This window comes from Dromiciops gliroides, chromosome 2, assembly GCF_019393635.1.
Source record: "Dromiciops gliroides isolate mDroGli1 chromosome 2, mDroGli1.pri, whole genome shotgun sequence".
NCBI classification, from domain to species: Eukaryota; Metazoa; Chordata; class Mammalia; order Microbiotheria; family Microbiotheriidae; genus Dromiciops; species Dromiciops gliroides.
Window position 1 is genome coordinate 649,998,433 of NC_057862.1, and position 144,179 is coordinate 650,142,611.

A 144,179-nucleotide genomic window follows, 5' to 3' on the forward strand; every position below is an offset into this window, starting at 1 on the left:
TATTTCCCTCCCTTTGCCCACTTTTTTCTCTTTAAGAAGCTGTACATTGTCAGAAATAGAAGGGGCCTTAGACGTTATCTTTCCTAACTCACTTCTTTCACAGAAACTCAGGCTCAGAGAAGGGATGGGACTTGTCTCAAAGTCACCCAGCTAGTTAGTTGGGAGCAGAGCTAGGATTAGAAGCTAGCTCTCTGAAGTCCTACTGTTTCCCTCCCCGCTTAAGTACGTTACTTTTAGGTTAGATTCTTTGGGAGCCCTACTTTTAAAGTCTGGAGGATAGTAGACTCAGGTTTGGTTAGTCCAGGAAAGGGACTACGCCAATAAGTGGAAGGATTTGGGAGGCTGTAGGGAAGTTGAAAAGAAAAGAAACCGGGGAGAAAGTTCCACGGTTGAATTTGAATGAATTAAAAATGTCAATTTCTGCTTAGGCTTCAGAATCGTAATACTCTGGGCAATTAAGGCAAAGATGAGAAACAGATGAAATCCCACACTGTGAAAATCAAATAAATTAACATAGGTGAGGCACTTTTTAAACCTTAAAGCACTTTATAAATGCTAGCTGTTATTATTGTAGTTAATTTTAATTAAGCCTTGTCTTTAATCTTCAGCACCTTGGTCAGTTCAAATAACCCTGAGGAAGTCTGAAGTCCAGGGTATAAATTCTAGCTCTGCTAATTTTGTGACCTTGGGCAAGTCTCTCTGTGCTTCAATTTCCTCTTTTATAGGACAGCTACCCTGATTGCTCTCAAGGATTGTCGTGTGGATCTTCTGAGATAAGGTATGCAGAGTATTCTGTAAACCACTAAGTGCTAAGAAGAGAGGATACTGGGGTAAGGGATAGAAGATAATAAGTCTTGGAGTCGGGAAAACCTAGATTCTCTCACACTTGTGACCATGGGCAAATCCCTTAACCTCTTAGTGCCTCATGAAACTGTATGACTACAAGATACACACAACTGCTGATCTGCGTTGGTGTTGGTGGAGGACAACCCCACACCAGGAGTTCTTCATGCTTTTGAAATCAGCGGTCTGGACCCCTCAAAAAGCATTCTTTAAATGTGAGTCGCTATTATCGAAATACAAAAGGTATTCATGAAATAACTACTGTGTGTACAATACTGTGTCAGGTTTTGGGGTGATATAAATTTGAGGCAAGAAACAAGTCTCTGCCTTTAAAGAAATCACAGCTTAGAAGGGAGATGAGATACTGGTACAAAAGGGATTATATGTCACGGTAGAGAAGAAGAAAACAAAGTGAAGATCTTTATAAAGTAAGAAGGGAGGTTTCAAGAAGATTTGTAGGAATGTGGTAGATTGAGCCTCTGCGTTAAGGCAGGGAGGCCAGAAGGTGTGCTTCCTGTAAGGGAAGAAAGCTCCCACACTTGGCTGGGTGGGGTCGTAGATTGCATAGAGGAGATTAATAAAAGAGGTTGGCAAAAATTGGGTCGGGGATGTGCAGGAGCTAGCTCTGGGCAGATTTTCGGTGTGAATGTTTACACTTCAGAAATGGGCAGATGCTACAAGTCAGAGTTTGATTTTGTTGATTGTCTAGATTTATGGGATGCAGATAAAACATACAAGTGTGTCTTATACTCATCTTGGGGGAAGGGGAGAGCTGGTTATTAAACATTTACCAGTACACCCCTGGTCGGGGCCCTCTTGGGAAGGGTTTCGAATTCCAGGTAGAGGAGCTTAGAACCGACCTCCCCCTCGCAGCTGCTTTCCGGGGGGCAGCGGCTCTTTCTAGGCTAGTGTTCGTGCCCCTCGGGTTTAAGAAGCGATGCCCGCCGGCCAGACCCCGCGCAGCCCCCGGAGGCCCAGCGGAGACAGCTCCGGGCGGCAGAGTCGAGGCTCCGCTCGCTTTGGCACTCGCCGGTGACCTCGGGACGGCCGGAGCTGCGCCGTGGCCAGGCCGTGGCCGTGGCCGTAGCCGTGACCGTGGCCGGGCCCGCGTCCGCGCCGCTTTGGGCCGGCGGGCCCCCCGGGCCGGCAGAGAGCGCTGCCGCCGCCGCCTTCGCCGCCGCCGGGGCCCCTCGTGCCTCCTTTCCGGCCGCATCGCTCGCCCGCCGGCCCGGCCTGGCTCCTCCCCCGGCCCGGGAGAGGGGCGCGGCGGCGGCGGCGGCGGCGGGGGCGGCGGCGGGCCATGAGCACGGCCGGCCTCTAGCCGCAGCCGCAGCGGCCGCCATGAAGCGGGACCGCCTGGGCCGCTTCCTGTCCCCGGGGGCGGCCGGGAAGCGCGGGCTCGCGGCCGGCGCCACGAGCGGCCCCGGCCGGGGCCGGGCCCCGCGGGCGGGCGGAGGCAGCTCCGGGGCGGAAGAGGACGGCGAAGGGGCGGCCGAGGCCCCGCCGCGGCCCGGGGGCAGCTGGGGCGCAGGGCCGCCCCGCGCCTGCGGGGACGACGAGGACGAAGACGAGGCTGTGACCGTGACCGTGACCGCGGCCGAGGACGGCCCGGAGGAGGCAGGTGGGTGCCGGCCCGAGGCCCGCGTGCAGTGGTCCCGAGCTGTGGGTTCGAATCTCTGCTACATCCTCTCGGTACCTCGGTCCACTTATCCTGTCTCTGGCTCTCTGTGCTGGGGTCTTATCCCCTTTTCAGCTCCTAGAGGCCAGGAACCTGCCATCTCAATTTCGGGGTTCTCCCGGACTCCCAGAGCCTGTTTCCTCGTCTGTGAAATGGGGACACCTCCCAGCGTTGTTACTGGGAGGGCGATTTGTGAGCCTTATACCGACCCCCCCACACCCACTTCCCCACCCAGTACTTTATCATCACCACCGCCATCAAGTCCAACTCCCTCAATTGACAGAAGAGCAAACTGAGGTCCAGAGAGGGAAACGACTTGCCCAAGGTCACCCAGCTGGTCTCCCAGTCTTTTCCTATGAGATTATTGTTCCTCTCGCCACACGTTGTTGGAAGAGACCCCACAGGAATCCCCCCAACTCACAGGGGGTTCTACCCCGCCCCACTCCAAGTCAGCCTCAGCCTCTGCAACTAATAAAGTCCCAGATATCTGAGAGAGTTGCCGGCTTTGTCCTCCCACCACTCAGGAACCCCGGAGAGTTGCCTCCCAACTAGTGGGAATCATGCACTCCAAGGATTTAGAGCTGAGAGGGATCCTAGAGATCATTTAGTCCAATACGGACGCTCACAGAAATTAAGTGACTGCAAGGTCACACGGGGTTTTAGCAGACCCAGCTCAGTTAGGCACCAGTCTGTCCTGTGAACTGTCACACTGGCTCCAATTCTTGAGAGCTCTCAAGCAGTGGTCACTGGTGATGTATATTTGAAATTTCTGTATCCCAAACCTATAAAAGTAGCCTTTGTCCCACCTCTTCCAAACCCACCATTAGCCACCATTATTCCCACACTTCAGTCACTAAAGGAAGTCTACTTCATTAGCATGTGTGGTACCTCTGCTCCCCAAAGTTCTTTCTCCTTGCATGATTCTTTTCACTATAGCTAAGTACAGTTCTCCCTTCTCTAGCTTGGGAGAACTGAACAGTCATCAATTAGACAATTAAACCACCAGTGTACTGGTGCCACAGTGGAGACTGGAACTTCAGACCCATTGATTCAGTGGTCAGGCCCACAGCCAATTATGTAAAAAGCATTCTATTCCACTTGATCAGCTGAAGTCAGCTTGGAAGTAGGAAGACTCCTGTGAGTTCAAATCTAGCTTACTTACCAGCTGTGTCACTTTACCCTCTTTGCCTCAGTTTCCTCATTTGTAAAATGAGCTGGAGAAGGAAATGGCAAACCACTCCAGTATCTTTGCTGAGAAAACCCCCAATCGGGTCAGGAAGGGTTGGACAGAACTGAAAAAATAGCTAAACTGTAACAGTAAGAATCTGACTTCAATGTCCCTGCTTGTTGCCTAAATAAGGAGACCAAGAATCGATTTGTTTTCCCTTTAGGTAATAATTTATAACATTAGAAAACTGGTCATTTAAAATCCCATTGTTAGATAAGCATTCCTTGTATATGTCTTTCCTGTATCTGGCTACAATGTAACTAGAGAGGCTGGTGTGAAAACTACCAGTTTGGTAACAGATTGGTTTGTTTCACAAGTGCTGAAAGACACAGCTGCCTAGTCAGGACTGGGACAGCGTGTAGATTTCATCATAGTTGAACATGATACACTGTCCACTTCCTGCTGTCTTTCTCTTCCTTTTTTTGGGGTGGGCTGGGGAGGGGGATGCTGTCAGTCTCTGTGACAGCCTCAGGATTTTCCTTTTCTAGCCCTGTTCCCATCCTTTGGCCAACTAAAGGGTCACCCAATCGTCTTGACTTTTCTGGTTACCAACATGCCTTTTAGTTTATGTGGTATTTGCTCAGTTTGTTTCTTTTCCCACCAGTGACAGTTTGATTGGAGGCCCTGGACTGGCCTACATCTATATTGATTATGTTGAGAGTTAAAAGTAAAAATCACTGGGACTTACCTAGTGGAGGAATGGGCACTACAATCCCTAGATGAGCTGGTCAGAACCCATCCCCTGAAGCTGAGTAGATGGTCTTTGTCAGGAGTCCTGGGGGAAGGGTTCTGGAGGAGCTGCCACAACAGTTGCTTGGAAGATTCTGTTCTTTGGTTTCCTTAGGATCACTTTCTCCAACAGCCAACCACTCAGAAAGCTGGGAAGCCTCATTCTATCCTTGTAGCCTTCCTAAGCCTCAAATACTTGGCTACGCTAGCCTGAACAGAACTTTGATTGAGCTGATCAGGGGACTAAAGTCTAAGATCCTGGAAGTAAGCCCTGTGTGGTGCTGTACCCTGAATCAGATTGGTGACTGGGCCCCAAGTCTGCAGGGGAAAGATTCGTTGTGTCTGTTTAGGGGAGGCACACAGAGCTATAGGTAGCTGGGGTAAGACCATGCAGAAAAGAGGAAGTATGGTTTAACTGGGAGGAAGGGGTGTTGAAGGGGAGGAAGATGGCTAGATATTAATACTCTGCCTTTGCCAACTTGATCTGAGATGAGATGTCTGTCCATAATTGTAGAACACCCCACTCAGGGCGGGCCAGGCGTGGTCTCAATTTAATCAACCTTAAGTAGGTTCTCAATCAGTTTCTCAGTTTCACCCAATTCAATCAATTCCAAATTCTTCTGGTGGGGCCCCTGGGTATCTGCCAAATTCCATTATTTTCTCACACCATTAAACGCCCCAGAGTATGTATCACTTAAGCTGCCTCTACTAGTAGTGGGGGGAAGGGGAACAATATTTGAAATTTTTGAGAATTTTTTCCTAAGTGCCTTTTTAGGTCATGTCTATAGGCTATAGTCTTGTCTCTGAGTATGAATAGTAGGAGACAGATTCTATTCCTCTTCCTGTCCTCCTCTTATTCCCCCAGATAGTCTTTTTCTTCCTCCTCTACTTGTGGCTGGCTAGCAGAAGTGGCAGGAGGAATCACTGGCTGGGAATGGAATTCAGGGAAGGAGGGCATCTGCAGAATGGGTGTGAAATACCCTCTAATTCTGTGGAAGATGCTCCAGAAATACCTGTTCTATGCTGAAGAGCACAGTCCTAGGAGTTAGAAGCACCGTCCCAGGGTTCTGTTCCCGGCTCTCCTGCTCACGGGTACTGACAATAGCCTCATTTCCCTCCTTTATCAAGTGAGGGACCTCTAGTGATGCTGAAAACATTGTCCTGTGGAGTAAGTTGGTGCCATGTTCTAAGGGCCGTATATTCTTTTCTGTGCACTGACTTAGATATTTTTCTGAGCAGGGTTGAAAACCACAGTGGCACAGGCCAGGCTCTCTTATGAAACAGAGAACTCTTTTAGGTTCCAAGAGCACATGTGGTGCTATTGGTGAACAGACGGCATGTAGTAAGAGCTTAATAAATGCTGATCAATTGAACAATGTCACTGGCCATTCAGTAACCCCTAAATGGACATTTTTTTTTCCTTCTAAATGCCTTACTTACTGTTGTCTGTGGATACAGATATGAGAAGGTTTAACGTTAGGTGTGAGGTCTGATCGTTTCCTTCCTTATGACAGAATCATAGTAGGACTTCTGACTATTTATCTGACTGCTCTGCCTCAATTTCCCCATTTGTAAAAAAGAAGGAATAATGATAATAGACCTCATATTTGACTTTTTTTTTTTTGTAGGGCAATGAGGGTTAAGTGACTTGCCCAGGGTCACGGTCACACAGCTAGTGTCAAGTGTCTGAGGCCGGATTTGAACTCAGGTCCTCCCTCCTGAATCCAGGGCGGGTGCTTTATCCACTGCTCCACCTAGCTGCCCCCAACATTTTTTTTTTTTAGTGAGGCAATTGGGGTTAATTGACTTGCCCAGGGTCACACAGCTAGTAAGTGTTAAGTGTCTGAGGCCGGATTTGAACTCAGGTCCTCCCTCCTGACTCCAGGGCTGGTGCTCTATCCACCCAACATCCTTTTTTTTTTTTTTTAATTTTTAGTGAGGCAATTGGGGTTAAATGACTTGCCTAGGGTCACACAGCTAGTAAGTGTTAAATGTCTGAGGCCGGATTTCAACTCAGGTACTCCTGACTCCAGGGCTGGTGCTCTATCCACTGGGCCATCTAGCTGCCCCCCAACATTTATTTTTAAAAGAGCTTTTATGTTCATCTTCTCATTTAAACCTCATAAGAGCCCTGTGAGATACCACCTATCTTACCCCACCTATTTGATAGATGATAGCCTTAGGCTATCCAGCTAGGGAGTGGCAGAGCTCAGACACTGGTCTGGGCCATTATCCTCTATTTTCATAGGGAAGCTCTGAGGATAAGTGAAATTATTGTTGGGAGAATACCCAGAATTCTTTAAAAGGTGCTCCAGAAATGCAGTTAAGTAAAACCACTGCTTATGAAATGACGGCATTTGGTGTCATTAGCCTGGTTTGAATCCCAGGTCTGCTGACTGGTCCCTGTGGGTATCTGGACAAGTCACTTCTGTCTGGGCCTCAGTTTCCTCATTGATAAAATGATCATGTTGGGTGAATTCATCTCTAAGGTCCCTTTCCGCTCTAATATTTCATGTACCATAAAGTATAGGTATCATCATCCGTCACTAGAGGTCTCCATTCCAAGTCTGGAAATAAGGGCTCAGAGCCAAATTACAGGGCTTTGACTTGCCCAGACACATTAGTCAGTGTTTAAAGTTTGTTTTGATGTGGAGATGCCAGGGAGTGTCTCCATGCTTGGCAAGAAGGCTTTGAGTCTGATGGAGTTGTGTGTATAAATATTGCAATTTTTCTCCCTTCCAGCATGGGGAACCTTTGGATTCAGCAGCGTCTGGGATGTAGGGGTATCGAGAATCTCTTTTCTTCCAAAGCACGTACAAAGTCTCAGCCTCGCCAGTGTCACATCCACCTCCTCTTGTCACTTTTCACAGGCACAGGCCGTCCTCTTAGCATGGGCTATTGTCGCCTCTGTCACGGGAAGTTCTCCTCCAGGAGTCTCCGCCACATCTTTGGTCAGGTGCCAGGCGAGAGCTGCGAGAAGCCTCGCCGCATGGAGCAGGTCTTCTTCACAGACTTCAAGCGCCTGCTGGGGGTGCCCATTCACCAGGACCCGACCCTTCCCCAGTTTGTCTGTAAGAACTGCCATGCCCAGTTCTACAAGTGCCACAGCATCCTCAAGTCCTTCCTGCAGAGGGTCAATACGTCTCCCACAGGCCATCGGAAGCCCCGAGGAAAGTAGGTTGTTTTTGTATCCAGATGTTAAGTCGGGCTGAATGGCGATGTTTGGAGGTTGCCCTAAGTCCCACAGCCAGTTGCTGATGGCAGCAGGAGCAGAGCTCACAGCTCCCAAGTCAGCAGTGACAGTCACTGAACCACATCTCGTATTGGGTTCCTGGGCTCTGCCCAGCTCAGGAGGTGACAAGGCTGTTTAGTTTCAGCTTCCATTGCAGATAGGGCATGGTCTCTGTCGTATATAGGCAAGAGGCCTGGGCTCATGGGCTTATGCCATCTTTTCTCCTTTGCCCTCTATGTGATATCCAACTGGTGCTGCTTCCATTTGCAGGGGCAGCACTGATGATCGGTCACAGGCCGAGACAGAGGAGGGAGCCTGTCTGGGTGAGTATGCCACCTGGGTTCTTGGGATCTTTGGTTTCCTATGATAGAGATGTTTGGTCTGGTGCCTGCTCTTGAATGCTAATCACTTCTGGGGGCTCTTCTGTCTTTGTTGACATTGCATAGTGGACCTGATCACCTCCAGCCCCCAGTGCCTGCACCGATTGGTGGGGTGGGCCCATGGGCATGCCGTGAGCTGCGGAGCAGTGCCAAGCCTCCAGAACATGCTCTCTTCTGAGTACTGTGGCATCATCCAGGCTGTGTGGGGCTGTGACCAGGGCCATGACTACATCATGGACACAGACTCAAACTGCAGCGCCCTCCTGCTTGATAGCACACTGGCCGTCAAATGGGAATGGGACAGAGAGACAGCCCATCGGCTCTCCATCAGCAGTGGAACCAACCCTCCTGCAGCTGTTCTGCAGAGTCCTCGGAGCAAAGGGACCATGGTGCCAGCTGGCACGGAGAGCCAGTCGCTGCCCAACACAAATGAAGTTCAGCCCCCTTTGGACGACAACCCTGTGGGGCCTGAGCCCAATTCACCACCAGAGCCTAGTCAGCCCCCAAGTGGGGTGCAAGGTAAGGAGTTTCATGCCCAGTGTGCCCTTTCAGGCAGGTCACTCTGGACTGCCTAGGACAGTTGCTGGTTAATTGTTGCTCCATCATTTCCGGTCATTCCCATAGGCCTGTATTTATGTCCTCTCTGTGCCACTGGCCACCCTCAATTTCTGGCAATGTTCTTGAGCTCTTTGTGCCCACAGTAGTCAACTCCTTAGGTAGCCAGGCTAAAACGCTGAGTGAAGCAGTCTGTAGATCTCTCCCTCCTCCACAAGGGAGCTGGGGAATGGCTATTGGGCACCTTTATCTTGCCCAGTCTCTTTCTCTTTGTCACTTGATTTACAGGACCTTGTTTAGGCAGGTTTCCCTTTAAGATTCACTTCTTTTCTACCCAGCCTTCCCTTCATCCTATGCTTCAGATAGAAAGCACAGACCTGTTTTTGTAGAACAAGTTGATTGTGGGGAAAGAGAAGAATTAGTTACTTGTCCATGGCATGTGGGGAGAGAATGCAGTAGTGTCGAGTGGGTTGTCATGACTAGGGCTGGGGTGTTGGCTTCTGCTGCAGCACTGCCTGGTCCTCCTCCAGCATGCCCTGGTGATGCTCCATTGGGATGGATCATATGTGGTTTTTCCCTTTTCACTGACCAGCAGAAATGAAAACATAGACCAGTTGTTTAGGGGGCTGGATCCAATAGTCTGTTTGGGCTATCTTTAATGATGAAGCTTGGACCTATGTGATATGTGGGGATACTGTCCTTAGTGCTCAAAGAGGCCATGTATAAAGGAGAAGCTGTCTGTTTAGCAGAAGGGTCTTGGGGAGGAGAATAGAGAACAGGCTTGGAGTTATAGAAAAATGCAGGCCTTGTGGGAACTGGTTCTTAAAGTCCTTAACTCTGCCTGAAATAGCTACTATATTCAAGTAATTCTTTTTCCTAGGCACATAGTAGTGACTGGTGATTTCATACACTGTCCTCCCTCTTGAGTGGCAATTTTTTTTTTTTTTTTTTTTTTTAGTGAGGCAATTGGGGTTAAGTGACTTGCCTAGGGTCACACAGCTAGTAAGTGTTAAGTGTCTGAGGCCGGATTTGAACTCAGGTACTCCTGACTCCAGGGCCGGTGCTCTATCCACTGTGCCATCTAGCTGCCCCGTTGAGTGGCAATTTAAAAAAACTTATTGACCAATTCATGTTGCAGACTACTCCAGAGCCACGGTCTTATAGTCCCACTTTATGTTGGTAACACAAGCCTTTTTCTTTATTTCTCAGGGCAATTGAGTGTGAAGCAGGTTCCATCTTCAGCCTTGGATGATCGGGTAAAAGACGAGTTCAGTGACCTTTCTGAGGGGTGAGAGAAGAGTGGGTTTAAATAGCTTAAAATTTCTTCTTCACAAACCAAGCTTGATCATCGTACTTTTAATGCTCAGAGTCATGCTCAGGAGAACCCCTGCCTTCCAGGATTTAGATCTGGAAATAAAGACTGGTAGACTTTATTGGGTCCCACTCTTTACCCGTGACTTATTCCATGTCATAAAGGAAACAGAAATAGGACTCAAACTCAAGTCCAGATCTAGCCCTCTTTCTAATACGCCATATTTTTTTATGGTGACTTATTATGGGCTAGAGTTGTAGCCCAGATTGAACTTCTACCTTCCCAGTTTAGGATCCCCTGCAGATGGGTCAGTGTACTAAGTTCCAGTGGTATTGAAAAAAAAAATCCCTTTCCAATTGAATAATTTTTTTAGCTTGGGCAGTGTTGAAGAGTTCTTAAAACAGCTCTGTCTTCTGGTATTTGTTTTCCATTGGTTATCATCGCTCAGGTACTCCCTTCCAGATACCAATTTTGTCTAACTCCCAAATGTTATTGTAACATATGAACTAGAAAGAAGCTTTGGGTAGGGGGGAGGGTGTCTTATTTTGACCTATTGAGTGGATTTAATGCATAACTGGTAGAAGGGAACAGAAATAGGAATTCCTTTAGGGTCTTAGTATTGTGATCAGGAGCTGATTTGAGGGTCTTTTGAGTTGAGTATGACTCAAGGGCAGTGGGGGAGATGCTGTGAGATGCAATTCCTTTATGCTGTCCTCTAGCGAGCCTTCCCTCATCAAGAAACTAATATGGACACAATTGGCTAGTTGAATAGACTTATTAGCATGAAGATCCGAGGTCTAGTTTCACTTTGTGAAGAGTTTCCCTATTTCTTTAAGGTGTCAGAATAACAAAGCCTCACAGAGATGGGACACTGGCTATCTAACGGCCCATGAAAAAGAGAAAAAGGCCAGCTACTAACCCACTGGCCCTAAAGAGTCTTGTTATCCTTAAAAGTCCTGTTACATAAAATCGTCTTTAGCTTAGTGGCCGTCTGTTCACTTACTTTGATAGGGAATGTATTTGGAGATCTTGGTGTTCTTAACTTTTAGGATATTTCAGCCTACCAAAGATAGGGTGAGGACCAGGGCCTACAGATAAGACCTCTTAATATTGCTGAAGCCTTATGTAGCCAGTGCTTTGTTAAAAGGTCTTTCTTCTTTTTCAGAGACTTTTTGAGTGATGATGAAAACGACAAGAGAAGAAATACTCAGTCATCTGATGAATCCTTTGAGCCTTATCCAGAAAAGAAGTAAGGACCTTATATTGTCTCCAAGTAAAGTTTTGGGTAGTAAATGGTATTAAGTGGATAATTCTAAGGACTGCTATTCTGGCTTGAGTATTGTGACAGAAAAATATTTTTACATGTGTGTCTGCTTTCCCCAGAAATTGCTTGGGCTCTTTGCCTGGTATGATCCCTTATAACCTCTTCAAATTGGATTTCCTGAGAATAAGTTCAAGGTTTATTTGGGTAGCATGGGTCTGTGAAGAAAGCCTTACAGTTTTTCATATACCACAGATGATTAAATGAAAGAAAAAGCATTTGTTATGTGTTTAGTGTGTGCCAGATGCTAGGGATACAAATATAAAAACACAGTCCCTGCCCCCAAGGAGCTTATATTCTAGTAAGGGGAGACAACAAATCAAAAAATAGTGTTATGGGGCAGCTAGGTGGCGCAGTGGAAAGAGCACTGGCCCTGGATTTGGGAGGACCTGAGTTCAAATCTGGCCTTAGACACTTTACACACTTACTAGCTGTGTGACCCTGGGCAAGTCACTTAACCCCAATTGCCTCACTTAAAAAAAAAAAAAGTAGTGTTATGACTGGGAAAGAGCATTTTGGACTAGGAAGATGAAGAGTCAGAAGACAATTAATTGACCTGATCTTTCCAGGAATTTGATTTGATCACTCTTCCCAAAGCTAGAGGTGGAAGGGGTAGAGAAATGGTGCACAGGTAGCAGCATGGCATCCAGATGAACAAAGAGTAGCCATGTAGTAAGTCTGTGATGGGGCAGTTAAGAACTCTCACAAGGAATGAGTCAATTAATGCCCCCACTGTATCTAAATTATGGAGACTGAGGTTAATTTATCTTAGATTATATGCCAGTGACGTTTGCTCATGGGTGCTGTCTATCAAGGCTACCAGCCAGTCAACTTGAGAAGCCTCCTATGGTCTGGGAGGAGACAGGAAGGAGGAAAGGGAGCCTGCGCAGAGAGCGCTGGCCTTTTTGGGCTTCCTGACTTGATGGTGGTGGCGGCAGAGGACTTCACAGGAAATTTGAGGAAAGATAGGAATGCCAGGCTGTTAGAATTCTGTTCTCAATCGTTTTCTTTCTATTTTCCAATAAACCCTTAAAAACCTAAACTCGTTTTATCAGTGATTTTTAGTCAGTTTCCCCCAAACTGGGGGAACAGATTAGAATCCACATTTAGAATCTTAAATTACACATCAGGAATGATGGCTACATCCATGGCTGTTATTTCTTAATAATAACTGGTATAGGGGCAGCTAGGTGGTGCAGTGGATAGAGTACCGGCCCTGGATTCGGGAGGACCTGAGTTCAAATCTGGCCTCAGGCACTTTACACACTTACTAGCTCTGTGACCCTGGGCAAGTCACTTAACCCCAATTGCCTCACCCCCCCCAAAAATAATAATAATAACTGGTATATAATCTAAGGTAGGTATTTAAAGGGTAGAGCCCCATTCACCAAGAACTGCTTCAATGATCTTTTTATATTCCACTAAAGCTTCATTGAATCTAGGCAGTGTATAACCCAAAGACTACTTATGGGCACTTAATATTTGATTGACATGTCCCTATTCTCTAGTTGCTCACAGGCATTCTCACAGAGATGCATTGGAAATTATACAATAGGCTAAGAAATTCCTCAAATGATAGGTATTGGGAGTAATTTGCAAGTTTTAAAAATATCTTTTGGCTAGGGTGGACCATAGTTCTAGATATGTTATAATGTTGTTTTCCTCACATCTTTGTGAAATTAGACCTTTGGGAATTTCCCTGCCTTTATAAAGCAATACTTCACTTATATGGCAGTCACTGTTATACAGAATCTATATTCTCATCTATATGAGAACTAGAAAGCAAGCCAAAAAAAAAAAAAAGGAAAAAAGGTCTCCTGAACAAAGCAGATAGTTTAGAATTTATTTTTTTAGGTTTTTTTTTTTTGTTGGGGGGGCATTGAGGATCAAGTGACTTGCCCAGGGTCATACAGCTGGTTAGTGTCAAGTGTCTGAGGCCAGATTTCAACTCAGGTCCTCCTGAATCTAGGGCTGGTGCTTTATCCACTTCACCACCAGAGTTTATTTTTAAAAGTTATGCACTTTACTCCAAAGGAGAAGCCCGTCAGAGTCTCCTTCATTGCCTACTTATGCTCCCAGTCTAACCACAATTCTGACACATTTGATTAACTGCTTTCCCAGTTTATAGCAGATTTGTAACAGAAAACATAAAATGGTACTGCCGCAGGTAGGCCAATGGACAGCAGCAAAGAGGAATAGCTGATGGTAAGAAAAGATAATCATCAAAAAATAAATACAAGAACTCCCAAAGCATAACAGTTTGGGGATGGGGGTGTATTGTGGACATTTTTGGTCCCATATAGTTAAACATTATAGTAACTGCCTTTTATAATAATACAGTCATTAAGCAACAGTTAATTTACGTTCAGTATTCTATTTTAAAAAGCAGAGAAGTATATCATACATTTTAGAAATATTTCCATCAAAAATTCCTAAAGAAAGTGTCTTGGAACTTAAATGTCCAAATTTTAGTTAGCTAGAAAAAAAGAGAATGTTTTACTAGATGACTCTTCCCTCTTTTACTCCTTCCTCCTCATATAAGGTGGATTGAGGGAGGGGGGTATAATATATATTTACCTATGTAGAGAGAACCAGACTATTCTTCTGGTGAATGAAGAATACTAGGGTCTGCAAAATGAGCTTTGGAGAGCCTGAGAGACTATGAAGATTGGGAGTTGTGTGCTCATGATACAGATTTTAACTGTGATTGCTCAAGAAAGAAAAAATTGCAATGTCTTCTACATGAATATGTATAGTAAGAACATAGCATGCCATATGTGTAAAATATTGGTCACAGAAATCAGAAATAGCACATTAAACTTGACCCTTAGTGAAAAAAATCAGTGTCTTTTCATTTTAATTCAGGGTCTCTGGCAAGATGAGCGACAGCAAAGAAGCCAAGAAATCAGATGAACCCAAAATTAGAAAGAAACCAGGACCCAAACCTGGTTGGAAAAAGAAGATAAAATGTGAAAGGTCAGTAGGGAGAGGGAACGTTGATGAGTTGTTACCAATTTCAGGGAGGAGTTCTGACTCATATGGTACTTTAAATTACAGGGAAGAGCTGCCTACCATTTATAAGTGTCCTTACCAGGGCTGCACAGCTGTGTACAGAGGGGCAGATGGGATGAAGGTAAGGCAAGAATTAGCTTTTTGGGTTTACACTGGTGTTTGAGCCTAAGCAGTTTCACAGATGGGATAGGCAAGGCTGGTAGTGTCTGTACTCACAATGAAAGCAGCATTAATGGGAAGGGTTGAGGGGTATGTTGTATTATCTCTCAGTATCAGTATTATACTTAGATCTGTATGAACAGAGGTGATGAACAAATTTCTATTAAAGCCAAAGGAACAACAAAACAGATGGGAAGAGAAACCTCAATGTGACAAGGCACAGTCCTGAATTCCTCATATTTGTTATCTGCTATTGTACACTAGTATTTTATTACATTCCTAACTTGTCATTTCCAAATTAATGAGCACCTGCTTGTTTCCAGTTATTTGCTATCATTAAAAAGTTGCAAATCCGTATATATGAGGGCTTTTCTATCTCTCTTCCTTAGGGTATTTAGGGTCACTCGGTCAAATAATGACTGAAAAAGCATTTTAAGCACTTCTTCTGTGTAAAGCTAAGTGCTGGGTAAGTCCTTGCTCTCAAGAAGCTCCCATTTCTAATGGAGGGAGACGCCTCCACAGGTGCTTTCAGGTGCAGGTCCCATAGCAGGAGGTAATAATGCCAGAATCCCATCATTTTCTCTTCTTTTCTTTCTTTCTTTTTTTTGGGGGTGAGGCAATTGGGGTTAAGTGTCTTGCCGAGGGTCACACAGCTAGTAAGTGTTAAGTGTCTGAGGCTGGATTTGAACTCAGGTCCTCCTGCCCATTCTAATGCTGAGCCCAGTGACAGGGTCGGAGGCTCTGGGGAGAATTGTCTGTTCCAGGTCTTCAGGTAGCTGTGTCATACTGTACCTCCCCCGGAGCTGCTTTTGGAGAGAATCACTGTGAGAGTCAGACCAGAAGTAGCACCCATGGCTGAAGGGAGGTGCTGCCACACTTGAGGCTTTTAGGCTGTGTGACTCCCAAGCCGCAGTTGGTGTGCTGATGGGAGTTGAAAATGGGCCTGGGCTAGAAACACAGCTATTCCCAAGGTTCTTGGGTTTAGGGGCCCGAGTTTGAAGGGAGGTGGTGGGGTAACATTGTGCCGTTGTGTACTGGATAGAGGGCCAGCCCTGGTGTCAGGAAAATCTGGGCTCCATCTTCTTTCTTTTTTTTTTTTTTGGGGGGGGGGGGTGAGGCAATTGGGGTTAAGTGACTTGCCCAGGGTCACAGAGCTAGTAAGTGTTAAGTGTCTGAGGTCGAATTCGAACTCAGGTACTCCTAAATCCAGGGCCAGTGCTTTATCCACTGCACCATCCAGCTGCCCCTTCCATCTTATTTCTGATATACCGTGGCGATGTGGCAAGTCACTTACCTTTTTAGTGCTTCTATTTCTATTAGTTACATTGGTAGGAATTTTTTCACCAATGAAATCAGGTTAGGACCAAGGGAAAAAAAAAAAACTATAGCAAGTTTACAATGCATTATTAAATGCCTACCATGTACACAGAGTATAAGAACAAAATGGTAGGGGAGCTTTTTATTTTCTTTAACAAAGATGCCCAAAAGCCGAGTGGCAGTCAATTGTGCTCTTCGTACATTTTATCTTGGGAGATAAGACCAGAATAAAATGTTCCCTGCCTTGAAAGAGCCTCTCTTCTTCTGGCCACACAAGGAGGGGAGGGAGGGGAGGAAGGAAGGGGGAGAGGAAAGAGAAACTAATAACTAGCAAGGCTTTGTAAATAAAGGGATTAGCACCTCCTTTGAAGGAATTTAGAGATTCTGAGAAGGTAAATAGGGATGTGCATTCTAGGTATGGGGACCATTTGCAGGACAATGGAAGATGAAATGTTACTTATAGAGAAGAGCCAGCAGGTTAGACTGGGATGGAGAGATGTGAGGGAGAGTAGTAGGAAACCAGCCTGGAAAGGTAGGTTTGAGGGAGCCATGTTGTGGAGAACTTTCACTAGCTGGGTAAGCATTTTTAAATTTGACAGTAGTTGTATTAGGAAGCCCTTATAGGATTGGAGAAGGGAAAGAGAAGCAGTTATTGATCAAGAGGCTTTTGCAATTGTCCATAGGTTTGTCTCGAGTGATAAATGAGTGGAGCACAGACTGATGTGCGACATTGAAGTCTACTATCTCCACAGAGAAAAATGTGTCTTCTATGGGAGTACAGACTCAGAGAATGGTCCCTGTCAGAGCTCACAAATATCCAAATTCAGCATTTTGGCTTAAATTTTGTACTTTATCATACAACTAAAATAAAAGTTGTGCTTCCTCAGGGGAAAGGTTTCCTCTTCATCAAATAAAGACTTTTTCAGGCTTTAAAGACACTTATCAAGGACACCCACAAAACTGGGCTTTTCCAGGGTTCTAGATAGGGCTGGAAAAGCAGTCACTTCCCTTGTTTTGAGCTTTGTGTCAGAAATGATAGGATGCACACAACCAACAACTTCGTGGTTGGTTTGGTCAGAAATTCATCTATGAGACATCAAGTTTCTTGGTCGATTGTGTGATCATCTGAGATATGTCTCTCTTTTAACTCGATTCTTCCATAATCCTATACCCATGTTGGGGGTCATTAAAGAGATGAATGTTATCCTTTTTTCATTCCATTAAGACTTTTTTGAAATGTTACAGATTACTCTAGGGGCATGTTTTAATTCTGGGCTTCCAAGTCAAAATTTCAGAAAAGACTTCTTTAACTGCCAAATGAGCAGGGGTGCGTGGCACATACACTCGTTTGTTCCTCACACATCTGTCAAAGACATACTGTTACCTCTATTTTATGGGTGAAGAAACAGAAGCAGAGGACAGGTGACTTGCCCATGGTCACACAGCCAGTTAAGTGGGAAAGCCAAAATTGGAATCCATGTTCTGATTCTATGTCCAACCCTGCCTTCTCTCAAAGGGTATGTACAGTTTGGTGACTTTCAGAGAAAGGCTCTGTCATATCATCTTTCCAAGAAGAGAATCATAAAACTGGGGTCCAAGCACATGGCCCAGAATCTGTTCAACACGACCTTGCTCTCATACTGTCTGGAATGATATCGTGAACTTTGTCTCTTCTATTCACTAATCTCTTTTGAGGACCAGAGCAAAGCTTATTGGGATGGCCTAGGAGCCCCTTATTCTTATGGACCAAAAGCGTCCTCAGGTTCTTTTGTGGAACTTAAGCTGGCTGAAGCCCCTGTTAGGAGAGAAGGCCACTTCAAGGATATTCCTCTATCTCTTTTTCTTACCTGCAGAAACATATAAAGGAGCATCATGAGGAAGTACGAGAGAGGCCTTGTCCCCACCCTGGCTGCAACAAGGTGTTCATGATCGACCGCTATCTGCAGCGCCACGTCAAGCTCATTCACACAGGTAGGCTGGCCTCTGCTCTGTGTCCTCATGCCCTCCTGCTTTGTCTCTTGGTACATTTGGGGCTCAGGGCACTGGCAGGTCAGGCCTCCTGACCAGAATCTGGATTGTGTTTATGCACTTGCCAGGCTGGTCCATGAGGCTACTTTACTTCCTTAATCAGATTTTTTTCTGGCACAGTCCTGGTATTTTGTGAATCAAAATGTTAAGGCTCATGATTAAGATGAGCACTACACCTACACTTAGTCTTGCTAGAGAAAAGGTTTTCCTTTGTCCACTTGTATATACTACTGTGTGTGTGTTCCCCAAGCTAACAGAAACAGTCTCTGAGTTGGAGAGGAACTCCAAGGCTGTTTAAACAATTTAACCCATGCATGACTAAGAATACCCTTGATCCCAATGATTATGAGACACAAACGGAAACATTTTTGGAGTGTGTATCGGGTGGGGGGAGGATTCATCACTTCAGAAAATAGCAATTGTTACCGTAATATTAAAAAAAATGGTCCCCGCTAATTTGGGCTTAGCCAAAGTTTAACTTTCCTTTAATATTCAAGAATATACAGTATTGTAAATGTGGATACTTCCTCCACTTAGGCAAAGCATAAACTCTGCATGACCTAGTAGTAACTGCCTGACTCAGTTTCCTCATCTATAAAATGGGGACAACAATAGCGCCTCCCTCCCAGTCTGGTGTTATGAGACACCCTTGAAGCTGGATATGAATGTCATCTTGGAGAGCTGCTCTACCACCCCACTGATGAGCCAAGAAGGCTCTCAGGTGCCTGCCACAGATGTCAAAGACCAGGGTTCTTATCAAAAACAGGCTAACCAAGTAAACAGGATAAACATGATTGGAGAAGGAGGGAGTGTTACCCAAAGAGAAATCATTTTTAAACATCTCTTCAAACAAGCATGATTAGCAGATAATTTTATTCACACACCCCCAGCCCCTGAAAAGAAGTTGGTGACCTTTATTCGGCAACCCTTCCATAACTTAGCTTGATTTTAAAAAAAATGTTCGCTTCCATGATATAAAGTTCGTAATTCTAGCTATATCCCTCCCTTTCCACCCAAATATTCAAGTTTTTATTTACCCTGGAAAAGCCCTAAGCATAAACACTCTCTAACGCTGTGGCTATCTGCCTGGTACTTTTAAAAACTAGACATTAATATTTCTTTTTCCTCTTCTCCTGGCCATCTTCCTTGGAAGCTGAGATGAGGGTAAAAACATACAATCTGGATAAGTTTGCTTTCCCTCCTTGGTTGTATTTATAAACTGTGAAGGGATAACTGAATTTGAGTCTCACTTTTTGGGGGGCATTGCAGAGGTACGGAATTATATCTGTGATGAATGTGGACAGACGTTCAAACAGCGGAAGCACCTCTCAGTTCACCAGATGCGTCACTCAGGAGCGAAGCCCCTCCAGTAAGTGTGGGTTGGGCAGTCCTAAGGAAAGACTTGGTTTTAGGATGTTGTTTTTAGTTAAGGAGAAAAGGGGATGGGTCTCATCTTTTATTTCTTCTTCCTGCAGTGAGGCCACGGGGTAAATGTGTGATGATTCAGAGATGCTTTTTTCCCCTCGTGCATTTACTTCCATGGCGTCTTCAAACATGTAGCTGCTAAATTAGTGGTAGTTTGGGTTTTTAAGAGAAGTTCCCAGCTAAGTTAAGTCTGTGCTCGTGTTCCTTGAGGGCTGGTGAGTCTGAGTAGTTAGTCAATGGCAGTTCAGGTCCCATATCGGGTGTGTCTTTCACTCTCTCTCTGTCTCTCAGATGTGAAATCTGTGGGTTCCAGTGCAGGCAGCGAGCATCTCTGAAGTACCACATGACCAAACACAAAGCCGAGACGGAGCTGGAATTCGCCTGTGACCAGTGTGGTCGGCGGTTTGAGAAGGCTCACAACCTGAACGTCCACATGTCTATGGTGCATCCACTGACCCAGAACCAGGACAAAGCCAAACCACTGCAGAGTGAGCAGCCAGCTGGTCTAATGAACCCCTCAGGGATGATGGAAAGTCAGGCTGTCAAACCTGAACTGGTTGCACAACAGGAACCCACCTGAAAGTCTGGAAAGGTTCAGTGTGGATAGTCCTTCATCCTTGTACAAATCAAATGATCAAATAGTTTTTAACAACAATTTTAATAGTTTCTCCAACTCAACTGGACTCGATGGCAATAGTTTCAGCTTGCTCCAACACAAAGATAACCATGCTTTAATTTTTTTGCCTGTGCATATGTCCAATGCGGCAGCGTTTAAATGGAATGGAATCACTCTAAGGGGAGGGGCAGATGTAGACACATCTGCTCTCCCCAGTGGATGAGTAGAAGTAGGGTGTCCTCACATTCTCGGTCATGGAACAGCACCTCAGGTCTGTGCTGTAACTCTCCTTCTGCAGGGCAAGAGGTTGATTTACCCTGGGAATGTGAGGGACTTGGAACCAGGCTCAGATTTTAAAGAATTGATTACCCCTGCCTCAAAGCAATTGAAGGTATTTGTAATCCACTTTTTAGTGTAACAAGAGCTCCGTGGTTATGCTTGTAATAAATTATTTACAAAGTAGCCTGGGCTGATGAACAGTGCTATTCTGCTGTCCAGTAAAAAAGTGGTCTTTCCATTCCTCAGTTTAAAACTCCTGGGGAACTAGAGCCAAATTGTTGTACCAACAAAAGTCATTCTTGGGACAAGGCACTCACAGCACAGACATCATTCAGAAGAGAAGAGGTTCACTGTATAAGTCAGCATCTTCAGGGGACTGCTGGCTCCCCAGGAGAGCAGCTTTCAGCTCTGGGTCAAACTCTTCACAGGTGGCCAATAGCTGTGAGAAAACACACACACACACACACACACACTTCCTTGGCTGCAGTTGTTGCTAGCCCATCCTACACCACTTTTCCACCTAAACCCAAGGGCATGGGCTTCCTGATGAGAGTAGACTTTAAACACTTGTCTTACCTATCAAAGCCAAATGACAGAACTCAAGCCTGCCAACAGCTTGGTCTGACGGCACTTACAGGTTACTGCAGACCCTGAATAATGATCAATTGATAAACACGGTGCTGTTGGGGGCAGAGATGCCCATGGCACTTTACTCTTCCTGCTTGGTAACCCCCCCCCCCCCCCATCAAGTTCAACAGAGAATGCTGACTGCTTCAGCTAATAATCTACTGGAGGGATAGAGCATGAGAATGGGGCTAATTCCTAGGGCTTGAACCTCAACAGCTTTATGTTTAAATAACAACCACAAGTGAAAATCTTGACATTACCTCCATTACACACGAAAAGCTTCTCTTTGGACACTGTGGTATTGATCGGAGCAGAAACAGACGGGCTTTTGTTATCAGTCCTAAAGGATCCACCTAGAGGTGTGTCAGACAGAAGTGAAGGGTATGGACTTGCTTTAGGCTTTATTTTAGAAACTGAGTGAAACATGGAAGTTATACCTAGCTTCATTTTGTGTGTACATGTTAATTTGTAATCTCAGGTCCTTTATTTAAAAACTAGCTGAGAGTCCACCTTCCTTTCAGCTAATCTGCCACTGCTAAATAACACTCCTTAGACAAGTTCTCACAAACCAATTTTAGACTATTGTACATCTGATCTAGGAGTAGATGTTCTGAGAAGTGTCCTGGATGGACACAGGCGAGGCACAACTGGTGATGGGCAGCCATCACTTACCTGTTTGCTGTGCTCTTGGCTGAAGTAAGCTTTGGCTGAAATCTTACTGGTCTCTCCTGCTACAAAAAGCTGGACTAACTTGAGGTACATGTCAACAGCAACATACAGAAAGGCTTGCTCTCTATTAAAGAGATCTTCATCAAAGTAGGCAACAAGGCTAATGGGGAGAAGACACAAGGTGGGGTGGGAGATAAGACAGATTAGGTGATGTGCCACAGCAGTAGAAGGGAAAGGGCAGGGATGACGTCATTTACCTATAAAGAACAAAGCTAGAGCTAAGGGCTTTTCTAGAACTTGCATACAGTTCTTTACTTAAATCAAAATGTGTGGTCACATCATAATTGATATAGCATCACGGAGGTGCTGGTAGGTTACTTTTCCTCACAAGCAAGAGCTAGTCTGAATTTCGTTTTTCTCTCTCCATAGAACATAGGAAAACTATCGTTCCAAACTTTAAGGGTGAAGAGGCCCTCAGCACCTAAACCCTCCCCATTCCAGGCTCCATTCTGAATTGTTACCTGTAGAAGGCAAAAGGCAACAGCCTGATGTGCTGGTCTGAGGCCAAATGCAGAAGAATCTGATACCTTCCATTTGATGCATTTTCTGTAATGCCAAGAGAGAAAAGGCTAAGCTTATGCCCAGCAGCTAAAGTATTCTTGCTAACATAGCGTAATAATGGCAAATATAGTATTTCCCTTGAGGATGGGTTACTTTTGGGGAGTTTGTTTTCTGTTAATCTAGCAACTTTGTCAAGCCTTAGGAGGTAAAGACTGTTAAGCAGAACAGAACCATTTGATAATTAATTTTAAAAGATCATGGGCAGTGGATAGAGCATTGGCCCTGAAGTCAGGAGGACCTGAGTTCAAATCCGGCCCCAGACACTTGACACTTACCAGCTGTGTGACCCTGGGCTCGTCATAACCCCAATTGCTTCACACACAAAGACATACACATAATCATGGGCAAGTTAATGCAGGATGGGAAATGGTGACTTTTAGAATGAATATTATTCCAGGTGATATCGCAAAAGCCATTAGGACAAATTTATAGGCCAGTGTGATTTGAAGGGCCAAGATCCTATTACTAGTTGAGTCTTAAGTGTTGTCACATATATTTTCTCTTCTTTACTCACCTTTCTTTGTCAGCTGAAAGAGAACCAACCAAGATATTTTTCTTTTCTCCAAACATCCAAGGACCTCTGCACAGACATCTAAAAATTTCAGGGAATTCATTCCATCCTGTTTTGGTTTTTGACAAAAAAATAAACTGTAAACTTAACCCAAGAATGGGTAGGTTGTAGTCTGGGAATTTTTTCTCCCTGTTCTATCACTGCTTCTCTCTGACCTTAGCAGTCACTTGCTTTAGTTTCCTTATTTGCAAAATAAGATGAAATGTAGGTGTCATGAAATGCTGCCTTCTGTGGATATTGGAGAGTTTAATAAGTTATCACAGATTTAAAGTGGAAAGGGCCCTTTAGAGGCCATTCAACCACCTCATATGACAGAAGACCAGAGATGCAGGGTGACTTGCCCCAAGTCACACTGTTGGGCTCTGGATATAGGTTCTCTGACTCCAAATTCTGTGAGTGTCATTTCCTTATCATGCTGCCTCACTTAGGAGTATGTAAAGGATTAGCTGTGCTAGGCCATTGTAAAACATTAATGGTGTTCTCCACTTAACGTTGAGATTTCTCACTTGGAGTTGCCATGGCATGCAGGGCAAAGGCAACTGAAAGAACCAAATGGAGAAGTATTCTGCACTTTTTTTTTTCTTTTTCTGCATGACTCCTAAGGCTGGTATCCTATACGGGATTCATGTGCACATCTAGACACCTTTTGGGTGAGGGAAGAGGCAAGGCCCTAGATAATACACCCTGGCATAATGGGGCAAAGAATGGAAGGTGCTGTCTTTTTCCCTGCTGTTACCTCAAAGAATAAAGCCTAAGCCACCTTTCCAGACTATCCCTGAGAGGTTACTCAAGTGAAATCAAAGGTTGTAGTCTTCCCATCTCTTGAAGATGGTTGCCCTTGGCCCTCTACAGAGGAGCAAAACTAGGCTGACTCACAGTGGAAGGCTGCCCACTGGAGCTCTCCTCACATACTCACATCCCACCTTTTCAGAACAAGTTCAGACTGAGAAGAGTTAACTTACATTTGGTGCCAAATACGATGAGAGAAGGCCCAGGAGGGAGAAGAAGAAGAGAGACACCAACAGCTGTAAATCAAAACATTTACAGAGGTCACATGAAAGTTCACATGTCACTGCCCAAGATGAAGTCTTCTTACACAAGCACTATGTCCCAGGGGGAAACTGCACACTGAGCCTACTTTCAATCAAAGACAATGACGATTCTCCATTGGGGTAAATTTCCCACAGGTTAGGTCTTGTCATTTGCCCTCTGCTTCTGAAAAGTACTGCTTAATTTCTAGGCAGAAATGCTCAGATGTTCTTTGAACCAAACTTCACCTGACTCTCAGATCCCAATGCTGCACAGGAGGTTTCTAGATGGAAAGCTGTGTACACTTGTCCTCTATGGACTATATGGAAGGGAACGGGAAGTAGTTATGTAGGAAAATCATTTGGGGTGCCTATGGAAGCAAAGGTTTAGGGGATGGGAGACTTGGTAGAAGGAGGGCAGGAGTCCTACGGGCATTTGCGTAGCCATGGCCTATCTTCTCCCCACTTCCAGCAGCAGCAGAGGGATGAAGGAGATGGGCAGCATTGCCTCTGTGAAGTAGGGAGCTTCAGCAGTAACGGCACAGCAGGCCTCAAGGCCTGACAACTGCCTGCCAGGATGACTTAAGTTCCTCAGGTATGGGGATATTGTCAGAGGCTTCCTAAAATTCTTGGCCATCCCCTCTTCTCTTCTTTTTTGTGATCTATTGTGATCTACTATTCAGCTAAGCAGAACTGAGAGTTGTTCTTATAAACTTTGGTCTTTCTTTCTCCTGAGCTCTTCACTTTATTTCATGCTGCTGCAGGTTTTCAATTTGCTTTTCTTTCTCTCTCTCTCTCTCTCTTTTTTTGCCAGACAATGAGGGTTAATTGACTTGTCCAGCGTCACACAGCTAGTAAGTGTCAAGTGTCTGAGGCCAGACTTGAACTCAGGTCTTCCAGGGCCAGTGCTCTATCCACTACACCACCTAGCTGCCCCCAAAGCATTATTATTTTTTTCAAAGCATTATTAAAAACCATCAGCCATCAGTAAGTTTATAGTGACCCATGTGATTCACAAGGAAAATGATGTGAGACCTGGAGACTCCTTGAATAACATAGAATGAGGCATTCATTAGGAGCTGGGGCTGTTGAAGGCATTCTGTTTACAAGTGGAGAGCTAAAGGGAAAGAAAGCAGCTCTAAAAAGAACTTCCTTTCTCACCTCCTCTCCTTCACATCCCAACTTCTTCAGGGCTTTTTTGGTGATGTCCTGGTCAGCCTGTTGATGAACTGCGAAATGCAGAGAAGCAGCAGAAATCCAGGTAATGCAGGGGCTGGAAGAAAGCGCTGCCTCGGGAGACAGGAAGCTGGGAAAGATTCCAGAGAAACTTCTTATGGAAGCCTGGAGGACCATGAGCCCCACAAGCCTCCTGCCCACCAAGTTTTAAATTGGCAGCACAGCCTTACATTCTTAGTCCAAGTAAAGAAAGGCTCTCATGAACCTTTGTGAGTTGTGACACAGCCCTCTTCTCATTCCCTAAGAATGAAAGTTTCTCTTCTCAAGAACTAATACCGACTATTCCTTTGAGGCTGTGTGGTCCCTTTTAACAAGTCATAAGAGATCATGGAATTTAGGAATTATCCAGCCAGTCCTCTCATTATACAGGGGAGGAAACTGAGGCCCAGAGACGTCCAGTGACTTATCACAAGGCTGCCTCTCTGACTTGACACCTCCCCCCCCCCCAGCCACATGCCTGTGCTCTAGGACAAACAGGGAGAATATTCTCTGTGGGGCTTCAGAGACCCCACAGAGATGGTAATCCTTACACCTACTGTTATGAAGCATCTGAGAAAAGAAGGGGTGGCCCAAGGGCATGATGAACCTGGGGAGAAAAGGGGCGACAGCACAGGAGCCACCCTACCCGCTGACCAACCAGAGAGCTGTTGCTCTAAGGAGAAGACCTGCTCTGCCACCAAACTCCGGGACTTGGGGACACATAGTCTTCTGACAAGGGGTTCAGAGACCTAGACCAAGGCCTCCATGAGGCCTCTTTAACCTCCTAGCTCTCCAGCCTTGCTGAGGTTGCTAATACTACTTATCCTCTGGAGCTGACTTGGCTCACCTAAGGTGCCACCTACTGCCAATGGTGGTCATCTCTGTCAACAGCTGTGATTTAAAAGGTGATCCTGTGGGCTTAGATATGTGAAAGTACCTTGAGTTTTTTCCTGCTCTAAAAATCGGGGTATCAGCAAGTGAACCTAATTGGGCCTACCAATCCAAAAGGAGTTGGGTAGATAAGAAAAAGAGCAAGATTTGGGGGAAGCACAAGCCCAGCACTTTGCAGGAGGACCTCACAAAAGCCCATGAATTACAAAGCCAGCATTAATCTATTTCCCTTCTGCTACTTTGCTGCAACACTTGTTTTTTCTCCCCTTTGAGTGCATGTGACAGTCATCCAGACCATGTACCTTAACAAGGGACCTTCCCTTCCACCCTTCTTTTATTCCACCTGTTCCTACTTACGTCGTGGCAAACTTCCGGCATGTGGCAATGTGTGCTAATTCCTGGGGCAACGCAGTCTTGAAGTGTCTCTTCCACTGACACTGAAGCACTGGCTCCAGTCTTGGCCACCATAACTAGAAGGACAAAAGGTACCATCACAGTGAGCTGGAATAGGAAGCATCCAAATGGCCTGGGCCAGTCTGCATCAGGGCAAAAAGCCAGAGAAGCCATTAAGCAGGAAGGCGCTAGCCCTTCAGTCCTCCTCCAACTCACAGCCTGCAAGTGTGACCATCTTATCATTTACTGAAAACCTACAATGGTCAAAGTGCTCAATTCTGGAAGGAGAAGACGCGGTCTTCACAGCACAAAAATACAATAAATGCCAAATGCATGATGTCAGCTAGTGCTCCAGGAGTTCAGAGGAGGGAATGACTCCTAAAACAGGATTCCCTGAAGGGAGGACTTAAGCTGGGCCTTGAAAAAAGGGTAGGAGGTAGATGAGCAGAGAAGCAGGGGAGGTTACTGCTCAGTAAAGGAACTGAGCAAAGGTTTCCCAATGGCATGCTGGGAGGGAAGGGGCAGAGACCGTTTAGACCCATTTGTCTGGGGCAGTCTGCTTAGAGAAAAGGTGGGGGGGAAAGTTACAGAAGGTAGACAGGAGGCAGAGGGTGGAGAGCCTTGAATGTCAAGCCAAGGCGTCTGTACTTTTCTGAAGGCAACAAGAAACCAAACCAAGTTTCTGAGAAGGTGTCACATATGAAATGTGAAGGTGGCTTGCAGGGCGAGGAGGCCTGAGGAGGGAGAACTGCCTTCCAAGTCAATCTCTTGGAACTTTTCCATGACCATCTCTAGGCTTTCCTGGGCTACCTGTTTTACAGTTATATGCGCAGTTGTCTCACTCAAGATACGACCTATTTACACCTTAGGAGAAAAAGGAACAGCAAGGAGGTACCAGAGTGCACAGAGCATGATGCCTGGAGGGAGTCCTGAGTTCAAGTCTGACCTCAAACACTAGCTATGAGATCCTGGCCAAATCACTCTGTCTGCTTCAGGTTCCTCATCTTTAAAATGGGTAAAAATAGCATCTACCTCACAGGGATAGTGTGAGGATCAACTCAATAATAACTGTAAAGTGCTTAGCACAATGCCTGGTACACAAAAAAAGCCATATAAATGGAAGCTACCACCACCATCATCATCACCACCACCTTCACCACCATCACCACCATCACTGAGTGATGGCTATGAAAATGAAAAAATATATTTGAAACTCAATGTTTTTTGGGGGGGAGGGGCAGGGCAGTGAGGGAAAGGTATAATGGGTACATAATGATGTAGAAGAACAATCTGGAGCCAGAAGATCTGGGTTTCAATCCTGGTTCTGCTACTTACTGATCTGTGTAACCATGAGCAAGTCACCTCATCTAAATAATTTCTAAGGCTCCTCCCAGCCCTACAGTCTACTGTCCTTGAAGAACTGATAAGACTGGAGTGAGACAAGGGGAAGAAGAAAGAAAGGATAAAAAAGTAGACTCTGATATTCTTTCTGACACTGTTAACAGATTTGAGTGAGAATGTGGCTTTTGTTGCTGGTTTGGGGTGGGTGGGTCCACATTTGGGGAGGCAGCTGGATGCTAGGTATATCTACCTGTGGTGCTCTCTTTACTAAGCGACAGTGAAAATAAAAAGGGAGGGAGGGGCTTAGCCTTGACATGCCTTTTTTTTGGGGGGGGGGCAGGGCAATGAGGGTTAAATGACTTGCTCAGGGTCACACAGCTAGTAAGTGTCAAGTGTTTGAGGCCAAATTTGAACTCAGGTCCTCCTGAATCCAGGGCCGGTGCTTTATCCACTGTGCCACCAAGCTGCCCCCTTTGACATGCTTTTGAAAGCTGGGTAGAGACCTTCAGAAGTTTCCTTAATTATGTGGTGGTTGTTCAGTTGTTTTAGTCATGTCCAACTCTTCTTGACCCTATTTAGGGTTTTCTTTCCAGCAAAGATACAGGAGTGGTCTGCCATTTCCTTCTCCAAGTCATTTTACAGATGAGGAAACTGAGGCAAATGGGATTACATGACTTGCCCAGGGGTACAACTATTAAGTGGCTAAGGCCAGATTTGTCCTCAAGTATTCCCGATTCTAGGCTTGATGCTCCATCCACTGTGCCACCCAGCTGCCCTATGGGAGCTGGAGTAAATGACCTAATGTTTCTTGCCAACTTTTGTGCTAGGAGGAAAGGCGCAAAACAGTCCTGGGGAAATGGGACATCCCAATATGGGTGAAGAGGCCCTGCTGATGCAGTAGTCCTTACTCATCCATAAGAACTTCCTGTTCAGGCCTTAAAAGAACAGGAGATATACTTTTGGCTTAGACCCAAGGAAAAAAGCTTCAGATAAATTCAGTTAGGATTTCAGATGTTGTTTTTTTTCTTTTTCTTAAGAGTGTGTGTGTGTGTGTATGTGTATACACATATGTGTAAGGGGGCTAGGAGGGGAGACAGACAAGAAAAGCTTTTCTTCCTTTGCATTAAATTTCCAGGATAGAAAAACTATTCAAAAGTTATTCCCTTACCACGGCAGAGGACAAGATTATTGGACAGTGAGTTTGACAAGCTCTCAGGATCAAGTTGACCTCTTTGGATGGATCCTTGCAATTTAGACAGGCACTCAGGAGACCCTGAAAAGGAAATTATTTTACATCTGGCCGACTGTTCCATGGTTCTCTATTTGCCACCAAGAATAAAGAGCTTGCATTGTTAACTTAAAGGAACACAGCTTCTCTTCTCTAAATCAGAATCCAGTGTCCACTTAAAAAGGCAGCTTCCTTTAGTCCTTTCCATCCTTCCCCCTTTTCATATGCACAAAACAGTAGCTACATCCGGAGAACTGTGCCCCTAATGAGGAAGCTGTGATTCGGGAATCACTGCACATGGCAGACACATGGGTCCAAGGGGGAAAGGGGAGGGCAACTTTACTTCACACTCTTCCCAGCATACTCTGCTCCAATCAAACTGGCCTGGTCACTGTTCCCTGGCTGTGTATCAGCCTACACAAGCCATCTTACAGCCCTGTAAATCTCTTGTGGGCAGGACCTGTGCTTTGGTTTGTACTGGTCTCTACTGTATTTATTCACTGCCGTCCCCCCCCCCCCGCCCCGCCCTGAGTCAGGCATCAGTTCACTCATGAAACCTTTCCTGCACCTCCCACCTAGATGTAATCTCTTCTTGAGTCTCTCATGCCACACTATAATACACTTCAGCATAGTCTAAGTGGGTTGTTATTTGTCTGTACCACCTACTAAAAGGGAAGCTCTTTGAGGGAGAGGCCTGCATTGTTTTCCATCTCTGTCTTCCCACCACCTAGCCCAGTGAGCTGCACAATGTAGGCGCTTTTAATAAAGACTGAGCTGAAAGGGAGCACTTGGGGCAAAGGGAGATTACCCTGAAGAAGTGGATGGTAATGTCATGGGCCAGGGCACACACTCCAGGAGAGATGTTTTTCTGTAACACAATAAAATACCAATTCAATAACAAATAACCAATTCAATAACAAATCACCAGCAAATGAAAGAAGTTGAGAGAGAAACACATGAAGGAGACAGTCATGTAGCATTCTGAATTCTTCTTACATACATGGTACAAGAAGCTGGCAGTCTAAGCACTAATCTGTAAGGCAATTCTGAAAAATAAATGATCATAATTTTCAAGGGATAAGTAGATGCTGGATAATCAGTTGGCCCTCAGACAATTTACTTTGTACATAAATGAGGACAAGTCTTCTCCTTCATGTGCTACTATCTTTATCCCTTTGTTGAAGCAGATGATCTGTCCCATTAACTGCTGTTTAAATCCAGGGAAGTAGCATCCATACAGTGCCATGGGGGCCTAGCAAACTCAATAATCAACACAAAGGTCTGCATCACAAGGAGATTTTTATTTTGCCCCAGCTTTGAGGAAGAACTTTCTCTACAGGCTCCAAATCAAAGATTGAAAAGAGGCTGCTTGGTTATGAACGACCTTCCTCTCTCTCTTCTTCTTCTTATATCATCTCTTCCTCTTAGCAGTCCTCTCTATCTATTTTGGACTCTGAAGTACAGATGATAATAAAAGAAGCCTAACGCTTCATTTAAAAAACATTTGTTTACAATTCTTTGAAAGCTCCAGCTAAACTCAGAAAAATAAGGACAGTTTCTTTATTTCCCTCACTGTTGAGACACCTACTGTCCAAATATAACACCCTATAAGTCACGTTTTTAAAAGCTGGAAATTTAGAACATAAGGAAAAATTCCCTTTATATGATAAAGATGGTTGCTGCATTCTACAGGGTGAAGATAACTGATTCCTGAGCAAGATTGTATCAAGTGCTATAAGAAGGTACTCATATGGATAGAAACAAATCTACTTAACATATGAATTATTACAAATGTTCTCTGTTTTCCAGCATGGTAAGGAAACAGGATATTAGGGTTAACTCACTATAGGGTTTAACTGAATCTTAGTATCTATGGATTTCCAATTCTCCAAAGAATCAAGCTACATTTCGATGTACTTAGCACACTTCACTAAACATGTAAATGAGTTACTCTTTGAAGTGTGAAAAGAAACTAGATCTAGATCTCACAGTCAGTCATCCATATGAACATTGGGTTTTGTGCTGAACAAACACAGAAGGTTAACAAAAGGCACCTGACTATTAGTAAGGTAAGACAGACAGACTCTTTCCTCCTAAATATCTTGGGGCTCCAGCCTCAGTCTAAATCCAGAGGGAGGAAGTGCAAAATAAAGATGGCAACACCTTCGGTGGTCATCCTCTCTGCCACCTGCATGTAGCAGGAAGCTGAGGCAGTAGGTGCCAAACTTTTAGTCTCACCTTTGGCAAGCAAAAGCTAGTAAAATATGAGGCTCTGATCAACCTAGAGGAGCAAACGACAAACAATGTATTTCTTCATAAGCGTACAGAGAAACAATTCAAAGTCAAATAAAACCACGTGGTCAATCATCAGAAATTGGCTGTCCTTGGCCAGTGAGTGAGAACACTCACTGATCATCCTCATGTGCCTATATGGAAATAAAGTATGTAAAACACAACAGCACTGGCTGTGGAGAATGATCAGGGTTCTTTAGAAGCCCAAAGCAGACGAAATGACTCAACTGAGGTTATCTAAACTCATCTGATGATGAACAAAACCAGTTGCCACCAGCTGTTCTACTTGGAGGTTTCACATCAAGTAAAAGTTGTCAGATGCCAAAACAATAAAAAAATTGAATTCTTTGTGCATCTTGGCCACCATTCACTGCCTGCATAAAACTTTCAGAGAAATAAAATTCTATATTCTCAATTTGCTCAATAATGTCATACATACCAATTCGTTATTGACAAAGTGAAAGAAATCTTCACAATGCAAAGACTTCTGCCATCCCGACCCGTGGGTACCAATGAGAACCGAAGGAGGAAGTCCCATGAGAATACTTGAAAGAAATATTTAAAAGGTGATAAATAGTAAAGCTACAAAATAAAAATATTTGTTTTCCCCCCAAAAAAATCCAATACTGAAACAAAGTTTAGTGCTGGGAAGGCTGTAAGGATCATTTACATGATCCTCCCATAACCTGTTGATTAATACAGTGACAAAAAACAATGCATGTGAATTCAGAAGACTTGGGTTCCCATCCTCTCTGACACTTAACACCTGGGTAGTCTTGAACAAGTCACTTAACCTTTAAGGACAGACAACTGAAAATATGCTATCTTATAGGTGAATTCCAAAGTAACTCAGCCAAATTACTTGCAGATCCAAGAGTAAAACTGAAGGCTTTCCACTAAATGGCACGACCCAATTCTTTTCTGTGTCTTCACATTTCTGAAAAGCAGGTACTGATTATCCTGATTTTGAGACATAAATATATTAAGATTCAAACTCAATGTCACATACTAATTTAACTGGAGTAGCCAATTTTTCTCTCTCCTAAGCTGGTATCCTAGACAATAAACTATAGAACTTTCACATGTCTATACCAGAATATGAATTTGGTTTCATTTCTAAGAAAGAGTCAGTTAGATGGCTCAATGGATAGAGCACTGAGTCTGGAGTCAGGAAGACCTAAGTTCAAATCCAGCCTTAGACACTTACTGGCTGTGTGACCTTGGGCAAGTCACTTAACAGTTGTTTGCCTTAATCCACTGAAAAAAGAAATGGCAAACCACTCCGGTATCTTTGCCAAGAAAACCTCTTACGCGGTCATGAAGAGTTGGACACCACTGAACAACAACTAACTAAAAAAGCTAACCTGGACATAGTTTTTTCTTCACTGGCTGATTATGACTTACATATTATAATTCTCAAAATCCCAGTTACGTGCATTCCAGAAACAAGAAGAGATTTGCTAACTCAGCATTCAGAATGCTTTTCAAAACTTTTATACCTGTAAAAATCTTCCAAAGGGCTTAGACCATCAAAGGGTATGGTTCTCAATAAAGGGAGAGGGTAATGAAGAAAAAAGCAACTTAGCAAAATCTAAACTCCAATAAATTATTATTACTTCTCATTCTTGCCTAAATTTTCTTTCAGAAATCAGTTAATGGCTCAGTAAGGAACTCCTCCTTAAATCCGGATTTTACCTCTTGTACACAAGCAGCTCCTGTTGCCTCAAGAGTCTCTCCCCAACTGTTAAACCGTTTCCCATAGCCTGTAACCTTGTTTGAAAAACTCTGAAAATGAAATGTCCACCATCAGCTGATGGGCCAATGCTTGAGCCCCTCCACCTTTCCAGCTCCAGTTCAAGTATCATTTCCTAGAAGAGGGAAAGCAGCACTCTATGAGGTGACCCAACTTACCCTAAATAAATTTGTTTCCAAATCAATCTTTTAAAAGAAATAAATGTTGCCTTCCCTAACCACACTCTGGGATTTGTTAGTAACATCCCAATCTAGGGAATCCTTTGTGGTAGTTGTCTAGTTAAAACATTTAGGATAGGCATGTGGTTTGCTAAGAATTGTATAAAAAATGAATATACAATCATGAGAATGATTTGTGTGTCTCTAGCAAGGTAGCTCTGAAAGCAATTCCCAAAAAGTTCCAAAATTGTTCTGACCAGCATTGTTAGAATATCCATATAGCCTCCTAAGGTTATTATACAGGGTTTTAGTCAATTGCATGTATAAATTCTGATATATTTTCTTTCTTTTAAAAAAAATGACTTTTCCCCCAATTACAAGTAAAAACAATTTTTAACATTCATTCCCGCCCCCCCACCCCCAAGTTTTGAGTTCCAAATTCTATCCTTTCCCTTCCTCTTTCCTGAGAGGATAAGTAATCTAATACAGGTTATACATGTGCAATCTGATTTATTTTCTACAAAAATCTTCTAAAGAAAGACATTAAAATCACACCTCTGTTATACACAATTAAAACCAAGTAGGAGGCAGATCGACAGTGAATTTCTGAGAGCCAATTAAAAATAGGAAAAAAAAATAAATCAATTATAATGTCAGGTTTTAAATCTTTTCCTTTTTTCTTCTTCCCCATTAACTCTTCCTTTAACATTCATGGACAATGAACGAAATGAAGAAATGTGCAACATTTTAAAGGGGTTTTTGGTTTGTTTTTTAAAATGTTTAACACCATGTTTCCATCAGAATGTTCTACATTTTTAGATTCTAAATGTGAGCAGTACAATAGTTCTGCTTTAACTGCCTGATAGTTATAATTTATTCTTTTTAAAAATATAATTTATTCTTAATAACAGCTATAATGAGAGTTGTCTAAGGGATAAGGTGGGCATATTTCTCAGGGGTTTTTTGGTGATATTACTTTATTTTTAAGAGCTTTGCTCAATGTTCAAAAACTTTTCCCTGATCATTACGTTATGCCTTTTTTTTCCACATTTTCAGAATTCCGTAAGAAGCATAAAATGTCAACAGAAATGAAGTAAAAATTCAAATCAAAAACTCATTCTGTGTCTCAATTCAAGAGGGCACATTCATAGAAGCACAGCAGATGTATAAAAAACAATGAACTATAGCTGACTCCCTCTTTAGATAAGAATTTTTCAAAAGCTCTTTAGCAGTAGTATGGATGGAGCTCAGTGTAGAAGGAAGTAGTTCTCAGATTTATGAAAATCACAAGGAAAAGTTCATTTGGTTTTCAAAGTCAGAACAAAATTCTGCCCTTTTCTAAGTACCTCTTGCTTCAATAATCTTAATAGCTATCAGAAGTTCAAATGAACACAATTTAAAAAGAAAACTTGCTGTGGGATTTAAAATCATTAGATGCCCTATACTAAGATAAAAGATTTGCTTCTCATCTTTCTCTCAAGGGAGAGATCCAAATGAAGATAAGAGTTCTAACTTCCCTTTTTATTATTAAAATTCACTGTTCTTTTTATGAGCTGTTATTTTTTCCAGAATTTCTGAGTCTCAAAAGTTTGTTACTAATCATTTCAATGAGTCTATGTCAACTGTACTTTGATAAGCATATACAAAGATATGGACATTTTGGGGCATTTTTAGGGTAAATAAAACTAAGTAATGGACAGCTGATCTCTGGCAATGAAGGCAGGGTAAAAAAAAAGTCATCTTGAAAGTGCTCTTCTGATGTTCTACAGGATTAAATGCACAAATGTTCAAATATACATACATACATACACATATGCATGTGTATATGTGTATATGCATATGTATATGTGTGTGTGTATATATATGTATATATATGTGTATATATATATATATGTGTGTATGTATTGATCTAAACAAACCCACCTGTAATCTGGAGAGAACATCACGACTTACTATATTGCCACAAAAGGACAATTCTGAATTTTCCAAGGGATAACAACTACTGGATCTGAAATGAAAAGATAAAAAACATCTTAATTGTTTAACAACTAAGAAAACTACAACCACTGTATCGGCTCTTGCATCTAAGCACCTGGTACACTGACTACCCGGCGTATATTGTCTATTGAAGCTGGGAAGGTCAGCTTATCCTCCAAAACCATCTTAATTTTGTTCAATACTGGAAGGAGCCTCCATTACAAACTGATACCAAGCACACAGAATTTCCCACATCTTTATATCTGTCTCTATCAGGATGTATTTCTCAGCCCCTGGTCAGACCTTCACATGAGGTTAGGTTCCAATTTATTTGCAAAGAGTTTTAGCCAACCAATGCATATTGTTTATCTATCTATATGATCCTTAAGATGAAATTTTCTTGGAAACAGGCAAGGAAAACAATTAGCAAATGCTATTTTTCTATTGCCTTGTTTGATATATTTCTCACTGAAGACCTATGTGCCCAGTGGAGCCTAAAACCACCCTAAATGCTATTCCAACATTCTAAACCTTAGAGCCACACAATAGCTTTTGTCCTTTTTGATCCTACACATGTAATAAAATTTAGGAGTGTGGGCATAACCCTCTGGTGACCGTGACATGGATGGTAGTCACACCAGCACTTCTCAAGGACTGCTTCTAGCATGATTTTGAATATGATCTCCTGAAGTTCTTTGGTTGTGGTGGGGGGGCTTGAAAAGCTCCTTGCTCCCATTGCCACTTCTGGGGCTCTCTCTCCTACCTACATCACTCAGTAACCTCAACTCCTTTGAGGGTCACTCAATCCATATCTGCCAGCCCTTCAAGATTCTAATGAAATCCAGGACATTCCTTTCCTTCCTTAATGAGTTCAGTGCCTTTTCTCCTCCCTAGCTCTTGCCCTGATACTAGGAGACCAGGATACATACCCATACTCCTTTATACAAACTAACCTCTCGATTCTTTTTTTTAATCATAAAAGTATTTTATTATTTTCCAGTTACATGTAAAGTTAGTTTTCAATATTTGTTTTTATAAGATTTTTAGTTCCAAAATTATCTCCCTCCTTCCCCTGCCCCCTCCCAAAGACAGAAAGCAATCTGATATGTTATATGTTATATATGTACAAATGCTTAAACATATTCCTGCATCAATCATGTTGTGAAAGAAGAATCAGAACACAAAGGGAAAACCTCAAAAAAGAAAAAACAACAATAAAAAAGTAGAAACAGTATGGTTCAATCTGTATTCAGAATCCACAGTTCTTTTTTCTGGACATGAAGAACATTTTCCATCATGAGTTCTTTGGAACTGTCTTGGATCATTGCATTGCTGAGAAGAGCCAAGTCTATCACGGTTGATCACATCATGTTGCTGTTACTGTGTACAATGTTCTCCTGGTTCTGCTCCTCTCAGTCAGCATCAGTTCATGTAAGTCCTTCCAGGTTTCTCTGAAATCTTCCTGGTCATTGTTTGTTTGTTTGTTTCCTTCCTTCCTTCCTTTCTTTTTTTTTGTGAGGCAATTGGGGTTAAGTAACTTGCCCAGGGTCACACAGCTAGTAAGTGTCAAGTGTCTGAGGCCGGATTTGAACTCAGGTCCTCCTGACTCCAGGGCCAGTGCTTTATCCACTGCGCCACCTAGCTGCCCCTCCATTTAGTTTTTAAAGTCTTTCATAACCGGGCCCCTTCTTATATTTCTAGTCTTCTTCACTCCAAATAGTCTGCAGTCCAATGACCCTGGCCTTCTGGCTGTTCCTTGAACAAGACACTCCTCCCACCTGCTGGCTGTGTGTCCTTCATGACTAGAATTCTCCCTTTTGGCGGGGGGAGGGGGCCAAGTGCCTCAGGCTGGATTTGAACTCAGGTCCTCCTGAATCCAGGACCAGTGCTTTATTTACTGAGCCACCTAGCTGCCCTGGAACTCTCCCTTCTTATAACTCTGTCTAATGGTCTCCCTGGCTCAACTAAACTCCCACTTTTACTTTCCCAGTCCTCCTTCATTTTAGTAGCTGGCCTCTGAGATGATCTCTGATTTGTCCTGTATGTATCTCGTTTGTATAGTTTTTTTTTCCCCTTGTTGTCTCTTCCATTAGATTGTGAGAGGAGGGACCATTTTTAGTGTTTCTTTAATCCTTGGTACTTGGTACCATGCCTGGCACATGGTAAGTACTTTAATAAATTCTTGCTGACTTAAAGGCTAATTCTGTATATTGTGAAAATGAACGAGCCAGGACTAGGAATTTACTGAGTCTCATTCACCAGTCTCCCCACCAGGTGGCAAAAGATACCAGCTGCTTCACTTCCTTCTGCTAGAAGCAATGACACTCACCACAAGCACGAAGAGAATAGGGAAGACAGACCATGTAGCAATCATTTGCTATCTTCTTTGCCCCTATCAGCTAAGTGTTGCCTCTATGATTATGATGGGTAGGAAAAAGGTGGAGATGGGGAGTTCTTAAAGGGAATGTTCATGACTGTCTAAGTAACAATAGGGGCAACAATTTAGACAATGCCTTAAAGTTATCAAGTTCCTTATAAGACTTGAAATAGGTAGTACAATTATCATGGAGACAAGGTGGTAGAGTAGAAAAAGAGCAGATCTGGATTCAGAGGAACTAGGTTCAAATCCCCACTCTGCCACTTCCTACCTGTTTGATTTGGGGTCTTAGTTTCACAGGATCACAGAATTTGGAAGCTGAAAGGAACCCAAGGGACCACCTGGTCCAACCCTTCTGTGGACAAGAATGGCCATCCCAGCATATACCATGTGGTCATGTAGTCTCTACTAGAAGATCTCCAAGGCAAGGGAACCCACCATTTCACCTTTGGAGAGAAAGCTTTTCCTGGCATCAAGTCTGAATGAACATCTCTGCAATTTCTACCTACTGTTCCTGGTTCTGCTCTCTGAGGTCAGACATTATAAGCCTAATCCCTGTTCCACAGGACAGTTCTTCAAACACAATCTGGCCCTGAGTCTTCTCTTTTCCAGGTCCACTTCCCTCAATGTCCTTCTTAAACTATGGTTCTCAGAACAACACAAGCTCCAGATGAAGCCTGAAGAGGTAAGAATACTGTGGAATCACCACCTCCCTACTGCTAGAAGTTCTGCCCTCCTTAATGCACTCCTATCAGCTTTTTTGACTGCCACATCTCACTGCTGACTGTGTAAGAAAACTTAAATAAAAGAATAAATAGGCATAGGTAGAGTGAAAACAAAATTATTACTTCTTATAGATGACATCATATTTTAAAGAACTCTAGAAATTAACTGAAACAATAACCAGCAAAGTTGTGGGATACAAAAGAAATCCACAAATATCATTAGTATTTTTGTGTATTACAAACAAAACACAATAAGAAGTGATAGAAAGAGAAATTCCACTTAAAATAAGTGTAGAATATACATAAGTATAAAAGTCTACATAGTGAGTGTATAAGAAACTAAATGAATAAAACTACTGAACACTTTTTCAGACAGAGAAAGACCTAAATAAATTGGAGAAATACTAACTGTTCAAGGGTAGAGTCAAACTAATACAATAAAAATGACAATACTATCTAAATTAATGTACTAAAAGTATTTCTAAGCAGCTCTTTTTGTAGTGGCTAAGAACTAGAAATTAAAGGAATGTCCATTAATTGGGGAATGGCTAAACAAGCTGTGTTATATGACTGTTATGGAATATTATTGTGCTATAAGAAATGACAAGCAGGATGGTCTCAGAAAGGCCTAGAAAGATTTATATGAACTGATGTATAGTGAAGTGAGCAGAACCAGGAAAACATTGTGCAGTGATAGCAATACTGTTCGATGAAGAACTGTGAATGACTTAACCATTCTCAACAACACAATGATCCAAGACAATCCCAAGAAGGAACTGATTTTGATTAAACAGACTGAAGCATGTTATTTTTCACTTTCTTTCATTTTTTTCTTTTATTCAAGTTTTCTTACACAAAATGACTTATATGTTAATGTTTTACATAACTGAACATATATAATCTATATATTATTGCTTACTGCCCCAGGGAGGGGGAAGGGAAGAAGGGATAAAATTTGAAACTCAAAACTTTAAATAAAAATGTTTATTATTTTTTAAAAAAGAAAATGATACCTACTTATAGAGAACACACACAAAAATTAATATACTTGGAGCAGCTAGGTGGCACAGTGGATAGAGCACTGGCCCTGGAATCAGGAGTATCTGAATTCAAATCTGGCCTCAGACACTTAACACTAACTGTGTGACCCTCGGTAAGTCACTTAACCCCAATTGCCTCACTAAAAAAAAATATATATATATTAATGTACTTATTCAGTGCCATGCCCAATCAAATTATCAAAGGATTATTTTAGAGAACTAGAAAAAAGAATAATGAAGTTAATCTGGAAGTAATGGACTTGAACATCTCTTCTCAAGGAACTCACATCCTATTTAGGGGAAACAATACATAAAACAAAATTCAGCTGCAGAGCAAATGGATAATCTTACTGAGGATGGTGTAGTATTATGATCAAATTCCTCAAAAATAATAAGAAATGATAGAGGGGAAAATTGTTTGTAGAAAACTTAGTGAGAGATTCAATTAAGCCCTAAGAATATTTAAGGATGAAACTTAAGTAGAAAAGAAAAACCTAACACTCCTATCAAGATTACTTTAAAACACCTTTTTCTTCATCAATGACAGAAGAGCCACCATATCTGGGCTTTAAAATTATGGGCCCCAATGAGTTCCATGAGAAAAAGAAATGGCACTCAAAAACACTGTGATGGGAAGAGCAGCTAGCCTAGATGAATTATAAATAAAGAAGGTTCATGATGGACGTGATATAATTTCTTCTTCTTTTTTTTTTTTGCATGGCAAAGAGGGTTAAGTGACTTGCCCAGGGTCACACAGCTAGTAAGTGTCAAGTGTCTGAGGCCAGATTTGAACTCAGGTCCTCCTGAATCCAGGACCAGTGCTTTATCCACTGTGCCACCTAGCTGCCCCAAGGAAGTGATATAATTTCAAAAGAAATGAAGCAACTACCAATTTTCAAAAAATTTTAATTAGATATTCACCTAACACCTGTAAAAAATAACTAACCCAAAGAGGCAAAATAGAAAATATCAATAATCCATGTGCTCATTTCTGTCTCTACAAATAATTATGAGAATAACTTACAGGTTAATCAAGATCATTCTCAACAAAGGTATGAAAAGGGAAAAGGTAGATTTTCACATACCATATCCTAAATCAGATCATATCCTTGTCATCATATCACTGAATTAATGGTACAAAGGATACAAGATGCCACTATGCTTATTGGTTTAGCTATTTAAAAAGGATTTGATTTGGTAAACTATTGCTTTAAAAGAGTCTTCACCAATAGGGTATCTACCATGCATGTATTAAAAAAAAAAAGAACAAAGACAACTTTGCTCAACAACTCTCTAATTATAAATATTGAACAGAGACCTACACTTAACAGAGGTGTCTGCCATCATCACAAAGGATGTCTAACACAGAATCCAAGTGGAAGAGGGGTCCCAAATGGATGCTCCAGTTTACAAATGACATTGTATTATTTCACTCAACACTGAAATATCACAAGGCCTCTTAAATGAAGTCTATAATCACTTAAGAATTTTAACTATCCACATAGGAAAAATGAAGTGCATCAAGAATGCCTGTTGTTCATGACATGTCTATAACATGTAATGGGATGGACAATCTATAGGGCTGGTCCATCAGGCTGTATAGCTTGGTATAACAATTTACATAGATAATGAATTGGACCCAAAATTAAATAGAAGACTACACCGGAATGTATTTTGGAAAGTTGGGAAATTGTTTCCCCAAACTCTTCCTTAAAAGAAAAGCCAACCTTTTAAAAACCAGTGTTGTTCTGGTAATGAATGCTATATCATTTCAAAGTATGGACCACCACAGTTTTTGAAAAGTTAAGTTGGAGATGTCACCCAAATGGAATTAGACATGCAAAGGGCTTGTGAAGAAGCTACAGCATACTGCTAATGAAGAAATTGTATAAAAACTATGATTAGAGTGGGCAGCTAGGTGGCGCAGTGGATAAAGCACCAGCCCTGGATTCAGGAGGACCTGAGTTCAAATCCGACCTCAGACACTTGACATTTGCTAGCTGTGTGACCCTGGGCAAGTCACTTAACCCCCCATTGCCCCACCAAAAAACCCCCCAAAAAACAAAAAAACCCAAACTATCATTAGAGAAATGTCCAACTGGAAATGTCCACCCAGGACAGCTAGGTGGGGCAGTGGATAGAGACAAGGGCTTAGAGCGAGAAGACCTGAGTTCAAATCCGGCCCCAGACCCTTAAGAGGTGTGTGACCCTGGGCAAGTCACTTAACTCTCTTTGCTTCAGTTTCTTCATCTATAAAATGAGCTGGAGAAGGAAGTGGCAAACCACCCCAGTGTCCTTGCCAAGAAAATTCCAAATAAGAGTTGGACACAACTGAAAATGATTAAACAACCAACTAGAAAAGGAGGTGGGAGGAGGAAAAACTGATGGCTAGCTTGTGTGGTCTCCTGATAGCTACATCATGTGTAAAAATCTAAAGGAAAGCCTTTAGCATGTTGGTTGGTGTTGTATGGATGATTTATATAAGGCCACAGACAAAAGTCATAGAAAGCAAGATGGCAGGAATGTTATGTGATCTATACTCTCTCCAAAGTGAAGGACAGGGTTAGCCACATCACTGAGATCAAATATCCATCAAAAGATTGAAAAGAAAAGTTATTAATGCCATTAATTTGTCTTTTTTTTTTTTTTGTAGGGCAATGGGGGTTAAGTGACTTGCCCAGGGTCACACAGCTAGTAAGTGTCAAGTGTCTGAGGTTGGATTTGAACTCAGGTACTCCTGAATCCAGGGTCGGGGCTTTATCCACTGTGCCACCTAGCTGCCCCACAATTTAAGTCTTTTCAACAAATATATGACACATTCACATAAGCTAAGTACTACCAAAATGGATTAGATAAAGAAAAAGCCTTTACCTTCAAAAAGAACCTTAAAGAAATTAAAGGGTAAGGTTAGGAGCTAATACTTTATTTTGACTTGAATTAGACTTGGTTTAACCGTGAACCAACATGTGTTTTGTTGAATCTATAAATTTTCTTTGACTAGCAATAATGTAGCTTCAGTTCTAGCACTGTTACAATTAAAAATAAAATAAAAATACTCTTCTAGTATAATGGTTCTTAATCTAGGATCCATGGACCCCTTGGGAAGCCAATGGATAGATTGGGGGGGGGAGGGTTGTAACCTCAGATGGAAAAACAAATTACATCTTTATTTTACGATAACTAATAAATTTATTTTGTAATTCCTATGTATTTTATTTTACAAATTTAAACACATTATTCTGAAAAGATGTTGAAAGGCTTCACCAGACACTCTAAAAGCGTCTGTAACAAGAAAAGATTAAGGGGCAGCTAGGTGGCGCAGTGGATAGAGCACCGGCCCTGGAGTCAGGAGTACCTGAGTTCAAATCAGGCCTCAGACACAACACTTACTAGCTGTGTGACCCTGGGCAAGTCACTTAACCCCAACTGCCTCACTTAAAAAAAAAAAAAGAAAAGAAAAGATTAAGAACCCCTTCTCTGTACAAATGCTTCCTCCCAAATTATTAAAGTACCTCAGGCAGAAATCCACCATTGTCTCAACAAGAATTGTACATGCTTTTTCCAAATCTCCATCACAGCCTCCATCCATAGAAGATTCTGGAAGGTATTGCTGATACAAAGCCCACTGATGAAAATATTGTCTGCAACATCAAAATGCAAAAATTGGTTTTTCATAGCCTAACATCATATACTAGACAATAAGCCTTGATCCTGGCAAGTATGAAAAAGAAAAATATTTCAGTTGGGACCCTGATGAACACAAGAGTTAAATTACTTATGGAGACAATAAGAAAATATTCATTTATCCATAGTTACATTTTGAACCATTTCTATCACTGGCTCTACTAGGAAAAACTGAATATTGAATCATTTTGTACTTTAACTACATTTTTTTTTGGACTACATTTTAAAAAAGTTTCTTGCCTCTGATTTTTTAAAGAAGAATTTCTTTCTAGTACTCAATATTGGACCAAAATGTATTTTGGTGAAAACAAAAGTTAGAATTACAGAATTTAATTAAGGAAATAATCAAAGAATGTGTCACAATTTGGGTATCCAGGAGGAATCCGACCTTACCACAAGTTAGAAACCTGTGAATGAATTTTTATAATGTCACAACCTAGGACCATGATACATTTATTTACCTTTCCGCATCTGAAAGAATATCACTGTCAGGTTTGACTTCCATCTCAAATAGCAGCCAATCTCTATAAGTTAACTGAGAGGAAAAAACCAATAGTTTAAAAAAGGTGACAGCAATGAACAGTGTTGCTAAAAGCAATTTCTCTTCTCTCTCATTTCTACTCCCTCATTAATAATATTCAATCTCTCTCTCCATACTGGTGGCCTCCCTGCTGCCTTACAAACATGCTCCTGTTTCCCCATGCTCAAAAAACCCTCACTTGTTTGATACGTATTGCTGTCATCCTTTATCTCTCCCTCTTTTATGGATAAACTCCTTGAGAAAATACCCCTACTTTTTTCCCTTTCAATCTCTTCTTCAATCTGCTGTCTGGCTTTGCACCCCATCATTCTACTGAAACTGTTCTCTCCAAAGTTCCCAGTGACCTTGTAGTGGTCCAATTTAATGGCCTTTTCTCAACTCTCATCCTCGATCTTTGATGCTGTCAATCACCCACTTCTCTTTGATACTCTCATTACTTTAGTTTTTCATGAGGCTGTTCTCCTCGTTCTCCTCCTACTTGCTTGATTAGTTTTTCCTGAGTCATCTCTGCTGAATCTTTACCCCGGTCATAGCCTTGAGGAACAACTAAGGTGGAATCTCTCAAGGCTATGCCTTACAAAGTTCTATCCCTCGGTACTATTTCTCTGGGTGACCTCATCAGCTCCCACATATTTAATGATCGTCTCTACACAGATGATTCTCAGATTTACTTATCTAACCCTAACCTATCTCCTGACCTCTAGTATCACATTTTCAATGGCCAATTGGCCATTTCAAATTAGATATTCAACAGACATCTCACTGTTGTTGTTTGTCCTTTGTTCTCAAAGAGTACCGTGACATCAGAGTGATGTCATGATTTGCAGTGAATTGGATGTAAGTGAGGCAGGACTGTGCAGGGTCACTAACCTCACTCTCTCCTCCAGTGGCAAGATATATATCAGGATGACTGGAGATGGTTTAGGATGTTTAAAGCAACTGGGGTTAAGTGACTTGCCTAGGGTCACACAGATACTAAGTGTCTAAAGCCTTTTATAACTTGGCCCCTTCTGCTTTTCTTACAGCCTTCTTATACTTCACCCCCTCCATGTACTCCAGGATCCAGTAACACTAGACTGACTTTAGCTGTTCCTCAAATAAAACACTCCATCTCAGGACTTGGTACATTCCCTCCCCTTCCCTCTCTCTTCTTCCTTTGCTCTTTTTCTCCCTCTCCCTTCCCCCACTTCTTTCTCCCCCACTCCCTCTCTTTCTTCTCTCCCTATCACCCTTCCTTTGTCACATTCTCTCTCTCTCTCCACATCCTCTCTTTCTCTGGCTGAAAGCCTAGGCCCAATCCTTATGCTGATGGGCATAGTAGTTTGAACCTGCTCTGTTCTGAATTGGCCAGTTTTTACCTTCTTAGGCCACCTGGTGGGTTCCTTTTCCCATGGGTTTTCCACACTGTTACTGAACTTTCTGTGAACTTACCTGAAATTGTCTCTCCTTCAGAAGTTCTTGGAATTTTCTTTGCTTCCACAAACAGAGGGCAGCTTTCTTCCAATCTACAAAGGGAGAAGACAAGTTCTTCCAAGGGAGATCCACTACATCTTCTTGACAAGTAGTTCCTCGGGCTTCCAAGTACATTCGAAGCACAACAAATTGCACCTGCAATAAATGCAACTTATTTCAATAAATAAATTTTAGAATTCAGAAACTGAATATAAAACAATTTGATGGTCCTATGGTTCCACTCACCATTCCTCTAATTTTCCAGACCAAAACACCTTCCCTGGACACCACTCATTCCCCAAAGTCTCCTCCTATTAAAATGTAAGTTCCTTGAGGGAAAGGTCCTCTCTTCTGTGTTTGTAATTCAGTGCTTAGCAAAGTACCAGCACATAGTAAGCACTTAATAAATGCTTTTTCATTCCTTCATTTGGTTTTTTTTTGTTTTTTGCAGGGCAATGAGGGTTAAGTGACTTGCCCAGGGTCACACAGCTAGTTAAGTGTCAAGTGTCTGAGGCTGGATTTGAACTCAGGTCTCCTGAATCCAAGGCCAGTGCTTTATCCACTGCACCACCTAGCTGCCCCCTCATTTGGTTTTTAAATACCAACTTGGAATGTGACATAAGCACATTCAGAGGCATCAGGTCAGTTCTTTCAAAGGTAGATAAGTGGATTGAACTTGGATTAGAGTGAATCACCCATTCACCAGTGAGTCAATTTGTAGCTCTGAGAAGATTCAATTGAGATAACCCACATTAACCTCACAACTATCAAACAGCTTATTTTTTAAGCTTCCTGAAAAGCAATATAAAATACTCTCAAATGGACAAATTATATTTTTAGTTAAAGAGGAAAATAAGCATCATGTACACAATTGGTCTCTACCAACCAAGAATATATAAAAAGATATCTGTAATAAAGATGTGGAAGTAATCAGGCTTTGTTAAACATGTGATATTTCTTAACAAGTTAATAAAGAACTGTACTGTGCCAAGCAAACACTGAGGGTTACATTTTACAAGGGGCTCACATTCCGAGTCCCTCCTTTCAGTTCCTTTGGTGTCCCAACAAAAGGGAGCACCTGGAACTAAACTGCTGAAACCTAGGGCTATACTATGAAAGGTGGGAAATACAGGAATCAGAAATCTACTGTGAACAATAAAGGAGGACATTTTGTACAATGGATCATTTACTCATTAATTTACGTCATAATTTCAAAGCTGTTTAATTTCTGATTGATTTAAGACTTCCCATAGCTCTAAGTTTATGTGCCCTTTTGTGAAAGAAGTCTCAAATAAACCCTTAAATGCATTAGGAGAACTCCCTATTGAAAGTATCACATAAATATTTATAAACAGTCACTTAATATTTATTTTCCAATAATATTTTATTATTTTAGTCTTTTAAAAAATTTTTTGAGTTCCAAATTCTCTCTACTTTCCATACCCCGCCACATACCGAGAAAGCAAGTAATACGACATCAATTATACATGTGAAATCAAGTAAAACATTTCTATACTAGCTATATTTTTTTCAAAAAGCAAGAAAAATAACAAAAGTGAGAAAATTTTACTTCAGTTTGTATTAGAGTTTATCAGTTTTCTCTCTGGAAGTGGATAGCATTTTTTCATCATGAGTCACAAGTCTTTCATAATTGATCATCAATATAACACTGCTGTTACTGTGCACCATTATCTCCCAGTTCTCACTTTGCATCACTTCATATATTGGTCTTGCCATGTTTTTTTCTGAAACCACCCCCTTCATCATTTCCCACAGCACTAAATAGTACTCTACCGCAATCCCATGGAACAACTTGTTCGGTCTTTTTCCAGTTGTTGAGCATCCTCTCTATTTCTACTTCTTTGCCACCACAAAACACCTGATATAAATATTTTTGTACATAAAGGTCCTTTACCTTTTTTTCAATCTCTTTGGGATACAGAACTCATAGTGAGATTGCTGGATCAAAGGTTATGCATAGTTTTATAGCCCTTAAGGCCTTGTTCCATACTATTCTCCAGAACTTGTGAACTAATTGTGGAGACTAGTTCACTACTCTACCAACAGTTTATTAGTATGTGTATTTTTTCCCTCATCCTCTCTGGAATTTGTCATTTCTGATAGATGTGAGGTAGTTCCTCAAAGTCGTTTTAATTTGCCTTTCTCTAATCCAAAGATTTAGAGTATTTTTTCATATGACTATAGAGAACTTTGATTTATTCTGAAAACTGCCTGTTTATATTCTTTGACCATTTATCAGTTGGGGAATGGCTTATTTTTATAAATTTGACTCAGTTCTATATTCAGTATATGAGAAATGAGGCTTTTATCAGAGGATCTTGTTATAAAATTTTTTGATGTTACTTCGTTGTCTATAGTACCTTTTAGCAAAATATAGTTTACCTGATTATCCCTCTTAATTAGGTCTATTTTTCCTTTATCTGAGATCATAATTGCCACCTGACTTTTTTTTAGTTAAGCTGAAGCATATTAGATTCTGTTCCAGATTTGTATTTTAACTCTTTGCATGTCTTTCTGTCTTAAGTGTGTCTTTTGTAAACAACACACTATTGGATTCTGGTTTCTAATCCATTCTGCAATCTGCTTCCATTTTATGATTGAGTTCATGTCATTCGCATTCACAGTTATGATTACTGTTTTTCCTTCCATCCCACTTTCTTTTGTTTCTTCTTTTTTTATCCTGTCCCTCCTCAAATTTTTTTTGCTTCTAACCACTGCCTCCCTTAATCTGTACTCCCTTTTTATCACTGCCCCCTTTTCTCTTATTCCCTTCCCCTACTATTTCCCTACTAGGTAAGTTACATTTCTACACACAACTGAATGTGTATACATATTCCTCCTTCTTTGAACCAATTCCAAAGAGAGTGAGGTTCAAGCATTGTTTGTCACACCCTCATTTCCCCCTCCACTGTAAAAGCTCTTCCTTGCTTATCCCTTTTATGTGAGAAAATTTTCCACATTCTACCTCTCCCTTCCCTTTTCTTTCAGTACATCCCTTTTTCCACACTTCAGTTTTTTAGGGAGTCATTCTAACATAATAAACTCCCATCCATGCCTTCTGTCTACGTAGACTTCTTCTAAGTGCCTTAATAATGATAAAGTTCTCAGGTGTTATGCATGTATGTACATGTGTATGTGTGTATATATGCACATATATTTATATTCGCATATATCAACAGTTTAACTTTATTGAGACCCTTATGATTACTCCTTCATTTACCTTTTTATGCTTCTCTCAAGGCTTATGTTTGAATGTCAAATTTTCTATTCAGCTCTAGTATTTTTTTGTGTCTCTTTTACCAATCTGTTAATTCTCTTTTTATAATTTTCTTGCATCACTCTCATTTCTTTTCCCAATTTTTCCTCTACCATTCTTATTTCTTTCTTTAACTCTTACAGTTATTTTTGTTGGGCTTGGGTCCAATTAACATTTTTCTTTGAGGCTTTGTTTGTAGCTGTTTCCATATTGTTGTCTTATTCTGAGTTTGTCTTGGTCTTGTCTGCCACCTTCATGGCTTTTTATGGTCAAATTCTTTTTTAATTGTTTGCTCATTTTTCTAGCCTATTTCTTTCTTTCTTTAATAGAAATAATTCTCTGACCAGCCCATTTATTGTCATAATGCCATAAAAGAGTGAAATAACATGGAAAAAGATGCACCACTATTACTGCCCACCAAGCGCAACCAAGAAAAAACACACCCCAAAACATTGATTTCTGCATGTCCTGTCCTAACTGACCAGACTTGTCTCCTTTTAGCATAATCCAACCCAGTTGTTTCCTTGACTTTGATTTAGAGTGACTCTCCTCTGCACCATCCAATACGAGATTCATACACTCCTGAAAACCAATTATGCAGCCCTCTATTTGCATATTTACTTGCTCATATGGCCACACTTGGATTCGGGACCAGTTTTGGAGATACCTGGAGATGAGGCTGATGGGCTGCAGCATGCCATGGCGGGAACATACAATGAGAGCACTGGTCACAGCACACCTCAGGGAAAAACCTCCTAGCCTATTTCTTGACTTTGAACTTTATGTTCAAGTTGGCCTCTGCTCACCCAGAGATGGGAAGGCGCTGTCCCAAGCTTCAGATTTTTTCATGCTGCTATTTTCAGAGCTAGTTCTGGGAATATGCAATTTTTCAGTGCTTCCAAGGTGGTGTGAAACAGGGAGAAGTGTGGTCCATGCTTTACTGGTCTGTGCTCTTTATCCAGAGAGGACCCCTAGTCCCCTGCAGTCACAAGCCCTAATGCTTCTCTTTGCCCTGGAATTGAAACCAGTGCCCCATTTCTTTGGGACCAACCCCAAGTGATCCTCTCCTCCCTGAAACTGTGACCCACAACAATGTATGGGCAATAGAGTTGTCAATCAGTGCCAGTGGTACCTAATGCCAGCAAAGAGTCCCATGTAATCGCTTCCTTTTTTTTTTTTGACTCCCGATTTTATTATTCAATTTCCTTTTTCTGTTTAAAGAAGTCTGCGATGGCCAAGAGCCCTAGCCTCCCAAGGCCAGAGTCAGTCGGAGCTGGTAGTCACTGGAAGGAGGGTTGCTTGTAAGGACTGGGATCAGGGGAGAGGTTCCCCACTCTGCCAGTGGTCCTGGGTGGAAAAGATGAACTGCTCTTTGTGGAGCCTAGGGTGTAGTAGGAGGGGAAATAGGGAGGAGTACTGGGCTAAAGGAGATGGAAACCAGCTCAGTCCCCTGCTTCATTCTCTTCCACTGTTTCCCCAGTGGTGGTGTTCTCTGCAGTCTTGGAGCCCTCCTTTTTTTTTCTTTTCCTGGGTCTTCTGACTGGCTAAACTCTGAAGGAGTGCCTTTAGCTCTGCATCCTGGACCTCTAGCTCAGACTTGTACAGCTCAGGTTCAATGGGACCACTGCTATCCGTATGGGGCCACTGGGCATGAGCAGCACTGTGAATTTGAACTGGGCAACAAAGTCACCTTCCTTCTCATACAGAACATTGAATGGTTGTAGTGGCTCATGTTTAGCATATTCCACCACACCCATCCGGGCTTTCTTTCCATCCTCAAATGCCCTGAGAGTGAATGGTATGGCATCGAATTGCCTCTCCACCTCACTAAAAAAGGCACGGGAAGTTTTCATTTTCAGGCTGTACTGTTTTAAAGGATCTCACTTATAGATGGTAGTTCTCTGTCCTGCATCCTTGGCCTTGCCCTCTCCTGAACTCACAAGAACATCCACGGCATAGACTTCATGGACTTCAAACTCAGATCTTTCATGGTCCTTCTTCTGCTGGTCTGTGGGGTTTTGAATGATGGTTTTTCCTTCATCGACGACATGTTGCTTCAATTGGTGAGACAACATACCTTCTATTGGTGTGCAGTTAAATGAATGGGCAACTTTGTTCCAGTGTGTTCTGGTTTCCAGGCTTGACCAGGCATAAGGCTGCCTCAGCACACAGTTGAGCTGCCTTAATCACATCTGCTTTTCTCCCTGTCACTAGAGTGCCCTTAAATGCATTAACCACAAAACTGTGGGCCACATTTGCAATGAAACCATCCACATGGACTCCTAGGTCAATTTTTACTAAGTCACCTTTCTTGAGGATGTAGTCCTGGTCGTTCTTCAAGGGGGAGAAGTGATGGACACAGTTATTTACCAAGATACTTGTAGGGAAGGCGATACCTTTCTTCATCTCCTTTTCCTTCTTGAAGATCTTTGCTGTCTCTTCCATAATCATGGCATCGCCCTTCTCACACAGACCTAGCACTGATGCACCTGAGGTTGATGCCTCCACCACCACCTCAGGACTCTGTTGGTGATGTCGCCCCCCATCTTGTACTTGGTCACCACCAGGTCCTCGGCGATCATCTGTTCCTGCTCCTCATCTGACATCTTCCTACTGCTGCCACCACCGCCACCGTCACCATCGCAGTCGTCTCCTACTCAGCCCCATGTAATCTCTTCCTGACTAGTTGTCCAACCCTCTTACCCTCTGTGCAGAGAGCTCCTGAAGCTATTGCTACTACTGAAGCCAATGCTACTTCTATGTGTGTAGGCTCTGGACAGGCCTCTACCCCAGTGTCACGAACTTTTCCTACTGACCACATAAGTTTTCTTAGGCTGGAAAAATGTCTCATCCTGATCTCCTGTTGGCGCTACAAATCCAAATTTTGGTTTGAGGTGTTCTTTTAAAATTGTTTGGAGGGTAATGTTGAGGAGTTCAGCTGGGTTGCCTCTAATCCACTACCATGACTCCCATCTCCACTCACTTAATGTTAAGTCTTTTTTGTAAAGGTAAGAATCCTTTTCTAATATGATAATCATTCATTAATTTATCTATTTTGTAAATGTCACTATTTTCCTTAAAGTGAGGAGTGTAACGTCATTAGTCATTTATGTCTAGTTAGAAAAGATGGAAAATACCACACTGAATACCTAACACTGCTTCCTTTGTGTCTGCCTGGGCAGACAGCTGCAACAGCTTTGATGAGAAAACCCTGATAAATAATATAACAGAGTGTCTAAAAAAGAGCTAAAAAAACTAGTCAACAAGAGACCTTTGCCCCCTGGCTGGAAAGACAGATTAGAGTTGAGAAGTTAGAGAACAATGTTAAATAAAATAGGAAGAAAAACATATCTACCTTTTTAATGAGGCCTTCAGGTAAACAGTTATACAAAACATCATGTGAGTGGGAGGAAAATTTGCACAAAGTATAAGAAATTGCTGCAACACAAAACCTGAAATGGAAAAACAGAAAGGATATCACAGAACATTATATAAAAATAAAAGATCTCTTGTAACTGTTGGGCAGGAAAGTACATTCATTTCCTGGATCTCAAAATGGGACAGTTCTATGAAGAAGAAACAAACTGTAAGCTAGATTCTATAAAGAACAAGGCCAAATAATATTGGCAGCCAATCTATCCCGTTTATAGTTTGTCTCTATGTAGCTATTTGCATATTGTCTCCCTTATTAGAATGTTGGGCTTGGGATCAAGAAAAGTTGCATTCAAATCCTGCCTCAGATACTAGCTATATGCCCTGAGCAAGTCAATTAACCTCTATTAGTCTTAGTTTCCTCATCTGCAAAATGGGGATGCTACCAGCGACCTTACAGGACTTTGGTGAGGATCAAATGAAATCTTTGTTTGCAACTTTTAGAGCTCTTTATAAATGCCAGCAATTATTGTTGTTGCTGCTGTTATTGTGATGATGACATTGCCTTTCTTGTTGTGAAGCCTTATTTTGAAGAGCACAATGCAAAGAAAGGAGACTCAGAACACCAAAATCAGGATGCTTTACAGAACTCCCCATCACAGTGATCAGACATAACTGGTAAGTGTCTGAGCTGGGCATCAGTACAATCTGATAACATCCTAAAGACACAAATAAACACAGAAAACATGCTACATATTTGGAAAACATACTTCTAGTGTAAGAATGAGATACATTCTTATGGGCAGTATTTGTGAAAGGGAGTTATATTTACATGGGATTGGAATAGAAAAAGAATTGTTTTCTCTCTTCCAATTAATCATGGAAAAGAAAGAATTATAGAGGTCTTCGGCAGAGGGCAAAGTAGAGAAGGTTTGCAGTCGGAAGTGAAAAGACTGAATAAAGGAAACATTAAGTGAACTCCTTTAGGAAGAAGAGAAAAGAAAGGTAGCTCAAGATAGTAGCTTAAGAATAATCTGCTGGGGGCAGCTAGGTGGCACAGTGGATAGAGCACTGGCCTGGAGTCAGGAGGACCTGAGTTCAAATTCAGCCTCAGACACTTGACACTTACTAGCTCTGTGACCCTAGGCAAGTAACTTAACCCCAACTGCCTCACAAAAAACCCCCCAAAAAACCAAGAACCAAAGGAATAATCTGCTGGGGGGACGGAGCAATGATGGTGGAGAGTTGCCAGCAAATCGCCTGAGCTCTCCTTCTGTTCCCTCAAAAAGAACATTAAATCAAGCCTCTAGACGGATTCTGAAACTACAGAACCTGCAAAGAGACACAGTCTTCCACAACCAGGAATAATTTAGAAAACTTCAGGAAAGGTTGGTCTCACTGGGGCAAAAGGGAGGAGCAGCACACAGTGGCAGCGCAGCACCGAGGGGGTCAGGGCAAGTCAGCAGGAAGCTGTGGGCCACAACTGAGCAACTGAGGCCCCTGGATCCTGGCTCAACAAGCTGGTGGCGCAGCAGGATAGTGGCGAAACACACCTGCACCAGCCAGAAGAGCAAGTAGCCAGCTGGACAGCCACACATAGGACAGGCGCGACCAGGCCTACCAATCCCAGCATGCAGCCAGCAAGCTCAGGGTGGTGAGAAATCCACAAGCCACAGAGGCCTCAGTGTAGAAAGCCAGTGACACAGCCCCTATACCCCAGCACAAGAAGCTTGAAACAGGGACCCTGGTGCCCCCAGAGCAGACCTCAACTTAAAAAAAAAAATAAGCTGCAGTATGAGTAAGAAACAAAAAAGAGCTCTCACCATTGAGAACTTCTGTATCAATAGGGAAGAGGGAAACACAAACTCAGATGAGGACAATACTCCCAAATTGCCTACATGTGAAGCCTCAAGAGGAAAGATGAATTGGTGTCAAGAACAAAAAGCCTTCTTGGAAGAGCTCAAAAAGGATTTAAAAAATCAATTGAGGGGCAGCTAGGTGGCACAGTGGATAGAGCGCCAGCCCTGGAGTCAGAAGTACCTGAGTTCAAATCTGGCCTCAGATACTTAACACTTACTAGCTGTGTGACCCAGGGCAAGTCACGTAACCCCAATTGCCTCACAAAAAATAAAATAAAACAAAATATCAATTGAGAGAAATGGGGAGAGAAATGAAAGCAACACAAGAAAATTATGAAAAAAAGAATAATCTGCTGGGGGCAGCTAGGTGGCGTAGTGGATAAAGCACCAGCCCTGGATTCAGGAGGACCTGAGTTCAAATCCGGCCTCAGACACTTGACACTTACTAGCTGTGTGACCCTGGGCAAGTCACTTAACCCTCATTGCTCTGCCCCACCCCCAAAAAAGAGTAATCTGCTGCCTCATCTCCATGTATATTGGTAACTGGTTATTCATTCTGTTGAATTCCTGGGAAGTTATTACCATAAACCATCTTGAAAAGGTAAGATTTGAGAGATGACAAGTTCAGACATATTTTAATCTAGATTTTTAAAAAGGTATTTAAGGGAAAAAAAAAGGTATTTAAGGAAAAAATACATATTCATTTTCTAGTTTGAGACAGCCAGTGCTTATGCTATATATAGCCACATATATTTATACTCACACACAACCTCTACAATCTATGTGGGGATGAGGGTCAGGATGAAGGGCTTAATCACAGTCCCTGGAACTCCTATGCATCCATGACACAGGCAGACTACTCCTTGTTCCCATTTCCCCCACACCACAAGAAAGAAAGCCTATTTGGACCAATCCCAACCACTAAATTGATGAAATAACAATTTAGAATACTAAGGTCCAAAAGAAAAGAAAATAACAAGGGCTGAAAACAGATTAGAAATACCAGAAGGAAAAGAAGGCTTCCTAAGCAAGAAGATACAGCCATGACAAATGTTATTATTGTCATCTCCTCCCCACATAAAGCTTTCTTATACCATGAAGAATGACACCGAAACTTTTTAGTAATTGATATTGACATCCCACTATTTTAACAAAAATAGACTATAACAATGTAGATTAGTTTGTACCAATGTTCAGAGGATTAATCACTTTCATGAATTAAAATATGCTTCAGGTAGCAGCTAGGTGGCACAGTGGATAGAGCACTGGCCCTGGATTCAGGAGGACCTGAGTTCAAATCCAGCCTCAGACACTTGACACTTACTAGCTGTATGACCCTAGGCAAGTCACTTAACCCTCATTGCCCTGCCCTCTCCCCTCCCCCGCCCCCCCAAAAAAACCATGCTTCAGACATCACAGAAAAATAAAACACAAAAAGACTAGGAAAAAGGTACTTGGGGCAGCTAGGTGGCACAGTGGATCGAGCACTGGCCCTGGAGTCAGGAGTACCTGAGTTCAAATCCGGCCTCAGACACTTAATACTTACTAGCTGTGTGAACTTGGGCAAGTCACTTAACCCCAATTGACTCACTAAAAAAAAAAAAAGGTACTTAAGAAACATTTTTTAGTTGTTATCAGCAAACAGTAATAGACAGTACAGCTCCTTTCTAGAAGTACAATGTAGAATCAGGAAGAAATGATTTGGCTGATATGTGGACAATTTTATATGTGTACAAAGGGACATTAATTTTAAAAAGGAGGCACTGCCTACCAACCAGGAAACGGCTAAACAAATTTTAAAACATGAAAGTGAAGGAATATACTGCAATGTAATAAAAGAATATGAAGAATAATACAGCAAAGCATGGGGAAACATGCACAGATGTAAACTGAAGTGAGTAAAACTAAGAAAATAGTCTATATCACAACACAAATGGAAAGGACAAGAAAATCAAACTTAAATTTGTCTAGTTATAACAATCAAAGTCAGCCATGAAGAAGAGATGAAAAAAACGTATCTCTCTCCCTTCTCTGGAGAGGTGAGTAGAGCAGAATGTCACTTCAGTGATGTGTGGATGAGTCTCCTTTTTCCCCTCCTTTACGCCTGTCTCCTCCTCTTTCTCCTCCTCTACCACTTCTTCACCTCTCAAGATTCCAATGTGAGTCTCCAGAGAAGGCATAGATCAAATGAAGGAGGAGCCTCCCTTGGTTCAGTTTTCTTTTGTGTAGCTCCAATAAAACAAACCTAGGGTCTGGGGTAGGGGGAGGAGGTGAAAGTGCTAGGCTGTGAGGTAAATCTAGAAAAAGGGGTTAGCAAGGCCAGACAATGACTACTGGGGTATGACAGGACCAATATTTGCCCCTGGCCCCAGCCCCAAACAGGCATTAGTTTCCCCTAAAAGGCAACAAAGCTGTCCTAGCACCTGACCAGCCCCTGACCCTGATGCAGCTTCCTTGTCACCTATGGGCACACAAAGTTACATACATATAGAGTTGGGAGACCCTCCAATTCGGTAATTATCAGCAGACCACAGGAGTCGCCAGTCTCTAGAAGCTGAGGGTCACTGTATCCTTGCTGCACATCATTGTGATGTTAGGGTTAACTGTTCAATGACTTATGAGTGCCAAATCAAATCTGAACAAAAAGAGTCCTGGTGTTAGACCTGCCTCTAACATGACATTACCAGTAGGCCAAAGACCTAGGCAAAGAAGGAACAAAAAATGGAGTAGGAGAAGAGGGAAAAGGAAGCAGAGGAAGAAAGTCACATGGAAGAACATGGAATGGACAGAACGTGATCAACAATTGCCTCAGATACCACTTGGTGGCAACAGTGCTATAGGTTTGGGGCATTTTATAAATGTATGGGCAGGTGGCTAATGTCAAGGTTGTATAAACATCTGTCACCTAAAATTTTTAGAAGATTGATTTAAAACCAAGAGCAACAACTATTTTTTGGCTAAATAACAACTTTATGAAATGCAAGAGGGAGATTCATCCTAAGTGCAATAAACGTAACCAATTCTATGAACCAGGCAAGTCGACAAGGTGGCCTGTAGTCAGGAAGGCCAGTTTGCATCCAGCCTCTGCCACCCCCTGGCTTCATGACCTTCACAGCTCTCTGCCTCAGTTTCCTCTTCTGAAAAATGGAGATAAAAGAGCACTTAGCTCACAGGGATGTTGTTGTGAGGATCAAAGGAGATTAGACATGTAAAGACCTTTGAAAACCTTAAAATGCTATATAAATGCTGGCTATTACCTATTATGAAGCAGGAAGAAAGGAAGGCAGTTACCTTATGCAAAGGGAAAAGGATTTCTGTGTTCTACATGCCAGAAGCTTCTCCCAGAATGCTGTGACTAAGCAAGTCTTCTCATGGGCAGAGGTTCCAAGAACCAATTCTGGAACAAAGGACTTTGACTCATTTAAGTGAACTGCCAAGGCAGCTAGGCCTAAAACATGAATGTCAATCAGGCATTCACCCTAAAAACAAAGCAGAAAAATCATAAAAAGGAGAGAAATGTGGCATTTATTCCAAAGCAACCCCACCTGAACTCAGTAAGTAATGAGAGATTGTTCTAGAGGCTGGAAGATAATGACACTTCAAAAGGATTAACAACCAACCTCAAACAGAAGAAATCTGATGCTTTCAATCACTTTCTCCAGATTGGAGAGTCTTTAACGTTCTTCAGTTACTCTCAGGAAGTCTAACATTTTCATCCATTTCCCAATCTACATGAAGCCCCAGAAGCAGGAGCTTTCACAGAACAGCTAGAGGAAAGCCCATGAGCTCTTTCCCTGCTCAATCTGACCTTTTCTGGTCTTTTCTCTGTTCTCATCCCATGTGACCTCTCTGCTGCCTGTGACACTGCTGGCCACCTGCCTGGATTTTCAATCGGCCTGGGGTCTGGTGACACCATTCTCTCCCCTCTCCTTTTATTTTCTTATCCCTCTTTCTTAGTCTCCTTACACCTGATTCATCATCTCTATTAGACTAGCTAATTAAGCTCTCTCCTGGCGCATCTCTCCTTCTCTCAGTGACCTCAGTAGCTACCATGACTCCCAGATCTCTATATATCCAGCCCCAATCTCTCCCCTGAGCTTCACTACTGCATTACTATCTACAAGACTTTTCAAAATGGATGTCTGAGAGACATCACACATTCACAATTCACAGTGTCCAAAGCCAATTTTGTCATCACTCCCCCTAACTCCTTTCCCCTTCTAAACTCTTCTATCTCTGCCAAAGGCACCAACACTCTGAAAGTCTCTCAGGTACATAATTTCATCCACACCCTCCACTCCCCATTCTCTCACCCACCTACCCAATCAGCTGAGAAATCTTGTCATTTCTGCTTCCACAACATCTTTCTCATCTGACTCCTCTCAACTCACAGAACCACCTCCTAACTGAGGTCCCCATCACCTTTTGTCTATGTTTCAACTACTGCAATGGCCTCTGAATTGGTCTCCCTGCATCAAGTCTCTCCCTTATGCCAATCTAACCACTAAACAATTTCCAAACTGGTTTTCTTTAAGTGAACATCTGAACATGTCTTCTCTAATCAATAAATTCCATTGGCTTTCTATTGTCTCTAGGATAAAATAAAAATTCCTCTGTTGAGCTTTGAAAGGCTTAACCTGGCCTGAGCCTGTCTTTTTAGCCTCATCATCAAAAGCTCCTTGAGAATACAATTATGGTGCTTTTCTTTGTATTCCTGGCCTAGCACAGTTCTGGGAACATAGAAGACATTTAATAAGCATTTGCTAATTCACTAAGACACAATCTAAAAGAACCATGAGTGGGAATGGAAGCCTACTCTCTTCCTCCCACCCCCCCTTGGATCTAGCCCAGGGCATTGCACTCAGAGCAGATTTAATCTTCATATTTTATCATTCTTGATACGATGATAAAGACTGAATAGCATGAATTTAGTCAGCTATGAATCAAATCTGTGACGTGGAAAAGAATGGTTTTTCATGAGGGGAACAAAAAGCTGAGACAAAGGAGGGTCTTGGTGACAGTAAAGTACCTACTCTTCATTAGTCATCTTCCATCGCATAAGCACATTCCCTTAGTGGATGACAATTCTCCATTCTCATGGCAAAGAATAACCTGTTGTTCAGTGTGCGACCCCAAGGCATCTGGGGCTCAACAATTACTTTGTAGGAGGTGGGACACTGAGTTATCAAGTCAGGAAACCTAACCTGGTGGTAAATAAGTTGGCAGCACCTGGCAAGCAATGCAGGAAGGAGATTCCTGTGTCCACAGATCATCTTCACAAAGAGTGATGGCCAGGAGCCTTGCCTGCAAAGAGACAAATGTTATAAAAGATCATTTGTATTGATAGCTGTTTGAATTACTTTAACCTCCACTGTAAAAAGGTACTGGTAAGCTATCTAAAGGTGATTTCTTATGAACCTAAGACTCTTGCACTAATATACTTCACTGAAATGGGCCATTTAGCATTCAAGTTCAAGAAATGGTATTGAGAAGATTAGCAGGAAACTCCAGCAGGCTTTTCTTAGAAAAGATGCTCTACAAAAATCTCTGGAAAAAAGAGAAAGGACTGAAAAGATGAACGTGGACAGCATGGGCTTAAGGAAAGAGCAGTTTCAAAATACCCCTCCTCCTCTTGGCCAGAGCTGGGATTTCATCAGGGTCAGGAATTCTAAAGGAGGAAGCACCTATCAATGCAGGACAGTAACTATTATATACCTAAGTCTAACAGAGGGGCCTACTGCAGCAAAAGGTTAAGGGAGGGGGCAGCTAGGTGGCGCAGTGGATAAAGCACTGGCCTTGGATTCAGGAGGACCTGAGTTCAAATCCGACCTCAGACACTTGACACTTACTAGCTGTGTGACCCTGGACAAGTCACTTAATCCCCATAGCCCCGAAAAAAAAAAAAAAGGTTAAGGGATGCATTCGTTCAAGGTTAGGCCACTCTTAGATGTCAGAGCTAGAACTTGAAAATAGGTCTGAATGAGGCTGGCTCTCTAGGTCAGGCTACCTGAGAGCCATGTTACCATGGAGTAATCGACTTCATAATCATTTTTTACATATTTGAATGACACTAAATAACCTACAGTAGAATAAAATTAAACTAGCAACCCAAAGAGAGGGCTATGAGAAAGATCTGTGTCAAAAAGAAAAATCTCAGTCCAGTCCCAAAATGACTCTAGCCACATCTTATGTAGAGGAAGTTCCTCCTTGGCCTCCAATAGTCTAATGAAAGGTCAGACATGCAAGCATGGATTCCTTTAAAGCGCAGATTCATCCACTGACCTTGGAAATAAATCCCTGTTCTTATTACCCTGTAGTTATTACCGACAGAGCCTTACCCACAACTATTCCAACTGCTATTGAGATGCAGACACAGAAAAGGATCACAGTCATTTTTGTAACACAGCAGCCTTTATACCTCTCTGGCTCATTCCAAGCCCACACCACAAACAACCTCTTCCTTGCCTCAGGAGAGGTTTGCAACCTGAATCAAGAATGTTCTTTCAGCAATTAAGAAGCAAAGTAAAGACTGATCTAATTCCTGGAGGACTGGGAGGTTTCACTTAGGATGCCTCACAAACTCTGACACTAATGTTGGGAACCTAAAGAATATTAATAAGCTTGAAGACTTTGTGATTCCTGGCAGCCTCAGCCTAACAGGACACTGAACAGTGAACTATTGAAAATCAGATTGACAGTTTTACTGAAATTTCCCAAGATAGCATCAAACTGCTATTCAGTTATTTGGAAAACATTAATGAGAATTGGAAAACAAAGGCTTATTTCTATTACCTTTTAGAATCAATGGATAGAGTGATGAACTTGGAGTCAGGAAGATCTGGGTTCAAATTCTGCCAAAGACACTAGCTATGTGACCATCACAAGTCACTTAAACTAAGCCTCAGTTTCCTAATTTTTAAAATAGAATGACAACTACCTCAGAGTTGTGTGAATCCAATGAGATAATGTAGATATGATAAGCACTTTCTAAACTATAAAGTATTGTATAAATGTTAGCTATTATTGTAACAAAATAAGTTATCAAATAGTCAGGGTACCCATTAAGTTATTTCAAAACTTAAGAGAAAGCAGCACACTTACTCAGCAGGTGGACTGAATCTAGAAGAAGCCATTAGGTTTTGGCAAAAAGATGTCAGCAAAAGATCAGTGACCTAAGACAAAAAATATATTTACATTCATTTTGGAAATATAGGTTCCATATATCAGGATATTACATCATAGATAATATTATAGTACTTACACAAAATTGAAATGTAACTCTGAATACAAAATGTGCTAGTGGGAGGTACAGAGAAAACTAGTTCCAAGGAAACCTGTTTTCAAATTCCAGGAATACTCTGTGTTCAAGAATGAACAAGACACGTGCTTGTAAATATTAATTGACTGAATTAAATAGTATATACTCTCTGAAAAACAAACCTAATAGATAAATCCTTTGTCCAGCAAAATACAATTTTAAGAGAAGCCCAACACATTTAATACCCTTCATAAGCACAGATCTCCTTATCCCAGAATCTATCCTCTCTACTCTGAGCTAATTCATACTCACTTTCTGTTCCTGTTGCCCAAGTTTTAGAGAATGGAAGTTAATGTGAATCCTTGAGGCATCAATTCCACTGTTATCACTGTCTCCCAGAACAACTTTCAGTTTCTCAGAGATCACTGCAATCTGAGCAGACAAAGCTGCAGGTGGAAAGAACCTCAAAGATAAGAGGAAAGGGAAAAAGAGAAGGGATTGGGATGATGAGTAGAAAGGTTAAGCAAGAGAAAAATAATATACTTATTATTGACATCAATTTACTTTTCTAGTTAACATATAATTTTACTTATCTAGAGGTAAAGGGAACAATGGATCAGCTAAGTATGTCTACAATGTCTAGTTCCAACTGGTCTCAATGTGTTCCCACTTAAATGTAATACGGTGAACACTCCAAGAGTTTATAGCTAGTCTAGAATGTATTGTTTTCCCTCTTCTGATGTATGCCAGAACCAATATCCTTAAACCAGTAAAAGCGGTGAGAGCTTATTTCAAACTGCAAAAAGTAGGTGCAGAGTAACAGAAAGGGCTCTGGATTTGCAAGTAATCAGAAGATTTACAAGACTTTGGCCAAATTACATGCCTCTGAGCCTTAGTTTCCTTATTTGTAAGATGGGGATAATATTTGCAATACCAAGAGTTGTGATGTATTATGTAAAACCTATAAAGCATTAAAAAAAAGTGAGCAATTGTGACCCTAATGATGCAAGCACAAGAGTTATACATATTTAAGCTTGACACTGAGGGGAATAAGGGTAAACCCGAAATAATAACAATAGCATTTGTATAGTTTGCCAAGCACATAGGTGCCATAACATCTCCATTTTACAGAGGAGGAAACTGAAACTGGCCAGGGTCAGATGGTTAGTAAATGTCTAAGGCAGGATTTGAACTTAGGTCTTCCTAACTTTCTTCCCCTCCATCAAGTAGCTGCCCTATTCAAGATAGCCTGAAATAATTTGTTATCTTTTAATGAATGGCCTAACCAGATGAACCTAGCAGATAAACCCTTCCATTTTTTATCTGAAATAGTAAACCAATCATCCATCCCCCTTAAAGATTTTCAACCTCGGCCATTAGCTAAATACGCATCCTGAGCAGAAGACAAATGTCCTATTAATGTGAAATTTTATATACCTTCTTAATAGACAATGCTACTCCTGTAATAGCAAGTTCTAACTCAGGCATTCGTTGCACTACCAAAATGATGAAATGCTTTTTAAACAAAGGGTAGTCTGAATTGTCAACATGTTTTTGGCTTTAACATAGTCTCAGACTTCAATCCTAAAATACAAGGTGTAGTCTTTTTTTTTTTTTTTTTGGTGAGGCAATTGGGGTTAAGTGACTTGCCCAGGGTCACACAGCTAGTAAGTGTTAAGTGTCTGAGGCCAGATTTGAACTCAGGTCCTCCTGACTTCGGGGCCGGTGCTCTATCCACTGCGCCACCTAGCTGCCCCAAGGTGTAGTCTTATACACTTATTTTAAAAATGAATAATTTCCTTTCAAAGGATACTAGGTTGCAATGCAAAGCAATGAATATGAGAAGACCCGCCTATTTAGAGTTATATGATAAATTCTCAAGTCATTAAATTAACTTTCAACTTTATCAAAGCTTCCTCAAAGACTCTTTGAGATCAATTTCATACTAAAAACCTGTTTAATTCTCTCAACAAAAAATCCAGTTTCTTTGTTTTAGAAAGTCAATTGGGGGGGGGGGCGGGGCAATGGGGGTTAAGTGACTTGCCCAGGGTCACACAGCTAGTAAGTGTCAAGTGTCTGAGGCTGGATTTGAACTCAGGTACTCCTGAATCCAGGGCCGGTGCTTTATCCACTGCGCCACCTAGCCGCCCCTTGAAAGTCAATTTCTTAAAAAAAGAAAGTCAATTTCACATTTAGAACAGTTCATAATAAGACTCCCTATGAGATGTATCTAAGAACTCCTGGCTGACTTTGATGGCATGTCTTGCAAATACTGAGTGCTTTACAATTCCAGTGGAATATCTAAGGCCTAGGTTAGTATTTTTATTAAGATTTTATAGAAAGTTGAGCAATATACAGGGAAAAAACAGACTTTACCCTGATTATAACAGTTAGTGGTAGGTGTGGTTGAAACTTCCAGGCAGTGAGGCTCTATTTTTGACATCCCACAACGCTGCTTGGTGCACTTAGGATGGTAAATTATAAGCATCTTATGAAAGTTCCTTGAGTGTCCTCAGCCAATAGAACCTTTTTGACTGGGATGTCATGATTTGTCTAAAAAAAAATCTTCCATCACAGACTTGTGACAGCCTGAACAGAATCCAGCTTTTATCACTTATCTGGAAAACAGTATCACTAACATGTTCTAGTCCCCAAATCAGTTGTTATCCTTAAACCAAGTGAAAAGAGAATTGAATCATAAGTTTTAAAGAAATGGAGAGATAGTATGCTTAAAGGGTAAAAGAAATAGCCCAAAAGTTCTGAGGGCACAATAGAGAATTGAATTACTTCATTCAAAATCATTTTCCCTAGAATATTATATTAAAAAACCCAAGACATAAAATCATCAATTTCCAGTTATAGTTGATATAATCCCTTCAAATACTTTCACATTTAAAGACAGATATTTTAAAGGAATCTAATTACTACCATCTCACCATCATAATTGACAGGGTCGATTATTAAGGTTCTCAGATCTTCTAATTTGCTTTTTAACTGCTCCAGTGGTTCTCCAGCATTACCAGTCTCCATTTTTATTACTTGATCTACATAAAAGGAAATTTGTTATGTATCCTTAATTGCTAATTAATTTAAAACATCCCAAATATCTCTACATCAACAAGGTTCATTTTTTAAAATATGTGAATACAACAACTTTACAAGGACTTAAAATAGAAGTTAACACATAGTTAAAATCCATAGTTAAAATCAAGAACTACTGACTACTCTAACCTAAAATACAAAGAAAAACAGGCAAAAAAATATAAAATGCAGCAACAAAAGACTTTTGGCCAAAAAGAGAGAGTTTTAACAAGAGTTGATAAGAATCTAATGGCTTAGAAGCTTAAAAAGCCGATCAAAAGAGCTGTGAACTGAAAAGAGAAAGGAAGAAACTACTGATACACACCAAGTTTGACACCAGAGAATGACTCCAATGTAGAAAAAATAGAGGTAGTGCAGCCCAAAAGTTCGTAGGAAACTAAAAGAAGAGAGCATCCAGCAAGAGAACTCATGGCCTCAAATGTCTACACACTATGCAAAAAGAATGGATAAAATGCACATCATATGAGAAATCCTAAACTAAGGAGGTAATTTTGACTCATGGCTCTGGAAAATTATTATACCTTATTCAAAATAAACAGGATGGAGAAAGACAGGGTGAGGGTAGAGTAGCATTGTCTATTAAGTAGGTATACTCATGTCAAGAAATCCTGTAGGGGGCAGCTAGGTGGCGCAGTAGATAAAGCACCGGCCCTGAATTCAGGAGTACCTGAGTTCAAATCCGGCCTCAGACACTTGACACTTAACTAGCTGTGTGATCCTGGGCAAGTCACTTAACCCCCATTGCCCCGCAAAAAAAAAAAAAAAAGAAATCCTGTAAAGAAGGATGGGAGGGCTACATTTTGGTGAAGATCAACAGAGGTAGAAACAGAAGTGATATTATCATCAGCATATATGAAAGATCAACTCAAGACAAAGAGATGAGTAATTTGGGAAATAGATCCAGGAGATTTCAATTATCAAGATATCTGTGTGGCAAGATAAACTTATTGCTAATAGTGCTATAGCTCAGAAGGAACTGAGGTTAGCAAGAAGAGCAAAAGACAGCAAAAATTTGTTTAAAACCATATGGAGTCATAAGAAAGGGAAAAGGACCCACATGTACAAAAATATTTATAGCTGCTCTTTTTGTGATGGAATAGGAAATTGAGGGGCTGCCCATCAATTGGGGAATGGCTGAACAAGTTGTGGTATATGAATATAATGGAATACTATTGTGCTGTAACAAACGATGAGCAGGCAGATTTCAGAGAAATCTGGAAGGACTTGCATGAACTGATGATGAGTGAGATGAACAGAACCAGGAGAACTTTATACACAGTATCATCAACATTATGTGTTGACCAACTGTGATAGACTTGATTCTTCTTAGCAATACAATGGTCCAAGATAGTTCCAAAGGACTCATGATGGAAAACGCTCTCCAAATCCAGAAATAAAAAAAAGAACTGTGGAATATGGATGGAGATTGAACCATACTATTTCTTTTGTTTTGGGTGCTGCTGTTTTTCTTTTTTGAGGTTTTTCCTTTTTGCTCTGATTCTTCTAACATGACTATTGCAGAAATATGTTTAATGTGATTGTAAATATATAACCTATATCAGATTACTTGCTGTCTTGGGGAGGGGGGGAGAGAGGGAGAAAAATTAGAAACTAGAAATCTTATGAAAAAAAATGTTGAAAACTATCTCTACATGTAACTGGAAAATAAAAAAATACTTTTACAATTAAAAAAAAAATACGGAGGGGGCAGCTAGGTGGTACAGTGGATAGAGCACCAGACCTGGACTCAGAAGGACCTGAGTTCAAACCTGGCCTCAGACACTTGACACTTACTAGCCGTGTGACCCTGGGCAAGTCACTTAACTCTCATTGCCCCGTCCCCAAAAAAAACAAACACAAAAAAACCCCTGCATATGGGGGAAAGGGGTGGCAGGATTAATGAAAACAGATGCAGAGACAGCAGAACCTGTTCTATTGAGTAATCCAGCTTTTATTTTGCTTCTTTATTCTGCAAAGGAACATGATCTTCCAACTGGAAAGGAAAAAACACAAATAGCCAATAGGGAGCTAAGACTGAAGATGATAAGCGAGGTCCAAGCTGCCTTTGATGTTTTTATGTCTCCAGCCTCTATGATGTCCATCCCAGGTTCTCGAAGACTGAGTGGTGTGATTCCTTAGCCACTGTCAATGATCTTTCAAAGGAGATGGACCTCTCTGTGCCTCAGTCCTTATCCGTAAAATGGGGATAATGATAGCACCTACCTCAGAAAGTTGTGAGGATCCAATGAGATAATATTCATAAAGTGCTTTGCAAACCTTAAAGTGCTATGTAAACGCAATTATTATTTTTTTTTTAAAAAGGAAAGAATGGAATCTACAAATTCCAGGCTGGTAAGTTTGACTTCCATTCCTAGCAACCTTGTTGATATTTTTAGAAGAACAGTTAGTTAACATCTAGAAGAATAAGCTGCGATGACAAAGGGCCAGCAGGGCTTGCTTCAGTGAGAACAAGCCATATCAGGATAACTTCATTTCTGTTTTGACAGATTACTACATGGACAAATCAAGGGAATGCAGAAGAGTTTGTTTATATTTTAGCAAAGCATTTTATGCAGTCCCTCAGGTTATTCTTGTGGAAAAGATGGAAATAAAAGTTAAATCAATGGTATCGAACTCAAATAGAAATGGGGGCCAATATTCTGTAAATAAACATACCTGCAGGCTTCATATGGACAGTTTTAAAATGTAATATTATCTTTGCTTTATTGTATTTTATTTGTTTTGTTAAATATTTCCCAATCACCTTTTTTTGGGTCATATTTCTGCATTAATCATGTGAAAGAACAATTAGAATAAAAGGGAAAAATCTCCAAAAAGAAAACAACAAAAAATAGAAACGGTATGATTCAATCTCCATCCAGATTCCACAGGTTTTTTTCTGGATGTAGAGAAAATTTCCCATCATGAGTTCTTTGGAATTATCTTGGATCATTGTATTGCTGAGAAGAGTTAAATCTATCACAGTTGATCATCACATGATTTTATTGATACTGTGTACAATGTTCTCCTGGTTCTGCTCTTTTCACTCAGTATCAGTTCATGTAAGTCTTTCCAGGTTTTTCTGAAATCTGCCTGCTTATCATTTCTTATAGTACAGTAGTATTCCATTATACTCATATACCAAAAACTTGTTTAGCCAGTCCCCAATTGGTGGGCTTTCCCTCAATTTCCAATTCTTTGCCACCACAAAAAGAGTATAAATATCTTTGTACATATGGGTCCTTTTCCCTTTTTAATGATCTTTTTGAGATAATAACCTAATAATCACAATTACATTTTCTTTTTTTTCTTTTTTGGTGAGGCAATTGGGGTTAAGTGATTTGCCCAGGGTCACACAGCTAGTAGGTGTTAAGTGTCTGAGGCTGGATTTGAATTCAGGTCCTCCTGACTCCAGGGCCGGTGCTCTATGCACTGTGCCACCTAGCTGCCCCTACATTTTAATCTGATTTTGGCCACAATCAGAAGGGTTGTGGGCCATGTCTTTAACACCACTGGCCTAGATAATAGTACAGATAGGAAGATATGTAACTTTTTGAAAGGCTAGATCCAAAGATGAAGGGTTCAATATCAACCGGAGGGGAGAGCTCTACTAGAGTGCCCCAGGGATCTGTGCTTGGTACTATGAGATTTAACATTTTCTAAGGACTTGCACCAGGTATGGATATACTGCTTATCAAACTGACGGATAACAAAAAACTATTTAACATGTCAAATAGCAGAATCGGTATCAAAAAACGGCATGACAAGCTAGAATGTTGGACCAAAACTAGCAAAATAAAATGTAATATGGATAAATGTAAAAAGGTTTGCACTTGGAGTCAAAAAAGTCAATTTTCTATTTATAAGATGGAGTGGGAACAGCTAGGTGGCGCAGTAGATAAAGCACCAGCCCTGGATTCAGGAGGACTTGAGTTCAAATCCAGCCTTAGACACTTGACACTTAACTAGCTGTGTGACTCTGGGCAATTCACTTAACCTTCACTGCCCCACAAAAAAAAAAAAGAGAGAGAGAGAGAGAGAGAGAGAGAGAGAGAGGGTAGGCAAAGCAGAAATTGACATGGAGGTGTGGAAACTTAACAAGTTACATTCAAAGAAGCTTAAAAGAAAAAAAGAAAGTGTCCAGAACAGGGCAGCTAGGTTGCCCAGTGGTTAGAACACCAAGCCTGAAGTCAGGAAGACGTAAGTTCAAATCTGGCCTCAGACACTTACAAGCTATGTTACCCTGGGCAAGTCACTGAACCCTGTTTGCTTCAGTTTCCTCATCTGTAAAATGAACTGAAGAAGGAAATGGCAAAGCACTCCAGCATCTTTGCCAAGAAAACTCCAACTGGGGTCATGAAAAGTCTGACACAACGGAAACAACTGAACAACAAAACAACGGTGTTCAGAAGAAAGGATGCAATCTTCTGCCCTTGAGATCCAATCTGGAAAAAGCATTCAGTTGTGGAATCAGTATTTTAAGGGACTGATAAGCTGGAGAGTAGCCAGAGGAAGGTGAACAGGATAGCAAAGGCCTTGGGATCATTCCATTTGGAGAATAAGACCTTAGGGAAAAATATGGTTTCTGTGTCCAATTATTGGAAGGGCTCTCACATGGAAGAGGTTCGTTCTGCTTGGTTCTGAAGCACAGAACTAGGAGCAAGTAGTGGAAGCTACAAAGAAATAAGTTCAGAATGGATATAAGGAAAAGCTTCCTATCAATCAGAAGTATCCAAATATGATGCAAGTTACTCCAGGAATGAACATGTTCCCTTCTTGAGTAAAGTCCTAGGTTTACAGATTTAGAACTGCCAGCAACTCGGACATGCTCATTTCCCAGATGAGAAAACTAGGGTGCACAAAATTGAAGGGATTTGTCCTGGATCACAAAACTGGAAAGCACTATAAACAGAATCCAAACCCAAAATGTCCTGACTCCAAGCCCAACACTTTATCCACTACACCAAGCCAACTCTTCAAGCAAAGGCTGAACAACTATTTAAGTAAGCTATAGAGAAAATTCTTGGACTAAAATGAATGCCCTCCAAGAGTCCTTCAAACTTTCAGATTCTGTAAAAATTAGCTAGATAACGTTAACATCCAAAAAAATAATGATCACATGAGCACTTATGGGGTCAAGGATCATTTCTCTTTTATTTATTTATTTATTTATTTAGTTATTTTCCCTGTTACATGTAAAGATAGTTCTCAACTTTTGTTTATACAAGCTTTCCAATTTCAGATTTTTCTCCCTCCCTCCCCTCCCTCCCCCCTCCCCTAGAGAGCAGGTAATCTGATATAGGTTATATATATATATATATGTATATATGTGTATATATATATATATGTATGTATATATATATACACACAATAATAGGTGTTATATATATATATATATACATAATAACATTAATCCTATTTCTGCATTAGTCATGTTATAAGAGAAAAATCAGAGCAATGATGAAAAACCTCAAAATAGAAAAAACACAAGGATCATTTCTAAGAAGATAACTTTTTAAGTGTCTCTCCTGAGCTCTCACCATAAATCACCTACTGCTTATTGGACACTTCCATTCGGATGTCCTCGAAACATCTCAAACTCATTATCTTTTTTCTCCCAAAGTCCACCTCACTTCTCAACTTCCCTATTACTGTTAAGGGCACGACCATCTTGTCCAACACCCAGGACCTATTTGTACAATATTTATAGCAGCTTTTTTTCTGGTGGCAAAGAATTAGAAATTGAGGGGATGCCCATCAACTGGGGAGGAGCTAAGAAGTTAAGGAGTATGATTGTGATGGAATACTACTGTGGTACAAGAAATGATGGGGGGGGTGCAGCTAGGTGGCGCAGTGGATAGAGCACTGGCCCTGGAGTCAGGAGTACCTGAGTTCAAATCTGGCCTCAGACACTTAATACTTACTAGCTGTGTGACCCTGGGCAAGTCACTTAACCCCAATTGCCTCACAAAAAAACAAAACAAAAAAAAAGAAATGTTGAGGGGGAGTAGTTTCAGATAAACCTTCATATAAGGAAAACATATGGATTGGTGCAGAGTGAAGTGAGCAAAACCAGGAGAATATTGTACACAGTAACAACAATACTCTAATGATGATCCACTGTAAAAGACTTAGCTACTCTGATCAATACAATGATCTACAACAATTTCAAAGGCCTCATGATGAAAAATGCTATCCACCTCCAGAGAGAGACCTGATAAACTGTGAATGAAGATTGAAGCATATTTTATTTTTCCTTGCCTTTTTTTCAACATGGCTAAAAATGTTTTGCATAACTTTACATGCACAACGGGTATCATATTTTTGCCTTCTCAATGGGTGGGGAAGGGGCTAGAGGGAATTTGAAACTCAAAATTTTAAATGCATTTCTAAATTTCTATATTATATATATATATATATACATAGATAACATAGATACATATAAATAAAAAGAACACAAATATGAATATATGTGTGTGTGTATCCACACACACACACTTATTAGATATCTGAGATTTTTTTCCTTAGACAACCGCTTAGCAATTGCTTAGATACCAAACCCGTATTAAAGAAATCAGATAGATTTTTTCTTTCCTCAAGCAACTGCTTCCTTTCTTATACTTGACATATTAACTCTTCTGTAAAATCTCTTTAACTTCACGTAATCAAAGCTTGCCTACCTTATCTTTTTTGAGTGTTTCTAGCCCTTGTTTGGTTAAACACTTTTCCTTATCCATAACTATGAAAGGTATATGCTACTCTTGTAATTTTTTAAGTGTAATCTTTAATATTCAGCTCACATCTCCATTTTAAATTGTTGTTTTAAGTCTAATTTCTGCCAGACTGCTTTCCAGTTTTTCCAAAAGTTTACCAAATAGGAAGTTCTTTCCTAGGAAATCTACAATTTGGGTTTTATTAAACAGAGTTAGTGAGTTCAAATATTTCTGGTTTTCTTTTTCTCATCTTTTCCATTGATCTACTTTAAAATTTTTTCAACTAATACCAAATGGTTTTGATGACAGCAGCTTTATAATATAGTTTGAGATCATTGCCTTAACTCCTACTTTTTCATCATTTCCCTTCATATTCTAGATCTTCTGTTCTTCCAAATGAATTATTTTATCTAACTATAAAATATCAATTTCATACTTTAATTTTTGCATGAAAACTATAAATTCACTATGATAGTATTGACATGTTTATTATATTGTTATGGCCTATCCATGAGCATCAAATATTCTTCTAGAATGAAGAGAAGGAAGAATTCAGAAGAAAGCATACATAAGCAAGACAGGAAAACTGTGAAAGTAATATACTGCACATCAAATGTACTTTCTTCTTTCTTTTCCAACAAGGAAATTGCTAATCCCCCTCTTTACTCAATTCTCTTCCAACTTGCATTAAAAAAGAGAAGAAAAAAATACTTGTAACAAATATAATCAGGCAAGACAAATCCACCAACTGGCTATGTCCAAAAATATATGTCTTATTCTGCTCCTCGAGACCATTACCTCTCAGGAGAATTCAGTCCTTTGGGATCATGATTGGTCACTGAACTGATCAAATTTCATGTCTTCCACATTTATTTTTCTTTATAATGTTGCCATTATTGTATAAATAGTTCTTCTGTTTCTACTTATTTCACTCTATCAATTCATACAAGTGTTCCCAAAATTCCCTGAAACTATCTTTTAAATCATTCCTTATTTTGCAAATAATATTCAATTACATTAATCAGTCATAATTTGTTTAGCCATTCCCTGATTGATGAGTACTTCCTTAATTTCCAGTTCTCTGCCAGTTTAAAAAGATCTGCTCTAAATATTTCTGTTCATACAGAATCTTTTTCTCCTTTTCTCTCTTTGGAAGCAGTATCATGGTGTCAAAGGGCAAGTACAGTTTAGTTCCAAATAGTATTCTAGAATGGCTAGAGGTTATCCCAGTTTATACCTTTACTTGGAGTATATCTTGTTATATACTATATATTATTTTTTTGGGGTGAGACAATTGGGGTTAAGTGACTTGCCCAGGGTCGCACAGCTAGTGTCAAGTGTCTGAGACTGGATTTGAACTCAGGTCCTCCTGAATCCAGGGCCGGTGCTCTATCCACTGCGCCACCTAGCTGCCCCATTGTTATATACTATTTAATGTTGGTTTAAACCTAACTTATGTCATTCTTCTTTCCAGTTTTCCAAGAATTTTTTTTTTGGTCAAATAATAAACCCTTGCCTCAGTAGTTGGTGACTATTGGTTTATCAAACACTATGCAACTTTGTTTACTAATTTTTGTATGTTATGCACCCAATCTGTCCCTGATTGGCTTCTCTATTTTTCAACCATTTGCAAATACTGCTATATAATTTGAGATTGGCACTACTGCGAGGCCCTCTTAATTTCCTACTTTTTTTCCATTATCTCCCTTAATATTTCTGACCTTTTGTTTCTTTAGGTGAATTTTGCTATTATTTTTCTAGTTCAATAAAGTAATTCGATAATAATTTGCTCTACTGCAAACGTAAATTAATTTAGATAGCACTGTCATTTTTATTATATTGGCATAGCTTACAAATGACTAATAAATATCTAATTTGTCCTCATTTCTGCAAAATATGTTGTATTTATATTCATTAGGAATGCTTGGAAATTCTCTATTTCATTAATGTCAACTTTTTTCTGTCAGAATATATTTATTTTTGCTGGGTAAGTTATTCTTGTTTATCAACCTTTGTCTTTTACTTCTGTGAATATCATATTCCAAGCTCTCCCACCGTCAGTAGGTAACCGCCAAGTCATGTGTGATCCTGACTGTAGGTCATCAGTACTTGAACTTTTGGGCTCCTCACAATATTTTTCTTAGACTTGGAACCTCTGGATTTTGGCTCTGATGTTCCTGGGAATTTTTGTATTATGGATTTTTCAGGAGGTGACTAATGGATTCTTTCATTTTCCCTTTGCCCTTTGGTTCTCTTTTGGACCAGTTTTTCTATATCAGTTATTTTTAGTAGAGGAGATACCATAAATTTTTTTCTATTTTTTTCAGTCTTGTGGTTTTCTTCCCATACTTTTTGTTGTGTTTTGGAAATTTTTTATTTGTTTGACCCATCCTATATCTATTTTTACTGTTGCATTGTTTGAGATTATGATTACTACAATGTGGGAATTTGTTTCACTTTGACTGCAGAGCTTTTACAAAGGTCTTGTTTTCCTTCTTTCTCATGGAGGGGAGGAAGAAGAGAATAATAGACAGTGTTGCCCCCAAACAGAAAATAAAGGAAAAAGAGGTCATCAAAATATGTTTTTGAAATGCACAGAAAAGAATAAAGGGAAAATAAGAAGGGATCACAAACAAGATGGAATTGAAAGTAACTTTCTAAATTTATTATATTCTTAAAAACGTAAGTTGTAAATAATAGTTTCATGTATAACTGTATATCCTAGTGCTTATTTCAGATGGTATTTATTAAATTCAGAATAAAAAGATTAAAATTAACATTTTTAAATGAAAGTAAGGAACTCACAGTTGCAGAAAAAAAATGTGCACTCATTTGTATCTCTTAGAACTACAAATTTCTGGATAGAGATCTAGCAGTATGCTGCAAATGCCACAAAAATAATCCTGTCCTCTGATTCAGTCATTCAATTCAATCAAAAGGAAATGGTGACTTCAAAAGTTTTCATTTCACATTGTCTGTAACTACAAAAAACTGGGCACTACTTAAATGTACAATAATGGAAAATTGGTCAAATAAATTGCGGTCCACTAATGTAATGAAATACTATTAATAACTGTTAATATTTTTATGATAAAAACTATTTAATGTGACCTTTTAAGATCTATAAAGCACTTTACACAGTCATCAGGTTAGAATAGGAAGAGACACTAGAGATCACTAAGTTCAAGCATTTTTTTTTGGCAGGGCAATGGGGGTTAAGTAACTTGCCCAGGGTCACACAGCTAGTGTCAAGTGTCTGAGGCTGGATTTGAATTCAAGTACATCTGAATCCAGGGCCAGCGCTTTAACCACTGCGCCATCTAGCTGCCCCCTAATGATAATTGTAACTTTTTTGTGTGTGTGTGGGGAAATGGGGTTAAGTGACTTGCACAGGGTCACACAGTTAGTAAGTGCCAAGTGTCTGAGGCCGGATTTGAACTCAGGTCCTCCTGAATCCAGGGCCGGTGCTTTATCCACTGTGCCACCTAGCAGTTCAAGCATTTTTTTAAAATGAGGAATCGAGGTCCAGAGGGGTTAAATTTCTTGCCTAAGGTCACATAAATAATCACTAGCAAAGCCCGAATTTCAACTCACGTCCTCCAAGTGCAAAGCCCTTTCTTCTAAAACATGCTGCCTCCAAGAACAAGGAGCATAAAGCTATTTGGAAAGATTACTAGGACATAATACAAAGTGCAAAAAAGCAGACTAAGAAGAACAGAATACAAGATTAACTGCAACTATTTAAGAGGAAAAGGAAATAAGGATGGGCAAAGGATCCTTATAGACTTAGCAGGAATTTAAAGTTGTGATATTTTATTCATCTGAAATGATTAAAAGTAAATAGTTACAAGGGAAGTTTAATTAGTTGTACTAATATTCAATATTAAGTTTATAAAAGATCATTTAATTTGTAAAAATCAGACCAGCCCACAAAGAGTTTCAACCAAACTGCCTGACCCAGAGATGTTTCTCTTCACATGAAAGCACAGTAATTTAAGGGGATAAGGAGGGAGGGGGGAAAGAAGGAAGGGCAGATTATGGGAGGGGGCAGTCTGAAGCAAATCCCTTTAGAGGAGGGATAGGGTGAAAGAAGATAGATAATAGAGTAAATATCATGGGGAAGGGAACAGGAAGGAGGGAAACAGTTAACAATAGTAACTGAAAAAGAGAAAAGGAAAAAAAAACCCATATTAGTCATATTGCAAAAGAAAATAAATCTCTTAATGTTATATGCTTATTATAATGATTTTAATATTATATGCTTATTATAATAAAAGAAATCAATCTGCAAAAAAAAAGTATAGTCACTTAAAAAGCAAACAAAAACTAAGAAGCTATGCAGACTATGAAGTCTATGGAGCTGACTCCTGGCCCATTGTAAAATGAGATCCTACAAAGTTATGTATGCTTTCCCTATACCCTAGTTTATTCATATCATTCCTCATATGCAGAATTCATAGAATGAGATAAAATAAAGTAGATAAGAATATACATAGATAACTGCATCCAAACCTTTCCATATCCAGGTTAAAGCCACCATAAAAAAACAACAACAAAACACCCAAAAAAAATTTCATCAAGATCTACTTCAACATTTTTTCTAAAAGTAGAAACAGCCATAAAGCAAAATCTAGGGAGCAGCTAGGTGGTGCGGTGGATAAGGCACTGGCCTTGGATTCAGGAGGACATGAGTTCAAATCCAGCCTCAGACACTTGACACTTAACTAGTTGTGTGACCCTGGGCAAGTCACTTAACCCTCATTGCTCTATAAAAACAAAACAAAACAAAAAAGCAAAATCTAAGTAAGCTAAAAAAAAAGAATGATATAAAATGTGGATATGATTAAACATGACAAAAAAGAGAAGCAATCCCTACAATCTTCTTTAGAACCTGGACACTTGTATCACTCAGGCAAACAAAAGGTAATCTGTGTCTAAGAACTGAATGCTGGCAGAAAGGTAGGAATGAAGTTGCAATCTTAGATTTATACAGATAAAATGGTGTTTTTATTTATACATTGTACATATACATTGTATGTAATATACATTGTATATTTTACATTGTATACTTGTTTATACATTGTATATTGCTGATATATTTATACATTATACATTTAAACCAAAAATAGTTTTAGATCTTTGATGAACCATCCACACACTCTCCCCTAACTCTCATCACAAATGTTTTTAACAAGATGGGTAACTAAGAGACACATTATGTATCTAGTTGGTAAACCCACAATGTTGACCTAATCAGTGTCATCTAATCAAATGTTATATGAAAAAAAAAATTACTGCTTAAAGAAATGGATACCATCAAATTCTTTACTAAGCATTAAATTAGTAACTAGTGACCTCACCTTCTAGTTGTTTTTCTTCTGCAGCAGAACAGGCTTGCACATAGTTGGAATACATATTTGGAGGAAGTTTATCAGCTCTGTGTATTAGAGTAAAACAAAAATTAATTGGATTCCTTTAGAACTCAAATTTTTACTGGTAGATTTGTTAGGGTTGTCCATATGTCTTTTTGTATGTGTGTGAAGCAATTGGGGTTAAGTGACTTGCCCAGGGTCACGCAGTAAGTGTCAGGTGTCTGTGGCCAGATTTGAACTCAGGTCCTCCTGAATCCAGGGCCTTAAAATATATAAAGCTGCAGGGGGCAGCTAGGTGGTGCAGTAGATAAAGTACCAGCCCTGGATTCAGGAGGACCTGAGTTCAAATCTGACCTCAGACACTTGACACTTACTAGCTGTGTGACCCTGGGCAAGTCATTTAACCTTCACTGCCCTGGCAAAAACAAAACAAAATATATAAAGCTGCAATGTGAGAAATATACATAACAAGAATGAAGATTGTAAAACCACTTAAAAAGGCACAAACTAACTAATGTTGGTGCTTTCTGGGATAGCAGAGTCACACTTGTAAGCCAACACAGGAAATGGAAAAGTGTGTATGGGCATGCTAACATGAACAACTGTAGCACAAACCATTTGTATGAGATATTACATCCCTAAGCATATGTATCCAAATCTTCTGAAGTGTGGGGAGAAGCTTCTAATACCTGCCAGATGCCATCAAAACAGTGTCTAAAATCTAATTTTTTCAGCATAAGATGCAGAATTGTAAGTGAAGTGTGCATAGAAAAAGCAAAGATGAAGTAGGCCCGTGAGATGGTCTCCAAATATGAAATCATAATAGTGTCACTTTTCTCATCTCAACCTTTTCACATATTCCATTACTTTTGTGAAGCTTTGTATGGAAAACAGACTTTACAATTTCGTATCTCTGCCTGGGAAAATGAGGACTGCTATCAACTACTAAGGATCACAAATAAGGAAGAGGGTGTCCTGTGGTAGTGAGTTATTTCAAATTAAAAACTTTTCTAAATGACAGATTTCCAAATGACAGACTCAGATAGGCTGAATCTAACACAAGTTTTCCTTTTCTTTTTCTTCCCTTGCTTAAATTCTCCTACTATGGTAATTGTGCAACTATAAAAATTTTTAAATTTCCAGATTACTGATCCCAAAGTTTTATCTTAGAATATACTGCTGATTCTAGAAATTAAAGTACAATCTAACTACCAGTTCATGCCATCACTCTGTAAAGAAAATATGCCCTGTGACTTCCAAATCTTCCCTACCAAATTTTACCACAATACTATAGCTTCTTCTTTCAAGATGTATTAGTAAATGGTCTAGGAACATGTCAATCCATCAATCATCCCAACTCACCCCTCCACCCCTTCACCCTACCCCCACGCTAAGCTGATATTCCTACCTTCTGAGAGAATCTATAAAAACCATTCGGGAATCAGGAGATTCAGGAAGCTGCACAATAAAAATACAGGAGTCAGAATGAGAGGCCTAAAGTGACCTGTAACTGTCCTCCTTTAACTTGTAACATATGAAAAAAGAAAAATACTAACCACACGAGGTATGAGCAGAGCTGGGAGAAAACGAGACATGTAATAGGGTTTCCTAAATATACTGGAACATAAAGATGAAAACACAGTGAGGATTCCTCAAAGTAACAGAGGATCAGTTTGAATCATCTTTAGAATATGTTAGGTAATGAGATCATAAACGCAGTATCCATGCATACTTGATCAAGTGGTCCTTCAGCCTTCATGGGCCATTTAGCTCACTACAGTGGCTTCTGGCAGACTGACAATCAAGTCTGAAAATAATAAAGGATCACAGTGCTACAGTGTGCACCTGCCTTTCTGTTCTCTGACTCAACTACTGTACCAAACAACAGTAGTTGTATAAGTTTCCAAATTAATAATAACAAAAAGAAATCACAAGGTACAGATAGAGAGTAATCAATATGGGTGGGAGGACCCATATAGATGAATCAATGATCCATGGTAGTTATAAGTAATAAAAACACCCATATCTACTGAGCATTTTGAGGTTCACAAACTATTTTCTTCACAACCCAGAAGGATACAATGGGCAAATATTCTGACCTCTGTTTTATATTTTATAATCTAACAGAAGCTAGGTGACCTGCTGATGTCTGACTAGCTATTAAGTGTCAGAACCTATGACTCAAATCCAGGGATCTTTCCACAATACCACTGATTAAGTATAGAATTGCTCATAAGCTATGTTGTTAATAGCATTTCCTTAGAAAGTCTAAGTTCTTAACCAGGCTTTATTGCCACTTAACCCTGGGCAAGCCTCTAAACCTTTCTACAATTTAGTTTTCCCATCTATAAAAAAGAGCATATTTGCTTCATGTGACTTTACGATAAATTAATATGCGTGTATATAATAAATAACAATACCAATTTAAATGTATAACTGCTCATATACAGCAGCTTTGGAATAATCCCATTTTTATCAAACATTGGATGGCATCTACTCTGGGTCAAGTATTATGGCTGGGTGCTACACAGGCAATAATAACCTACCTGGCTTCCATTACGGTTACCGGGATCTTCCCTGTCTGTTCAAATACCTGAATGGCCTTTTCGACATCTTGTTGTGCCTGGCAGTGGGGCTGGCTCACAGACATGGAAGGGAAAGTTAGAGTAACAAATTAAACAGTGCTGACCTTGATGACATTCCTCTCCTTAAATATTCAGCAATAATTATCACCTTAGAATAGTTGAATGATATCAGTTAAAGTTGTTGATACACAAAAAATAAACGCCTCCTAGATGGTTCGACTCAATAAAGGACCTGGCTGGGGGTTAGCGATGGGGACATGGTAAGAAGTGACCAATATGGGGAGTTGAAAGAAGCAACTCTTCCAGTTATTCCTGTGAGCCAGACCCACCAACAGGGCAGCGCTCCCAGGGGCTATTGTAGGAAGCTGCCCATAATCTGGGTGGTCATTTAATGAATCATCAAAGTTTTGTTGGGATCATGTTTCCTCCCTAACCCAAGAAAAATGGATCTGAGAGGTTGGAATAATGCCTTAATGTTGACTTGTTGCATCTGCTTTCACAGAACACTCTTCTTCTCCCCCACTTTTTGTTGTTCATTATAATAAAAGATGGATGTGCAATTTTTTTTTTTTTTAGTGAGGCAATTGGGGTTAAGTGACTTGCTGAGGGTCACACAGCTAGTAAGTGTTAAGTGTCTGAGGCCGGATTTGAACTCAGGTACTCCTGACTTCGGGGCCAGTGCTCTATCCACTGTGCCACCTAGCTGCCCCTGATGTGCAATTTTTTAGAAAAGTAGTTGACAAACAAAAAAAAAAAAACTGAGACTAATTTATTCTAGGTTTTAAAAATTTAGCCCTTCCTATGAACTATCCTAAGGGTCAGTGAACTATATGATAACATTTATATTTTTACAGTGTCCTCATATGAGTGCTAAGTACTCAAACAGTTCAACATCATAAAATCCAATCCAATAAATGAATATTCCTAATATAGCTTTATATATGGTTACAACGAAAAAGGATTATCTCACATACTTTTAACATCCAAGCTCAACAATGATCATGCATCACACACCTACTGTTACTTCATATTACATTATTTCCCCAGGTGAGGTTAGACAATTGTACACAATCATATGCATTTATATGCAAATAGAGAAAATGTGACTTTAAAGAAATATTCTCCAGATTTGTGGTGCCCTTCACGTTCCACTTGATTCTAATGGAGTTTTTCTTTTTCTCCTATGCTTTCTTGGAGAAAAAGAGCAATGCAAAATAAGGTGAATTAGTAAAAAGAGTTGATTTTTGAAAATGAAATAGAAACTGTTGTAGTCTGCCCATTTGAACAATAAGGAAAAAATTAATGTGATATATACAGAAAAGCATGGGAAGACTTATAATAACAGCTACAAATTTAAGTAAGCAGAAACAGGAAAACAATATGCAAAACAACTACAACAAAATAAAAGGAAACAAGAAAACTAATGAAACTGAATATTAAGAATTTATAATGACCAGCTTTGGCCCCAAAGAAGAGCTGTAAAAAAAGGTACCTCCCTCTCTTCTTGGCAGAGGTAGAGTATAATGGGTGGGTAACATTGCAAATATTAATGTTTTTCAATGATTTGGATAATTTTGCTGAAATATTTTTTCCCTCTACTATCTGGCCTATTTAGGGGAAAAGATAAATTGAGAAACATAGATGATGTAAAAAATAAAAGATATCAATAATAGAAAAATGTAAAAAATACCAAACAAAACCAAGCTATTTTTAGTGGGGGTGGTCTACTCACATTTCCTTAAGTCCCTCCATTTCTAAATCACTATGAGCCTAGTAAAGTTAAGTTTCATATAAATATGCATCTATTCCCCCTATTTTTGATGGTCCCCCATTAAAATGTTAAGTTCCTTTTTGTTTTAGAGACTATTATTCCATATATTTCTCATGTAAATCTCAGATCCTTAACAAGAAATATATTGTTCCACAGAGGCACATTTTACCAGCTTTTCTTTCTCTACTTTACACTTTTAAATAAATAACAATTTACTTCCTAGGGTTCTGAACACATGTACCCAAAAATGAACATTGAACCAAAAGTCTTTATCACAAGTACATTTTTTTTCTTAAAAAATTATTGGTGGGGGCAGGTAGGTGGTGTAGTGGATAAAGCACCAGCCCTGGATTCAGAAGGACCTGAGCTCAAATCTGGTCTCAGACACTTGACACTTACTAGCTGTGTGACCCTGGGCAAGTCACTTAATCCTCATTGCCCCACCAAAAAAAAATGATTGGTGATGGTGCAGCTAGGCAGCACAGTGGATAGAGAGCAGTAGCCCTGGAGTCGGGAAGACCTGAGTTCAACTGTGACTTTAGACATTTACTAGCGGTGTGACCCTGGGCAAGTCACTTAACCCTGCCTGCCTCAAAAAAAAAAAAAAAAAAAGGAAAAGAAATTATTGGTGTCTTTTGTTTTTATATCACAATCCTTTTTGCATATATTTCCCCTTAACTTCCTGCCTGGGAAATTAACTCTTCAACAAGTAGCATAATTCAAATTGGACATAAACAAAGAGAACCAATATTTCCAGAGCTTAACATTCAGCAGCAGGGGCAGCTAGCTGGCGCAGTGGATAGAGCACCGGCCCCGAAGTCAGGAGTACCTGAGTTCAAATCCGGCCTCAGACACTTAACACTTACTAGCTGTGTGACCCTGGGCAAGCCACTTAACCCCAATTGCCTCACTAAAAAAAACAAAAAACAAAACAAACAAAAAAACCATTCAGCAGCAAAGGCATCTGCTGAATAAAATGACAACATTTCTATAAGTGGTTATAGGGAAGAGATTTTCATAAGTCTGGACCAACACATACTATTAGTGCAATGAAAAAGACTTCTTCTTCAACCAATACATTAGCATCTAAGAGAGACTCTGCCAGGAATACAATATCTATTCCAGTACCTCTATAACTTCTCTTGTTGATGATAGGTCCTCATAAAGTCCCATATCTTCTATAGCAACCTTGAAAAGACAGAAGGGTGAAAAAAATTGAAATTGTCACAAAATACTTCATATTCTAAGATTAAAAGACAATATTTTCAATGTACACTGAAGTATTAAGATCTTGAACTTGCCTTGAGATCAGCCAATCGAGTTTTGGCTAGTGTAATATATTCCATAAGCAAAGACCGATATTTTACTGGTACCAGTGGTGGGTGAAGAATGTGTATCTGAAGGCAAAAGTTCAGAATGGGATTACTTTATCAAGACAGATGTTTTTACAGCTTTTTTTATAGAGGCTTTATAACTTTATCCCAAAAGCTGCTTCTCATGAGAATTCAGCAGAAATGTAACATAATTTATAAAACCCAAATGCAAAAAATGAAAGATATCTTGGCAAAAAAAAAGAAAAGAGGGGCAGCTAGATGGCACAGTGGATAGAGCACTGGCCTTGGAGTCAGGAGTACCTGAGTTCAAATCCGGCCTCAGACACTTAATACTTACTAGCTGTGTGACCTTGGGCAAGTCACTTAACCCCAACTGCCTCACTAAAAAAAAAAAAAAAACTCTGGATCCTTAGTACTCAAGTTATCAAAGCAACTTTTACACTTCCAATTCTCAGTGCATCTCAAGATATTTAAAAAACAATAACAAACACACATCTAGCCCTGGAGATAGTTTGTGCAAGGTTACTAGTATATTTCTACAGGAAAAAGGTGGAAAAAATGAAAACTTGTGGAAAAAAAAGAAAAGAAAATCTGTGAACAGAATTGTACATGTCTTCTCACCTTCAAGTACTGTGGGGATTCAAAGGGTACTAAGTCTGATAAAAACTTGAATAAGAAAACTAAAGCCTTCTTACTGCAGCCATGGTAACCACTAACATTCCCAAAGGAAACCTGAAAAAAAAAGAATAAGTGTAAGGCATCTGAATCTTTTTTTTATTTTTTTTTTTATTTTTATTTTTTAGTGAGGCAATTGGGGTTAAGTGACTTGCCCAGGGTCACACAGCTAGTAAGTGTTAAGTGTCTGAGGCCGGATTTGAACTCAGGTACTCCTGACTCCAGGGCCGGGGCTCTATCCACTACGCCATCTAGCTGCCCCGAGGCATCTGAATCTTAAAGAATCTTGCCAGAATAAAAATCTTACCTAACCCACTTACCTGCTCTCGGTCCTGGCAAAAATTTCAAAAGAAAAGTTTCCACCAATTATAAATAATCTTTCATCTCATACCTAGAAAACTTGCTACTGGAAAATATCAAAATACCCACATACAGGAGCAGCTAGGTGGTGCAGTGGATAGAGCACCGGCCCTGGAGTTAGGAAGACCTGAGTTCAAATCCAGCCTCAGACACTTAACACTTACTAGCTGTGTGACCCTGGGCAAGTCACTTAACCCCAATTGCCTCACCAAAAAATTAAAATTAAAAAAAAAATACCCACATGCATAGTCACATAAGACAAATTCTCATATTAGCCATGTCTAATTCATTCAGCATCTTGAGTATTTTGTTAATTTCTTAATAAATGAATTATGTCAAAGACTTATATAAGGTAGTGTGATTTAGTAGGTAGAATATTGGGTTTGTAGTCAGGCAAATCTAATACTCACTGTGTGACTCAGGGCAAGTCATTTGCCCTTTATGTTTCTTCAAGCAACCCCAGTAGGTTTTATCTACCAATTCATATAAATGGGATGTTATCTACAGTATTGAAGGCTCCACGTGGCCTTCTAAAATTGTAGTAGTAACTTCTATACGTTTTGGACACATGTTTAGTTGAAACTGGAAAAAAACAGGCAGAGCCAGGACTCCAAATCAAACTTACAAATAGTTACTTGCCTAGAACAAACAATAATGTAGAAAGGAAAAATCATCTAGGGAATCTGGGGACTTGAGAGCTTTCCCACTGAAAGTGTTCTTTGTAATCTCTATCCATATTCTCAATTTCACAGAAACCTGTTAGCAAAAAACTCTTAATGGCCACATTTCGTTTTAAAGATGGCAGACTAAAGTGGAGGCTTAATATAAATTTTATGCTATTTCTCATTAGGAACAAATAAAATTTTGTTAAAATCAGTTAATTCAAACTGTGGTATATGATGGTAATGGAATATTATTGTGCTATAAGAAATGACAAGCAGGATGATTTCAGAAAGGCCTGGAAAGACTTATATGAACTGATGTATAGTGAAGTGAGAAGAACCAAGAGAACATTGTGCACAGAGACAGCAATATTGTTTAAAGAAGAACTGTGAATGACTATTCTTAGTAATACAATGATCCAAGACAATCCCAAAGGACTACTGATGAAACATACTATCCACCTCCAAAGAAAGAACTGATATTGATGGAATACAGACTGGAACATACTATTTTTCACTTTCATTTTTTTCTTTTATTCAAGTTTTTTTAATAAAATGACAAATATGGTAATGTTTTACATAATCATACATGTATAAAACATATCTGATTGCTTACTGCCTCAGAGAAGGAGGATGGGGGGAGGGATAGAATTTGGAAATTGGAACTCAAAGCTAAAAATAAAAATGTTTATTACTAAAAAAAAAACTCCTCAGTTAATTCCTTTGAAATTTGTAATAATACACACAAAATGCCAAATACTCAAGTTAAACTAAACCTTATTTTGCTGTTGCTGCATCAAAAAAAAAAAAAAAAAGCCCAACTCATTTAAATGCTTGTGTGGGTGAATGGTTCCTGCTCCAATAGGAACTACAGAACATATGTAAACCTGAGGGAGAAAACCAATTATAAGCATGATCTTTCCTTGGAAATTAAAAGAAACTGCAGAAGGGAAAGCGCTGATGATTACAAATTGAGGATTTGGAACTCTGAGACTAGGGCATTTAGGTTAAAAAAAAAATCACCAAGATAGGGGAGGAATGGCCATATACAGTTCATCTGCATAATGAATCACAGAGCCTTATAGTATCGTGGTGATTAAAAATTGATGAGTGCCCTATCTCTGTCCCAAGTTGTAGGGAACTTGGCTGAGGTTTCTAATATATTGCTACTTAAAAATTAGAGGCTATAACACCAGTTTGGGGCATTAAGCATTTATTAAAGCATATTAAATATTAGTAAAGAGATAGCATATGGTTCAGAAAGGAGCGAGAGCTCAGCATGGCCACCTCCTCTGAGTTCCAGGTAGAAGCAGAGGAGAGAGAGAGTGGAAGCTTCCTGCGGTCCAGAGGGAAGGTGGCCCTTCCATATTACTCAAAGCTAATGAGCTGGCATCATTCAAATCTACTGGTTTGCTGGACTTGAGTGTGGTCCAGAGCGGTACTTGCTGAGGTCCGTGGATGGAGGACAGACCCTCTGAGGGGAAGGCTCTCAGGTAGGTGTGGTTTTAATCTCTAACTGTCTCTATTCACAGCCCAAGGTCCAACTACATTTCCTTTGGAATTGTCCTGTCTCTGGGCTGGCCTTAAGAAAGATCAGGCAAGGCTTTCTGGGTCTCACAGAACCCCATTATTTTCTCACTGTATTCATACTGGGGTCAAAATTTTTAAATGGTTCCACATGCTTTTTTAAATCGTACAAACATCTTCTGTGCTTTTTATACATGTACTTAGTTGAAATTTTAAAAAGCCAGGCACAGCCATGACTCCCAATCAAATTTACAAATAGTTACCTGCTTAGAATGAATAATAACTTAGAGCAGAGAAGTCAGCTACAGAATCTGGGAAAAAATACAATTATTCTTGCCAACCAGATCACACCCCACACCAAGCCAAGTCTAAAGCTGTAGGAGCCTCCTTCACAATAGGTCTGGAGTTTTTAGTGGATAGCAAGTTCAATATAAATCAACAGGGAGACACGGCAGCCAGAAAAGAGATGCCATCTTTCACTGCATTAAGAAGTTAGAGTGAGGCAGCTAGATAGTGCAGTGGATAGAGCACTGGTCCTGGATTCAGGAGGACCTGAGTTCAAATCCAGCCTCAGACACTTGACACTTACTAGCTGTGTGACTCTGGGCAAGTCACTTAACCCCAACTGCCTCACCAAAAAAAAAAAAAGTTCAGAGTGTCAAGAACAAAAAATGTGGTAATCCCTTGCTTCACTCTGTCCTAGTCGGACCACGTCTAGAATATTGCTTTCAGTCCTGAGCAACACATATTAAGGAGAACATTAATAAGCTGAAGACTGAACACAAGAGGGCAAACAGGATACTGAGGAAGCCTAAAGAATACAACATACATGGACCTTATGGAAATGGGAATGTTTGGCCTGGAGAAGAAAAGAGTTAGGAAGAATACAGTATCTGTCCTCAATTACTTGAAGGGCTATGACATGGAAGAGAGATAAGACTTGTGCTGCCCTGTCACCAAGGGTGGAATCAAGAATGAGAGACACTGAATAAAGATATATTTTGATGCAGAGAAAAAATTTCCACTGTCCTTACATGTTACTAGGTAGTGGTGGTAGTACCTCACTAAAGGAATGTAAGTGAAAACTGGATATATAACTATCAGAGAGGGCATTCCTATAAAGGTATGGGTTGAATCAGATGACCTCTCAGGTCCTTTCCCAACATGAGATGTCACAATTTTCTTTATTTAAGAAGCTGCTAAAATAAATTAAATATAACTTTTATCTTGATTTCCCCTTACGAATAAATAAAATCCATCAACAAAGAATGAATCCTGGCAATGTGTCAGATACACTTCAGCTTAAAGACATTTAAATAAATGCTAAATTGATTGAAGGGTCTAGAAACATAATAGGGAGGCTATATAGTAGGGGTGGGGTAGAATACTAGGAATCAAACTATAAAAGAAAACATTCATTATTATCAGTCCCCCAAATCTACACTGAAAGTATTTCTTGTTCTTGGAAAATATTAGTTCAATTAAAAGTGAGGAGGTATTGCAGTGAAAATAGAATCGATCCAAAAAAAGAAATATAATTCTACCAACATTCAGAACTTATTTAGAATTCTGGCTGACATAGATGACCTTTTTATACTTGAGCTGAGCATTTCTAAGCTCTAGGGACACTGCGTTCATATGCTGTTACTCCATTATAACCTGTTCCAGAACAATGGACAGTTCTGTTTCATTATTCAGAAACATTAGGTCCATAACTGCCTTGGATGCTGCTCTAGACACTTGACAAAAAAGAACTCCCTGTCCTCTACGAGTTCCATCGGTTCACATGTCACAGCACCAACATTAGCCATATTATTCTATCTGCATTAATAATACTTAACATGAATTTTAAATGTCCTTGAAATGCCTAACAGGTTGCCAGAAGTGTTCTACTCGTTCTCATTTTTTAGCGCTGAGAATTTTACAAGTAAGAAAACAATAATGTTTCTGATTCAAGACCTAAATTTCTGTAGGGAACTGTAGTATTTTGACAAACTTGCTGAATATATTTTGTGGAACATTTATCACTATCAGTTGGTACTAGGCTGACCAACAATTAGAAAATTTAAGAGAAAAAAAGGCAGCTATCCAGGTTGAGTTCTTACTCAAATCCCTGAGTGCTTAAACCATGAATATCAACAACAACTCTTAGCTATTTTGAGAGGGCACTCCTTGCTCAACAACAGAGATGAGAAATATATAAAGAGAAAATTAAAATGATGCATTTTTAAAATGTAAATATTTTTGCCAACCAGTTCATATCACTCACACACACACACACGCACACACACACACACACACACCCCAAAACAAGCATAAATCATAGAGCTGTGGAAATCTCTCCCATAAATTCCACTGTGAGAACAACTGATTTGCCTAGCAGTTGTGCATAATTGAAGGGATCTAAGTATTTGTGATCAGAATGAGTCCAATGTTATAAGAATTCAGTTAGCTGTGGAAACAGGAGCAAGCTAAAGTTAGGACACATTTTTAAAAGTACAAAGGGGAATTAATCATGCCAAGGTGTTAATGGTAGTACCTATAAATGGCTACAAATTTGTGAATGAAAAAGCCATAAATGATTCACAGGAAAGGCTGACATATACCTACTCTTTTCACTGTGAGAAAGGAAAAGAAACTTTCTTCCAAGACAGAGGGGCATCATATCTTGGCTCAACATAATCTGAACAATCAAAGCTGTCCAAAAACGTATTGGACTTTCTCAGAGAATAGTGAGATCATTATCATTGGAGCTCTTCAAAGAGATTAGATAGGTGACTATCTGCAGAGAAGATTCATGCTTTAAGTTGGACAAGACAGCCTGTAAGGTGTCATGCTAAACAATTCTATAAACATGCAAAATAAAATGACTAAAATGTGTATAACCTTTGACCCAAAGATTTTAGTACTAGGCTTCTATCAAAAGGAAGCCAGTGATAAAAGGCAAGTGCCTAAATAAACCAAAATATTTATAGCAGCATTTTTTTTTGTGATAGCAAAGAACTAGAAACAAACTAGTTATTCATCAAATGGGAAATAGCTCACCAAATTGTGGTTCATTGATGTAATGGATTATTACTGTGCTATAAGAAAGGATGTGTGTGATGGATTCAGAAAGCTTGGTAAGATCTACATGAACTGATGCAGAGTAAAGTCAATAGAGCCAAAAAAACCCCAACTATATATAGTGACTAGATCAAAAGTCAACCTTTCACAATTATAAAGTCTCCTATTTTATTGAATGTTCATCTTTTACCCTGAAAGAGTATGCTCAGTTTTGCTGGGTGGTGGATTCTTGGTTGCAATCCAAGTTCCTCTGCCCCCTAGAATATCATATTTCAAGCCCTCTGATCCTTTAATGGTAAAGCTGCCAAGTCATCTGTAATCCTGATATTTAAATTGACATTAAAATTGTTTCTTTCTGACTGCCTGCAGTATTCTCCTTCACTAATAATTGTGGAATTTGGCTAAAATATTCCTTGGAATTTTCATTTTGGGATCTTTTTCAGGAAGTGATCAGTGGACCTGGTTCTAAGACATTGGGGCAGTTCTCCTTGATAATTTACTGAAATTTGATGTCCAGGCTCTCTCTTTTTATTTTAGATCATGGCTGTCAATTAGTCCGATAACTCTTAAATTGTCCCTACTGGATCTATTTTCCAGGTCTGTTGTTTTTCCAATGACATATTTTATGTTTTCTTCTATTTTTACATTCTTTTGATTCTGCTTTACTGCTTCCTGATGTCTCATTAGCTTCCATCTGACCAATTCTGATTAAGTAATTATTTTCCCCAGTCAGCTTTTGCATCTCCTTTTCCACTTACCCAATTGTATTTTTTAAGGAACTGTTTTCCTGAATCAATTTTTGTCCTTCTTTTTCCAAGCTATTGACTCTCTCTTGGATAACACTCATTTATTTTCTTTTCTTTTTTTTTTTTTTGGTGAGGCAATTGGGGTTAAGTGACTTGCCCAGGGTCACACAGCTAGTAAGTGTGCAAAGTGTCTGAGGCTGGATCTGAACTCAGGTCCTCCTGAATCCAGGGCCGGTGCTCTATCCACTGCACTACCAAGCTGCCCCACACTCATTTCTTTTTACCAATTTTTCTTCTACCTCTCTTATTTGATTTACAAAATCCTTTTTGAGCTCTTCCAAGAGGGCTTTTTGGTCTTGAGACCAATTCATTTTCCCTTTGAGGCTTCGTACGTAGGTATTTTGACATTGTTGTCCTTTTCTGAGTTTGTGTTTTGGTGTTCCCAGTTGCCTTAGTACCTTTCTATGGTGAGGGTTCTTTTCTGTTATTACTCATATTTTAGCCCATTCTGTGCCTTTTAAAGTTGAGCTCGGCTCCTGGGGCACAGAGGGTACTGTCCCAAGCTTCTTTTGCTGGGAGCCAGGGGCCTGGTCACTGGCTTTCTACTCTAGAACCTCAGCAACAAACAGCTTGCTCGCTGCACTGGGGTGGCCCAGCCTAGTTGTGCCTGTTGTGTCCCCCAGCTGCCAGATTGCCTTCTGTGTTGAAGCTGGGGAGCCTCATAAATGGCCTGCTGTGCCAGTAGCCTGCTGATCTGTGCTGTGGCTAAGAGACTTCCAGCTGGTTTGGCCAGACACCCTTTGCTCTGTATTGCACTCCTCTTTTACCCAAGTGAGATAGATCCAAAGTCCTTCTAGGTTATCTTAAGCCAGAAGATTGTTTCACTCTGTCTTTTTGTAGATTCTGTAGCTCCAGAATCCATTTAGAGGCTTGATTTAATGTTGTTTCTGAGGGAAATTTGGGAGAGCTCAGGCAACTTCCTGGCTTCTCTCCACCATCTTTGCTCTGCCCCCAATCTTTCACAATTATAAAAGACAGGCATGGTTCAAAGTAAGAGATATGAGAGGTTACGTGCCACCCCCCGCAATCCCTTTGCAGAAGTGGGAAGTCCACAAGTATTGTACAGTGCACATATTTTCAAACTTTTTTCAATGTTATTGAGCAGTTATTCTGATTTTTTCCCTCTTTTTTCTCTTGTTTTATGGGACAAGGGCAGGAATACTGGGGGAAATTAGTAAGAAATAAACAAAAGATATCAATAAAAACTTACTTAAAAAATAAAGTAACCATACGAAAAAGACAAGAAACAGATTGGTCTGGGCCAACTTTGAGTATCACCTAAACAAGAAGATACCTGCTTCCAACTGAGAAGTCTCTTCCTACTCTTACCAGGGTTGTACCCTGACATGGACAAGGGAGAACACCAACCTACAATGAACTAATGCAGGCAAAAATCTTTAAAAGTTTTAGAAATTTTCACAAGATCAATTTAAATAATGTCACTCATTCAATGCATACACCCTAAAAGTTAATACCTCTATATCAGGCACTAAACCTACCTTAAACCACTCTGCATAAGGAATGAACACAGAAGGCCCTTCCAGAGCAGCCTGGCGAGTTATCAGAAATGCAGTGATCATGCTTTCTAAGTCATAACTCTCAAATGCTTTGATCATCAAATGGGCCAACAAATCTAGAAAAGCAAAAAGTTAAACAAGAATCTCTACATATCTACAGTACAGATTAGAATTAGAATCCAGGTACAGTATTAGTAAATCAGAATATGGTTAGTAAAACTGCAATATACAAACTATGAAAATGCTTTGTAAATTTTAGGTGCTCTATATACGGCAGTTGTTATGTTACATCTAGAATACCAATTTTCAAAGGGATCAAACAAAACATATTTAAGAAAAACCATACTGGACATGATGCAATCTTTCTTCTATTATTCGGAAGGTATGTCAGGACCTTAAACTTTTCATTATGAACATCAATTATATTACAGATCTTTTGGTTAACAGAGGGTTTTGATTGAAATAATGTCAAATGGGGAGCAGCTAAGTGGCACAGTGAATAAAGCACTGTCCTTGGATTCAGGAGGACCTGAGTTCAAATCTGACCTCAGACACTTGACACTTACTAGCTGTGTGACCCTGGGCAAGTCACTTAACCCCCACTGCCTGGCAAAAAAATAAAATAAAATAAAATAGTGTCAAATGACACAGTATTTACTATCATAAAATTTGATTGACTACACAATAAAGATGACATTTTATTACCATGCCAAATAAGTTCACCAATATTACAAATACTTTTAAAAAATCATATTTCCAGAATAACTGATTGCCAGTTCATCAAAGGAATTCATACATGAAAAACATGTAGAATGGCTCTTCTACAATTCTAAACTTTCTTTAAAAATCTTTTGGTTTACCCACTAAAACCAAGAGATTCCTTAGTTACTTTTATCAACAGTAAGTATCTAATATCTCATGGTTATCAGAAACAAGCCCTGTTAAAGTCTTACTGACGATACCTTTAACAAGTTGTTGTGCTTCTGCCAAGCACACAACCAGGGTAGACACACAAGACAACACAAGCTGCCAGTTGACCTCATGTGTTTCCAAGACTTCTTGCAAATGTCCAATCAGCTCTTTGGGGGTGAAAATCACAAATAGCTAGAAACAGAAGTACGAATCTCTTTAATTTTAAAGCCCCAATATTTATTAAACTAAAGTCTGATATAATCCTTCTTATAAATGCCCACCTACTCATTTAGCCACCATATTTTCTTCTTTTCCAAAATGCCCAAATCAAGTTTATCATTAGAAAAATGCTAGGATTATATCATGCTTTACATATAATACCTTCCATAGGTATTACATGTAGTCTGTAATACTAGAAGTTTTTATTCCATTTCCCACAATAGACACATGATCGTTAATTTATTCCATTCATTCAACCAAATACATATAATATGAAGCATAAATTCAAACCTTTATCTTGCTGGTATACTATGGGGTTTGTTCCCTCCCCATAATTATCTAATCTAGGAAAAAATTTCATAAAAAGAATTAATAAGTGGATAAAGCACTGGCCATGGAATCAGGAGGACCTGAGTTCAAATCCGACCTCAGACCCTTGACACTTACTAACTGTGTGACCCTGGGCAAGTCACTTAACCCCAACTGCCTCACCAAAAAAAAAAAAAGAAAAAAGAATAAAGAATTATTAATCCTATAGGTTATTTCTTTCAAAGACTTTTACAAGTTTTACAAATGATAACTGATTAACAACATTTCCCAGTCATTTTGACCTTGCATACTTAATCTGCTAAAACAATCTAATCCCAGGTTGAAAACATTTAGGACTGAAAATAAGGGAAAGGAAAGGTGATAATTTAATGTCTCAATGAAATCAACTTACTCTTCGATACAAGGTAGTGAGCAAAGGACATGTTCTTGCAAAGCTCCAATCCTTCTGCCTTTGAACAGCATCACACACTGTCTCAAAGAAAGACAGAAAAACTCTCAATGGAAGTAAATGTTAATAGTTTGTATGTCAACATAAAAATCATTATCATCCAGTATCAATCTAGACATATAATATTAAGACAAAATTTCTTACATCTTACCCTCTCATGTCTTAATTACATAGTAAGTCAAATTAACACCACAATATAATGAAAATGATGTCTAAAAGACCCTATGGGTTTCACTGCAGGCATGAAGTTAGATTATAAATAATATGCCAAAAAGGATAAATTCACATTTTTGTACACTGTGATTTCAGCTGTGATCAAAGATACCATTTACTGATATTTTTCCTAGCACTCTTAAGGATCCAAAGATTAACTATATTTTATTTCTAAACATTGTATTTAGGTTTTCAGATATGAAAGAAGACAGGCCACCTACATAGTTTTTAGTTTGTACTTATGTATCTTGTCAACCTAGAAATTCCCTTTTCCCAACCATAAATGTGGTCAGTTTGAAATATTATAATTATAGCACACATGGGTCATCTTGGTTTTATTACCTAACTTACTCCTTTTAAGGGTGAGGGTTTAATATACTAAAGCTTATAGTAAACATTCTAGATCCTCTTTTGAGGCCTACCTTTTAGCACAGGATTATAAATAAGTATCTGAGTCAAAGTGTAAGAAAAAAACCTTTGCAGAGAATCTGATGAAACCACACTGCCATAAACAGAGCACTTAAACATATTCAACCTGCAAAAAAAAGAATTAAAAGTTTTCATAAAAAGAATGTCTCATCAGTCACGCAGGTATCATCTTTTAATGCTTCACACTCTCACTGTTGGTCCGTATCCAACCGTTGCCAAGTCCTGTAGATTTCACCTCAGTGGCTCCCTATTACTTCCAGGAGCCAATATAAAACCCTGTTTGGCATTCAAAGCCACGAATAACCTAAGGATATTACAGAAAAGACCTTATAAGGTGGCTCCCTCCTACCTTTCCACTCTTCTTTCATGTTACAACCCGTTATGTACTATGTAATCCAGTGACTTTGGCCTTCTTGCTGTTCTTGCACAAAATGCTTCATCTCCCCACTCCAGGAATTTTCCCTGGTTGTCTCTCTCTTAGGCCTAAAAAGTTCTCCCTCCTAATTTCAGTCTCCAGGCTTTCTTTCTTAAAATCCACTTTCTACAAGAAACTTTTCCTATCACTCCCACCTTAATTCTTGTAACTTCCCTTCACCGATTATCAATTTATCCCATATATTGCTTTTTTTGTACAAAGTTGTTTGCATGTTGTCTCGTTCATTAGACTGTGAGTGTTCTGAAAGCAGGAACTGTCTTTTGCCTTTTCTCAGAGTTAGCATAGCCCATGGCATGTAACAGGTGCTTAATAAATATTTATTGACTGAATGTGGTCTTAAGCTGGAAACAGAAAAAAAACTCTCTGGTGATAGTCATTGGAAAGCAGACAAAGAACTTAGTGTTGGGCCTATACCTGAAGTCTAAGTCTTCCTGCTTGAGAGTGGAAGGTCTAGCAGGGCCTCTTCTGCTGACATAGCCTTTGAGAATACAGAGCTACCTCTATGCCATAATGAGCTGAGTCATCAAAGTAGGATTTCTGTGTAAGTGACTACTGAATATATGGGGAGGAAATAGAGCTTAAAGTTGGAGAAAACACTATTATTGTAACATAGATATTTACCAGTACATAAATATTTACATACCAGCATTTCACTGCCTTGAATGTAGAGGACTCTTCTTGTATTTCAGTAGCAAAAGCACTAAGTATATCTGACAGCAAAACAAACATCACAATAAATAAAAACTATAACTGAGCATTGAAAAGAAATAGAATCATGTTACTATTATCAGGGAGAAATTAATTCTAATAGTCTCCATAATAGTTACCAAGTAGATTACCCTAATAAGCAAATGGACAGCAGAACCTAATGTTGAAGGTTTGTTACTTATCAAAAACTCTCCTAGTGACAAAGACATTAAAAACCATTAGCTTTGACGACAATATGATTTTAAAATTTATTGTACCATTTGAAATTCAATGGCTGTATAACTGTCCTAAGTGAAAATGTACTCGTTAGATCATAAGGCTAAAGAGTTTTACTTTGAATCATTTAAACAAAGTGATGTAAAGACAGAATTCAGCATTTGACAGTGCCAGGTTTGCTATATGACACTCACTTTAAGACTAAGACTTTGGTAGTAATGGCTCAGGGGCAATGGCATGCCATAGTTAATAGGATCTACAATGACATTTCATAATCCTACCAGGTTAAAAAAAAAAAAGATAGTGGGAATATACAAGAAATGAAACATGAAAGAAGTAATCTTCCATGTTTTTGAGCACCATTATTATCTTTTTTTTTTAAAGTGAGACAATTGGGGTTAAGTGACTTGCCCAGGGTCACACAGCTAGTAAGTGTTAAGTGTCTGAGGCCGGATTTGAACCCAGGTACTCCTGACTCCAGGGCTGGTGCTCTATCCACTGCGCCGCTAGCTGCCCCCATTATTATCTTTTAAAGCATGTTAAAAAACAAAATCACCCAGAAATATGTCCCTATCTATTCTGTTGTGAATCAATAAGTCATTAAGGATTTATTAAGCACTTACTATATGCTGGGCACTGTGTAAAATGCTTGGGGTGTAAGAAAAGGTAAAGAATAGTCCCTGTCGGGCAGCTAGGTGGTGCAGTGGATAAAGCACCAGCCCTGGATTCAGGAGTACCTGAGTTCAAATCCAGCCTCAGACACTTAACACTTACTAGCTGTGTGACCCTGGGCAAGTCACTTAACCCCAATTGCCTTACAAAAACAAAAAACAAACAAACAAAAAAATAATAGTCCCTGTTCAGGGCAGCTAGATGGCTCAGTAGATAAAGCACCAGCCCTGGATTCAGGAGGACCTGAGTTCAAATTTGACCTCAAACACTTGCTACTTCCTAGCTGTGTGACCCTGGGCAAGTCACTTAACCCTCACTGCCCCCGCAACAAAAAAAAAAAAGAAAAGAATAGTCCCTGTCCTTAAGGAGTTTACATTCTAAAGACAAGTATATTAAAAAGGCACATAACACAACACATTTGCACGCACACACACACACACCGTAGATGAGAGGTAACCTCAAGCACCTGGGTAGACCAAGAAATGCCTACTGCACAAGGCAATTTTTTGAACTGAGTCTTGGTGGAAGTGGAAGTGAGGATGTATCAGATGAATGTTCTTATCAATTCAACTAACAATCCAGAACAAATCAGAAGATAGGCATTATTACACCCGGAGTATGGCATGCCCCCAAGCAGCAGTTGATAATGTCATTCACAATTCAGCACTTTATGCATATGTGAAATATTTATATTTCAGTATTTATACGTTATATGAAACAAAAGGGGAAAAAAGGTGGCTGCTCATTAAAACACAGGTGGCCATACAAAGAAAAAAACCCAGTATGATTGTTAAAGAAAATGCATAAATATTATTTACTAGAGGAGATAGATAAGGGAACTTTCTTGTTACTGTGGCTAGTTTCACAAAATCAAAGGGAACTACCTGTGAGACTAAATGAGCGAGGGGGACAGTCCATAGACTGAAATCTTTCTTTACCACATAAGTATTTTTATACCAATTAGAAAAGGAAAGAAAACACTGAAAGAAACCTACTGCTGCAGCTAGTCTTACAATTCAAGCAGGGGTCAATACACAATGGCTGCTATAGAACAAGATATTCCCCATGCCTAAGCACGCTTTTCCTCTGTTGAAAGTGAATTTTGGGGAGAAAATAACTGACTCCATCTCTCATCCTTTCAAAAAACTCATTTGATCCTATTATCCCTGCTACTTATCTCTTCCCCCTTGTGGTTAAAGACTGTGAAAAGCCATCTATAGACTCAATGTTCCCACTTCTCTTCCTCTTACTGAATTCAGCTGTAAACGTTCTCTTCAGACTCACCCGTCTAATTTAGGCTTTTTCTCATTCTTCAACCTTTTTAACCTCTCAGCAGCATCTGACATTGTTGCTTTTCTCCTCCCGGATACATGCTCCCCTCAGGATTTTTGTGACCGTCCTGTGTCTTGGTTTTCCTCCCACCTATCCTCAGTCTTACTTGCAGGATCTCTATTTATGTCATAACTGCTAATTGTGAGAATCCTCCAAGGCTTTGCTCAGGGTCCTCTTTTCTCTTGACATTTTTTCACTTGTTGATTTCATTAGCTCCCACAGGTTCAGTTATCCTCTCTATGCTGATGATGCTCAGGTTTATATATTTACCCTTAGGTATCTTTCCTGAGCACCAGTTCCTTACATTTCAATTTAGATTTTCTGTAGACATCTCAAATTTAATACGTCCAAAATAGAATTCATTTTTCTTCCCAAACTTACCTCTTCTGAACTTATCATCATTAAGGCCACCACTATGCTCCCAGTTACCCAGACTCTCAACCCTGGGGTCATCTTTAACCTCTTACTCTCACTTCATGTATCCAATCCATTGCCACAGATGTTAATGTTTCTACCTTTACCAAAAATCTTGTGTACAGCTCTCTACTCACAACTCGTTCAGTTCCTCATCACCTCTCACCTAAACTAATGAAATAGTTATCCAATTGTTCTCTCTGCCTGAAATCTCTCCCCACTCCAGTCTATACTCCACATAGCTGCCAATTCACAATCTACTTTTTAAGAACTACTGGTTATGGTAATGAATTGACATGAATGATACTGCAGCATTAAAAGGTTCATTTTGAGATTATCAACCGTGCAGAAGATCTATGTAACACACAAAAGGTGTAAGGTTAAAACTAAGAAAAGCCTGACCAGCAAGGAATCAGTAACAGCAAAGATGACTGTCAAATTTAAAAAGGAACAAAGCATTAATAGCTTAGGAAGCAGAAACAATCTGTGTTAACATTCCTCCCTTGTAACATGGAAAATTGCCAAGTACTGATTCTGGTGAATTCCTATATTCTCTTTTTAAAAGCCCTCATACTTCTTTTTATTTTGCAAGTAATATGAACCCCACCTGAAACAAATTCAGAAACAGTATTTAAACTTTAAAAATTACATCTCTTAAGTTACATGTGCTTAAATGCCCTATACCAATTCTTAAGTCTATTGAGTATGATTTTTTTGGTTTGTTTTTGTTTTTGTTTTTTTTGTCTGTTTGTTTTGTTTTTGTTTTGCAGGCAATGGGGGTTAAGTGACTTGCCCAGGGTCACACAGCTAGTAAGTGCCAAGTGTCTGAGGCCGGATTTGAACCCAGGTACTCCTGAATCCAGGGCCGGTGCTTTAACCACTGCACCATCTAGCTGCTCCCATTGAGTATGATTGAAAATAAATTATAACACAGATTGAGCCTTTAAAAAATGTTTCAAAATATTAATGGTCCATAAAAAGTATCTACAATTTAGCACCAATTTGCATCTATACTCCTTAGTTGCTGGAATGCATGTAGGGAAATAATGAGAACTAAAAATGATGTAATAAAACATGGAGAGTAAATTCCTAACTATTTAAGGGAAAAGGTCTAGAATGACTAAGTCTATGATTAGATGACAAAATATGGAAAAAGGGAGATAATGAATCAAACAGAATTGCAGAAAACTCTAAATAAAAGAACTACTAATACGCAAAGTAAATTATTTATGATCTAGGGCTTCAAGCAATTTACTTACTCTTCAGTATTTTCTGTAGTACAGCAACACAGATCTGTTAAAATAGAACAAATTGCCATCATTCAGTAGTTTATAAAAGGCCACACACACTCATTTTTATATTCTTTTTAAAAACTCAATTATGAATTTGGCAAATATAAAAATTTCCATATTCAGAAAAAAGAGCATTGTATATGAAACCAACACATCTTGGTTTCTAGAAATATATATTAAATTTAACACAAAGTACCAATACTACTCTGTGTTCCCTTCTGAACTTCCTTCAGCTCTCGACTGCATTTTACATTGACATTCTTTTTGTTAATATCAATCTCACTGCACATCCACTCCCCATGACAATTTTTGTCCCCTTAAATAAAAGTCCTGTATAATAAGTACAGTAGAACAAACAAAAAAAGTTCCCACATTGGCCACGTCTAAAAACCTGTTTCATTCTACACCTCATCTCTATCTCCTGGCTTCCTTTAAGTTTCAGATCAAATCCTACCTTCAGCAAGACACCATTCCCAGTCCCCCTCAAAACTAGTGTCTTTCCTCTGAAATTTCCTTCAATTTGCCCTGCATCTTCAATGTACGTAGTTGTCTGCATGTCACCTTCCCGATCAGACTGTTAACTCAAGGGCCGAGACTGTGGAGACTGTTTTCGCCTTTCTCCTGTCCAAGCTCATGTTCATCACTTTCATGACACTATCTATCCATCTCATTCTCTGCCTGCTTTTGCCTTCAGTCTTTCCCAGCTTCAGGGTCTTTTCTGAGTCCTGTCTTCTCAGTTTATGGCCAAAGTATTAACTGTTTAATAAATGACTTTTGATTTAACTTTTAAAAAGCATATTATACTATGTCTTCATATTATAATTTAGCTATTGTCCAATTTATGGACACCAAATTTATTTCTAGTTCTTTGCTATTACAAAAAGTGCTGCTATAATTGTTTATGTACATATGGGTCCTTTTCTATTTCTTTTTCCTTGGTCATCTTTGCCAATCTGATGGGCATAAGGTAGAGTCTCAAAGTTGCTTTAATTTCAGTTTCTCTTATTAGTGATTTGGAGTATTTTTTCATACAGCTATTGATAGTTTGCACTTCCTTTGGGTAGTCCTAGTTCATACCCTTTAACATAAAATGTATAGGGGACAGCTAGGTGGTTCAGTGGATAAAGCACTGGCCCTGGATTCAGTTGGACCTGAGTTCAAATCCAGCCTCAGACACTTGACACTTTCTAGCTGTGTGACCCTGGGCAAGTCACTTAACCCTCATTGCCCCACAAAAAAACAAAACCAAAACCAAAACCATAAATTGTATGACTCTTTTAATCTTATATACTAGATCTTTACCAAAGAAATCTGCTCCAGATTTATTTCTTGGTTAACTGTTTCTTTTCAGATTCTAAATGTAGTTGGCTTGTTTGTACAAAAAAATTTTCAATTTTATGTAATAAAAATAGTCCCGATCATCTTTCATGATCATATTTATTTTACATTTGATCAAGAAGTTGCCCCCATCTATTGTAAAAATTATCTTTTCCCTTCTCATCTAACATGTTTATGTTAAGATCTATTAGATATAGATTACGTATCTATTTGGGGGGGGGGGATTGTTGTGATATGTAGTGTGACATGTTGGTCTACTTCTAATTTCTGCCAACTGCTTTCCAAGCACTGAGGCAATTTTTATTGACTAGCATATCTTTACCTCAGTAGTTGATATACTTGGATTTACAAAACACTATGACATTTTTGACTGCTTCTAGGTCTTCTGTCTAATAAACTTTTACTTTTTTCTCCCCCCCCCAGGGCAGTGAGGGTTAAGTGACTTGCCCAGGGTCACACAGCTAGTATCAAGTGTCTGAGATCGGATTTGAACTCAGGTCCTCCTGAATCCAGGGCCAGTGCTTTATCCACTGTGCCACCTAGCTGCACCAATTTTTACATTTTTTAACCAGTACCAAAGAATTTAAATAATTGCTATTTTGCAGGAAAGAGAATTAGTACCACTAGGCCCTATTCCTTCCTAATTTTTTTCATTATTTCCTTTGACCTTTTGTTCATGCAAATGAATTTTGTCATTATTTCATCTAGTTTTATAAAGTAACACTTTGGTAGACTGGTATGGCAGAATCTATAAATTCATTTAGGTAGTATTGTCATTTTCATATGCTGTCACATCAGTATGGTCCACTAATGAGCAACTAATCTTACTTAAATTATGTAAGCCATTATTTCTGTATGAGTATTTTTGTAGTTATATTAGTATAATTCCTGTATGTATCCTGTATGTACCAGCTATTTTGTACAATCCAGTCATTGTAAATGGGATATTGGTTTCCGCTTCCCATTAGGTTTGGTCAGTAATATATAGATTGATTTTTGTAGGTATATTTTAATCCCAATCCTTAATTCATTACTGTTTCAATTAATTTTTCAAAATATGTATTTCTAGGGTTCTAAAGAAATGATCATGTCAACTGTTTCATCTTTGCCTAAGCTTAGTCCCTATATTTTTCTTGTCATTGTTGTAACTAACACTTATAGAACTATACCAAAATACAGTGACAGTGGACATCCTTACTTTATTCTCAATCTTACTAGAAAGCTCTCCAGTGTTCTTCCACTATAGATAATGCTATAAAATGGGGTTTTGGGGGTTGTTTTTAGTGAGGTAATTGGGGTTAAGTGACTTGCCCAGGGTCACACAGCTAGTAAGTGTTAAGTGTCTGAGGTCGGATTTGAACTCGGGTACTCCTGACTCCAGGGCCAATGCTCTGCCACTATGCACTGCGCCACCTAGCTGCCCCATAAAAAGTTTTTTAATACTATTTACCATACTAAAATCCATTTATTCCTACATTTTTAATGTTTTTAAAAATAAATGGGGGCAGCTAGATGGCGCAGTGGATAGAGCACTGGCCCTGGAGTCAGGAGTACCTGAGTTCAAATCCGGCCTCAGACACTTAACACTTACTAGCTGTGTGACCCTGGGCAAGTCACTTAACCCCAATTGCCTCACTAAAAAAAAAACAAAAACCAAAAAAACCCCACAAAAACCAAAAAACAAAAATAAATGGGAATTCTATTTTTTTTCAAAAGTCTTTTCTATATCTGTTGATATAATCATGGGATTTGAGCTGGTTTTGTTGTTAATGTGATCAGTTATACCTATAATTTTCCTAATATTAAAGCAGCCCTACATTCCTGGTAAGGTGTAAGTCTAACCTGGTCATAGTGTATATTCTTTTCATTGGAGCTATCTGCCTATGTGCCTATGAATTTCTTTTAAATTTTATCTCTACTAGGTTTTTATATTAGCATCACATTTGTCTCATAAAAGACATTTAGTAGAATGCCCTCTTTTCTATTTTCATTAACAATTTATGTAATACTAGACTTAATTTAAATAGATAGGACAGAATTTATTTGTAAATCCATTTGGTCCTGGAGTTGTTTTCCTTGGGGGGCTCAGTTATTGTTCAATTCCTTTATAATTGCTTAATTTCCCCCCCTAAAATGAGGTTGCTGAAATTGTACTTCTTTTTCTGTTGATTGGGGTACTTTATATAAATATCAATATTAATATATTTCAGTTATATAATCTAACAAAATAGTTGCTAATAATTCTATTAATTTTCTCTTTAACTATTATGACTCCCCCTTTTTTCATCTTAGTATAGTAATTTCATTTTTTAGTCTTTAAAAATCAAATTAATGGTTTATCTTATTTTTAAATTAAGCTCCTGCTTTAATTTATCCATTTAGTACTTTCTTTCTCTTCAATTTTGTTTATCCCTTCTCTAAATTTTTCAAGTTTCAAAAAAATTTTTTAATTTTTAATTTTTGTGATTAGTGGAGCTTTTTATTTGTTGCTTTTCCATTTTTCTATACCCAAATCATCAATGTTTTCTCTTTTGTTGTTGTTTTTAAAGACATAAATTTTCCCCTAATAACTGACATGCTGTGGAAATTTTCTATTGTTTCTATGATTTATTCTTTGACCAGCATCCTTTAGGAAATTATTTAGTTGCCATTTAAGTTTGAATCCTTTTCAAATGAGCTTTATTGGTTATCATTTTATTATGGGCAATGAGTAAATGTTGTATTTAATTTAAGGTTTCTATGCCACAGTTCATGGTCAATTTTTGTAAAAGTGCCATGCAATGCTGAGAAATACCTATATTCCATTTAATTACTCCCATTTCCCTGTCCCTGAATATCACTCTGTTGCATTTAATCTATTTCTACAACAAATTCTCTTTAACCTGGACAAGATAATAAGACTAATGAGATGGCCACTGTGAGTGCCCATTCTCATGAGAATGCAGTAAAGGCTTTTGTCATACCAAAGTTGCCTCTGAAAGAACTTATTTTGAGAAGGTGGTCTACAGCTTTTTCTCACAGCCACTCCACCCACCTCTTTCTCCACATTTTAATACTCATCTTCTGGCACACTCCAATTATAAGAAATAATAAGTTCTTCCTCCTTTTTAATTTCTTCCCTAGTGTATTCCTTTTTTTTTTTTAAGGGAGGCAATTGGGGTTAAGTGACTTGCCCAGGGTCACACAGCTAGCAAGTGTTAAGTGTCTGAGGTGGGATTTGAACTCAGGTCCTCCTGAATCCTGGGCCAGTGCTCTATCCACTGCGCCACCTAGCTGCCCCCTTCTTTCCTTTCTTAAAAACAACACATAGAGGGGCAGCTAGGTAGTACAGTGGATAAAGCACCAGCCCTGAATTCAGGAGGACCTGAGTTCAAAACCAGCCTCAGGGGCAGCTACGTGGCACAGTGAATAAAGCACCAACCCTGGATTCAGAAGGACCTGAGTTCAAATTCGGTCTCAGACACTTGACACTTACTAGCTGTGTGACCCTGGGCAAGTCACTTAACCCCCAGTGCCCTGAGCAAAAACTAAACAAAACAAAACCAAACAAAACCAAAACCAGCCCCAGACACTTCACAATTACTAGCTGTGTGACCTTGGGCAAGTCACTTAACCCTCACTGCCCTGCAAAAAAATATATAAAATTTAAAAAATTAAAAAACAAAACACATAGAACAAAACACTCCCTGCCTCCCTAGACCTATATTTATCTTTCTTTATTCCCACTATGATCCTTGCAGACTATGAGATTCTTAACACTTGTATCTTTTCTTCGGTTAGAATGTAAAAATTGGATCATGACCTAGCCCCTTCCAATTCTCAAATGTAATTACCCTTCTAAATCTCTCGTCTTCAGTGTTTACATTTCAAATATTTTACCAAATTCTGATCTTTTCATCAGGAATGCCTGAAAATCCCCTATTCTATTAAAGGTCCTTGGTTATAAGCTTTTATCTTTTGCTTTTTGGAATACCTGTCCTATATCAATATTTTCTCTTTGTAGTAGTAATTGCAGCATTGGGGCATATGGCATGTTAACAGACTAGTACCTCTTGTTTGAGGGCTGCCATGCTCTTGTAAGGACTACTTTCTACCTTTGATGTTCACCTGCCACCCAACTCTCACCTGTGGCTCCAAGAAGCTGTAGCATATATAGTGGCCACACCCTAGTAAAACTGTTTTGGTGGATGGGCTAAGCCAGGTTGAGGGTAACCAATAGGCCTCAAACCAGTTGGTGAGTTGGGGGTGTCATGTGAAGCATATGAAGATCTCCCTGGCGGACTATGTGAATTTGAACAATTTGTTCCAACAGGCCATGAAGACAATGGAAGCAGGTGCTGGAGAGTGTTCAGAGCTTGGTCATCTGTTACATCCCAAACCATCACCAGTCATCTTGACTTTTGTCTTGTCACTGGAATCCTATACTTCTGGAAGTGAGAGAGGCCAACAACTTTGCACAACTCTACCTCATTTGAATCTAATTTATGTGTGAGTCAAAAGATATCACCCATGCCAGTTTACCATTTTCACTTACCTTGGCGGTATAATTTCCAGAGATGTAAACACAGAGGATGAGACTGACACATGCATCACTAGAGCTATTTCAGTCTTTGGGAGGCTCTGAAGGAGAGTGTGGGAGAAAAGAGATAGTAGGCTGTCTACCAAACTGAAGATCTACAGAATCACTGTGCTGACTTCACTGTTGTCTGCCTGTGAAACCTGGACCATCTACCAACATCATATTAGGAAACTGAATCACTTCCATTGAAATTGTCTTAGGAAAATTCTGAAGATCACCTAGCAAGATAAGATACCAGACACTGAGGTCCTTTCTTGAGCAGAACTGCCAGTCATTCAAAACCTACTGCAGAGAGCACAACTTTGATGGGCCAGTCAAGCAGTTTGAATGGCAAACACACATTTACTTGAAAGACTATTTTAAGGACAACTCACTCAACACAAGCAGTCACACGAAGGCTAGAAGAAGCAATACAAGGATACTCTTAAAGTCTGTCTGAACTCTGGAATCAGTTGTGAGACATGGGAGACATTGACACAGGACTGGCATGACCTCATCAAAGAAGGGCTGTGCTCTACGAGCAAAGCAGAATTGCAGTAACTCAATAGAAACAAGAGATGCACAAATTTAGCAACACCTCCATTCCAAATGTTCTTATGGTAGATTTGTGCCCAACCTGTGGTAGATCCTTCTGAGATCATATTGGTCTGCTCAGCCATAGTCAGACACACTGTACACTGCCATAGTGGCGTCAGTTTGGTCCTCACTGAGAATGAAGGACAACAATCAACCAACCAACTGGAACTCTTTCTTTCTGGCTTTGTAGTATTTTTCCTCTTTGTCCTGGAAGTTCAGGATTTTGGTTATGACATTTCTGTGCATTTTTTCAAGGTGAAGTTTCTTTCAGAAGGTGATTGGGCAATTCTATTTTCGCTTTGCCCTCTGATTTTAAGAGATCTGGGCAACTTTATGATTTATTGTTAGCCATTAGTCACTGTTTCCAACAAGTCTAACTTATTTTTCTTAAAGACTAGGTCTATCAGGACTGGAAGAGCAGGGGCTACTCAGGGACTCAGTACCACTCTGATCAGCATGAGAGCATTGACCTGTTCTGTTTCTGACCTGGGCCATTTTACCCCTCTGTATCCAAGTTCTGGAGGGGTTAACGATATTCATACTGAATTTAGTGCAGACATCACTAAACTCAGAATTCCCAAACTCAAGACCCAACTCCAACAACCTCAGCCTCCTTGGCAGCACATATTATAGACATGTGCCACTATGCCTCACCAAGTCTAATTTATATTTAACTTATCTGGACTATTTGCCAGGTTGGTTGTTTCTGATAGTATATATCCTACATACTCTAATTTTTTATTCTTTTCACTTTGTTCTGATATTTATTACTGTCTCATGGAATCACTGAGTTCTGTTTGTTTCACTCTATTTGTCAAGGAGTCTACCACTTGGGTAAGGTGTTCTCCTTGTGTTCCAAGTTATTTGTTCTCCTTCCAGTTTTTCCTCAGTTATTCTAATTTCATTTTTTAAAATCATTTGTTTTATTTCTTCCAGTCACTCCTAGAGTCCTTATGTGTCTACAGTGATAGCAGGAAACAGGGTAAAGAGTGTCAAGGATCACAAAGTTTTTAGACCTTCAACATACTTCAATTTGACTGCTGGTACCTCGTTTAATGACCAGCAAATGAACAGGCTGCTCAAGCCTCTGAATCCTATCAACCTTGACATTCTTACTTTAAGTGGAATCACGAAAAGAAACTACAGCTAAATACAAAGATGGATGGTTCACAGCTACTCTGAGGAGAGACAAAGAAAGGAATCTGTAGTGTGTGTCTTAAGGTATTCTCAGAGGTAATAAGAAATATTATTTCATGGGACATTTGACCTCACAAATGGGTGTATCAATGATATGAATTTGAAAAAAAAACAACTAACCACAAAAATAACTACAGAAGAAGTACCAACATCACACAGCTAAAGAAGTAGCGGTCAAGGAAATTTATGAAGTTGAAAACATTCTTCAAAGTTAAATACACAGATACATGATGACTTCAAATGTAAAGGTAGGAAAAGGTGAAGACAGAGAGAACTATATGTAGAAGCATGGTTTAGGAAAAAGAAATAAGTCAGAGACTTGTACACTACACAAAAGCTTCATGCCTCTAAATCATAAACACTTTCTTCAAAAAAAAAAAAGTTGTAGGTGCTAGAGCACCAAAGAATGCCCCAAAAAGAATATGACATTATATTTTGATAGGAAAATACTTATTGTTGTAGGAGTTACCCCTAAATCAACTATCAACTATAGTCAGACTATCATGAAAGCTAAGTTCAGAATTTATAAAAAGCAAATATAATGAAAAACGCCATATGGTGTAAAGAATTAATTGTTATTTGAGGTTTTTATGCCTCAGCGAGCACTGGCCTGGGGCTCCGCAAACCTCACAGTGCTCCATCCACTGGTTGTAGCCGTTGCCATGGTGCTGGCACCTCATGTCATCACCACTCGCCGACGCCTGCATGGGCCTGGCAAAATTATAATGATTGGAAGCCTAGTGAGGGCAGTCATGTGACTGTCAGAGCGGCCATCCCATTGGCTGGGGCTGTGTGGGGTTTTTCTGGGACTGGGAGGGGAGAATGGGGTATTCTAGCTAGACCCTGGAAGGGGACAGGAGTTCTGCTGCGTATTCTCAGCTGATTCCTAGGCAGTGGTATTTTTTCAGGTTGTATAATTTTCCTTTCCCTTGATCCTACTGATCCTGTTTGTGGTTTTTTTTTTTTTTAAGTTCGTTCTTGTTAAAATAAATCCTGTTCTGTTTTGAGGGAGGCTGCCAGTCTCCTTCCTTGCCCCAATATTGCGGCGAGTCACTTAGCTAACACTCCCCTATTAAAAATTGGTCCCCACAGTGGTATGCAATTAAAATGATTTAATTCTGAATTATTTAGACAAGTAAATAAAAATAAAAATGGGAAATAGACAATAGCAATATCAACATTATAAAAATTTAATTCAAAGTTTAACCGATATAAATTTAATACTACAAGCGAAAAAAAGGAGACCCAAAAGCATCTTAGTCAGCAAACATTTGACTTCCTTGCCAACCAGAGAGAGCTAAAAAAGAACTCTAAGAAAATAAACTCATCCAAAAAATCTTACAAAGTAAGATGATTATTATAAGCAGTATCATCTCATGAATAGCAAGACATCCAACGAACCACCTCAGAGCATTCATTCAAGGATAAAAATAGACCCCCAACTGCAAAAATGGGAAAGATTTGCAAAAACCATCTTAACCCATTTTCTGGATCAAGGAAAGTGGAACCACTGGACTTAAATCCTAACATCACAGTGCCTAAGGTGCTACTAGAAAAGGTAGAAATGGTTCTAAGGAGAACAAAGATGGGAAAAGGAACAAGACTGAACCAAATATATATAAAGGAGTTCCATTCTGGAGTTAATATAATTATAGGGGCATCAGGGAACTGATATACAAGGTATATTCTTTTTTGGGGGGTGGGGGGCAATGAGGGTTAAGTGACTTGCCCAAGGTCACACAGCTAGTAAGTGTCAAGTGTCTGAGGCCAGATTTAAATTCAGGTCCTCCTGAATCCAGAGTCTGAACTTTATCCTACAAGATCTTGATGTTAAGTTCACTAAGTTCTGGGGCAGCTAGGTGGTGCAGTGGATAGAGCACCAGCCCTGGAGTCAGGAGGACCTGAGTTCAAATCCGGCCTCAGACACTTAACACTTACTAGCTGTGTGACCCTGGGCAAGTCACTTAACCCCAATTGCCTCACGAAAAAAAAAGAAAGAAAAAAAAAAGTTCACTAAGTTCTCCTTTCTTTTATTCAAATAAAATTAAACAGAATGATTGTGAACAAATCCTGCTTCCCTGTACCCAAAGAAAACTTTAATTTTTCCTCCTACCTGGGGCACCTTTTCAAGTTCTACATTTCTTCTCAGATCTGGTGTTTTCTGAAATCCCCTCAGAACAAAAATTTTCATGAAATCTGAAAATCATAAATACAAAATAATATTGATGGCTTCCTTCTGCCTCAGTTGTGAGTCACAAAAATTCAATCCAATTCCTGGGTGTTCAAAGAAGACATACAGATCCAGAGGAACGTAGGGAGAGTTAGCAGCAAAGGCTAAAGGATTGATTAAATAATGTTATAGTTTGAGGGATTAGAGTCTCCTTGTGCCTAAGAGTTGTATACTGCTGAAATAGCTGTATACTGCTGAAATAAAATACACAAAGATTAAAACTATTTCTGGAATCACACATGCTATTACAAAAACACCCTTCCCCCATTATACCTCACTTCTTGAAGCACTAAATTAAAAATTAACAAGCATTTAGTTAGTGTCTATTATTATGTACCAGGCACCATAGTAGATGATGGGAATATAAAAACAAAATTGATTCAACAGTTCCTGTCCTCAACAAGCTTTTTGTTTATCACCAGCAACACATTTTTTTGCTTAAGTACTATAGTAAATACAGTAAAACTTCCATTAAACAGAACCCAACTAATCAAATCCCTCGAAAAGAAATTCTTAGTACTAGAACTTTGGGGAGAAAATTATAATAAATTAAACCCAAACACCTACAGAAAATTTTTTTAACTTTTAAAGAATATTGTGACAGATACCACATTTAACATACTTCTTATATTTTCTTAATAACTTTCTAAAACAGTATTTTTTGAAAGACTGGAACACTAATGCATTGTTGGTGGAGCTGTGAACTGGAGAGCAATTTGGAATTATGCCCAAAGGGCTATAAAGCTGTGCATACCGTTTGGCCCAGAAATACCACTATTAGGTCTTTTTCCCAAAGAGATCATAAAAAAGGGAAAAGGACCCACATGTGCAAAAATATTTATAGCTGCTCTTTTTGTGGTGGCAAAGAATTGGAAATTGAGGGGCTTCCCATCAATTGGGGAATGGCTGAGCAAGTTGTAGTATATGACTATAATGGAATACTATTGTGCTGTAAGAAATGATGAACAGGCAAATTTCAGAGAAACCTGGAAGGACTTATATGAACTGATGCTGAGTGAGATGAGCATAACCAGGAGAACATTATACACAATATCAAAAACATTGTGTGTTGATCAACTGTGACAGACTTGACTCTTCTCAGCAATACATTGGTCCAAGATAGTTCCAAACGAGTCATGATGGGGAAAATGCTCTCCAAATCCAGAGGGAAAAAAAAAAGAACTATGGAATCTAGATGCAGATTGAACCATACTATCTCTATTTTTTTGTTTTTGTTTTTTGAGGTTTTTCCTTTTCGCTCTGATTCTTCTAGCACAGCATGACTAGTGCAGAAATATGTTTAATGTGACTGTACATATATAACATATATCAGATTGCTAGCTGTCTTGGGGGGGAGAGAGGGGAGGAAGGGAGAGAAAATTGAAACTAGAAATCTTATAAAAACAAATGCTGCAAACTATCTCTACATGTAACTGGAAAATTAAAAAAATACTTTTATGGGGGGGGAAACAGTATTTTTATAAGACCTGATATTTATATTCATGACTTTTAAGTACTATAAGAACTCAAAGATTCAACTACTTTTAGTCACTAAAACAAATACATTTTAGAAAGATTTCCAATAAAACTTGGTCCCCCTGAAGGTTTTATTTTTTAAAGGTTTAACTTTCAGCTAATAAGAAAATTCAATTAACTAAAAGAACCAATTCCCAAGAATTTTAATCAAGGTTTTACTTTATAGGGGCCTTTTCCCTCTAAAAACTCAAGAAGCTCTTGAAAAGTCAGGCCTACTTCATTAAGTTAAAATTAAAATATGGTACATCTTTTAAAAGTGTTTTAGACCATACTAAGAGGAGTTATAAAAGTTACAGGAGCAGAGTTTATGTACCAACAAAGAAAGTTTTAGGAATAATTTAGGCTTTGGGAATTTTTTGTTGTTGTTGTTCATAAAGGTATTTTATGGGGCAGCTAGGTGGCGCAGTGGATAGAGCACCAGCCCTGGATTCAGGGGGTCCTGAGTTCAAATTTGACCTTAGACACTTGACACTTACTAGCTGTGTGACTCTAGGCAAGTCACTTAACCCCAACTGCCTCACCAAAACAAAAAAAAAAAGAATGTGAACATAAAGGTATTTTATTATTTTCTAAGTTACATGCAGAGATAGTTTTCAACATTTGTTTTTATAAGATTTCTAGTTTCAAATTTTTCTCCCTCCCTCTCCAAGACAGCAATCTGATATAAATTAGATATGTACAATCACATTAAAACATACTTCTGCATTTGTCATGTTGTAAAAGAAGAATCAGAGCAAAAGGGAAAAACCTCAAAAAAGGAAAACAAAAAAGCAGAAATAGTATGGTTCAATCTGCATCTAGATTACACAGTTTTTTTCTGGATGTGGAGAGCATTTTCCATCATGAGTCCTTTGGAACTATCTTGGACCATTGCATTGCTGAGAAGAGTCAAGTCTATCATAGTTGATCAACGCACAATGTTCTTGATAGTGTGTACAATGTTCTCTTGGTTATGCTCATCTCACTCAGCATCAGTTCATGTAAGTCCTTCCAAGTTTCTCTGAAATCTGCACCTGCTCAATATTTCTTCACATGATTTTTAAAAACTTTGTGTTCTCAATTTTCTTCTTCCCTCCCTATGGAATCAGGCAATTCAACATAAGTCATACATATGCAGTTATGCCAAACATCTTCACATTAGTCAAGTTGTGAAAAAAATAGAATAACTTTAGCAAGAAAAACTAACAAATAAAATTATACTTCAATATGTATTCAAATACCATCAGTTCTTCCTCTGTTGATGGATTGCATTGTTCATATGTCCTTCTGACATCATGGGATTTTTTTTTTTAAGAAACTTCAAGCTACTCACGAGAAATACTCCATTTCCCAGCCAATATTATGTTTACAGGATTTGATCAATCTTAGGAGCTTAATCGATGCCTGCTGTGAGAAAAGAAAGCCTTCATACCAGGCTAAGAGAAGCTCCTAAAGGGTAAGGCTACCTTTAGAGGCATTTATCAAATCACTGCACTTCTGGTTTTTTTTCCATTTCACCAGCCAAAGCTCAAATCCCCCATGATTAGCATGTACCAGGCTCATTAGATGAAATGTCTATGTCCATGAGATATAGAAAGATGTTTCTGATACGTCTTTCAAGTTTAACAACTAGAACTAAATTAAAAGGACCTTACTTCTACCTCCAACTTACCAGAAAGTATACACTCAGCAACTTCCACTTCTCGGATGGAGTTTTCCATTTGTTCACACACAAGGCACAAGTTGTTATACAGCCAACCCACCACAGTCTGGGAGTCTGAATGGCTAAGAACATACATATTTATTGACATTTAGTTTCTTTTTCTCTGATTCTTGTATTTTCTCTTAACACTCATTCATCAGGAAACATGAGCCATTCCATATAAGAGCTAGCTGGTAGGAAAAACAAGTGTCCCCTATTATTATCTAACAGCTATTGCCCAAAGAAGCCCTCAAACCAGGCCAGTATATGTGAAAATATGTGGGATGTTAGGAGAAAAGGATCTGTTCAGGTCCTCCTAGCACGAGAATACACATCAATTTTAGCCTTTTGTTTTTCTATTTGATGGTTCATTGTTGAAGGAAAGGGAGTTTGGTTATGATAACAAAGAGATGTAAATCAGACTGCACCATTACAGATTCATTTTTAGGACACCACCCATGAAACACTTATGCAAGAAACATGATAAGCCCTAGGGCAGAAGAAATGAGCAAAAGTAGTGATTACTAGAAACCTGTGCCCACCAGTGCTATTTCTTCACTTCTTACATTCATATGGAAGGTAAAAGGATCAATCAGAGAAATCAAAGCAGTATATGCACAGTTATAGGTTAATAGGATAGAAGATTATGGAATAAGAGTATTTTGACTCATACAATTAACCTATCCCTCTACTAGCCTACTGATCTCTAAGTTTCAGAGATAAATTTTTCTTCATTAATATAAATCAACACAATTAATACAAATCAGGCCAAGGACTTTAAAACAAGAGTGAATAGAGTTTGCATTGGACAATATATTCAATATCACCTTCATTGATCTCTTCACCTTTACTTTCCAACTCAGTTTACTTTCAATCTTTTACCCAATTCTGTCCTTTTCTTTTTCCCTTTAAACTCTCATACATGTCTCATGCTTTACTAAGCATGTTACTAAGAACACAAAGAGGCAGGCAAAAGACAAAGGGTGACAAATCATCTCAAACCATTTTGTTCATTTCACATAAATACTTCAATGGTATTCTCACACACAAGTGTCATTTATTTCTAAATGTACTATAGCATCAAATTTAAGGTTGCAAAGATTTTTAAAGATTTCGAGTTATATTTCAAAACACTTATTTTTTAAAACTGTGTTTCAATAACCATTGTTTCTACTAAAAAGAAATCTCATGTTGGGAAGTTCCTAGAACCAGAAAACATTAAAATGAATCTATATTCATTGATTTCCATACATTCCATTTCCGTACTTAATATGAAATAGCTTGTTCATTTTCTAATTATAGAACAGCTAAAGTGAGCACAATTTCATTAAGTTCACAGGAATAAATATTTAAGTGTACTTTCTTCTTTTTTTTTTTGGTGATGCAATTGGGGTTAAGTGACCTGCCTAGGGTCACACAGCTAGTAAGTATTAAGTGTCTGAGGCCGGATTTGAACTCAGGTCCTCCTGACTTCAGGGCCAGTGCTCTATCCCCTGCGCCACCTAGCTGCCCCCAGTGTACTTTCTTCTGCAATGTGTTCATGAAATGGCTGAAATCCCTGTGATGTGAACATTTTAAAATTGGAAATTAAATTAATTAAGCCAAATCATTATTTAAATGAATAATTTATAGAAATTGAATAATTTATATTTATATAAAATGTATATATTTTTGTATGTTATATATACCTTTATATAAAGTGAAAATTTAATTTTTAAAAATTTCTTTTATCATCACTTGCAAATGATTTGTTTTCTATAGATGGTATTTTCTTAGTCATCTTCATTATGGTTTGGTAGCGATGAGGTGTTTTTAAGACTTATGCCATCAGAGGATATGGGTTAGTGAATTCTACCCAAGGCTTAAGGCAACAGTGTTAAAAGATCAGCCTAACTAGATTCAGAGACTCCTCAACACCAGGTTATGATTTTTTTAAGGCCACAGCCAAAATTCGTTAAATGGTCTACTAAACAGATTGTAAAAAGGTTGCAAACTGGTACCCATTGCTCATAAAACATTCTACTATAAAATTTCTAACCAAATCTCTCATATTGGAAGTAGGGAAAATCCATATTTATTCTATCTATCTATATTGTATCATGCTACACAAGAATTTAACCATGTGGGAGAGTGAATAATTTAAATAGGCATCCTGATAATCTGCTCCTGAACACCAATAATTATATATATATTTGGGGGGATGGAGGGGGGGGGGGGCAATGAGAGTTAAGTGACTTGTCCAGGGTCACACATCTAGTAAGTGTCAAGTATCTGAGGCCGAATTTGAACTCAGGTACTCCTGAATCCAGGGCCAGTGCTTTATCTACTGCACCACCTAGCTGCCCCCAAAATCATTTACATTTGAAGAAATTCCCAGCAGAGTGTGAACAATTACGTCATATATTACTTTAAAACACCAATGTCTTAGAAGAGCATTACAAAACTGGTACACAGTGGGATCTTCACATAAGCAAAGTTTTATCTTCTGAAAGCAAAAATGAGTTTTGTCAGAAGGTCCTTGGCTTACCTAATACAAGTAACAAATCCTACATTAAACTGGGTTGCAAGAGACTAATCAGGTTATATTAAAAATAACTCTAAATTTATTCATTACAAGCTTTACCTCTCCATCAGCTCTTCCAAGCCAATAATGCTTTTTGTGTGAAGTTGCCAGACAGCTTCAAGTACCAGAGAGTGCTAAAGAAAAACAATAGTAGTAGTATCAAACTCCTGAGTTATTTCATGTCCTATCAAATATTCAAAGCTGGTTAAAACCAAGGTAAGTTAAAAAACAACTCTAGTATTAATGCTTTCATTCCTCTCCAGGCCCCACTCCCAACTTTCTAGAATCTCTCTGGGAGAATTTCTACCCATATCAGCCTCATCTTCAACTTTTTGTTTTTCCCAGGGCATGAGTGAGGGTTAAGTGACTTGTCCAGGGTCACACAGCTAGTAAGTGTCAAGAGTCTGAGGTCGGATTTGAATTCAGGTCCTCCTGAATCCAGGGCCAGTGCTTTATCCACGGCGCCACCTAGCTGCCTTCAACTTTCTTTTATGTGTCATCTCTCCCCACTAGAATGGAAAGCTCCTTGAGGGTAGGGACTATCTTTTTGCTTCTATATATACTCCTAGTCCTTGCACATTATCTGGTAAATAATGTTTATTAAATGCTTAGTGACTTAAGATAGAAAAATCTACTTTCTGATTTATGATGCCAACAGGTGCTGTTTAGTCACTTTGTTTTCTTAAAATATTTGTAAAATAAAACTAAACATTTTCGATTTTCTTCAGTTCTTCAGATCACATTTGGTTTTTTGTTTTGATCTAAGGCAAACTTTAAAATGTTTTCCTCACAAATATGTGTAGTATATGCAAACTGATTTTAAAAATAACAAGCACCTGCTTTAAATTTGTTACTCTATTCTCTTACATTCCCCAAAGTCTTGGTTTTTATAAGATTCCTGCTCTCCTCCAAACTTTCCCTGAGATATCTGTTGATCTATGCAATTACTGGAGCTAAGTCTCTGAAAAAACAAAATCTTCTGTTGAGTTTTCAAATTCTTCAAGGGTATTATAAATAGTAATAATTTTTAAAGTACAATGAAGTTTTTTAAGCTTTCTGCACAGTCCTCAGAGATTTTTTTCTACAAAAGAATGTTTAAAAATGTTTAGATAGCATAAAGAATATGTTTATATGTCTTCCTCATTCTACTCTAGTAACATTAATCGTCAAAAGAAATCAGTGAGGATCTATATGAGTATGTTCATAGTAAATACAAATATATGCATGTGTAACTACATGCATACATGCATGTAGTTACATATATATGTATATATATATATATACACACACATATACATACAGGCAAGATCATGGAGTGGACATGAGAGATCAACATGAAGAAACTGAAACCTAGAAGAGTGAAAGAACTTACCCAGGGTCACAAAAGTAGTAAGGCAAAGCCCAGATTTAAGTCCAGATCCTCTCACTCCAAATTCAGTGCTCTTTCCATTACACAAAGCTACCTACTCAAGATGCATACTTTTATATATGCATATGAGGTTATTAAAAATTAATAACATATGTGAAAAGATCCAACCATTCTGGAGAGCAATTTGGAACTATGCCCAAAGGGCTACAGAACTGTGTATACCCTTTGATCCAGAAATATCACTGCTAGGTTTATATCCCAAAGACATCCCCAAAAAGAGAAAAAGACCTATTTGTACAAAAATATTTATCGCAGCTCTTTTTGTGGTGGCTAAGAATGGGAAATCAAAGGGATGCCCATCCATTGGGGAAGGGCTGAACAAGCTGTGGTACATGATGGTGATGGAATATTATTGTGCTATAAGAAATGACAAGCAGGATGATTTCAAAAAGGCCTGGAAAGACTTGTATGAACTAATGAGAAGAACCAAGAACACACTGTGCACAGAGACAGCAATATTGTTTGATGAAGAACTGGAAATGACTTCACTATTCTCAACAATACAACAATCCAAGACAATTCCAAAGGACTACTGATGAAACATACTATCCACTTCCCAAGAAAGAACTGATATTGATGGAACACATACTGAAGCGTGCTATTTTTCACTTTCTTTCATTTTTTAAATTTTATTCAAGTTTTCTTACACAAAATAACTAATATGGTAATGTTTTACATAATTGTACATGTATTACCTAAATCTGATTGCTTACTGCCCCAAGGAGAAGGAAGGGAGGGAAGGAGGGATAAAAATTGGAACCCAAAACTATAAATAAAAATGTTTATTACTGGTGGAAAAAATTACCAACATAACTTAAAAGTATTAGGCAGACTATGGCTCACTAACGAGGACATAAATTATATCAGCCCAGGAGAGACTGTAAATACAGAAGCCAAAAGGACATGAAAAAATACCATCCCACAAGACGTAACAGTAGAAGCAAAGCTATAGAATATATGTTTTAATGAAAAAATAACTGAGACAAAGATAGAAGGCAAATATCTTAGGAATATAGCATTAAACAAACTATGAGAGAGTAGTGGTGGCAAATCATGACGATTTAGGCTAAGAGAATTCCATGGGTTTCTAGTTTCTGGCTCACAGAGGTACCAGTGAGCTCATCTGATCTAGCACTAGTGAAATGTCAACGAGGGAATCTAAGAGAATCTAAGTACTTGACTAGGCTTCAGGTGAGTCATCATAACATCGCTCCAGGGCTAGGGCTACCAAGGAGGCAGCTTACCTGCACCTTCCAGATTTCTTGACAGAAGGAGACATGACAAAAGAGACCGCGTTCCAATAAATCTTGGGCGATATCTAATAGGGAGGATAATTTCTTCTGAAAGTGAGGGAGAAAGAAATCACTTAATCAGTACAAGAGAAAAAATAATTATCCAGAAAGCTCAGAAGCTGTTGCTCTCACCCTCTGTTCCAAGTTCAGCAGAGCAGCCTGCTTGGATCCCTCTGGATCCTGGCATAGCTGCTCAAGGCTGGAGGCAGTTGTTCGAGCTGACAGGATTCCCACTGGGACACCTAACTTTGAAGCTTGTTCCTGTAGAGCAGAGACTGAAAAGCAATACAAAACCAACAGCATTAAGCCTAGTGGTAAACAATAATATTTTAATGAAAAGAGTCCAAACATGGGGCAGCTAGGTGGCACAGTGGATAGAGCACTGGCCCTGGAGTCAGGGGGACCTGAATTCAAATCCAGCCTCAGACACTTAACACTTACTAGCTGTGTGATCCTGGGCAAGTCACTAACCCCAACTGCCTCACTAAAAAAAAATTTTTTTTTATTTTATTTTTTTTCTCAACTACATGTAAAGATATTTTGAATTCCAAATTTTTCTCCCACCTTTCTTTTCCTCCAGCCTCCTGAAGCCAGTAAGCAATTTGATATAGGTTATATACATTACAATCATGTTAAACATATTTCCACATCAAACACTAACTTTAGAGACTAATCCAAGCCTATATACCCAGAGCAGACAAAGCCTCCAGCAGAAAAGGAGAAAATTCACAAATTAAACTTTATTTACACCACTCTTGTGTTCTATTGAGTAAATAAAAGTAAAACCTTTATAAACCTAACACCTGTATATCAGAAATACAGCAATCATTTGTTTCTTAAAATAAGGTCATGCTTTTAGCACACTAAAGTGTCACCTGAACCTGACTCATTGCCATGAAAATGTAAGATTTAAGAAACTGAAAAATACTTATGGAAATGCAAACATATTTTCCTTTACTAAAGGCCAATAATGATGCCCCTTAAAATTTACCCTTAGATTCAAAACACCAAAATATTCTAACTTTTTAATAATCCTTCCACTTTAGTGTGAAAAGATGCAAAGGAAATCAAAAGCTATTATTTTAAAAAAATAAGTTTGGAAACATAACCTTAAGGAAAATTCAATTACCTAATATTTCTTCCCTGAAGTGAATACTGACCAATGTTCATTTTCTAGTTGTTAATAGAAATGTGAAGGACCAGGGGGAAGAACTCCTTATTTTTTATCCTTTCCCTCAATTTCCTACTCCCCCATCTCCCCTTGAAAAATAAGTTTGTGTAAAAACTCACCTACAAAGGATTTAGAATGTCCACCTGCGACTCCAGGGCTTTCATGGTCAATTAAACTGCTAAAACACCATGTTTTTTTACATTGTGTACCATCTACCTAGAAACAAAAACACAAAAGAAGAGTCTTCAAGCTGTATTTGTATAAAAATCAACTGGGTGTACATGATGCTTGACTGCTAAGTAAAACTAAAACATCCAAATATTTTAAGATAAAACAAAAAATTTTTAAAAATTGAAGACTTATGGAAGCCACTGAGTTTATTTTAAAATAGCTTTATCTTATTTCTAAATATAGAAATCTTCCACCAGTTTCTTCTAACCCAGTTAACAAAATTTCTTATGAGTCTATATTGCTGGATGGTCACTGATCTCTAGAAAGGTGATACTTCAGCTGGGTTAAAAAAACAAACAAACAAACAAAAACCTATGCCATAACATGGCCAATCAGCTTTCTTACCTCAAGAAATAGGTCATTCAAGTTCTGATGGCATTTCAGGAGGCACACAGCTGCTTCCTGTAGTTTCTGTTCCCTTTCAGGTTTATATTTTTGTTTATTGACTCTTCCCGCTTAAAAAAAAAAGTTCAATTTTTAAAAGCATAGCCCACATCTCATGTTTCCACAAGAGAATCACTAATGCATACCATCCATTTGACAAATGAATATAAACTTTCTCTTCATAAAGAAGGTCAGCAGTAATAGTAGACAACCCCAATACCATCTGCTACACAAACTCCCCTTCTGCTAAGTTATTCCCAGAGCTCTTGAGATCACACCATTTCGGAAGCCATCTGGCCCATCCCATACTTGTACAACCCTTCCACTCCATTCCCATCAAATCATCACCCAGGCTCCCTACTAACTAATGAAAGACAGCTCTCATTTTCCATTTCTGGAAAGCTCCTTGAGGAAGATGTTCCTTACAATCAAGGTTAAACCCAACTGTTACTTCCATCCACTCCTACATGTTCTGCCTGCTGGGCCAGGGGCACAAGTCTAATCCCTCTTCCACAGGACAACCTTTCACATATGGGATGCCCGCTTCCATGATAAATCATCACTAACCTATGGCTATTCAACAGTATTGGTCAAAACAAAATTATTACATTTCATGTAGAACCTGGACCACAAAATTGTCTGACTCAGTCTATTAACCTCCTAAGCTAGAAGTTTTCTCTAAGACAAAACAGAATACTTGAGACTTTATTGTCATGATAAATAAACTGTAATCATTTCTTACTCTTCGGGCAGCCAAAAAGCAATTTAGCAATTTATTACTTCACAAAGAAATTAAAAGTGCAGATCGTGTAAATGAATTCAACAAAATTACACCATAAATTATTAGTTGAATCAGGATTAGAATTTTTTGTCCCAGAGATTTCTTTTCTTTGTACTTATGCGTCCCACACTTGCAACGTATTGTATTACTTAGTTCTCCAAATCTGTGGTCTCTTTTTTTGTGGTCTCTTTTGGTGGTCTTTGTTTTTACCATGGACTTCATCAATAATTTTTTTCTACTGGTGAGTAATTAGGGGAGGGGGAAAGATAATAATAATAGCTAACGTTTATATAGTGCTTGCTATGTATAAAGCACTGTATAAATATTATGCCATTTGATCTTCACAACGTCTGTGGGAGAGGTAGGTGCTATTATTACCCCATTTTACAGTTGAGGAAACTGAGGCAAACAGACTAAGTGTCTTGCCCAGGGTCACACAGATAGGAAGGGTCGAAGACTGGATTTGAACATGGATCCTCCTGACTCCAAGACTGGCTCTTTATCCACTGCACCACCTCAACAGCCAGATCACACATCCCTTGGAGTCCTGCCACTGGTACTTTTAGCCCTCCATCCTTCAATCTCCGCCCAGGGCTCCAAACCACTAGGGGAAAGATGTCAGAAAAGGCCTGCAAGTAGTGGAGAATTGAAGTTAAGGCAAGGTGCAAGACTGACGCCAACCATCTTCCTTTCTCCTTTTCTCTGCCTCCCAGGGAGTTACTTGGACACAAAAGAAAGTTGGACTAATCCAGGGACCAAAGTGCTAAGCCCTGGAACAGCAAAAGGCATTTAACAGGCACTTCGTGAATGAACCCCTTGAACACTGCAGGTGGCAGCTCAAGGAAGTGGGGGGCCCTGGTTCTAGTCCCAATTCTGCCCTTAACTATGAGTTATAAAAATTCCTTGGGTCTAAATGAGGGGACTGAATAGGTCATCTTATAGGTCCTCCCCGTACAGACAGAGCTGCATATTGTCATGTGCGTTATATTATACTTCCAACCTCAGACACTTCCCAGGGCTGTGACCCTGGGCAAATCACTTAAACTTCGGTTGGCCTCAGTTTCCTTATCTGCAAATGGGGAGGTAACAGCACTTCCCTGGGTGAGGACCAGTGAGAATAAATCGTGCAGCTCCCAGCACACAGTAGGTACTTAATAAATGTTAGTGACTGTTCTATTCCACATCTATGTATGAGGAGACATACAAGCAATTGGTGGCCGCAGCGAGGCTGGGCACGAACCGTGGGGGAGGGCTTGTCCTAACTTATTACACCGATGTAGCCCAACCCTGCCCTCCAAACTGTCCTGTGAGGGACGTGGTACAGAGGGGTGTGAGAAGATCGAGGCTCCGGCGGTCCTGCCAGGGCCAGGTTGCTCCACTCCCCTCTAGACCAGGAGGGGACGACAGGCCTGTCCAAGAAAACGGGGTTGGGGAGAGAGGGTCTGAGCCTAGAAGGGAAGGGTCGGGGCTCCTCGGTGGGCCTTCTAGGAAGGAGGCCAGGGGAGAAGGGAGAGGGGCAGGAGGAGAGAAAAAGGGGGAAGGGGAGGGGGAAGAGAGGAGGGAGCGGAGGAGCTGGGGAAAGGAAGGGATGACACGAAAAGGTGTAGGGGGAGGGAGGGAAAAGGGGAGAAGAGGAAGAGAGGGGGAGAGAGGGGAGAGAGGGAAGAGAGGAGGGAGGGGAGGGAGCAGGGGGAGGAGGAAGGGACTCAGAGGTGAGGGGCTGGGGAAAGGAAGGGGAGAGGGAAGGAGGGGGAAAGGAAGGGATGACATAAGGGCAGGGGTTGGGAGGAAGAAGAGGGAACACTGGGAGGGAAGCGTTGGGGGAGGGGGAGAGGAAGGGGCGGGGGATAACGTCTTTCTCAGAAAAGGCGGGGAGGGGGACAGAAGGAAGGGCAGACTCGGGTCAGCAGGGCCAGAATGTCTCCGCCGCCTTCTCCGGTGCCAGGGCGGCCTCGTCTCGCCCTCCCGCCTCTCTTCCCGCTGCCACATACCCAGCAGCTCAGACAGGGCCTTCCTACGCCGGCCCGGTGCCGGTATCTGGGGCGAGTCGGCCGGCCCCGCAGACATAGCGAGGTCTCCACACTCAAACCCGCGGCTCCGCGCGCACCTCCCGGGACTCCCGCGCTCGCGCTGCTCGCTCATTGGCCGTGAGGAGGCCTGCGAAGCCATTGGATGCTGGCTCCGTAGCTCCGCCCTCCACTAGCTTAAAAAAAAAATTTCTCGCCCCGCCTCCGGAAGCCATCTTGGTGGTGGCAACGACTGGGAGCATAATTGGGGCGGCCATCTTGGTAGTGGCAAAGAATGAAGTGGGGGCGGGGTAGGAGCGTGCACTTTGTGTGTGTGTGTGTGTGTGTGTGTGTGTGTGTGTCCGTTCTTTTTAACCTCATTTGACACCTGAGAGGAGCTGCCCCCGGAGCTAGCAGCACCTACGATTTTCCCAGGCCACCATTCATGCCTTCAGAAACAGATTTAGGAGACCTGACCAAAGAACTTATATTTAGAACTAGAAAGGACTCTAGAGGCCACTTGTCCAACCTTCCTTTGTTGCGGATGAGGAAAATGAGGCACAGGGGGAGGTGGGGGGTAGGGCGTGGCAAGTGACCTTCCAAGGTCACCTAGGCAGTAAAATGGCTGAGTAGAATTTGAACCCAAGTCCTCTTGATGTGGGCTGAAATTAGGGTCAAAAGGATCGTGAGTCTTCCCAAAAGAATTTGTTTGTTTTTGTTTTAAATGAGGCAATTGGGGTTAAGTGACTTGCCCAGGGTCACACAGCTAGTAAATGTTAAGTGTCTGAGGCCGGATTTGAACCCAGGTACTCCTGACTCCAGGGCCAGTGCTCTATCCACTGCACCACCTAGCTGCCCCCCCAAAAGAATTAAAAGACTCAGTGACTCAGTTTCTCAAGTTTTATTGCAATACTGTGGGTGAACACAGGGAGAGAACCAGAATAGTGGAAAGGTACTTCTCAAATAAGGAAAGATAGTTATATCTATAGTATGGATAAATTGATTATCAGTCTCATAATAATCTCCACCTTAGGGAGGTACAGGGGAGGGCCTGTCCTAATTTGGATTTCCTGGGGTCCCAAGCCAACCCCTGAGTCAGGTACCTTTTCCAGTGGAGGTGCGTTTGGGGGGTTTATGTGTCATAAAGTGAATCTGGGGACAAATTTAGCCTCTTCTGCCCATGTCTCTTTTTGTTTCCCATGACTAGTTTCAAAATATCTTCATTTTTCTTTTATTTCTAGTCTAAGTTTCTATAACCTGTCATTTTTTTCATTGTTATAGTCTCAGGTCTTTATGGCCTCTCCCTCTCTGTTCCCATTATGGGTACTGATTACTGTGGGTAAGAGAACTTAGCATCCTGATTTGTAAGGTATCCATTAACTGGGATCTGAATCCCTCTTAGAGCTCAAATCTGAATTAGAGTTTGGGTCTTAAGTTTTTCTGTTAACCCCTTTTTTGCCTCCTACATCACTCTGACTCCAAAGCCTCTTTATCAGGAGCGTGGATAGGAACACAGCCATCATTTTCCTTTCAAAGAAAAATGTAGGAAAGCTGATAGCTTCATCACTTGATGAGGATTCAGGAATTTAGCAACCTGGATGTTATTGGGAAAAGTCAATTGCCTTTTTTTTTTTTTTGCCAGGCAATTAGGGTTAAGTGACTTGCCCAGGGTCACACAGCTAGTAAATGTCAAGTGTCTGAGGCCAGATTTGAACTCAGGTCCTCCTGAATCCAGGGCCGGTGCTCTATCCACTGCACCACCTAGCTGCCCCTGTCAGTTGCCTTTTGACTCAAAGTCTGACACCTCAATTTGCCCATCTGTAAGATGAATGGAGATTGGCTTTGCTATTTACTTCCCTCACAAAAGTGTGATGAAAAGACTACATCTGAAAAGTGCTTCCACTTCGAAATTGTTTTTTTAAGCCCTCTATAAAAAGACAAAGGATCTTCACTATTTATTGAACCTCTATTCATTTAGGTTTGTAGAGGATTCTTCCTATGTAGAGCACTGAGTTAGGTGTGTCATTCAGTCTTGTGACATTCAAACAGAAGACTTTAAATTCCTCAATGTGGAGAGCTGTCTAAAATTGAATTGAGAAGCCAGGGCTGCTTCCCTGGAGCTGAAAGACAAACCATCTCTATGAAGGAAAGGAAATGAGATTCATGAAATTCAGTTTTATGAATACACTCACTATAAGCCAATGAAAATTCAGGAATGAACTAGAAATGAGATAAATAGGAGATGGAAACATCAAGAGTGGGGGCAGGGATAACTAGGTGGTGCAGTGGATAGAGCACTGGCCCTGGAGTCAGGAGGACCTGAGTTCAAATCCGGCCTCAGACACTTGACACTTACTAGCTGTGTGACCCTGGGCAAGTCACTTAACCCCAGTTGCCTCACAAAACCCCCCCAAAAAAACCAAACGCATAGAGCCGAAAGTTTGGGCCTATATTAATAGGAACCAGACATAGTATGTTGGAAAGAGCCCTGGATTTGGAGTCAGAAAACTTGAATTTACATCCCATGTTTTGCAACTTATTACTGACCTAATCAGTCCATATAGGTTCAATTATCATCTCTATGCAGATGACTCCCAGATCTAATTATCCAGCCCCATTCTCCCTTCTGACCCCCAATCTCATATCACTAACAACCTATTGGACATTTTAACTGGATGTCCTATAGACATCTCAAACTCAACATACCCAAAACAGAGCACATTATCTTTCCCCCAAAAAACTTGCCCTTCTTCTTAACTTGTCCATTTTCTATCAAGGTTGTCACCATCCTTCTAGACACCCAGGCTTCACAACTTTGGCGTCATGCTCATTCTTCACAAATACAACCAGTTGCCAAGTCTTGTTGATTGTACCTCAGTGATATCCTTTGTATGCATCCCCTTCTCTCCATGCACATAATTATCACATTAACTAGGGCACTCATCACCTGAACCATTGCAATAGCTTCCTACCTAATTCCCCTGCCTCAAGTCTCTTACCTTCTCTAATCCACCTTCCATATAGCTATCAAACTCATTTTCCTAAAGCACAAGCCTGACCATGTTGCCCCCTACTCAACCAATTCCAAAGACTCCCTATTTCCTCTAAGAGGGTATACAAACTATTCTCTATTTTTTAAAAAATTTTTTTTGTGGGGCAATGAGGGTTAAGTGACTTGCCCAGGGTCACACAGCTAGTAAATGTCAAGTGTCTGAGGCCAGATTTGAACTGAATCAAAGGCCGGTGCTTTATCTACTGTGCCACATAGCTGCCCCCATACAAACTATTCTCTATAGCATGTAAAGACCATTGCAACTTGGCTATAACTAACCTTTGTAGTCACATTATATATTCCTCTCATATATATATATATATATATATATATATATATATATATATATATATATATATATATGTGTGTGTGTGTGTGTGTGTGTGTGTGTGTGTATGTATGTATGTATGTATATATTACTCTCTTTTATATATTCTTTGGTCCAGCCAAACTGACCTCTTCAGGTTTCCTCACACAAATCCCACCTACCTCAAGATGGGAAGAAAACAACAAGCACATTGAAGAAAATGGGGGGAGGAGAGAGGAAGGATCTGTAACAGTTGGAATGACGCCACCTGCTGGAGACTTACTGTAGAAAAGCTCCGCCATGAGGTAAAGGCCTCTGAGGGCAAGCCATGTGGTCAAGGGCCTTAGCATCAGGAAGTGACGTTTGCTTGTGGGAGGAAGAAGGGTGAGGCTGGCGCTCTGACTCATGCTCTTTCCTGAGGACTCTGGTGGAGAAGGGAGCTAGAAATGCGCTCTCCCTTTAATAGATAGATGAATGTAGGCCTTTCTCTCTCTCTTTACCAAATTCTTATTCTCCTTAATAAATGCTTAAAAGTCTAACTCTTGCTAAAGCTTATAATTTATTGGCAACCACTCATTAGATTTTAGATAGTTTAGCTAGAATTTTAGCCCCTTACAGATCAAAACATAAGAAATGCATTTGCTCATGGTATCCCCCGTGCCTGAAATGCTATTCCTCCTTATTTCTGCCTCTTAAAATCCCTAGTTTCTTCTAGAGTTCAGCTCAAGCACTATCTCCTAAATGAAGCTTTTCTGGATACCTCCCAAGCTGATAAAACTATCCCCTAAATAACATTGTATTTATTTTATATATGCTTCCATGTTTTCTATAAAATGTAAGCTCTTTGAGATCAGGTACTATTTCATTTTGTCTCTGTACCCTTAGCACAATGCCTTGTACTTAGTTTTTGGGGTTTTTTTTGTTTTTTTAGTGAGGCAATTGGGGTTAAGTGACTTGTCCAGGGTCACACAGCTATTAAGTGTTAAGTTTCTGAGGCCAGATTTGAACTCAGGTCCTCCTGAATCCAGGGCCGGTACTCTATCCACTGCGCCACTGAGCTGCCCAATGCCTTGTACTTAGTAAGTGTTAGTTACATGTTTGCTGATTGAGTGTGTGATTTTGAAGAAACCCCTCCCCCTCTCTTGACCCCACTTTCTTCATCTATAAAATGAAGGAGCTGGGCAAGTTTATGTCTAAGGTTCCTTCCAGCTTTCAATATCATGAATCAGGAAAGGCAGCAGGGAAAGAGGAGTGCATGCCTTCGGGACCTTCGATCTCAAGCTACTTCTTTATCAAAAGTCTATGTTAGGGGCAGCTAGGTGGCACAGTAGATAGAGCACCAGCCCTGGATTCAGGAGGGCTGAGTTCAGATCCGGCCTCAGACACTTAACACTTGCTGGCTGTGTGACCCTGGGCAAGTCACTTAACCCCAATTGCCTCATCAAAAAAAAAAAAAAGGCTATGTGAAAGAAGAGGACAGTTAGGTGATGCCCTGCATAAATTCATCTTCTTGAGTTCAAATCTGGTCCTGAGATACATACTAGTTATGTGACCCTAGACAAGTCACTTAATCCTGTTTGTCTTAGTTTCCTCATCCATAAAATGAGCCAGAGGAGGAAATGGTTAAACTACTTCAATATCTTTGCAAATAAAAAACCCCAAATGGGGTCACATGGGACACAACTGAAAATGACTGAACAACAACAAATGTGCAAGATGGCAGACAGATTCAGTGTCACTCTCACCTATCTCCTGCTACAGTCTTGAGCAGCAAGGGAGTTTCTCCTGACTCCTTTCCCCAACTTCCTACCCTTACCTCCAGTCCTCCCTCTGCTAAGTTTACCAACAAAAGCACCCTCTGTATGCCTGGCTCTGTACTGCATGCCAATTTTTGTATGGAGATGATCAAGAAGGAGGCAAAGAAAAAATAGTTAAGATGGAATTTCGCTTTGACATTGTCCCACATTGTATCCTTAGTTATAACCGGGACAAATCTCTGGAATAAATATTGAGCATACACACATGCCCTTCGAGGTAGGACAGGGTTGAAAGGCATTTACATGATGAGAATCAATAAAAATAACTGCCTCAAGGAAAACTGATGATCTCTAATGGCCTTTCAGAGTTCCCAGCGGTTTGAGCAATTCCAATTTCAATTCCCTCGTAAAGTCACTTCAGAAAATTTCCCAACCCGTTGAGCACTTAGCAGATGACCATAACCATCTTGTGATATATGCTCCCCTTTTTGTCTTTCAATTAAAAGGATGTCCCTTTTGAACAGCCTGCCTGACTATGGATTTTCTGGGTTTCATGATTGGTAGAGCCGTCAGGCTGATTTATTGGTTCACAGTTATCACAATTAGTGTTCTCTGTGTCCAGGAGAGCTGAGTGGTAGGGGCTTAGGGCTGGAGAATGGTCAGAAAACAAAGGACCAAGGAAATACTTAGAGAAGACATCTCTGGGCTTTGAAGAGGGTTGAAACTTTGTTTTCCCCATTCACTTATCTGAACATAGTTTGTGTCCCAATACTCATGACAGGACCTTTTTTTTTTTTTTTTGGTACTCAGAACAGCTGACAGTTGTGATGCTGCATATGTTACATTAGGGAGGACAGAGACAATGAAAGATATAGGAGACAGGCCTCCACTCTTATAGCCTAGAGATGAGTCCTCAAAGTGACCTTGAGTAGACAAAAAAAAAAAAAAAAGGAAAGGCAGCCTTCTGTCTGTCATTTTATTCCAGCCAAGTTCTAAGCCTTTGCCTATCAACAAACCAAGCCAACATCATAGATCAGAAAACTTTACTATTGGAAACCTCAGCCATTTATAGGATCATAGATCTAGAGCTAGCCTATAGACCGTCTAGTCCAACTCTCTCATTTTACAAATGAAGAAACTGAGGTTTTGTAAGGATAAGGAATTTGCCCAAGGTCACAAGAATAGTGACCATCATGTAGGATTTCAGTTAGGTCCCTTGATTCCACAATCGATGCCCTTTCCACTGTTCCACACTGAATGTCTTAAATTAATTTGGTTTTGTTTGTTTGTTTTTGGAGGCAATCAGGGTTAAGTGACTTGCCCAGGGTCACACAGCTAGGAAATGTCTGAGATCCTATTCGAACTCAGGTCATCCTGACTCCAAAGCTGGTGCTCTCTCTACTGTGCCACCTCACTGCCCCCTCTTGAATTAATTTGTGAAAAGTTTATTAAGCTTTAGGGACCCTGAAAAGAGTTCTCCTCTAAGCAAAATCAGCACCTTGCAGAGAATTGAAGAATAGAGGAGACAAGTCTGAATTCTTTTGATGAGTAATAAAGATTAGACTTATTCATGCTCTTCTCAAGCATTAGTCAATCCCCACTTGCCCAGTTCTGAAGTGCAGACACAACAGATCCAAGTTCTTAGAAGCATTCAAACACATATTTCAAAACTGAGAGCAAACACCTATTATAAAAACAAACAGCACCTAAATGCAGAACCAATACATTGGTTTCAGAGGTTGGTTCGACTCTCTAAAGACACAGGACTGGGATTTCTGGAAGCCAGTTCCAACTCCATGATTCTTTGACCAGATTCCACTGAAGCACACTGATTAAAACCATCAACAAAGTTCCAATACCTTAAAAATCCACAAGGATCAGAGACTGTAAAAGAAATACTTTATATACATTGTGTTGTTTTGTTTTCAATAGGCGGGAATTTTTCTTGTTATCTACTATGTTCTGTGATGTTTGCATTGCTAGTAGGGTACACAAATGATTAATGTATCGAATTATAGTTTTAGGAACTCACTAGCTGTATTAGGGATCAGGGCCCATGTCATGGAGAATGTGTAGAATATGCCTAAACCCAGTCCCCTTCCAATAGGCCTGGCTTGTCTCTGGCCTGTCCTTTGCTAAAGGACCAAAACACATTCACCCAATTGGAAGGGGCCAGGGCTCAGGCCCATCCCACACATGATCTACAGGAGGGGCCCTTATACCCTTAATACAGTATTTCTAAAAATATATACCCCATTCAATATTTGTGTGTCCTACCATAACCTTGTACATATCCCAGAAAGCACTAACTAAATAATTATGTATAAGGTAACCGAAAACCAAAATGAATAAATAACCCCCCCAAAACAAACAGACAAACAGATTGATAGATAGATAAATAAATAAATAAATGGATAGATAGATAGATGAATTAATAAATAGATGGATGGATGAATGAACAAATGAACAAATGAATGAATCTCACCCATGGAAAACAAAACAATACCACAAGCTATGAGGTATTTCTATAATTGCTGTCTGCTGATTGGAGGGCAGAGCAGTGAGCTCTTTCCAAAACCTCCATTTAAGGACAGTGCCCAGGACATCTCTTCATTTCCCACCTGGCTGTCCTCCCCTAGATTTCTACATCATACTCCCTACCACATCCCATTAGCTTGGGTAGCTTCCCTCCTCACCCTCCTTTTCAGCTTCTCTGTGTGTTGGCATCTCCAGTTAGATTTTTAAAGTTCCTTTAGAGCAGGGACTTAAAAAAAAAAAAAACTTTGTATCTCCAGCACTTAGCATAGTGCCTAGCACATAGTAGGTGCTTAATAAATGTTTATTAGCTAACATAAAAAATAACTCTGTACAAGCCATAAAGCCTTTCTGTTCCCCCTCCTTTTTGGAATAACTCCATTCCAAAGATACCTGTTTTTGCCTGTCTTTCTTTGATTACAAGGAAAAGTTGTAATTAAATAGTCAAATGGCACCTTTGTTCTAGAAGATTCCTTCAATGAAGTTAAGACATCAAAGTTGAGGGAAGGAGGAGAATTCCTGGGATCCTTCCACTCCTAAGTTCCAAAATTGCTCCATAATATAAGCCAATGAATGAACCTCTCTATGCCTTAGTTTCCCCATCTCCAGAAGAGGAATGCTGGTGCTCAGCAGTTTCCCATGGAGGTTGTGAAGTTTAGGTGGTTTTTTATAAAGCTTTGAAGTTTGCCCATGAAAGTACAAAGGATTACAGTCCGTGCCAAGTCCAACATTTAGAAACTGACCCAAGTCAAAAAGCAGCCTCAAGTCAACAAAGAGAAATGTATGCAAGCAGATACTCCCACACTGAATATTCCAACTGGGTATCATCTACCAGAGTGCTGCTGCTGGGTATTTCTTCTGCCAGTTGTTTCCACTGTGGTAAAGCAATCTGTAAAAACCTTATGCTACCAAAACCTGCGCTTCTCTGCACATTTCGTAAGTCAGTGATATAGAGCTCCCTTAAAAAAAAAAAACTGATTCTGTGGAAAAAAGTGGGTGAATTCTCTCCCTCTTCACAATCCCATTTACAAGGTGCTTTGAACTGTAGAACAAGGGTAGGTAGGTGCAGCATTCTGTTAAAAAAAACTCAATGGAAACATAGATTGGAAGAGGAAAAGAGGGAGATACTGGAGTGGGAAAACCCTTTTTAGTAGCTAGCAAAGTCTTTCACCCATTTGGACCACAAGGCTCATATCGGACAAGATATCCGACAAACAAGATATAGAGAAGAAAGATAATCTCAGAGGGAGATAGTCTCAAAGAAAGAGTTCTCTAAGATTAAGGAGGACTGGAAAAGGTTCCTTGCAGAAGGTGAGACTTTGGATAAAGAAGAAGGAAGCCCCAGAAACCAGGAGATGAGGAGAGTTCCAACAATTGAGGACAGCCAGTGAAAATGCCTGGATAATAATAATAATAATAATAATAATAACAATAACAACAATAATAATAATAGCCAGCACTTTAAGATTTGCAAAAGTGCTTTACAAATAGGTGCTATTATTATTATAGGCTATTTAAGTTAATCTCTCTCTCTCTCTCTCTCTCTCTCTCTCTCTGCCTCTCATCCTAGCATGACAATCCAATTGAAAAAGCAAGAAGGGGCAGGGTAGGAGAAAGCAGAAAATAAGAACTCTAGCATTTATAATTTAGTTAGAATAAAATTCTGCCTTCCCTCAGGCTCAATCAGCTTCAGCAGATGAGAATGACAAACAGAAGGCTTTCTCCAAAAAAAGATTAAGATAAACATGTTACAGTGGAAAGGATGAAGAAGATGACTGCCTGCTCTTGTGAGTGGACACACATGTGGCCAAGAGCTCATAAGCCTTCATCTAGTAGCAGAAAGTGATAAATGCAGAAACTAAAACCAGCAAGGAGTCACTTTTTTTTTTAAGTGAGGCAATGGGGGTTAAGTGACTTGCCCAGGGTCACACAGCTAGTGTCAAGTGTCTGAGGCCAGATTTGAACTCAGGTACTCCTGAATCCAGGGCAGGTGCTTTATCCACTGCGACACCTAGCCGCCCCTTAAGGAGTCACTTCTAACCTGTGTTAGGCAGGCACATGGAAAGATTTCTTCTGATTGGGGGGGTGGGGTGGGGAATTCATCCTTGTAGGATGAAAAAAGCAAAATTAAATCACTTTAGCACAGTGGTCAGCAGTAAGCCAAGGGATGAATGCCTTGAAAACCCTCAACATACGGTGGAGCTATAAATTGGTCCAACCATTCTGGAAAGCAATTTGAAGTTATAAAAAAATGACAAGACTGTCCATATTCTTTGACCTAGAGATACTCCTGCAAGATGTGCCCCCAAAGAGGTCAGAGATAGAAAAAAAAAAGTCCTATGTGTATATAGCAAAATATTCATAGCAGCTCGTTTTTTTTTTTTTTTGGTAGCAAAGAATTAGACAGGAAGTAGATGCTCATCGATAAGGGAATGGCTTAAAAAGTTGTCATATAAATATAATTGAATATTACTATGCCATAAGAAAAGATGAATTTGAAGACATCTGAAACAAGGCAGAGTGAAATAATATAATGATATATACAACGAATATATCGATGTAGATGGGGGGTAATAAGGAAAAGGAAACTAAACAATGTAATTATTTTGGTTTTTTGTTTGTTTGTTTTGCAGGGCAATGGGGGTTAAGTGACTTGCCCGGGGTCATACAGCTAGTAAGTGTAAAGTGTCTGAGGCTGGATTTGAACTCAGGTACTCCTGAATCCAGGGCCGGTGCTTTTATCCACTGCACCACCTAGCCGCCCCTAAACAATGTAATTATAATGACCTATCTTGGCACGGTAGAAAAATGAGAAACTACCTCTGTCCTTTCATTGGAGAGCTAAGGGACTATTAGGATGGGATGCTGCTGCTTATTTTGTCAGATGATATTGATGTGTCAGTTGATTCTATTGAACTACTGCTTTTTTTCTTTTGATCTTTGTCATGCTTGCTGAGTAGGCAGCGGGTGAGGGGCAGAAAGGCATATTCAGAAATGAATGTGATGTAAAAACAGCAATCGATAAAACTTTAACAAGAAAATCCTCACTTCTTTACACTTTCACTCAACAATCTAGTTTATCATTTATTGAGTACCTACTACGTACATGGGGTATAGAAAGAAAGACAAAAACCAAGACCCTACTCTCAAGGATGTCACAGGTTGATGGAGGAGACAATATCAGACAAGATATCCGACAAACAAGATATAGAGAAGAAAGATAATCTCAGAGGGAGATAGTCTCAAAGAAAGAGTTCTCTAAGATTAAGGAGGACTGGAAAAGGTTCCTTGCAGAAGGTGAGACTTTGGATAAAGAAGAAGGAAGCCCCAGAAACCAGGAGATGAGGAGAGTTCCAACAATTGAGGACAGCCAGTGAAAATGCCTGGATAATAATAATAATAATAATAATAATAATAACAATAATAATAATAATAGCTAGCACTTTAAGGTTTGCAAAAGTGTTTTACAAATAGGTGCTATTATTATTACTCCCATTTTACAAATGAGGAAATTGATGTAAACAGAGGTTAAATGATTTGCCCAGGGCCACACAGGCCAGATTTGGACTCAGTTTTCCTGATTCAAAGTCCAGCATCCATTCAACCATCTAGCTATCTCTGATTCTAATGATATATTCAGCAATACACAGATTCATTTTGCCCCATTGACGTTTAGAAAGGAAATACTGAGTCTCTAACTAATACAAGTATACAAATGGATATTGTGAAATTTACCCAGCAATATTTTTCAGTGATCAACTATGAATGACTTAGCTATTCTGGGAAATACAATGATCCAAGACTTATGATGAAAAATGCTATCCACAACCAGAGAAAGAACTGATAGAGTCTGAATGCAGATTGAAGAATATTATTTTTTTACTTATTTTTTTAGTCTGTGTTTTCTTTTGCAACATGGCCAATATGAAAATATATTTTGCATGACTTTACATGTAGAAACTATATCAAATTACTTGCCTTCTCGAGGTGGGGGAGGGGAGAAAGAGGGGAGAAAAACTGTTATATGAATGAGTTTTTTTTTAATTAATAAAGTATTTTATTTTTTCCATTACATGTAAAGATAGTTCTCAACTTTTGTTTATACAAGCTTTACAATTTCAGATTTTTCTCCCTCCTTCCCCTCCCTCCCCCCTCCCCTAGACAGCAGGTAATCTGATATATATATATATATATATATATATATATATATACACATAATAACATTAATCCTATTTCTGCATTAGTTATGTCATAAGAGAAAAAATCAGAGCAATGATGAAAAACCTCAAAATAGAAAAAAACAACAGCATCAAAAACAAAAGAAATAGTATGGTTCATTCAGCATCTATTTTTTTTTCTTTCTTTTTTTTTTCCTTGGATTTGGAGATCCTCTTCTATCACGAGTTCCCTGGAACTCTTCTGTGCCATTGCATTGGTGAGAAGAATCTAGTCCATCACAGTAGGTCAACACTCAATGTTGATGATACTGTGTACAATGTTCTTCTGGTTCTGCTCATCTCACTCATCATCACCTCACGCAAGACCCTCCAGGTTTCTCTGAACTCCTCCTGCTCATCGTTTCTTACAGCACAATAGTATTCCATTGTATGAATGAGTTTTTAAATTACATGTACTTTAGAAAAATGAAATAAAAGAATTTAAAAGAAAAGAAAAAAACAAATTTTACTCCTGAACTATTGTGGATTTGGAATCTAAGAACATAGATTCAAAACCCAACTCTGCCACTTACTTCCTATGTAACCTTGAGGAAGTCATCAATCCTTTCTCAATCTCAGTTTCCTTATCTGTAAAATGAAGGGGTTGGGCTAGTTGAGTTAAAGGATTCTTCCAGTCCCTATGATCCTAGTTACCACTCTTCTTTGTCTTATTATAGAATAGAAATGGGAATTTCCCCGAGTCACATCAATTCTCAATATTTGTGGGTTACATTTTGAGGCATATCCAGCCTCTTCCATCCTGGAGCCGAGTATACAGTTTCTTATCTGTCTGGAATCTGGAAAGCAGATTCAGAGGTTCTCTCACTCTACCCAGACCTCTCAAGGGATGGGTTTAGAATTTTTCTTTCCCTGGAAGCTATTGCCATATGTGGAGGCTGTATCTATTCAACTCCATACTCCTGAATTTTAAAAGAAATGATCAAAGCCTCAGCCTTCCTGTAACACTGAGCAGAGCTGTAACAAGGAACTTTTGCACCTAAGGCAAATTTAGGGGGACAGGGAGACAGAGTAGCACAAGAAGGTCTGCTCTAGGTAAAGATACACAAGGAGAAGTGAGTGGCCTATCCCCAAGAAAGTTTATTCCATACCTCCACCACATGAGCAACAATCTTTACTCCCTTAAGCTCCAGAAGATGAAGGGATGTGGTAAAGGAAGATGGCCCAGGGAGGTGTGACAAAAATTTGGGTAATTTAATCATTTTATTAATAAGACCAGAAGGTTGGGGCAGCTAAATGGCACGGTGGATAAAGCACCGGCCCTGGATTCAGGAGGACCTGAGTTCAAATCCAGCCTCAGACACTTAACACTTACTAGCTGTGTGACCCTGGGCAAGTCACTTAACCCCAATTGCCTCACACACACAAAAAAAAGACCAGAAGGTTATTAATAAAAGAATGGTTATTAGCCATCTTTCTTAGACCAAAGATAATTGTAGCAGTAGGGCTCACAGCTTATATACCCTTAAAACAGTAGGTGGTTCATTAAACAGCATCAAATTTCATTGGTTAATGTTAATTTGGAGGTAGGCTATATTAAAATGAAGGGCTATGCCAGGCCACCCCCAGCCTTGGGTTATTAATTCAAAGAATGCATACCCTTTTCTCTCACTTTTTTTCTCCCCCTTTGAGACAATGAGGGTTAAGTGACTTGCCCAGGGTCACACTGCTAGTAAATGTCAAGTGTCTGAGGTTGGATTTGAACTCAGGTCCTCTTGAATCCAGGGCTGGTGCTTTATCTACTATACCACCTAGTTGTCCCTAATACATACCCTTTTCAATGTGTGAGCTGAATGACCCCTCCCTGGAGGAGCTTCCTAGCTAGACAAAAGATCTGTCTCCACCCAAGCTTGAGTAGAACACAATGGCCTTCCTACCCTAGATTCCTTGCAAGCTTGGGGTGAGTCTGACCATGATGAAGAGATTCAATACAATCCTATTTTCAAGGAGAAACTGGATCTCTAAAAGTCAGGGCACTGGAAGAAGGAGGGAAGCTCTGAATCTCCCCAATATATTGGTTATTAATAATCATTTCTCACAGAAATCTCGCAGTCACCTTGGTGACTGGTCCTAGGAGTATCAGCTCATGGCTGGGCAAGGGAATGGAGGTGGTCACACCACATGACACAGGTACAGACATGGTAGGTCAGAGGATAGATGGGGTGGGGAAGAAGTGTACCCCTTTGAATATCAGGCCTCCTCCTTCCCCCAACAAGGGCCTACCCTTCCCTTTACCATCACTGGACTTGGGAGGGTGGTCCTCCCAAAGGTTGAATCTGAAGGCCTCCTCATTCTGGAGATAATTGTCATATGTAGAGCCACTAGACCCACTTCACAGGAAAACACCACCTCAGTCTTCTGTAAACATCGAAGATTCACACACTAGGCTTCTGGAACCCCCTTAGGGTCCAGGTCTTGGACAACAAACCTGATCAGGATCCAAATTTACAGTCTGCGTGCAGTGTATCTTCTAATCTAGATGCACATCATCCCCCACTACCTTGGGAAAAGGCACTGAGTTCGAATCCAGTCCAGTTCTTAGGGACCAATTACTAGGAATTTATTGACTTAAGTGCCTGATCCAGTTTATTGCCTGACTCCTTTTCCTCCTTAATATTTATAGAAAAAACAGACTGATGTAACTCTACTGTCACTGGGAGCCCTAATTAAACTGGCTCTTCCTCCATTATAAACTGGCAAACTCCAAATTCTTTCTATCCTGTGAAGGACTTTTATAGTAGGGCAATGGCTTAAGACCTTGGAATTCTAAATTAAGCTATTATTTCCATGTAATATCTAGACCAAATTACTGTCTAAGCCTCCTGAAGCAGAAATATGGTGTAACGGATGGAGTGCTAGACTTAGCAAGACCTGAGGGTCCCTGGTCAAGTTATTTAACCTCTCTGATTTTGCTTTTTTGATCTGCAACATGGAGATCATAATAGCCCCTATCCCACAGGGTGGCTTCAGGGATCAAATGAGATAACTTCTTATATGTAAATGCTAGCTATTAGTATTCCAGTGCCTAAGGAAGAGGTAGACCGCTTCAATGCAAAGGACAAGGACAGCCTGCATCAAACTTTCACCCTTGACCCCTTCCCCTCCAGTCTCCTTCAGGAGCTTGTCCCTTCTGTCATTCTCTCATAGGTTCATAGATTTGGAGTGAGAAGGGAGATTAGAGGTTGAATCTAACCTCCTAATTTTACAAATGAATTAACTAAAGCTGTGAGAAATTAAGTGACTTACCTAGTGTCACACAGATAATGTCTGAGGCAACATCTGAACTGAGGACTTCCTGACTTCAAACTTCTCTATTTTTTTTTTTAGTGAGGCAATTGGGGTTAAGTGACTTGCCCAGGATCACACAGCTAGTAAGTGTTAAGTGTCTGAGGCTGGATTTGAACTCAGGTCCTCATGAATCCAGGGCCAGTGCTCTATCCAGTGCACCACCTAGCTGCCCCCAAACTTCTCTATTTCTGCTGAGGGTTCCATTATGCTCTCAGATTTGAACACAGGTCCTCCTGACTCCAGGGCCAGTGCTTTATCCACTGAGCCACCTAGCTGCCCCTGGTCATTGAATAGGGAATGGCTGAACCTATTGTGGTACTTTAATGCAATGCCAAACTCTTATGCACTAAGAAATGATGAATTATGTAATTTAGAGAAACACAGAAAGATATGTATGGACAAATGCAGCCTGAAATAAGCAGGACCAGGAAAACAATATGGATGAATGCAAAAATGTAAACGACAAGGATGCTAAATGGAAACTGAATTCTGAGTAATATAGGTCCCAATGAATGGATTATTAAACATAGCTCACTATTCTTGCCAGAGAAGTAGGGAACTATAGTGGCAAAATATCACATATACTGCCAGATGTGGTCACTATCAGGTTTTTTTTGCTAAGTCACTTTTCTTTGTTACATGGGAATATTCATTTCCCAAGGCAGAGGGAATATCATATCAAGTAATGACTGTGATATAAGAAATAAAGGCGATGATAAAACATATGTTAAGAAATTCAGTGGCTTCCTAGTGCCTTTAGAATAAAATACAAGCTCCTCAACCTAACACTAAAAGCTCTCCACAATTTGATTCCCACCTTGAATGATCTTTGGACTAGAAAGGACAGATCGGAAATGGTTGATGGGTAGTTGATACCCAAGATAAGTAAGGAGATAATAAGAGAGCATCTAGCTGTCCTGAACGGGTTCAATTCACCAAACCCGGATGAACTGCATCCTAGAATACTGGGGGGAGAGCAAATTAAGCCAACAACTGACAGATGTGATTGCTAGAGGCCCGTCAGTCATCTTTGAAAGACTATGAGGGGCAACTAGGTGGTACAGTGGATAAAGCACTGGCCCTGGATTCAGGAGGACCTGAGTTCAAATCTGGCCTCAGACACTTGACACTTACTAGCTGTGTGACCCTGGGCAAATCACTTAACCCCAATTGCCTCACTAAAAAAAAAAAAAAGACTATGAAGAATGAGAGGTAATGAAGGACTAGAGAAAAGGCAGATGTCCCAACTTTTAAACCAAGAAAAGAACAGAATCTGAAAACTATACCCCTCTGATCTTAACTTTGATTCCTGAAAAATTCTACAATGTATTATTAAAGGGATGGTTAGTCAACATCTAAAAAAGGAAACAATCACCAAGCATCAACATAGCTCCATGAGGAACAGGTCCTGCCAGTCTACCTTCATTTTCTTTTTCAACAGGGCTCCTAAACTGGCAGATCAAGGAAGTGCTGCAGGTATGGTTTACTTAGATTTTATTAAAGCATTAGATAAAGTTGCTTACGTTACTCTTGTGGAAGAGGTGAAAAGATGGAGGCTAGATGACAGAAGAGTTAGGTGGACTTGGAACTGGTTAAATGACTAACAGCTTGAAAGTAAGACTTTAGTAGAGGCCTCCAGAGATCTGGGGTTGTCCCTGTGCTGTTTGGCATCTTCACTAATGATTTAGTAAAGGCATAGATGGCATGCTTGTAAAATTTGCAGATGATCCAAAGCTGGGAGGGATGGTGAATGAGCTGGATGACAAGAGTCAGGATTCGAAAAGATCTTGATAGGCTAGAACTTTGGGCTAAATCTGAATGATGTGGGCTGGAATTTTGGGTCAAATTGATTATCTTATCTCCAGAATGAGGAGGCCTTCAGATTCAACCTTTGAGAGGACCACTCTCCCAAGTCCAGTGATGGTGAAGGGAAGGGTAGGCCCTTGTTGGGGGAAGGAGGAGGCCTGATATTCAAAGGGGTGTTGACTGAGAAGACTGATGCAATCTTAGGATATCTTTGGGGAGACATAGTGTCTGAGACTAGGGAAGTGATAATCCTATTGTATGTTGCCTCGGCCAGACCACACCTGAAGTACTGTGTTCAGTTCTAGGAACCATATTTTAGAAGGGACATTGATAAGCTAAAAAGCGTAGAGAAGAATTAAACCAGGATGGTAAAATGTCTAAAGATCATGGCAAATAATTATCAGTTGGAAAAATTGGGGGTATTTAGCCTAGAGGAGAGATTTGTGAGAACATGTTAGTTTTCTTCAAGTTTTTGAAGGGCTATTAGATAGAGGGACTACACTTGTTTGGGGACAATCCAAAGGTCTATTACTATGATTAATGAAACAGATTTAGAGTCAATGTAGAAAAACAATTAAAACTATCCAAAAGCAGGGGCAGCTAGGTGGCCCAGTGGATAAAGCACTGGCCCTGGAGTCAGGAGTACCTGAGTTCAAATCCGGCCTCAGACACTTAACACTTACTAGCTGTGTGACCCTGGGCAAGTCACTTAACCCTCATTGCCCTGCAAAAAATAAATAAATAAATAAACAAACAAAACTATCCAAAAGCAGAATTGATCAGGAGCCACTTCTTGGATATGTTGTAGAGGGGATTCTCGTCCAACTATTATTTCAACTAAATGACCTTCCAGATCCCTTCCAGCTCTAAGAGTCTCTGATTCTGCTACCTTTCCATAATGCTTTCACATGAGTCATCTTCATGAACTCTACACTGCAGTCAAAGTGGACTGCTAGCTATCCCCCAAACCTAAGACTCAATCTTCCATCATCATGCATTCCCAACTGCTAGCCTATATATCTGGGACTAAATGTGACCCTGGGCAACTCACTTACAATCCATCTGCCTCAGTTTCCTCAACTGTCAAAAGGGCACCTACTCCACAGGATTGTTGTGAGGATTAAATGAGATATTTGTAAAGCATTTATCATAGTGCCTGGCCCTTATAAGTTTCTTAATAAAAATGTGTTCCCTTCCTTTCCCCCATCCTTGCCTGTGACTCTTATAATATTAGCTTCATTCAAGGATGACTCAGGTGCTACTCAGTTATACAAGGCTGTTCCTGATCTGTACAATTGTTAATACTTTCCTGTTTCCTCAAATTAACTTCTTATTATTATCTGTGTGCATGTTGTATACCTCTACTAGAATGTAAGTTACTTAAAGCAGGATGATTTCAGAAAGGCCTGAAAAGACTTATATGAACCAATGTATAGTAAAGCGAGCGGAACCAGGCAAACGTTGTGCACAGTGACAGCAATATTGTTTGATGAAGAGCTGTGAATGACTCAACTATTCTCAACAATACAATGATCCAAGACAATCCCAAAGGACTCATGATGAAGTCTACTATCTCTCTGCAAAGAAAGAACTGATATTTTTTTTTTTTTTTTTTTTTTTTTTTTTTTTTTTTTAGTGAGGCAATTGGGGTTAAGTGACTTGCCCAGGGTCACACAGCTAATAAGTGTTAAGTGTCTGAGGCTGGATTTGAACTCAGGTACTCCCGACTCCAAGGCCAGTGCTCTATCCACTGTGCCACCTAGCTGCCCCAAATTCTCTTTGGTATTTATAGCATTTCTTTTTATTTAGTGAGGCAATTGGAGTTAAGTGACTTGCCCAAGGTCACACAGCTAGTAAGTATTTAAGTGTCTGAGGCCGGATTTGAACTCAGGTACTCCTGACTCCAGGGCCGGTGCTCTATCCCCTGCGCCACCTAGCTGCCCCTAAGAACTGATATTTTTAAAAAAAGAAAGAACTGATATTGATTGAACACAGACTGAAGCGTACTATTTTTTATTTTCTTTTTTCCTTTTATTTGAGTCTTCTTTTACAAAATGACTAATATGGTAATGTTTTACATAATTGTACATGTATAACCTATATCTGATTGCTTACTACCTAGTAAGCAAGGGGGAAGGGAGGGAAGGAGGGATAAAATTTGGAACACAAAACTTTAAATAAAAGTGTTTTGTTTTTTTTTAAAGAATGTAAACTCCTTGAGGACAGGGATGGACTGTTTTGGTTTTGCCTTTGCATCCTCAGTGCCTAGAAGAGTGCTTTACACATATTTCTAAGACCTAATTGTAGCAAGGTGTTTTCTCCCTTCATTTTACTTAAGCACAAAAGGAAGAGAAGTGAGGTAGGGAAGAAGACTCTACTATTGTAAAAGACAAATTTGAAAAAAAACTATTTGTAAAAAACAGTCCAGGGCAGCTAGGTGGCACAGTGGATAAAGCACCGGTCCTGGATTCAGGAGGATCTGAGTTCAAATCCAGCCTCAGACACTTGATATTTACTAGCTGTGTGACCCTGGGCAAGTCATTCAACCCTCATTGCTCCAAAAAAAAAAATCCAGAAGGGGTGGGGGCTGAGCCATTTTGACAAATGTGTAAATTGTTGATCTCCAGATTCTTCACTCTAGATTAAACAACTGGTTTCACAGTCATTAAGTGGCTGGGAGCTCAGGTCAATTTTTTCCCACTTTTTCAGAGGCCAGGCAGGTCATATATATCCATGCGTATGCATAGTTATGGGACCTAGTAATTTTGACCTCAGAGTGCTACCTAGAGGCTTATTCAGAAATTAAACTTTGAGTAGATAAATCTGTCCACTCACCTCCCTTACTATTCTTAGTATCCAGAAGGCAGATGGTCTTGTAGGAAAAAAAGAAATACCTACACCCTTTCCTGGCCATAATATAGGATATTAGATCTCATTGGTATAAAAATTTCCTCCAACTAGGCTGATTACAAACTATCTGTAATTTAATAGATAGGGTAGAGTTGCCTGAGGCTCAGAGAGATTAAGTGACTTGTCAATGGACACACAGTCAGTTTCAGAGGCAGGATTTGAAACCAGGCCTTCCTCATCCAAAAACAGTACTTTTTCTACCATGCCACAATGTTTCTCTGCCTTGCATGAGCACTTACTTAACAAATTTTTTTAATTGAGTTAGTATATTGCAAATTGAGTTAGTATATATAAAATACTATGGTGAGTTGGGAATAAACATTTATTACTATAGATGCTATATATTAAGGCTACATACCATAGTCATTTGTTCATCCAAGGTCCCACTACTACATTTAGTGATAGTGTGGTCTAGTGGAATTCTGTAGATCTAGTTCTGCTCTCAACTCTGCTACTAACTAGTCATATGGCATTTGGCACTCTCTGTGCCTTAATTTCCTTCATCTTCTTACTTCACAGATATTGGGATAGAAAAAATGAAAAAAGAGATGTGAAAGTACTTGGACAATTTTATTTATTTACTTACTTAATTACTTATTTATTTTTGCGGGACAATGAGGGTTAAGTGACTCGCCCAGGGTCATACAGCTAGTGTCAAGTGTCTGAAACCAGATTTGAACTCAGGTCCTCTTGAATCCAGGGCCGGTGCTTTATCCACTGCACCACCTAGCTGCCCCGACTTGGAAAATTTTAAAGCCTTCACAGGTAAGGGAATACCACTATAAAATATACTCAGATATTATATGCACCTGTGGGGAAAATTATTTATTATATTGTTTGGAAAATGATTATACTGTTTAAATCCAACCTTATGTGATTGTTTGCATTTAAAATGTCACCTGACCCCAGTAATTTTCTAGGAATAGTAGAGATGGCTACAAAGAATTTTCGGTTTCCCTAGGTGCTGGATCTACCCAAAGCATTCTTGTTTTGGGTCCCCACACCCAAGTCTTATTTTAAGTCCACCCAAACATACATTTTGGCTTTGTCTGAATTTTATCAAATGTTTACATTTACTCATATCCATTTCAATCAACTCTTCTTTCAAGTTGCCTTCTCAACATAATTGCTTAATTGTGTACATGTGGTTCATGTATAGGCATCCTTGTCTAGATCCTATATAATATAAACCTTCTAGAGGCTGGACAAAAGGGAGCCATACCTCCTTTCTGGCTCATTGTCCTCCACCAAATAACCTAATACATTTATTTCTAAAACTATCTCAGTTTTGGGGGCTTGTTCTTGAGAACAACATGCACAAATATATGTAGGGAGAATAGTTGATCAAGATACTTCTGATAATTGATTTCCCCCCAGCCAGGTGATGAAATAATAGAAAAGAAAGGGGGGCAGCTAGGTGGCGCAGTGGATAGAGCACTGGCCCTGGATTCAGGAGGACCTGAGTTCAAATGTGGCCTCAGACCCTTGACACTTACTAGCTGTGTGACCCTAGGCAAGTCACTTAACCCCAATTGCCTCACCAAAAAAAAAAAAAAAAGAAAAGAAAAGAAAAGAAAGGGAAAGTGGTATATATATATATATATATCCCTTTGTAGGGTATGAAAAGGTTCTCTGATCAATTGGGGGGAGGGGGGCAATGAGGGTTAAGTGACTTGCCCAGGGTTACACAGCTATTAAGTGTCAAGTGTTTGAGGCTGGATTTGAAATCAGGTCCTCCTGAATCCAGGGCCAGTGTTTTATCTACTGAGCCACCTAGCTGCCCCCTCTCAGATAAAAATTGATGGAATTAGGACAACTAGCTATTGGCTGGTCACAAATCAGCCACATTCCTGGTGACCCTTTAAAAAGTGAGAAACACTTTCCAAGAAATCAGTTGAAGAAGGAGATAGCTCTAAGGATTGTTACCTCTGGAAACATGGTTCCTCACCTTTGGGGAAGGGGGGGGGAAGAATTCTTCTCTTATTTCCCCCCACCACTCACCACAGTGGAGCTACTCAGTAGGAGGGATTACATGTAGTAGGAAGCAGTTTTGATCAACTGAATCAAGAGACAGCTCTGAGGAGTATGAGCTCTAAGTCAAGAAGAGAGCTGGCTTTGACTATCAGGAGTTGAGCTATAGAGGAGCATAGGCCCACAGAGCCCAGCTAAGCAACCTGTTCAGTCTACATGGTGTTCCCAGGGAGGAAAAGTATAAAGAAACCATGAGGAGGGAAAGGACTATCATATATGTTCCCTAAATGTGTGCCCTTCTACTCTATGTGAATGCCCAGGCTTTTCACTGATGCAGTATGTAGTTATATGAGAATGTGCCCCAGGATTATAGAAAGAATATTTTATTATTATTGTTCCTATGATGTCATCTCAGTAAATGCCTTTGCTTTGAGCTAATTGTGTCTACTGGCTGACTAATAAAGGCAAGCACACTAATTGGGGCTCATGAGCCATAATTTTAGGAGTGTGGACCCATACCCAAGAGTAATCTTCCCCATGAGGATCCAACCTGTAAGTATGAGTTTGGGAGATACCCCAAGGACAGTGCCACACACACACACATAATTTCAGACACATACATACCCTAGTCTGCTTCCTTCCATTCTCTCCCATAGTTACAACCAGCTACTATACTCTGTAATAGAAATTCATGTCCCAGTCTCCTTTATCTGTCCCATTTGACTCACCCTGTTTCTCCTCATACACCTTTGATTTCTCCCTCTGAAGCTTCCTCTCCTTTCTGTGGCTTCTACTTCCAACATCCACAAATGCCTGACCATTTTGGTCCCCTTGCTGTGTCTGCAGCTCTCTTTTCTCATCTTCCTTCCTATCTGTCTTGTTTTCACTGCTTGGCTTAGACATACACTCACAAGATCGTCTAGCCTGACACACAGCCCCCAGAATCATGCTGTGTGTTCTCTTAGAGCCCAAGCACAGTCCTCTGGGATGAATTGTGTTTATCATTATCCCAAAATAAACTAGGAAAACAAAAACCACAAGCTCTCGATTTCCTGCAGGTCAGAGCTAGCTTTTACTTTCACACCCTTAACCCCTGACCCTGCCTTACTGCTGGAACAGCTACTCTCCTGTTGCCACAGAGGTAACAAAGGGAGCATTCAGGGCCTCTCTAACATGGTAACAGAAGGCCCAAACTCCCAGTTGCACATAGATTCCCTAGGGAAAACCCGACCTGTTTTAAAATTTGATGTGGATTTTCTAAAGTGTGAGCCGAAGTAAAACAATGTGTTTCATGAACTACAAATTAATGTGTTTTGCATGTATATAAAATTTTCTGTGTTCTCCCTCAAATCATTCTTTGATCTTAAATATGATGTGCCACATAATTCACTCTCTAGCCATCTTTTTTTGAGACTAGGTCTCCCTATCTCACCCAGGTGAGAAATACAGCAGCCATTCACAGGCTCAAACCCAGTGCTGACTGGCATGGGAACTTTAACCTGCTTGGTTTCCTGATTGGGCCAGTTTACCTCACCTTAAGCGGCCTAGTAGCCCTCCCGTCCTGGGAGCTTGTCAGATTTAGTTCAGCTACCAGGCCACCTTTAACCCCACTACAACTCAAAATGTTGAGCTCAAATGATTCATCAGCCCCTGATTCCCAAAAGAGCAGGGATTCCAGGCATGTGCTGTCACACTCATCTACAAGATGGCCTCCTATCCCTTTTACGTGGGACTGGCTTTGTCTTTGGCT

At 39.8% G+C, this 144,179-nt stretch overlaps 2 protein-coding genes and 1 pseudogene across 2 annotated transcripts; 1 reads left to right on the top strand and 2 right to left on the bottom strand.

Annotated features, from left to right (window-relative positions):
* The first annotated feature begins 2,108 nt into the window (after positions 1-2,108).
* On the top strand, positions 2,109-20,297 carry ZNF276 (zinc finger protein 276). Its single transcript, XM_043984739.1, has 11 exons — positions 2,109-2,464; positions 7,349-7,652; positions 7,981-8,033; positions 8,157-8,609; positions 9,855-9,933; positions 11,123-11,206; positions 14,144-14,254; positions 14,336-14,411; positions 17,620-17,737; positions 19,064-19,163; positions 19,511-20,297. The coding sequence occupies exons 1-11, from the start codon at positions 2,185-2,187 to the stop codon at positions 19,797-19,799; spliced, it is 1,947 nt and encodes a 648-aa protein (XP_043840674.1). The 5' UTR covers positions 2,109-2,184; the 3' UTR covers positions 19,800-20,297.
* A 125-nt stretch (positions 20,298-20,422) lies between these two features.
* FANCA (FA complementation group A) lies at positions 20,423-120,671 on the bottom strand. Its single transcript, XM_043984738.1, has 43 exons — positions 120,554-120,671; positions 117,743-117,852; positions 117,286-117,382; positions 116,128-116,270; positions 115,948-116,043; positions 113,335-113,408; positions 110,682-110,794; positions 107,378-107,460; positions 97,542-97,575; positions 93,584-93,650; positions 92,498-92,610; positions 91,806-91,882; positions 90,916-91,057; positions 89,936-90,069; positions 81,962-82,072; positions 81,308-81,403; positions 81,135-81,194; positions 78,197-78,285; positions 77,207-77,267; positions 77,059-77,108; positions 75,639-75,715; positions 63,400-63,507; positions 60,776-60,909; positions 60,307-60,377; positions 58,410-58,509; positions 56,497-56,684; positions 51,330-51,426; positions 44,677-44,853; positions 43,166-43,239; positions 42,533-42,661; positions 34,825-34,909; positions 32,686-32,858; positions 31,430-31,535; positions 29,507-29,566; positions 28,639-28,743; positions 26,094-26,206; positions 24,792-24,936; positions 23,565-23,627; positions 22,546-22,651; positions 21,932-22,016; positions 21,414-21,570; positions 21,002-21,094; positions 20,423-20,553 (listed from the first exon to the last, which is right to left on the bottom strand). Exons 1-43 carry the CDS (start codon positions 120,627-120,629, stop codon positions 20,446-20,448), a joined length of 4,380 nt encoding a protein of 1,459 aa, XP_043840673.1. The 5' UTR covers positions 120,630-120,671; the 3' UTR covers positions 20,423-20,445.
* Positions 49,417-50,580, bottom strand: LOC122741360 (annotated as a pseudogene).
* Positions 120,672-144,179: the final 23,508 nt, after the last annotated feature.

Coding starts and splice junctions, on each gene's coding strand:
- ZNF276 (XM_043984739.1), top strand. CDS start 2,185: ATGAAGCGGGACCGCCTGGGCCGCTTCCTGTCCCCGGGGGCGGCCGGG. Junction 9,934..11,122: donor TTCAGTGACCTTTCTGAGGG/GTGAGAGAAGAG, acceptor CTTCTTTTTCAG/AGACTTTTTGAGTGATGATG. Junction 17,738..19,063: donor CGTCAAGCTCATTCACACAG/GTAGGCTGGCCT, acceptor GGGGCATTGCAG/AGGTACGGAATTATATCTGT.
- FANCA (XM_043984738.1), bottom strand. CDS start 120,629: ATGTCTGCGGGGCCGGCCGACTCGCCCCAGATACCGGCACCGGGCCGG. Junction 117,383..117,742: donor TGAATGACCTATTTCTTGAG/GTAAGAAAGCTG, acceptor TTTTGTTTCTAG/GTAGATGGTACACAATGTAA. Junction 77,109..77,206: donor CTCTGCTCATACCTCGTGTG/GTTAGTATTTTT, acceptor TTTATTGTGCAG/CTTCCTGAATCTCCTGATTC.